The 144,179-nt window shown below is 47.8% G+C and overlaps 2 protein-coding genes across 2 annotated transcripts; one reads left to right on the top strand and one right to left on the bottom strand.

Annotated features, from left to right (window-relative positions):
* Window positions 1-41,945: 41,945 nt before the first annotated feature.
* THAP5 (THAP domain containing 5) lies at window positions 41,946-128,321 on the bottom strand. The gene is made up of 5 exons (XM_063927295.1): window positions 128,298-128,321; window positions 119,326-119,383; window positions 97,961-98,038; window positions 96,811-96,907; window positions 41,946-42,867 (listed from the first exon to the last, which is right to left on the bottom strand). Exon 5 carries the CDS (start codon window positions 42,751-42,753, stop codon window positions 42,193-42,195), a length of 561 nt encoding a protein of 186 aa, XP_063783365.1. The 5' UTR covers window positions 42,754-42,867; window positions 96,811-96,907; window positions 97,961-98,038; window positions 119,326-119,383; window positions 128,298-128,321; the 3' UTR covers window positions 41,946-42,192.
* Window positions 128,322-128,658: 337 nt separating this feature from the next.
* Window positions 128,659-140,921, top strand: DNAJB9 (DnaJ heat shock protein family (Hsp40) member B9). The gene is made up of 3 exons (XM_063927294.1): window positions 128,659-128,855; window positions 138,233-138,459; window positions 139,375-140,921. The coding sequence occupies exons 2-3, from the start codon at window positions 138,243-138,245 to the stop codon at window positions 139,821-139,823; spliced, it is 666 nt and encodes a 221-aa protein (XP_063783364.1). The 5' UTR covers window positions 128,659-128,855; window positions 138,233-138,242; the 3' UTR covers window positions 139,824-140,921.
* The last annotated feature ends 3,258 nt before the right edge of the window (window positions 140,922-144,179 follow it).

Here is a 144,179-nt window from a genome sequence, read left to right as displayed (position 1 = left end):
TGGTTTTCCCCCGAAGAATGTCCTTTGCCTGAATCAGTGCCATGTATATGGCCCGAAGTTCCAATATATTTATTGGCAGGCAACTTTCTTCCTTGGTCCATTGCCCCATAAAACATAACCTTCCTGATACTGCTCCCCAGCCCCGGAGACTGGCATCTGTCGTCAGAATTTCCCAATCTAATATCCAAAAGGGACTCCCCTTGTCCAGATGGGATGTATGTAGCAACCAGGCTAATGACCTTCTTACTTTTATCGTAAGAACCATAATCTGTGTTTTTATCATCTGATGCAACCCATTCCACTTGGCAAGAATCAGACGCTGCAGAGGCCTTGAGTGGAATTGTGCATACTCCACCATGTCGAATGTTGACACCATCAAACCCATCACACGCATTGCTGCGCAAATGGATACCTTTTGAATGTGTGGCAAGACCTGAATCCTTGACTGAACCTTGGATATCTTGTTCCGAGGTAACACTCTCTGTAGACTTGAATCCAGTACAGCCCCCAAGTGAGTCATCCGCTGTGACGGAACCAGAGACGATTTTGCCCAATTTGTGAGCCACCATTGCTTCCGCAGACACGTTATTGTCTGCTGCAGATGACATAGGAGCAATTCCTGCGATTGTGCCAGGATTAAAAGATCGTCAAGGTATGGAAAAATTCTTATCCCCTGCTGCCGGAGATAAGATGCCTTTACCACCATAATCTTGGTAAATACTCTGGCGATTGTGGCTAACCCAAAAGGTAGGGCCTGGAACTGAAAATGCTGTTGGAGGATAGCGAACCTGAGATAGCACTGATGGGACAGTGCTATAGGAACATGTAGGTGAGCATCCTGTATATCCAGGGATACCATATAACCCCCTGGCTACATGGCCAAAATGATGGAACGTAAAGTCTCCATGTGAAACTGAGGTACCCAAATGTATTTGTTCAGCACTTTGAGACTGAGAATGGGTCAAAATGACCCATTTGGCTTCTGAACTAAAACCAGGTTGGAGAAAAAACACTGTCCTCGTTGTGCAGGAGGAACTGTAATGACTACTCCTGACTTAAGCAATTTCTGAACTGCCTGTTGCAAAGCCCTGGCCTTCGTCTCTACCCGAGACGAGCTGGTACAAAAAAACATTCGAGAAGGGTACTTCTTGAAGGCAAAAGCATATTCTAGAGATACCGTTTCCTGCACCAAGGCATCTGTTGTAGATCTGTGCAAACTGACGAAGTCGGCCCCCCACCCTGGGGTCCCCCAGGTGGAGGCCCGCACCATCAGGCTGATGGCTTATTATCTGTTTTACCAACCGGTCCTCAGGTAGCCAAATGCTTTTTAGTCCTACAAGACTTGTTGTATTGGTACTGCCTGCTATCACTTTTACCTTTTCCTTGAGACCGAAAGAGCCAAAAAACCGGAACTTTAGGTTTGAAATTGTATGTGGAAGGAAACTTGACCTTCTTGGAGTCTGCTTCTGACTCAAAAATATTTGTTAATTCTTTACCAAAAAGAATATCTCCAGAAAAGGGCAAAGATTCCAAAACCTTCTTAGATTCTGAATCAGCTTTCCACGTACGTAGCCAAATTGCTCTGCGAGCAGCTATTGTTGAAGCTGATGCCCTGGAGGCAATCGTAACCATATCCAATGCTGCTTCTTTCAAGAACATTGCAGCCTGTTTTATATGTGCTATATGGGATTTTTGCTCTCTAGAAGCTATTGAAAAATCCCCCTCCAATGCATCAGCCCAGGCAGCCACTGCCTTTGCCATCGAATCTGAAGCCATGGCTGGCCTTATGACTGCCCCAGACAGGGAAAAATGGTTTTTAGAAAACTATCCACTCTCATATCCATGACATCATTTAATGATGTTGAAGGCAAAAGTAATGTAGATTTTCGCACTAATCGAATCACATGCGTATCTACTTTAGGAGCCACCTCCCTTTTTAAACAATCCCCAGCTGGAAGAGGATAATTGGAATTCCATTTATTAGGACTTCTAAACTTCTTATTGGGCATAGCCCAAGCCTCTTCCATGATTTCCGTCATCTGATCTGACCCTGGAAACTCAGTCTTAACTGTTTTGGGATGTTTAAATACAGGTGCCTCGGGTTTTAACACAGGCTCTGCTGAATCCTCTAAGGATAGAATGGCTTTCATTGCTTTAATTAACTCAGCTATATCCACTGAGCTGAGACCTTCCTCCTCCTCTTCGTATGCCGAAGTAGAATTGAGCTTTCATCCTCCGATGAATCCTCATCTGAACCATGTGTAGCCTGTGAGGATGAAGATTTACTTACCACCGGCTTATCAGCCTGTTTCTTTTGAGAGGCTGCTGCTTGAAGTGAAACACTACAGGTGGGAAGCTGCACGTAAGATTTATTTGTGTAACCTATCACCGGTAAAGGAGTTTGGAGGAATTATCCGTTCAGCTATACTGGATAAAGTCTGTGCAAACATAGCCCAAGGTGGATCAACCTGCACCTGAATCTGCCTTGCATTTTTCCAGAACCCCTGATGAAAGCTAAAACAATTGCACATGAACCAGATCCTGAGAGGATAACACTGCTTTGCAAGACAAACATGATATGAGTGTTGGTGTTGCTGTGAGTGTATCTTCCTCACCTTTGCCGCTCTTAGACATGATAATCAATACTTCCACAGTGTACTACACAATTTGTGACTGTAATCACTTTAGCTTTTTAAAGTGACATACAATCCGACCCTACCTTTAAATAGAACAAAACTGACAGAATATAGTAAAGTCACCAATCACTCTAGCAGTCAGTCATGTTATACATTAGTATAATAAGCAATATGAGTACATCATCAACTACAACTACATTTTAAGCATGTAGGAGAACATATTACTGAATCATGTTTAAACAGATATACCGTATTCAAACGCATTGCGAAAGAAACAACAGTAAATGTATACAGACTCATATGCAATAGGCACTTATCTAACTATTCATACTCAAAAGGGTAGATAGAGACTTAGTGCTGTATTACCCGTACTCAGTTTAGTGGGATACAGGGAGACTGACCTCGCTTCCAGGACCGATCAATACGTTAGCGAATGCTGAGTGGATCCAGACGCTACTAATGTACACTGCCGCTCCATGAACCTATAGTGAACAGACACTCAGTGAACACAGACGCACCAGTCACACAGCCGCCTATGCTGCGACTGGGTCCCCTTCGTGTACAGCGTCTGAGACGGAAGCGGGAAACAGTTCATGGCGGTTGACTCGGAGGAAACGGGTCATGAACCGGGGGGAGGGCCGACCAGGAGAGCGTCTGACTCCCCACTGCTGACATCAACCCTAAGGATAGCGGCCTCATACTATTCCTGGAGCCTATGATCCCTAAGGCCTAGCACTGGTGCACCCGAGGTGGCAGCCGCGTCAGCGACTGTTTGGTAGTCTCCTCCCAAAACAGTGTGGCTGTGTCCATATTCCCCTTCTAAGCGGAACCGATGCCGTACCTTCTCCCTGTGCTCCGGCCACAGCCTGGTAACGTCTTCTGGACCTGCTAGTATATCCGACAGATGCCCGCCATGGGTAAGCGTTGTCGCGACCTGGCGGAGAGTTGTTGGAGCGACTCTTTCTAAGGTATGTATAAGATGCTGTTTAGAAAGATTGCTCAGAAAAAATAGTAGGACTTTAAAAAAATAATAAGATTTTACTCACCGGTAAATCTATTTCTCGTAGTCCGTAGTGGATGCTGGGAACTCCGTAAGGACCATGGGGAATAGACGGGCTCCGCAGGAGACTGGGCACTCTAAAAGAAAGATTAGGTACTATCTGGTGTGCACTGGCTCCTCCCTCTATGCCCCTCCTCCAGACCTCAGTTAGGATACTGTGCCCGGAAGAGCTGACACAATAAGGAAGGATTTTGAATCCCGGGTAAGACTCATACCAGCCACACCAATCACACCGTATAACTCGTGATACTATACCCAGTTAACAGTATGAAATATAACTGAGCCTCTCAACAGATGGCTCAACAATAACCCTTTAGTTAGGCAATAACTATATACAAGTATTGCAGACAATACGCACTTGGGATGGGCGCCCAGCATCCACTACGGACTACGAGAAATAGATTTACCGGTGAGTAAAATCTTATTTTCTCTGACGTCCTAGTGGATGCTGGGAACTCCGTAAGGACCATGGGGATTATACCAAAGCTCCCAAACGGGCGGGAGAGTGCGGATGACTCTGCAGCACCGAATGAGAGAACTCAAGGTCCTCCTCAGCCAGGGTATCAAATTTGTAGAATTTAGCAAACGTGTTTGCCCCTGACCAAGTTGCAGCTCGGCAAAGTTGTAAAGCCGAGACCCCTCGGGCAGCCGCCCAAGATGAGCCCACTTTCCTCGTGGAATGGGCTGTTACTGATTTAGGATGCGGCAATCCAGCCGCAGAATGCTCCAGCTGAATTGTGCTACAAATTCAGCGAGCAATAGTCTGCTTAGAAGCAGGAGCACCTATTTTGTTGGGTGCCTACAGGATAAAAAACGAGTCAGTTTTCCTGACTCCAGCCGTCCTGGAAATATAAATTTTTAAGGCCCTGACTACGTCCAGTAACTTGGAATCTTCCAAGTCCCTAGTAGCCGCAGGCACTACAATAGGTTGGTTCAAGTGAAAAGCTGATACCACCTTAGGGAGAAACTGGGGACGAGTCTTCAATTCTGCCCTATCCATATGGAAAATCAGATAAGGGCTTTTACATGACAAAGCCGCCAATTCTGACACACGCCTGGCCGAAGCCAAGGCCAATAACTTGACCACTTTCCACGTGAGATATTTCAAATCCACAGTTTTAAGTGGCTCAAACCAATGTGATTTTAAGAAACTCAACACCACGTTGAGATCCCAAGGTGCCACAGAAGGCACAAAAAAGGGGCTGAATATGTAGCACTACCTTTACAAATGTCTGAACTCCAGGCAGTGAAGCCAGTTCTTTCTGGAAGAAAATCGACAGAGCCGAAATCTGGACCTTAATGGAACCCAAATTTAGGCCCATAATCACTCCTGACTGTAGGAAGTGCAGAAAACGACCCAGCTGAAATTCCTTTGTTGGGGCCTTCCTGGCCTCACACCACGCAACATATTTTCGCCAAATACGGTGATAATGGTTTGCGGTTACTTCTTTCCTGGCTTTTATCAGCGTAGGAATGACTTCCTCCGGAATGCCCTTTTGCTTTAGGATCCGGAATTCAACCGCCATGCCGTCCAACGCAGCCGCAATAAGTCTTGGAACAGACAGGGCCCCTGCTGTAGCAGATCCTGTCTGAGCGGTAGAGGCCATGGGTCCTCTAATATTATTTCTTGAAGTTCTGGGTACCAAGCTCTTCTTGGCCCATCCGGAACCACGAGTATCGTTCTTACTCCTCGTTTTCTTATTATTCTCAGTACCTTTGGTATGAGAGGCAGAGGAGGGAATACATAAACCGACTGGTACACCCACGGTGTCACTAGAGCGTCCACAGCTATTGCCTGAGGGTCCCTTGACCTGGTGCAATATCTAGTTTTTTGTTTAGGCGGGACGCCATCATGTCCACCTGTGGCCTTTCCCAACGGTTTACCAACAGTTGGAAGACTTCTGGATGAAGTCCCCACTCTCCCGGGTGTCGGTCGTGTCTGCTGAGGAAGTCTGCTTCCCAGTTGTCCACTCCCGGAATGAACACTGCTGACAGTGCTAAGACGTGATTTTCCGCCCATCGGAGAATCCTTGTGGCTTCTGCCATCGCCATCCTGCTTCTTACATGGGCGACTGCCGTGATGTTGTCTGATTGGATCAGTACCGGCTGGTTTTGAAGCAGAGGCCTTGCCAGACTTAGGGCATTGTAAATGGCCCTCAGTTCCAGAATATTTATGTGTAGGGACGACTCCTGACTTGACCAAAGTCCTTGGAAATTTCTTCCCTGTGTGACTGCCCCCCAGCCTCGAAGGCTGGCATCCGTGGTTACCAGGACCCAGTCCTGTATGCCGAATCTGCGGCCCTCTTGAAGATGAGCACTCTGCAGCCACCACAGTAGAGATACCCTGGTCCTTGGAGACAGGGTTATCAGCCGATGCATCTGAAGATGCGATTCCGACCACTTGTCCAAGAGGTCCCACTGAAAGGTTCTTGCATGGAACCTGCCGAATGGAATTTTGCTTCGTAAGAAGCTACCATTTTTCCCAGGACTCGTGTGCAGTGATGCACCGATACCTGTTTTGGTTTCAGGAGGTCTCTGACTAGAGATGACAGCTCCTTGGCTTTCTCCTGCGGGAGAAACACTTTTTTCTGTTCTGTGTCCAGAACCATCCCCAGGAACAGCAGGCGTGTGGTAGGAACCAGCTGTGACTTTGGAATGTATAGAATCCATCCATGCTGTTGTAGCACTTCCCTAGATCGTGCTACTCCGACCAACAACTGCTCCATGGACCTCGCCTTTATAAGGAGATCGTCCAAGTACGGGATAATTAAAAACTCCCTTTTTTCGAAGGAGTATCATCATTTCTGCCATTACCTTGGTAAAGACCCTCGGTGCCGTGGACAGTCCAAACGGCAGTGTTTGGAATTGGTAATGGCAATCCTGTACCACAAATCTAAGGTACTCCTGGTGAGGATGGTAAATGGGGACATGTAGGTAAGCATCCTTGATGTCCAGGGATACCATGTAATCCCCCCCCTCCAGGCTTGCAATAACCGCCCTGAGCGATTCCATCTTGAACTTGAATTTTTTTTTTTTAAACGTTTTTTTTATTGAGTAGATGAGATACCATACATAGGTAGACAAAGATTAGATACAATAGAGAACTTATATGGTCTTTTGAATACAAACAAATAAACATCCCAATCGGGGAGATCAATAGCCATAACAAGCAATTTCCGTATATCTTATAGTCACTTCTAAAGAGAACTTAGACTCATCAATTTTCAAAATATTATGAGATAGCGTATAGAGACATGGGAAAGAAAGAGAAACAAAGAAAGAGAAGAGAGGGGGCAGAGTGGAAGATTAGTATAGGGGGAACAGATTAGGGAATACTCGACCGGTCCCGTCCCGAGAATATGGGGCTTTGGATAATGTTTAAAACTAACGATGTGATCTAGTCCTGTTAAAAGAAGGGAGGAGACGCCCTAAAAAAGGCCGTCCAGGGCTCCCAGGTCCTAAGAAAGGTCTCAGAAGAGCCCTTCAAGATGCTAGTGATGTGTTCCATAGTATGAATGTGCCAAATTTTCCCTGTAATTTCCCCCGTGGTTGGAACCTCCGGGGATTTCCAATACACTGCTATGGCACATCTAGATGCAAGGACCATGTGAGTGAATAGTTTAGTTTGACATCGCGATGCCCCAGGCAGTGACACAGAGAGCAGGAAGTACTTTGGTAACAGGGGAATGGGGATCCCCAAAATTGTGGAGAATAGGGAGCCCAGTTCCCTCCAGAGGGGGAGCAGTTTAGGGCATTCCCACCAAATATGCAAGAACGTCCCATCCAGTGTTTTACATCTCCAGCACAGAGGAGATAGGTCTGGAAACATCCTGGCAAGACGGGTGGGAACATAATACCATCTATAGAAAAGTTTGTATGCGTTTTCCTTTGCACGAACACATATGGAACTAGATGCTAAGCTGGCGTATATGTCGGACCAGTCTTCGGAATCAAACGTTTCTCCCAGGTCCAATTCCCATGCCCTCTCGTGTGGTTCTTTATCTGCTTGTGAGGGGGGCCCCAATAATTTGTAAACGGTAGAGATAAGTCCCTTAGCCGATTCTGTTCGCATTGCAAGAGCCTCGAAGGAAGTCAGTGGTCTATGATTGATTTGTGTTAGTAGCGTTGAGTGGAAGTGTCGGATTTGTAGGTATTGGAAGAAGATGGACCGCGGTAACGTGAGTTTAGCTTGAAGATCTGTAAAAGATGGGAAAGTATGGTCTGTAGCTATGTCATTTAAAAGTTTGATCCCCTTCTCCCGCCATTGTGGTAGGGCATTGGGGTGTCGGCCTGGTTGGAACAGGGGGTTATCAAATAACGGTACCAAGGGGCTAGGGGGCGGTGCCAGGTGGAATTTACGGTTAGCCATGTCCCATATGTCCAAGGAGTGGGAGATTACTGGGTGTGATTTAATGGAGCTGGGGCGTGACAGACAGGGAAGCCATAGCAAAGAGGGGATATAGTTCAACTTCATAGAGTCGGATTCTATTGTGACCCAGACTCTCTCTGTTTTCGGTGTATTCCATTGAATACATTGTGCAAGTTTGGATGCTATGTAGTAAGCCTTGAAATCCGGTACCCCCAGACCGCCCTCCGATGTGTGTTTCTGTAGAGTTATACGCTTCACTCTGGTTTTTTTTTTTGACCAGATAAAATGGGACGTGGCGTGTTGAAGGTTTTTGAAAACGTAAGGTGGCACCCGCACCGGGAGGGTTTGAAACAAATAGAGGAGTCTGGGTAAAAGGTTCATTTTAACTGCATTGATACGCCCGATCCACGAGATATAATGGGTACCCCAATTTTCAAGATCCCTTTGAAGCTGGGAGAGAAGCTTGGGGAAATTCGCTTGAAAAAGCTGGGAATAGTTTTTGGTTATAGCAACTCCCAAATACGTAAGTTGCTTTGTGTTCCATCGAAAATTGAAGCTGTTGGCCAACATATTTTTCGTGGATTGCGAAATATAAAAGTCTAAGACCTCAGTCTTGTCTGGGTTAATTTTATAGCCAGAATATGCACCGAACTCCTCTATTTCCCAAAAAAGATGGGGTAATGAGTGTATGGGGTCGGAAATTGTAAGTAACACGTCATCGGCATATAGTGCAATTTTGTGTTCAATAGCACCCACTTTCACTCCCTTAATAAAAGGGTTGGCTCGGATCCTAGCAGCAAGGGGTTCTATAGAGAGGGCAAATATTAGTGGGGATAGTGGACAGCCCTGACGCGTGCCGTTAGTAATTTGAAAGGACGGGGACATAACCCCGTTGGCAAGTACAGTTGCTTTCGGATTTCCGTATAGAGCTGAGACTCCCTGAAAGAATTGTCCTGTGATCCCTGCTTGTTGAAGCGTGTGGAACATGAATGGCCATCTAATCCGGTCAAATGCCTTTTCAGCGTCCAGTCCTAGGACCAGCGCTGGCTTCTTTTGTCTGTGAATTTCATGTATTAGGTCCACCGTTCTGCGCGTGTTATCTAAGGCTTGACGACCTGGAATGAAACCGACCTGGTCTGGATGTACCAATTGAGGGAGAAGAGGCCCCAATCTGTTGGCCAATAGTTTTGCGTATATTTTGATATCAACATTTAAGAGCGATATGGGCCTATAATTAGTAACCAACTCAGGGTCTCGACCGGGTTTTGGGATCACAACTATACTTGCCAAGGAGGTCAGAGCGTTAAAAGAAGCACCATGTAGTATATCGTTGAAGAAACTTGTTAGGAAAGGCGTGAGTACCGTCGCACACTTTTTGTAATATTGGGGGGAGAAGCCATCCGGGCCTGGGGCAGCTGATGTTTTGAGATTTTTAATGGCATTAAGAATTTCTATATCTGTGAAATCGGTATTTAAGTCTAATAATTGCTGGTCCGAGATCCGGGGAAGTAGAATATCAGTGAAAAAGGTAGATAGGGAGGGAGTGTCTCCTGATTCATGTTGGGGGGAGGCAGTATGTAGATTATAAAGGGCTTCATAGTAGGTTTGGAATTCTCTAACAATTGCCTCTGGGTCGTATGTGACGTTCCCCGTGGTGGGAGAGCGTAGTTTGTTAATCAAGTTTGAGGCCTTTTTTTCCCGAAGTTTGTTAGCTAGGACCGAGTCGGCTTTGTCAGCCTTATCATAATATTTCTGCTGGAGTCGCCTTAAGATAAAGGCCGATCTACGTGACAATATAGTGTTGAGCCTGCCTCTAAGTGTGGTAATTTGCGAGAGCAAGGCAGGGGAGGGACGCAATTGGTGTTCCGTTAGTAGCAATGCTATTTCAGTTTCTAAGGCCGAGATTTCACGTTGAGTTTGTTTCCGACGGTGCGATGCCACACTAATGAGCTTACCTCTAATCGTTGCTTTATGAGCCTCCCAGATGATGTTACTAGCGATCTCATCAGAGACATTGATCTCAAAGTATTCTGAGATAGCCAACCGAACGTCCTGGATAGTGGAGGGATCCAGTAGGAGGCTATCGTCCAGTCTCCAGGATCCGGACCTACCATTGAAACCCCCAAAGTCAAACATGAGGACCGTTCCCGAGTGGTCAGTCCACGAGATTGGTTTAATACCCGCATAGGTAACTTTCGATGCCAGAGAGCGAGATACTAATATCATATCTATTCTGGCATATACTTGGTAGGGCGCAGAGTAGTGGGTGTAATCTTGAGCCGAAGAGTTCTTAAGGCGCCAGGAATCTAATAGCATCAGCCTATTCATACCCTCACCCAGGACCTGTGACGTTCGCAGTATCTCAGGGGAATGGTTGATCCGTGTGACAGCTTTTTTATCCAAGGTCGGGTCTAGAACCGCATTAAAGTCCCCACCAATCAATACATGACCCCGAGAGAACCTCTCAATTTGTCTGAATGTACTGCGAAAGAAACGTCCCTGGCCAGTATTCGGGGCATATAGGTTAACCAGTGTTATTGTCTCCGCTCCGATGGCGCCCAGCAACATAAGAAATCTACCCTCCGGATCCGCAAAAGACTTAGTCAGAGTAAAAGGGACCTTATTGGATATCAGAATAGCGACCCCTCTTTTCTTGCAGGGGGCAGATGCGAAATAGGATTGTGGAAAGCGCTTACCTCGTAATTGCGAGTGGGGACCCGTCATGTGAGTCTCCTGTAACATCACGATGTCAGCCTTCTCGCAACTGCAAGCATCTAGGACCAGCGTACGGCGTTTGGGGGAGTTAAGACCATTAACGTTCAGGGAGAAGACCTTCAAACCCATGGGATAGGCCGTCCACTAGGATCTCTCGAGTTCCGCTGAAAGAACTTAGGAAAATTGAACTGGACCGGTCGAGTCAGGGAAAGAGAAAAGGAGGGGGAGAGAGGAGGGGGGAAGGCGATGAGCGAAAAGGTGGAAAGGAGAGGAACCAGTAAGAAAGTAAAGGGCCTCAATAGGCCGGAGCCCCTTGCATATTGGACCCCAACTATGGGGCCAAGCATAATAGTGATATATAGGAGTGCACTAGAAATAAAAGGGGAAAGAAAAAACATGGTAAACAGTAGGCGCAAAAATGACCTCCACTAGAGGAGGAGAGAAAGTTTGGGGCTGGCGAAACACCACAGGCCCCCAAACCATTAAACAAACCTCCCTATAGAGGAGGAGTCAGGGTGGTGGACTCGTGGCACACAAAGTGCAACCCATAATCAACAATAACATCTGAAACGGGTAAATTGAGTTAACTACTGAGAGAGACAGAATACAAAAAGAAAAGGAAGTTACAGCCATCAGTGTAGACATTTAACAGCAGGTGGTGTGTAGGCTGTAGCCAGGTCCCCAGAGGAGGGCAGTTACAACAACATTATTCAACTATAAGTATGTACCGCTAAACAACCCTCGTTACAACTCAGCACTAAGGAGGCTGAGCACAAGGAGGGAAACCAATTAGACCGTTACATTTCCGTCTCTAAGCGGATTATTAAACTAAGCGCTTGATAGCTCCAGGTCAAGGCGGGGCAGAGTCATTTTTCGGACCACGGCGTGCCTGTTGCCATGTCGCCTGAGGTGGCCGGGTTCGCTGTGATTTAGGAGAGCTCGGAGGACCACTATCAGGATTAGCTTCAGGCAGTATATCTAAACCCTCCAGCAATTTTTGACCTTGTTCTACCGTCTTGGCTGTGCGAACAGTGTTGTCCGCCAGGACTTGGAGCTGGAAGGGAAAGTTCCATCTGTATTTAATGTTGTGCTGGCGCAGAATTCTGGTAATGGGCTGCAGGTCCCTCCTTTTCTGTATGGTAGAAGGAGCTAGATCTTGGTACAGTTGGACTTGAGTGCCCCTAAATGTGATGGTTGGTGTATCTCTGGTCGCCACAACGATCCTCTCTTTCGTCTGGTAGTAGTGCAGGCGAGTGATAATATCTCGGGGCTGTTGGTCCGGTGGGGGCCTGGCTCTGAGTGCCCGGTGCGCCCTATCGAGAAGAAGTTCGTTATCATGAAGTCCAGGAAGAATGTGCCGGAAGAGATCTTTAAGGAATGCGGGTATAGATGGCCCCGAGATAGTCTCAGAAACACCCCGAATCCGCAGGTTATTCCTGCGCGATCTGTTCTCCATATCCTCTTGTTTCTCCTTAAGGTCGGCGATTTCAGATCTGAGGAGAGTGAGCTCCTTTTCCACTGAGCTTTGATAACGACATATGTCGTCCGTTTTGGACTCCAGGGCGTCTGTTCTCGTACCAAGAGAGGTCAGTTCAGATTTAAAGTCGTCCACTGCCCGCTTGAGCTCCTGTTGAAAGGTCAGTTTTATTCCGTCAACCAGGGTAGTAAGGACAGATTGTATGGACGGGTCTATGTCCAGTTCCGGCGGGGAGTCGGGGGGAGATGATCCCGAACGATATGTATTCTGTGGCGGAGCTTTAGATTTGGGTGTAAATATAGAAGGAGTAGTCGTAGCCGACGCTTTTTTGTTCTTGTTAGACATATTAACAGTTGGCCCGCTGTCACTTAGGAACACAAAGTATGCACGAGTCCACAGGTAGAATTAAAAAGAAAAACACTGGGCCTGGGGGCCACACGTGGGTAGCATCAGACCATCATCTGTGAGGCTAGGCTGATGGTTATTTTCGAGCTCTGTGACCGCGCACCTGATACGTGAGGGCTGTGTACCCCAGGTCGGGGGAGGTGGGGTGTCTGTCCTGGCACTGACCGCAACCCGCACGGGCACCAGGGGTGTCCGCCGGCTCCGCAGCGAGCACCAGGGAGCTGCTGATGGGTATGGACAGCACTTATATAAGATGGTTGGGGTAGCTCAGGCAGGGCTATTTTAGTTATTGTAGTGGGAGCTGTAAGGCCACTCGTCCTCTCTCTCAGAGGCCTCTTATTTGGACCAGGTCCTTCTTATTTGTCCCTTTGGTTGCTAAAGGGGAACAGTATCAGTCTATTCAGAGAAATCTAATGTGGCCACCGTGGCCCACCAGAAGCAGCTCCCCTCCCTGCAGATGATATATAGGGCCGTGCTGGGGTCCCCTCTTAACGCTGTGGGGCTTGCTGTAGGCCCCGAGGGGCAGGTGAGGCAATGTGAGCGGCCCAGGGGCAGACCAGCAGCTCCGGACTGCGGGAACGAGCTTTTACGGCTCCACGGAGCTCGCGGACCGGGTAGCCGCCGCACTCGAGTCCCCGGCTTCCGGCGCGGCTAGGCCGCAGCACGTAGGGGCCGAGCAAACGGGTCCCCAGCACCGCGGGTGCCAGCGGTCGGTTCCGGGGGTCTTCAGGAGGGACAGGGGATCGAGGGATCTGTTACACAGGGCGGCGGGCAGCCAGCGAGAAGGCCCCAGCCGAAGGCCTCCTCCAATATGGCCGCCGGCCGTTTCACCGAGCGGGTGGGCCGGCTCCCCTTCCCTCACCTTGATATCGGCAGCAGGCAGCAGGCTGGGGAGGCAGAAAGCGCACCCGGGCAGCGTCCAGCAACCACGGAGATCCCCGGGAGGGAGAGCCACCTGGTCCACTGCAGGTCCCCAGCGACGAAGGCCCACGGTGGGCTGGAGTGCAAATCAAGGCCCCGGTCTGGAGGGCTCAGGTAGGCCGCAGTCCGCAGGAGCTCCGTATCCGCTCCCCGACTCCGCAGCCCTCACCCCGACACCTCAGGGGGGCTAGAGAAGACAGCAGGTGAGGCAGGGTTATTGTGAGTGCCCTGTTAGTGGCTTTTAAAGCTTGATTTTGTAGGAGCTCTTTCCAGGCACGTCTGGCTCCCTTAGCAGCTCCAGTGACCACAACCTTGAACTTGAATTTTTTTATGTATGTGTTCAAGGACTTCAAATTTAAAATGGGTCTCACCGAACCGTCCGGTTTCGGTACCACAAACAGTGTGGAATAGTAACCCCGTCCTTGTTGAAGTAGGGGCACCTTGACTATCACCTGCTGGGAATTCAGCTTGTGAATTGCCTCTAGCACAGCCTCCCTGCCTGAGGGAGTTGTCGGCAAGGCAGATTTGAGGAAACGGCGGGGGGGAGACGCCTCGAATTCCAGCCTGTACCCCTGAGATACTACTTGAAGGATCCAGGGATCCACCTGTGAGCGAGCCCACTGATCGCTGAAATTTTTGAGGTGGCCCCCCACCGTACCTGGCTACGCCTGTGGAGCCCCCGCGTCATGCGGTGGACTCAGAGGAAGCGGGGGAAGAATTTTGATTCTGGGAACTGGCAAACTGGTGCAGCTTTTTCCCTCTTCCCTGTGCAGAAAGGAAGCGCCTTTGACCCGCTTGCTTTTCTGAAGCCGAAAGGACTGTACCTGATAATACAGTGCTTTCTTAGGCTGTGAGGAAACCTGAGGTAAAAATTTTTCTTCCCTGCTGTTGCTGTGGATACGAGGTCCCAGAGACCATCCCCAAACAATTCCTCACCCTTATAAGGCTCTATGTGCCTTTTAAAGTCAGCATCACCTGTCCAGTGTCGGGTCTCTAATACCCTCCTGACAGAATGGACATTGCATTAATTTGGATTCCAGCCGGCAAAATATCCCTCTGTGCATCCCTCATATATAAGACGACGACTTATGTTCGCAAAATAGTATCCCTGTTTGACAGGGTTACAGACCACGCTGCAGCAGCACTATCTGCAGGTCTCAGTCTAGTACCTGAGTGTGTAAATACAGACTTCAGGATAGCCTCCTGCATTTTATCAGCAGGTACCTTCAAAGTGGCCGTATCCTAAGACGGCAGTGCCACCTTTTTTGACAAACGTGTGAGCGCCTTATCCACCCTAGGGGATATCTCCCAGCGTAACTTATCCTCTGGCGGGAAAAGGTACTCCATCAGTAACTTTTTAGAAATTACCAGTTTCTTATCGGGGGAACCCACGCTTTTTCACACTTCATTCACTCATTTGATGGGGGAACAAAACACTGCCTGCTTTTTCTCCCCAAACATAAAACCCTTTTTTAGTGGTACTTGGGTTAATGTCAGAAATGTGTAACACATTTTTTATTGCCGGGATCATGTAACGGATGTTCCTAGTGGATTGTGTATATGTCTCAACCTCGTCGACACTGGAGTCAGACTCTGTGTCGACATCTGTGTCTGCCATCTGAGGGAGCGGGCGTTTTTGAGCCCCTGATGGCCTTTGAGACGTCTGGGCAGGCGCGGGCTGAGAAGCCGGCTGTCCCATAGCTGTTACGTCATCCAGCCTTTTATGTAAGGAGTTGACACTGTCGGTTAATACCTTCCACCTATCCATCCACTCTGGTGTCGGCCCACAGGGGGCGACATCCCATTTATCGGCATCTGCTCCGCCTCCACATAAGCCTCATCAAACATGTCGACACAGCCGTACCGACACACCGCACACACACAGGGAATGCTCTGACTGAGGACAGGACCCCACACAGCCCTTTGGGGAGACAGAGAGAGAGTATGCCAGCACACACCAGAGCGCTATATAATACTATATATAAACACTATCACTGAGTGAATTTTCCCCAATAGCTGCTTGTATAAACAATATTGCGCCTAAATTTAGTGCCCCCCCTCTCTTTTTAACCCTTTGAGCCTGAAAACTACAGGGGAGAGCCTGGGGAGCTGTCTTCCAGCTACACTGTGAAGAGAAAATGGCGCCAGTGTGCCGAGGGAGATAGCCCCGCCCCTTTTTCGCTGACTTTTCTCCCGCTTTTTTATGGATTCTGGCAGGAGTAATTATCACATATATAGCCTCTGGGGCTATATATTGTGATTATTTTGCCAGCCAAGGTGTTTTTATTGCTGCTCAGGGCGCCCCCCCTCAGCGCCCTGCACCCTCAGTGACCGGAGTGTGAAGTGTGTATGAGGAGCAATGGCGCACAGCTGCAGTGCTGTGCGCTACCTTAAGACTGAAGTCTTCTGCCGCCGATTTTCCGGACCATCTTCATGCTTCTGGCTCTGTAAGGGGGACGGCGGCGCGGCTCCGGGAACGAACACCAAGGACGGGTCCTGCGGTCGATCGCTCTGGAGCTAATGGTGTCCAGTAGCCTAAGAAGCCCAAGCTAGCTGCAAGCAGGTAGGTTCGCTTCTTCTCCCCTTAGTCCCTCGTTGCAGTGAGCCTGTTGCCAGCAGGTCTCACTGTAAAATAAAGAACCTAACATATACTTTCTTTCTAGGAGCTCAGGAGAGCCCCTAGTGTGCATCCAGCTCGGCCGGGCACAGAAATCTAACTGAGGTCTGGAGGAGGGGCATAGAGGGAGGAGCCAGTGCACACCAGATAGTACCTAATCTTTCTTTTAGAGTGCCCAGTCTCCTGCGGAGCCCGTCTATTCCCCATGGTCCTTACGGAGTTCCCAGCATCCACTAGGACGTCAGAGAAAAGAGAAAGCTTAGGGCTGCTTAAAACCAGCATCAGAGGGACCATGGTCCGGCTCCTGCCGTACCAAACAAAAAACTGATTTGCCTGAGCAAGGAGGCGGGGATATATGGACGGGCCCAATGCATGCTGGGAGGCCAGAAAGCTTTGACCGATTGGTGCAAATCCGCTGTCGCTTCATCATATCCCATTGTTATCCTGTGGATAACCTGTGGACCTTGCCAGAGAAATGACAGTTAGTAGCTGGTTGGTTGGTACATGGCACCTGCGTCCCGATGCCTCTGCAATGTCGCACCCTGATTGACAGTAACCGTTTGTGGGTGATAACGGGGGAGGGTTTATAAAAATGTGGGCTTGCCATTTTTTAGGCATGTCGGAGCCACTTGAAGCAGTTTCACTGGCAAGGGCATCTTATTTCTGTCTGCTATTCTGAGTACCCATCGGGTACTGGGAAGGCCGATAATTGACTGATCTGTGTTAGATGCTGCGTCTTTGTATGCAAATGCTTGGATTTGCTGATGGGTGCCTCAATACAAATTCTGGCAACTGCAACATTTGCATATTTTCACACTTTGGGCCTAATTCAAGATTTATTGCAAAATCTTTCTCTAATGGTCAAAACCATGTGCACTGCAGGTGTGGCAGATATAACATGTGCAGAGAGTTAGATTTGGGTGGGGTGTGCTCAAACTGAAACCTAAATTGCAGTGTAAAAATAAAGCAGCCAGTATTTACCCTGCACAGAAACAATATATCCCACCCAAATCTAACTCTCTCTGCACATGTTATCCCCCCCACGGCAGTGCACATGGTTATGCTCATTAGAGGAAGATTTTGCTTTTGCAATCAACCTTGAATTAGGCCCATTATCTGAGTATAAAAATGCAGTCGCTATGGGATTAGCGTACAACTGTAAATCAGGCCCATAGTACAGGGGATTCTGGAAAGTGAAAGCCACTTTGATAAAACTGCTCTCTGCCCCGACTAACAGTAATTTGTTCAACATAACAGCTAGGTACAATACTTTTTCACAGCATATATTGTGTTACAGCATACTTGTTGGAAAAATATTAACAAACATCACTTGATTGAATAAAAAGACCTAACTTAAAAGCTTCAAGAAAAGCTAAACATGTTAAGCTAGGTGATGCATTAGATCTGGAGGAGCATGTGTTTACTAGATACAAGACATTTTGTTGTGCAAGGTAATGTCCCCTAGAGATGCAGCTGTATGCTAAGATCTGAGGCAACAATTGCATATGCCAATTCTAAAAGGTTACTCATAAAAATAAAATGAACACTGTTTAAGGTTTGTTCCTGTTCTGATGTAATAATTATTTAAATGCTTTGAGGGCTGAAGAGAATTAACAGAAATGCTTCCTTGTATAATATCTTCCACTGAGTACCAAATAAGAATTACTGCAAACTGGGTTGCAAACTGAAATAAAGAAAAAATAATAATAATTGCTTTCTCAACTTCAATGGAGCTTTCTCCTCTAAATATTTTTGAAGAACATACAATGCTGTATATCATTATTTCTCTGACGTCCTAGTGGATGCTGGGAACTCCGTAAGGACCATGGGGAATAGACGGGATCCGCAGGAGACTGGGCACTCTAAAGAAAAGATTAGGTACTATCTGGTGTGCACTGGCTCCTCCCTCTATGCCCCTCCTCCAGACCTCAGTTAGAATCTGTGCCCGGCCAGAGCTGGGTGCTCCTAGTGGGCTCTCCTGAGCTTACTAGTAAAGAAAGTATTTATTAGGTTTTTTATTTTCAGTGAGCTTCTGCTGGCAACAGACTCACTGCTACGTGGGACTAAGGGGAGAGAAGCAAACCTACCTGCTTGCAGCTAGCTTGTGCTTCTTAGGCTACTGGACACCATTAGCTCCAGAGGGTTCGAACACAGGCACCTGTCCTCGATCGTCCGTTCCCGGAGCCGCGCCGCCATCTCCCTCGCAGAGCCAGAAGAACAGAAGCTTGAAGACGACGAAATCGGCGGCAGAAGACACCTGTCTTCATTTAAGGTAGCGCACAGCTGCTCCCAGCACACTTACACACTCCGGTCACTGTAGGGTGCAGGGCGCTGGGGGGGGCGCCCTGGGCAGCAATTGAAGTACCTTTTGGCAATAAAAATACATATATACAGTCTGGCACTGTATATATGTAAAAACCCCCGCCATTTTTTTACACAGAAAGCGGGACAGAAGCCCGCCACTGAGGGGGCGGGGCCTTCTTCCTCAGCACACCAGCGCCATTTTCTCTTCACAGCTCCACTGGAAGCAGCTCCCCAGGCTCTCCCCTGCAGTATCCAGGTACAAGAAGGGTAAAAAAGAGAGGGGGGGCACATAAATTTAGGCGCAAATAAAACATATAAGGCAGCTATTGGGTAATCACTTATTATAAGTGAAAATCCCTGTGTTATATAGCGCTGTGGAGTGTGCTGGCATACTCTCTCTCTGTCTCCCCAAAGGACTTTGTGGGGTCCTGTCCTCAGTCTGAGCATTCCCTGTGTGTGTGCGGTGTGTCGGTACGGCTGTGTCGACATGTTTGATGAGGAGGGTTACGTGGAGGCGGAGCAAGGGCAGATAAGCGTGGTGTCGCCCCCGTCGGGGCCGACACCTGATTGGATGGATATGTGGAAGGTCTTAAACGACAATGTAAGCTCCTTACATAAAAGGTTTGATGACGCTGCAGCCTTGGGACAGCCGACGCCTGCCCAGGCGACTCAGAAACTGTCAGGGGCTCATAAACGCCCTCTATCTCAGATGGTTGACACAGATGTCGACACGGAGTCCAACTCAAGTGTCGACGATGATGAGGCACATTTACAGTCTAAAATGACCAAGGCCATCCGATACATGATTATTGCAATGAAAGATGTATTACACATTTCTGAGATTAACCCTGTTAATACCAAGAGGGTTTATATGTTTGGGGAGAAAAAGCAGCCAGTGACTTTTCCCCCATCTGATGAATTAAATGAATTATGTGAAGAAGCGTGGAGTTCCCCTGATAAGAAACTAGTGATTTCTAAGAGGTTACTGATGGCGTACCCTTTCCCGCCAACGGACAGGTTACGTTGGGAAACATCCCCTAGGGTGGACAAGGCGCTGACACGCTTATCTAAAAAGGTGGCCCTGCCGTCTCAGGATACGGCCGCCCTAACGGAGCCTGCGGATAGAAAGCAGGAAGCTATCCTGAAGTCAGTGTATACACACTCTGGTACTCTACTGAGACCTGCTATTGCTTCAGCCTGGATGTATAGTGCTGTAGCAGCATGGACAGATACTCTGTCAGACGACATAGATTCCCTCGACAGGGATACTGTTATGCTAACCCTGGGCCATATAAAAGACGTCGTCTTATATATGCGGGATGCTCAGAGGGACATTTGCCTGCTGGGCTCTAGAATTAATGCTATGTCCATTTCTGCCAGGAGGGTCTTATGGACTCGGCAATGGACAGGAGATGCTGATTCTAAAAAACACATGGAGGTTTTGCCTTATAAGGGTGAGGAATTGTTTGGGGACGGTCTATCGGACCTCGTGTCCACAGCGACAGCTGGAAAGTCGACTTTCTTGCCTCAGGTTTCCTCACAGCCTAAGAAAGCACCGTATTATCAAATGCAGTCCTTTCGTTCTCAGAAAGGCAAGAGGGTCAGGGGCACATCCTTTCTTGCCAGAGGCAGGGGTAGAGGTAAGAAGCTGCACCATGCAGCCAGTTCCCAGGAACAAAAGTCCTCCCCTGCTTCCACTAAGTCCACCGCATGACGTTGGGGCTCCACAGGCGGAGCCAGGTGCGGTGGGGGCGCGTCTCCGAAACTTCAGCAACCAGTGGGTTCGCTCACAGGTGGATCTCTGGGCTGTACAAATTGTATCTCAGGGATACAAGCTGGAATTCGAAGCGACTCCCCCCCGCCGTTACCTCAAATCAGCCTTGCCAGCTTCCCCCATGGAAAGGGAGGTAGTACTGGCGGCAATTCACAAGCTGTACCTCCAGCAAGTGATTATCAGGGTCCCCCTCCTTCAACAGGGAAGGGGTTACTATTCCACAATGTTTGTGGTACCGAAACCGGACGGTTCGGTGAGACCCATTCTGAATTTAAAATCCTTGAACACTTATATAAAGAAATTCAAGTTCAAAATGGAATCGCTCAGAGCGGTTATTGCAAGCCTGGAAGAGGGGGATTTTATGGTGTCGCTGGACATCAAGGATGCTTACTTGCATGTCCCCATTTACCCACTTCACCAGGAGTACCTCAGGTTTGTGGTACAGGACTGTCATTACCAGTTCCAGACGTTGCCGTTTGGCCTGTCCACGGCACCGAGGATATTTACCAAGGTAATGGCCGAAATGATGATACTCCTTCGGAAGAAGGGAGTTATAGTTATCCCGTACTTGGACGATCTCCTCATAAAGGCGAGGTCCAGAGAGCAGTTGTTGATCAGCGTAGCACTCTCTCAGGAAGTGTTGCAACAGCACGGCTGGATTCTGAATGTTCCAAAGTCGCAGCTGATTCCTACGACGCATCTGCTTTTCCTGGGCATGATTCTGGACACAGAACAGAAGAAGGTGTTTCTCCCGGTGGAGAAGGCCCAGGAATTAGCATCTCTGGTCAGGGACCTCCTGAAACCAAAACAGGTATCGGTGCATCACTGCACGCGAGTCCTGGGAAAGATGGTGGCTTCATACAAAGCCATTCCCTTCGGCAGGTTCCATGCAAGGATCTTTCAGTGGGATCTGTTGGACAAGTGGTCCGGATCGCATCTTCAGATGCATCGGCTAATTACCCTGTCCCCAAGGGCCAGGGTGTCTCTTCTGTGGTGGCTGCAGAGTGTTCACCTTCTCGAGGGCCGCAGGTTCGGCATACAGGACTGGGTCCTCGTGACCACGGATGCAAGCCTCCGAGGATGGGGGGCAGTCACTCAGGGAAGAAACTTCCAAGGGCTGTGGTCAAGTCTGGAGACTTCTCTACACATAAATATACTGGAACTAAGCAATAACTATATACATGTATTGCAGAGAGTCCGCACTTGGGACGGGCTCCCAGCATCCACTACGGACTACGAGAAATAGAATTACCGGTGAGTAAATTCTTATTTTCTCTGACATCCTAGTGGATGCTGGGTACTCCGTAAGGACCATGGAGATTATACCAAAGCTCCCAAACGGGCGGGAGAGTGCGGATGACTCTGCAGCACCGAATGAGCAAACTCAAGGTCCTCCTCAGCCAGGGTTTCAAACTTGTAGAATTTTGCAAAAGTGTTTGAAACCGACCAAGTAGCAGCTCGGCAAAGTTGTAAAGCCGAGACCCCTCGGGCAGCCGCCCAAGAAGAGCCCACCTTCCTCGTGGAATGGGCTTTTACTAATTTAGGATGCGGCAGTCCAGCCGCAGAATGTGCAAGCTGAATCGTGCTACAGATCCAGCGAGCAATAGTCTGCTTTGAAGCAGGAGCACCCAGCTTGTTGGGTGCATGCAGGATAAATAGCGAGTCAGTTTTTCTGACTCTAGCCGTCCTGGAAACATAAAGTTTCAGGGCCCGGACTACGTCCAGCAACTTGGAATCCTCCAAGTCCCTAGTAGCCGCAGGCACCACAATAGGTTGGTTCAAATGAAACGATGATACCACCTTAGGGAGAAATTGGGGACGAGTCCTCCATTCTGCCCTTTCCATATGGAAGATCAGATAAGGGCTTTTACATGACAAAGCCGCCAATTCTGACACACGCCTAGTCCAAGCTAAGGCCAAAAGCATGACCACTTTCCACGTGAGATATTTTAGCTCCACGGTCTTAAGTGGCTCAAACCAGTGGGATTTTAGGAATCCAACACGCGTTAAGATCCCAAGGTGCCACTGGAGGCACAAAAGGGGCTGAATATGCAGCACCCCTGTAACAACGTCCGAACTTCAGGCAGTGAAGCCAGTTCTTTTTGAGAGAAAAAGGGATAGGGCCGAAATCTTGGCCTTTATGGATCCTAATTTTAGGCCCATAGTCACTCCTGACTGTAGGAAGTGCAGGAATCGACCCCCCTGGAATTCCTCTGTAGGGCCTTCCCGGCCACACACCAAGCAACCTACTTTCTCCATATACAGTGAAAACGTCTAGCTGTCACGTCTTTCCTAGCCTTTATCAGCGTAGGAATAACTGCATCCGGAATGCCTTTTTCCGCTAGGATCCGGCGTTCAACCGACATGCCGTCCAACGCAGCCGCGGTAAGTCTTGGATCAGACAGGGTCCCTGTTGCAACATGTCCTGACTGAGAGGCAGAGGCCATGGGTCCTCTGAGAGCATTTCTTGCAGTTCCGGGTACCGAGTCCTTCTTGGCCAATCCGGAGCAAAGAATATTGTTCACACTCCTCCGTTTATTACAATTCTCAGCCCTTGGGTCTGAGAGGAAGAGGAGGGAATATATAGACCGACTGGAACACCCACGGTGTTACTAGTGCGACCACAGCTATCGCCTGAGAGTCCCTTGACCCAGCGTAAAACCTTTTTTATCTTTTTATTGAGGTGGGACGCATGTAGTCCACCTGAGGCAGTTTCCATCAATTTGCAAAACTGCATGAAGACTTCCTGATGAAGTCACCACTTTCCCGGGTGGAGGTCGTGTCCACTCCCGGAATGAACACTGCTGACAGTGCGCTTACTTGATTCTCCGCCCAGCGAAGAATTCTGGTGGCTTCTACCCTCGCCACCCTGCTCCTTGTGCCGCCCTGGCGGTTTACATGAGCCCCTGCGGTCTGACTGGATCAGAACCGGTTGGTCGCGAAGCAGGAACTCCGCTTGACTTAGGGCGTTGTATATGGCCCTTAGTTCCAGGATATTGATGTGAAGGCAAGTCTGTTGGCTTGACCACAAACCTTGGAATTTTCTTCCCTGTGTAACTGCCCCCCACCCTCGGAGGCTTGCATCCGTGGTCACCAGGACCCAGTCCTGAATGCCGAATCTGCGGCCCTCGAGAAGGTGAGCACTCCGCAGCCACCACAGGAGAGACACCCTGGCCCTGGGGGATAGGGTGATTAACCGATGCATCTGAAGATGTGATCCGGACCACTTGTCCAGTCAGTTCCATTGTCCTTGCATGGAACCAGCCAAAGGGGATGGCCTCGTATGATGCCATCATCCTTCCCAGGACTCGAGTGCAGTGATGCACTGACACCTGTTTTGGTTTTCAATGGATTCCTGACCAGTGTCATGAGCTCCTGAGCTCTCTCTATCGGGAGATAAACCCTCTTCTGGTCTGTGTCTAGGATCATGCCTAGGCGAGGCAGATGAGCTGTAGGAACCAACTGCGACTTCGGAATATATAGAATCCAGTCGTGTTGCCGTTTCACTTCCAGAGAAGGTGATACGCTGTCCAGCAACTGCTCTCTTGATCTCGCTTTTATGAGATCATCCAAGTATGTGATAATAGTGACACCTTGCTTCCGCAGGAGCACCATCATATCCGCCATTACCTTGGTGAAATTGGTAATGACAATCCCGTACCGCAATTCTGAGGTACGCCTGATGAGGTGGATAAATGGGGACACGAGGGTATGCATCCCTTATGTCCCGATTCATTTCAGGCTTGCAATGACCGCTCTTAGCGATTCCATCTTGAACCTGAACCTTTTCAGGTATATGTTCAGGGATTTTAATACAATATGGGTCTAACCGAACCGTCTGGTTTCGGGATTATAACATGGTCGAATAATAACACCCTCTTGTTGAAGGAGGGGACCCTTGACCACCACCTGTTGAAGATACAATTTACGAATTGCAGTTAACACTGGCTCCCTCTCTTGGGGGGAAGCCCGCCGGGTCCTCGGTGAGGGGGCATCTTCTCACAGTCCAGCCTGTATCCCTGCGATACAATTTCTATTGCCCAGGGATCTAACAGGGAGTGAACCCACTTGTGGCTGAACTTACGAAGGCGTGTCCCCACCGGGCCTAGCTCCGCCTGTGGAGCCCCAGCGACATGCGGTGGATTTTTGTAGAGGCCGGGGAGGACTTCTGTTCCTGGGGACTAGCTGTGTTGTACAGCTTCTTCCCTCTGCCCCCGGCTCTGACAAGAAAGGACGCACCTCAGACTTTCTTGTTTCTTTATTCGAAAAGCTGCATTTAATAATGTCGTGCTTTCCTAGGCTGTGCAGGAATATAAGGCAAAATATCAGAATTACCAGCTATAGCTGTGGAGACCAGGCCCGAGAACCTTTCTCCACACAATCCTCAGCCTTCCATATGCCTCTTAAGTCGGCATCATCTGTCCAATGTATATTCTACAGGACACGTCAAGCAGAAATCGACATAGCTTTTGTCTCTAGGACCCAGTATACTCATGTCCCTTTGGGCATGCTTTATAATTATATATCTATCACTTAAGACAGCATCTTAAAATATTTATATGCATACTAGGGTCTCAATCTCTGCTGATAAGGTACCTGTCCACGCTGCCACAGCGCTATAAACCCATGCCGACACAATCGCCGGTCTGGGTAGTATACTAGAATGTGCACACTATCTGCAGGATCCCTGAGAATAGCTAGTGCAAACAGGACACCCAAGGGGAAGATTCTCAACACATCCTGGCCCTAGTGGGGAAAGGATACAGCCTGAGAATTCTCTTGTGGGAAGCTGCCGTCTCTTGTCTGGAGATTCCCGCTCTTTTTCCTCATGAGAGGAGGGAAATTTACCTCAGCATTCTTCCCCTTAACATGTGTACTCTCGTGTCAGGGACAGATGAGTCATCAGTGATATGCAAATCATCTTTTATTCCAATAATCATATATTGAATATCTTTTAGCCCTCTTGGCTGTAACTTTGCATTATCGTAGTCGACAGTGGAGTTAAACCATACCTCCCAACTGTCTCGATTTCAGCGGGACAGTCCCGCTATTCAGACACTGTCCCGCTGTCCCTCCCGCGGGTCACAGTGTCCCGCGGGCGGGGGGGGGGCAGTTGGGGAGGCTTTGATCACCCGCTGCTCTGCAAAGCAGCGAGTGATCTCTAAATAGATGCTGTGCGCATGCGCACAGCATCTATTCAGTGCAGGGAGTGAGCCGGGGGCTGCCCAGCTGCTCAGGGAGCGCTGGGCACGCCCCCAAAATGACTAAAACGGACCCACTGTGCGTGCCCACGCCCACTCGATTGTAGCCACGCCCCTCCCATACGAGGCCACGCCCCCTTTTCTGGACGCGCGGTCCCGATTTATGAAGATTCAAAGTTGGGAGGTATGGTTAAACTCCGTGTCGATACTTTGTTATTTTGGATAGTGAACATAGAGAGACTCTGAAGGACTCTGTGACATAGGGACAGACCAGGGTAGATTTCCTTTCTGTTCCCTAACCTTTTGTGCAATAATTTTACCTCAGCACTTACACATATCCAAACAGGTGTCGGCGTTGTCGACGGAGACACCCTCCCACACACATATCCGCTCTATCTCCTCCTTAGAGGAGCCTTTTACCTCAGACATGTCGACACACGCGTACCGACACACCACACACACACAGGGGATGCTCTATTTGAAGTCAGTTCCCCCACCAGGCCCTTTGGAGAGACAGAGAGAGAGTATGCCAGCACACACCACAGCGCTATATAATACAGGGATGTACACTATACTGAGTGAATTTTCCCCTATAGCAGCTTATATACACAGTTTTCGAGCCTAAACTTATGTGTCCCCCCTCTATTTTTTACCCTTTGTGTACCAGGATACTGCAGGGGAGAGCCTGGGGAGCTTCCTTCCAGCTGAGCTGTGAAGAGAAAATGGCGCCGGTGTGCTGAGGAAGAAGGCCCGGCCCCCTCAGCGGCGGGCTTCTGTCCTTTTATGTACTTTAATGGCGGGGGTTAATGCACATATACAGTTTATCAGACTGTATTATGTGCTTTTCGCCAAGTAAGGTAATCTAATTGCTGCCCAGGGCGCCCCCCCAGCGCCCTGCACCCATCAGTGACCGGAGTGTGTGGTGTGCTAAGGGAGCAATGGCGCACAGCTGCAGTGCTGTGCGCTACCTTAATGAAGACCGGAGTCTTCAGCCGCCGATTTTCAACTTCTCTTCGTTCTTCTGGCTCTGCAAGGGGGACGGCGGCGCGGCTCCGGACGACCGAGGACTGGGCCTGTGTTCGAACCCTCTGGAGCTAATGGTGTCCAGTAGCCTTAGAAGCCCAAGCTAGCTGCAAGCAGGTAGGTTCGCTTCTCTCCCCTCAGTCCCACGTAGCAGTGAGTATGTTGCCAGCAGATCTCACTGAAAATAAAAAACTTAGCAAATACTTTCTTTTCTAGGAAGCTCAGGAGAGCCCCTAGGGTGCATCCAGCTCTGGCCGGGCACAGATACTAACTGAGGTCTGGAGGAGGGGCATAGAGGGAGGAGCCAGTGCACACCAGATATAGTACCTAATCTTTCTTTTAAGAGTGCCCAGTCTCCTGCGGAGCCCGTCTATACCCCATGGTCCTTACGGAGTACCCAGCATCCACTAGGACGTCAGAGAAATAAGGGTTATTGTTATGAGCCATCCGTTGAGTGAGGCTCAGTTGTTGTTCATACTGTTAACTGGGTAAGGTTATCACAAGTTGTACGGTGTGATTGGTGTGGCTGGTATGAGTCTTACCCTGGATTCCAAAAATCCTTTCCTTGTAATGTCAGCTCTTCCGGGCACAGTTTCCCTAACTGAGGTCTGGAGGAGGGGCATAGAGGGAGGAGCCAGTGCACACCAGATAGTACCTAATCTTTTCTTTAGAGTGCCCAGTCTCCTTCGGAGCCCGTCTATTCCCCATGGTCCTTACGGAGTTCCCAGCATCCACTACGGACTATGAGAAATAGAATTACCGGTGAGTAAATTCTTATTTTTTACGTTAGTAAAATTGACATTAAAATAAGATTTTACTTACCGATAAATCTATTTCTCGTAGTCCGTAGTGGATGCTGGGGACTCCGTCAGGACCATGGGGATTAGCGGCTCCGCAGGAGACAGGGCACAAAACTAAAGCTTTAGGATCAGGTGGTGTGTACTGGCTCCTCCCCCTATGACCCTCCTCCAAGCCTCAGTTAGGATACTGTGCCCGGACGAGCGTACACAATAAGGAAGGATATTGAATCCCGGGTAAGACTCATACCAGCCACACCAATCACACCGTATAACTTGTGATCTAAACCCAGTTAACAGTATGACAAACGTAGGAGCCTCTGAACAGACGGCTCACAACAAATAACAACCCGATTTTTTTGTAACAATAACTATGTACAAGTATTGCAGACAATCCGCACTTGGGATGGGCGCCCAGCATCCACTACGGACTACGAGAAATAGATTTATCGGTAAGTAAAATCTTATTTTCTCTAACGTCCTAAGTGGATGCTGGGGACTCCGTCAGGACCATGGGGATTATACCAAAGCTCCCAAACGGGCGGGAGAGTGCGGATGACTCTGCAGCACCGAATGAGAGAACTCCAGGTCCTCTTTAGCCAGGGTATCAAATTTGTAGAATTTTACAAACGTGTTCTCCCCCGACCACGTAGCTGCTCGGCAGAGTTGTAATGCCGAGACCCCTCGGGCAGCCGCCCAGGATGAGCCCACCTTCCTTGTGGAATGGGCCTTGACAGATTTAGGCTGTGGCAGGCCTGCCACAGGATGTGCAAGTTGAATTGTGCTACAAATCCAACGAGCAATCGTCTGCTTAGAAGCAGGAGCACCCAGCTTGTTGGGTGCATACAGTATAAACAGCGAGTCAGATTTTCTGACTCCAGCCGTCCTTGAAATGTATATTTTCAATGCCCTGACAACGTCCAGCAACTTGGAATCTTCCAAATCGCTAGTAGCCGCAGGCACCACAATAGGCCGGTTCAGGTGAAACGCTGACACCACCTTAGGCAGAAACTGAGGACGCGTCCGCAGTTCTGCCCTGTCCGAATGGAAAATCAGATATGGGCTCTTATACGATAAAGCCGCCAATTCTGATACTCTCCTGGCTGAAGCCAGGGCCAGTAGCATGGTTACTTTCCATGTAAGATATTTCAAATCCACCGATTTGAGTGGCTCAAACCAATGGGATTTGAGAAAATCCAAAACTACATTCAGGTCCCACAGAGCCACTGGGGGCACAACCGGGGGCTGTATATGTAGTATTCCTTTTACAAAAGTCTGGACTTCAGGAACTGAAGCCAATTCTTTCTGGAAGAAAATCGACAGGGCCGAAATTTGAACCTTAATGGACCCCAATTTGAGGCCCATAGACAATCCTGTTTGCAGGAAATGTAGGAATCGACCCAGTTGAAATTCCTCCGTGGGGGCCTTCCTGGCCTCACACCACGCAACATATTTTCTCCAAATGCGGTGATAATGTTGTGCAGTCACCTCCTTCCTGGCTTTAACCAGTGTAGGAATGACCTCTTCTGGAATGCCTTTTTCCTTTAGAATTCGGCGTTCAACCGCCATGCCGTCAAACGCAGCCGCGGTAAGTCTTGGAATAGACACGGTCCCTGCTGAATCAGGTCCCGTCTTAGAGGTAGAGGCCACAGATTTTCCGTGAGCATCTCCTGAAGTTCCGGGTACCAAGTTCTTCTTGGCCAATCCGAGCCACGAGTATCGTTCTTACTCCCCTTTGCCGTATAATTCTCAGTACTTTGGGTATGAGAGGCAGAGGAGGAAACACATACACTGACTGGTACACCCACGGTGTTACCAGAGCGTCCACAGCTATTGCCTGAGGGTCTCTTGACCTGGCGCAATACCTGTCCAGTTTTTTGTTGAGGCGAGACGCCATCATATCCACCTTTGGTTTTTCCCAACGGTTCACAATCATGTGGAAGACTTCTGGATGAAGTCCCCACTCTCCCGGGTGTAGATCGTGTCTGCTGAGGAAGTCTGCTTCCCAGTTGTCTACTCCCGGAATGAACACTGCTGACAGTGCTATCACATGATCTTCCGCCCAGCGAAGGATCCTTGCAGCTTCTGCCATTGCTCTCCTGCTTCTTGTGCCGCCCTGTCTGTTTACGTGGGCGACTGCCGTGATGTTGTCCGACTGGATCAACACCGGCTGACCCTGAAGCAGGGGTTTTGCCAGGCTTAGAGCATTGTAAATTGCTCTTAGCTCCAGTATATTTATATGAAGAGACATCTCCAGGCTTGACCATACTCCCTGGAAGTTTCTTCCCTGTGTGACCGCTCCCCAGCCTCTCAGACTGGCATCCGTGGTCACCAGGACCCAGTCCTGTATGCCGAATCTGCGGCCCTCTAACAGATGAGCACTCTGCAACCACCACAGAAGAGACACCCTTGTCCGTGGCGATAAGGTTATCCGCTGATGCATCTGCAGATGCGATCCGGACCATTTGTCCAGCAGATCCCACTGAAAAGTTCGTGCGTGGAATCTGCCGAATGGAATTGCTTCGTAAGAAGCCACCATCTTTCCCAGGACTCTTGTGCATTGATGCACAGACACTTTTCCTGGTTTTAGGAGGTTCCTGACAAGTTCGGATAACTCCTTGGCTTTCTCCTCCGGAAGAAACACCTTTTTCTGAACCGTGTCCAGAATCATTCCCAGGAACAGCAGACGTGTTGTCGGGGTCAACTGAGATTTTGGAAAATTCAGAATCCACCCGTGTTGTTGCAGCACTACTTGGGTTAGTGCTACTCCGTCCTCCAGCTGTTCTCTGGACCTTGCCCTTATCAGGAGATCGTCCAAGTAAGGGATAATTAATACGCCTCTTCTTCGCAGAAGAATCATCATTTCGGCCATTACCTTGGTAAAGACCCGAGGTGCCGTGGACAATCCAAACGGCAGCGTCTGAAACTGATAATGACAGTTTTGCACCACGAACCTGAGGTACCCTTGATGTGAAGGGCAAATTGGGACATGCAGGTAAGCATCCTTTATGTCCAGGGACACCATAAAGTCCCCTTCTTCCAGATTCGCTATCACTGCTCTGAGTGATTCCATCTTGAACTTGAATTTTTGTATGTACAGGTTCAAAGATTTCAGATTTAGAATAGGTCTTACCGAGCCGTCCGGCTTCGGTACCACAAATAGCGTGGAGTAATACCCCTTTCCCTGTTGTAGGAGGGGTACCTTGACTATCACCTGCTGAGAAAACAGCTTGTGAATGGCTTCCAATACCGTCGCCCTGTCTGAGGGAGACGTTGGCAAAGCAGACTTTAGGAACCGGCGAGGGGGAGACTTCTCGAATTCCAACCTGTAACCCTGAGATACTTATCAATATTTTCAGTCAGGGAATCCGACCAGACCACCCCAGCACTGCACATCCAGGCTGAGGCGATGGCTGGTCGCAGTATAACACCAGTATGTGTGTATATACTCTTTAGGGTAGTTTCCAGCCTCCTATCAGCTGGATCCTTGAGGGCGGCCGTATCAGGAGACGGTAACGCCACTTGTTTTGATAAGCGTGTGAGCGCCTTATCCACCCTAGGGGGTGTTTCCCAGCGCGCCCTAACCTCTGGCGGGAAAGGGTATAATGCCAATAACTTTTTTGAAATTAGCACTTTTCTATCTGGGTTAACCCACGCTTCATCACATACATCATTCAATTCCTCTGATTCAGGAAAAACTACAGGTAGTTTTTTCACCCCCCACATAATACCCCTTTTTGTGGTACTTGCAGTATCAGAGATATGCAAAGCCTCCTTCATTGCCGTGATCATATAACGTGTGGCTCTACTTGAAAATACGTTTGTTTCTTCACCGTCGACACTAGATTCAGTGTCCGTGTCTGGGTCTGTGTCGACCGACTGAGGTAAAGGGCGTTTTACAGCCCCTGACGGTGTCTGAGACGCCTGGGCAGGTACCAACTGGTTTTCCGGCCGTCTCATGTCGTCAACTGATTTTTGTAATGTGCTGACATTATCACGTAATTCCATAAACAAAGCCATCCATTCCGGTGTCGACTCCCTGGGGGGTGACATCACCATTACCGGCAATTGCTCTGCCTCCACACCAACATCGTCCTCATACATGTCGACACACACGTACCGACACACAGCAGACACACAGGGAATGCTCTTATCGAAGACAGGACCCCACTAGCCCTTTGGGGAGACAGAGGGAGAGTTTGCCAGCACACACCCAAGCGCTATAATATATATGGGAACAACCTTATATAAGTGTTGTATCCTTATAGCAGCTTAAATATATAAAATATCGCCATAAAAAGTGCCCCCCCTCTCTGTTTTACCCTGTTTCTGTAGTGCAGTGCAGGGGAGAGTCCTGGGAGCCTTCCTCACAGCGGAGCTGAGCAGGAAAATGGCGCTGTGTGCTGAGGAGAATAAGCCCCGCCCCCTATTCCGGCGGGCTTTTCTCCCGTAGTTTGTAATATCTGGCAGGGGTTAAATACATCCATATAGCCTCAAGGGCTATATGTGATGTATTTTTTAGCCATAAAAGGTATTTACATTGCTGCCCAGGGCGCCCCCAGCAGCGACCCTGCACCCTCCGTGACCGTTGGTGAGAAGTGTGTGACAAACAATGGCGCACAGCTGCAGTGCTGTGCGCTACCTTCAAGAAGACTGAAGAGCCTTCTGCCGCCGGTTTCTGGACCTTCAATCTTCAGCATCTGCAAGGGGGGTCGGCGGCGCGGCTCCGGGACGAACTCCAGGGTTAGACCTGTGTTCCGACTCCCTCTGGAGCTAATGGTGTCCAGTAGCCTAAGAAGCCAATCCATCCTGCACGCAGGTGAGTTGAACTTCTCTCCCCTAAGTCCCTCGATGCAGTGAGCCTGTTGCCAGCAGGACTCACTGAAAATAATAAACCTAAAAACTTTTTCTAAGCAGCTCCTTAAGAGAGCCACCTAGATTGCACCCTGCTCGGACGGGCACAAAAACCTAACTGGGGCTTGGAGGAGGGTCATAGGGGGAGGAGCCAGTACACACCACCTGATCCTAAAGCTTTAGTTTTGTGCCCTGTCTCCTGCGGAGCCGCTAATCCCCATGGTCCTGACGGAGTCCCCAGCATCCACTTAGGACGTTAGAGAAAAATCTTTAAGTGTTTGCATCAGAGGCGGATTTAGACCTCATGGGGCCCTAAGCGAAATACCGATTTGGGGCCCCCCTACCTCAAACAATCCATAGCACTATATTTTTGTTCTGATTTATGCCCCCTTAACATTACAGATGGAGTTCCGTCTGTGCCTGGGCCTATCACAGCGTCTGGGGTGTGCACGTGTCCGTGACACGCATGCGCCCCATTCACTAGAATGAGAGCGTCTGTGTGCACTCCCGGCGGGGCTAAGCGACGACCAATCAGACAGAGAGTGCCCCATAGAGGTACTGTGTACTGTGTGTACTCGGCGCGCGCCAAAAAAATGGGTGTGGCCAATTAAAATGGGACGTGATACACAGACATATGCCCCCAATAGTGCAGTGCCAGATCCACAATTGCCCCCACAGTGCCAGATCCACAATTGCCCCCACAGTGCCAGGTATACAAATGCCCCCACAGTGCCAGGTATACAAATGCCCCCACAGTGCCAGGTAAACAATTTCCCCCACAGTGCCAGGTATACAAATGCCCCACAGTGCCAGCCAACTGCCCCCACAGTGCCAGGTATACAAATGCCCCAACGTGCCAGCCAATTGCCCCCACAGTGCCAGGTATACAAATGCCCCACAGTGCCAGCCAATTGCCCCCACAGTGCCAGGTAAACGAACTCTGATTGGCTCACGAACCGGTGGCTGGTTTGAAGTCCCTACACGCCGCCAGACATAGCCGCGCGCCCGCGTTCTCCTCTCCTGATAGCTGAGACACGCTGCCGCCGGACTGAGCGGCAGCGTGTCTCAGTGACACAAGCGGGGGGCCCGCTTCGGGCCCCTTGCGACCCGCCGGGCCCTAGGCAACCGCTTAGGTTGCCTAGCGGCAAATCCGCCACTGGTTTGCATCTCTACATGTTACCCAAGCTACTATAATTAGTAGTATACTAGTTACTTTTCTTATTAGCCCCTAGAGTTGTAGGAATTATATATTATATTTTACACAAACCAAGCAATAGGCTACATACTGTACATACTATACTGCCAGAACTGAATAACTGGAGGTTGCAATAGATACTCAGTAATGAAAATACATCTAAAATGCTGACAAGAGAATTAATGCTAGCACGCAATATTAACTACTCTATCTGATGTAGTTCTGGCAGAAGAAATTAACCTGCGATCCTTTGTCAACCTTTCCATAATGATGGACGGGTGCAGGAACATTAAGTGCGTTAAGCTCCATTATCTAATTGGTATTGCCCTTTTGCAGTAGGACCAGCATTTCGTAAAGACTAGCAACATCTCCAAACTGTGACAAAAACTGTGGCTACACATCTGTAGTGACCAGACCTTAGCCTATAGCCACAGATCTTCTCATTCTGTGCTGTTGTGCACTTACAGTGCTGGTCAGTCTGCATCATGGAGACCAGAATAAACACAATCATCTAAAACTGCTATGGCTTATATTAAACAGAACATTAAAAATAATGTGATTGATAAAATCTCAGATTTAATAAAGAAATGCATTGAAATATTAATGTAACATACTGTTTTACAGTCAAATGATGGCCACTGTCTTGATTCTTCTGGATGTCTAGCCAATACAGAGATGTGTTGAAAATTCTAGCCCATCTCTTGCCCTGATACTGTACATGATGTGGGAAAACTAATACTTGGGGAAAATGTAATAGTCTGTGAGGTGAAGGAATCAGGTTGGTTTGTCTTTTAAATAATTGCCATTTTATACAATAGGTAGACCCACTGGAATTGAGCAGATGCCTGCATCTTGCAGACTATTACATTTCCCCATTTGCATCCTCATATTCCCGATATTACCAGTTCTCAGACATGATGGTTGGTTACTAAGACAAGCAAAATGGAGGTCTATCTTAACTAATGGAGATCACTGCCCCTTATTCAGGCTCTCTCCAAATTTCAGATTTACTGTTAAAATGTTTGTTGTTAGGATAAAAGGAGATTTATGGTAAGAACTTACCTTTGTTAAATCTCTTTCTGCGAGGTACACTGGGTTCCACAGGGATAACATCGGGGTGTAGAGTTGGATCTTGATCCGAGGCACCAACAGGCTAAAAGCTTTGACTGTTCCCAGGATGCTTAGCGCCGCCTCCTCTATATCCCTGCCTCCAGGCACAGGAGCTCAGTTTTGTTAACCAGACCAATGCAGTAGCAGGTAAGAGAGACGACAACAGTTAGTAGCCACATACACTACATTCTCACAACAGGAGGAGGTACCAGCAGCTAATGCCATACAAACCCAAAGAAGCTAAGTGCGTCAGGGTGGGCGCCCTGTGGAACCCAGTGTACCTCGCAGAAAGAGATTTAACAAAAGTATGTTCTTACCATAAATCTCCTTTTTTGCAGCGGGGTACACTGGGGTTCCACAGGGATAACATCGGGGATGTCCTAAAGCAGTTCCTCATGGGAGGGGACGCACTGTAGTGGGCACAAGAACCCGGCGTCCAAAGGAGGCATCCTGGGAGGCGGAAGTATCGAAGGCATAGAACCTTATGAACGTGTTCACTGAGGACCATGTAGCCACCTTGCACAATTGTTCAAGGGTCGCACCACGGCGGGCTGCCCAATAAGGTCCAACAGACCGAGTAGAATGGGCTTTGATGATAGCAGGAGCTGGAAGGCCAGCCAGTACATAAGCATGTGCAATCACCATTCTAATCCTTCTGGCCAAGGTCTCCAAAAAGGACAAAGAGGAAATCAGATCTCCTAAGAGAAGCTGTTCTCTTCACAGAAATACGGAGAGCCCGTACCACGACCAAAGACCGCTCTTTGGAGGACAAACCTGGAGAGGTAAATGCCGGAACCACAATCTCATCTGGTTAAGGTGGAAAGACGACACCACCTTAGGCAAATAACCAGGGTGAGTTCTAAGAACCGCCCGGTCACGGTGAAAAATCAGAAAGGGTGATGACAGGATAAGGCACCCAAGTCTGAAACCCGTCTAGCCAATAGCCAGCAAGAACAAGGCCTTAAGAGTAAGCCACTCAAGGTCCACATACTCAAGAGGTTCAAACGGAGACTCTTGTAAGGCGTCCAGAACAACAAACAAATCCCAAGAAGCCACAGGGAGGTTAAATCCGTAAAACACCCTCAGTGAATGTATGAACATCAGGCAGAGTCGCAATTTTTCTCTGAAACCATATCGACAAGGCAGAAATCTGAACCTTGAGGGAGGCCAGACGAAGACCTAAGTCCAGGCCCTGTTGCAGGAAAGCCAAATGCTTGGCAGTACTGAACTGGTATGCGTCATAATGGTTACTCGTACACTAGGTGAAGTAAGAATTCCAGACCCTATGATAAATCCGAGCAGGCGCCAGTCTACGGGCCTTTAACATAGTTTGAATGACCGCCTCAGAAAATCCTTTGGTCCTCAGAATGGAAGCTACAAGAGCCACGCCGTCAAAGCCAGCCGGGCCAAATCCTGGTAGACACAAGGGCCCTGAACGAGGAGGTCTGGGCGTTGTGGAAGTAGAAGAGGACGTTCTATTGAGAGATCCTGCAGGTCTGAGAACCAATGCCGCCTGGGCCACGCTGGAGCGATTAGAAGTAGCATTCCTCCTTCTTGCTTGAACTTCCTTATTACCCTGGGCAGGAGTGACACTGGAGGGAACACATACGGCAGCTGAAAGTTCCATGGAATTGCCAGCGCGTCCATGAACGCTGCTTGAGGATCCCTTGTCCTTGCTCCGAAGATCGGAACCTAGTGATTGTGTCAAGATGCCATCAGGTCTACATCTGGTAGGCCCCACTTGTCCACTAGGAGTTGAAAGACTTCCGGATGAAGGCTCCACTCTCCGGCGTGTACGTCCTGACGACTGAAAAAGTCCCCTTCGCAGTTGAGGACTCCCGGAATGAACACTGCCGACATGGCTGGCAGATGGCGTTCCGCCCAACGAAGGATTTTTGATACTTCCATTGCCATGCGGCTTAGAGTGCCGCCTTGATGATTTATGTATGCCACCATGGTGGCGTTGTCTGAGTGTACTTGAACAGGCCTGTTCTTTACCAGAGGCAAGGCTAGAGTCAACGGATTGAACACCGACCGCAATTCTAGAATGTTTATCGGGAGGAGAGATTCCTCCCTGGTCCACCGACCCTGAAGAGAGTGATGCTCGAACACCACGCCCCAGCCCAGTATACTGGCATCCGTCGTCAGAAGGACCCAGTTGGAGATCCAGAAGGGACGACCCCTGCTCAAGTGCTGGTCCTGTAGCCACCAGCTCAGTGACAGGCGGACCTCCGGAGTCAAGGACAGCATGAGAGTACTGATCCGGTGAGGCAGGTCGTCCCACTCGGAGAGTATCAATTTCTGCAGAGGGCGGGAATGAAATTGAGCATACTCCACCTGTTGAAAGCCGACACCATGAGGCCTAGTACTTACATCGCCGAGTGTATCGACACACGTGGGCCGGAGAGGAAGCATCTTATCTTGTCCTGAAGTTTCAAGACCTTCTCCAGAGACAAAAACAACTGCTGGTTGTGGGTGTCCAACAGAGCTCCCAGGTGCACCATGATCTGAGCAGGGACCAGGGAAGATTACTTCCAGTTGATAAGCCACCTGTGGGCTTGCAGGAATTGGATCGTCAGTTCCAGATGACAGAGGAGAACCTCTGGAGAGTTCACCAGGATCAACAAGTTGTCCAGGTACAGCAGGATCCCGATACCCTGACGGCGGAGTAGAGCCGTCATGACCGCCATGACCTTGGTGAAAATTCTTGGAGCCGTGGTCAGACCAAAAGGTAAGGCCTGGAATTGAAAATGTAGGTTGCCAATAGCAAACCGCAGGTATTGCTGATGCAACACTGCAATAGGTATATACAGGTAAGCATCCTGTATCTCCAGGGATACCATATAGTCCTTGGGCTCCAAAACCAGAACAATAGAGCGAAGAGTTTCCATACGGAATTTGGAAACCTTCACAAATTTGTTCAAAGACTTGAGATTCAGAATGGGCCGGGAAGAACCATTTGGCTTCGGAACTAGGAACAGCGTTGAATAGTACCCCATGCCTCTCTGAGACAGAGGCACCGGCACTATCACTCCCATGTCCAGGAGGGAATGTACCACCAGATAGAGAGTCTTTGCTTTTACCGGATCCATAGGGACGTTTGTCAAGCAAAACTGGCGAGGGGGACGTCTCTTGAAAGAGATGGCGTATCCGTGAGCGACGACTTCCCTTACCCAGGCGTCCGAAGTGGTCTGTAATCATAACTGAGCAAATTGTAGAAGTCAGCCTCCCACCCTGGGATCCCCCAAGGGGAGGCCCGCCCCGTCATGCAGCAAACTTGTCTGTTTTGGAAGCAGGCTGCCGGGCAGCCCAGGCATGTTTAGGTTTGGGCTTAGTGGATTTGGTAGTGTGAGCCTATTTTGGGTACGTCTGACCCTTCGATTTACCTGGAGGTCAAAAGGAACGAAAGGAAGCCTTTGGAGTTAAAGGTGTAGTACTAAGTAGACATGCAGTCTTAGCAGATGCTAAATCAGCAACAATCTTAATGAGGTCTTCCCCCAAAAAGTATGTTTCCCTTAAAAGGGATCACCTCCAAGGTCTTTTTAGAGTCCAGATCTACAGACCAGGACCGCAACCAGAGGATCCGGCGAGCCAGAATAGACAAGGTAGACGCTTTGGCCGCCAGGACACCTGCATCAGATGCCGCCTCCTGAATATAATGAGAGGCTGTAATAATATATGAAAGACAGTGTCTAGCATTACCAGGAAAATTAGACAGTAGTTCCGCTTCAACTTCCTGAACCCAGGCCTCTATAGCTTTAGCGGCCCAAGAGGCAGTAATAGTAAGCCTGTGTACAGCTCCAGCAAGAGTGTAAATAGACTTCAAGCAACCCTCCACACGCTTATCCGTCAGTTCATTCAGAGAGGTGATGGTAGTGACAGACAGAGCAGATGATACCACCAGACGTGAGACTTCTGAGTCCACCGGTGGCGGGGTTTCCCAATTTTTACTTAACTCTGCAGCGAGGGGATAACGAGCTAGCATCTTCTTAGATAGGGAGAATTTCTTTCCTGGATATTCCCAGGATTCCTGACGTATGTCCACTAAGTGGTCAGAATGTGGCAAAACTAATTTAGTAACCTTCTGACGCTTGAACTTATCTGGTTTCTTAGCGGTAGCTGGGGGTTCTTCATCATCATCAATCTGAAAAAACAGCCTGATAGCCTCCAAGAGGTCAGGAACGTCCACTTGAGTTATAGATTCCCCATCAGAAGCATTTGCATCAGTGTCTGAGGGGTCAGTATATGCGCCATCTTCATCAGATGAAGTATCTGAAACATGAGTGGATTGTGAGAAAGTAATGGTCCGTTTTGACGACCCCTTGGTCTTAGGCGGGCGATGGTTAGGATTTTGCTTGGCCAAAGACTGATTTATTTGCTGTAACTGAGAGGACAGAGTATCTGCTCATGGCGGATTAACTGTAGGGACAATATGTGGCTGTAATGGCACAGGAGGTCCCATAGGGGGCGCAAGTCTAGTTACCAGCGTAGTCAGTAAATTAGAAAAAGTAGCCCATGGCAGGTCACGAGTTTGCCCCGCTGCAGTAGTCTGACTGAGGGGTATAAAAACCCCAGCACCTGAACCCTCAGCTGCAAAATTTTCCTCTGAGACATCCACGGCATTAGCACTGCATGAAGCAGGATCAGCCATAGAATTATCACCCTGTTGAGCTGACATTATAATAGGATTTTAATTGCCTACCGGTAAATCCTTTTCTCGTAGTCCGTAGAGGATGCTGGGGTCCACATTAGTACATGAAAGCGTAACTGTAGAGCAAATTAGTACAATATATGCACACAAAGTACCTGACAAAAATCCCCCTGTATAGTGTGACTACAAGCAGAGGTATATTTAAGGATAGGATTTAAGAGGTATATGGTGACTGTAATATACAGAGAAAAATACCAAAGTAGTATATCCTGTGAAACACTTTATTATATGATAACCCTGACGCACTTAGCCCACCTCAGGGTATAGAATATAGGGAGAGCAGTATATGTGAGATACACGGAATGGAAATCACACAGCAGCTGTTGGCACAATCACAGTCACATGTACAGTGCAGAAATCACAAACAACAAGAAAACTGCACCGGACTAACAATACTAAGTAACTGTACAACTAAGTAATGCTATGTAGATATAACAATGCACAGTAAAGACTGGATGTATATCCCAGGGTATTTGTACAAAATATCCCTGAATGTATGCACTTGTTTTTAACTAACACTGTCTAAAGACATGTAGAATACTTAAGTGTCCTGTAAATGCACAGCGCTGATGATGCAGGCGGCTTTACAGAGGAGACATTGCCCAGCAGTCCCAAAGTCAGCTCAGCATGTGTGTAATGGCGCCCAAACGCTGACAGGGAGTGAGGGAGACAGAGATATGCAGCTCCAGGGCGGGTACTTTAGCAGTAAATGGCGGCTGGGGCTACAGGTCAGAGCCTTATCCTCTTGCTGGACTTCACCATCGGGTACTGTGGGCCTTAGCAAAACGGATTTTTAGAGAATCCGACCTGTGCCCTTGCCCTGGCGGTCTAGTGGGGTCCCTGTACGGCCACAGTGTCAATGCCAGCGTGCGCGGTATGTCTCCTAAAGACCGCGCCTTATCGCAATTTTAAGCGGTCCCGCCTGGGTAACCCTCTTACCTCCTCCCTTGATGCGGCCACGCGATCCCGGAGAGCAGCGGCAAGTGTGTGTGCCCTATAGAGAACCGGAGCCCTCCGCTGTAAGTACCTGGCAACCAGAGCGCGGAAGTATACAGTGCCGCCGGGTAGGGGGTAAGGGAGCCGCAGCATGATATGTCAAAATGACATATAGCACTTGTAAGTGCCTATGCTGCGGCCCTTGAAGTCTTCTGTCCTCTTAAAAGCTCTTTTCAGGGCTGCTCAGCGCAGCCCTCCCTGTTAGCTGCCTGCACTGCAGGCACCAACTTACAAACTGAGCTCCAGTGCCAGGAGGTGGGGATATAGAGGAGGCGGCGCTAAGCATCCTGGGAATAGTCAAAGCACTTAGCCTGCTGGTGCCTCGGATCAAGATCCAACTCTACACCCCAAAGTTATCCCTGTGGAACCCCAGTGTACCCCGCTGCAGAAAGTTAGATTTTAAGTGTACTTTTATAGTTTACAATGAATGAATCTCTGACGTGCAAAGTACAGTCTGTGTGCAGTATGGCATCCACATATGCCTGAATACTCCATTTATCTTCCTCAGTTCTTTCCCCCACAGTGTAAAAATTATGGCATATCTTGCTTGCTACTTCTTCTATCTTGCAAAACCACAACCTAGAGACCATTATACAAATGGTTCTTTGCAGGGTTAATACTGAAACTGTAAGCCCTTTGTGCAATCATGTTCCAGTTGATACTTCAGAAAAGAACACTGCCATTTGAATGTTTTTGCATTGTTTTCCATTATTTAGAGCACAGGTTCTCAAACTCGGTCCTCAGGACCCCACATGGTTCATGTTTTGCAGGTCTCCTGTAGTTTTTTAAAATGTGACAGTTGGTGATACACAGTGCACCTGCTGGGTGACATGTAAAACGTGAACCGTGTGGGGTCCTGAGGACCGAGTTTGAGAACCACTGATTTAGAGGAATTAACCAACAGCAATTAAATGCTTAACTATACTTGTGCCTTTGAAGTTTAACTTGGGATCAAAACGACTATGAAAAGGGATCAATCGTTAATATATTCCAAATAATACCAGGGTCTTAAACAGTGAGTTAGTCCTAAATGTTTCCTATAGCTATACTTCTTGAAGTACTTGTCCGTTAGTAGTTCTTTCTTTGGCAGGATTATTCCCCCATATGCTGTCACTTTTAAACATCACTGTAGGACTAGATATTTGTAATATACCCCATTGGGGACTGTATCAAACACTATGTTAATTATTGTCTGCTGGCTTATTGTGGAAGAAGTCCAGCCATCAGGGGGGGTGCTGTGGGCACAGCTGTCCTGGGTCCGGCCTCTCTAACAGAGAGAAGAGGGCCCAGGCCACTCATACCGCCATCCGCCCGCCGCCGTTGGTCCCCATCGGCCGCAGCTCCCTAATGAAAATGTCCCTCTCAAAATGTCCGCCACCTCAGAGGACACAGTTATTAAAGATACGTAAATGCATCCCTAGCATATCTCTTTGTATATGTATTTCCCCTTGCTATATAGACTACTTGTAGTTTAGGTTTGTGGTCCTTTAGCTGAGGAACACATTATTGTTTGTACAATGAAAATTCAAATGCCAGTGACACAAACATGTTAACATGTGGTGGTCACAGAATTCTTGTATCTGCATTCAGGGATGCTGAACGTAAAATAGGCAGGTAAGTGTCCTGCATACTGTGTCATACCACACCCAATAACAAGTCTGTATGGTGACATTGGATATAATTGTGTGTCAAGGTCATCCTCATTAACATGCATTGTATTAGTGTTACAAAAACAAGTTACATATACTGTATATTAGAGAAGACAGTTTTGACACATAAATAATTTGCCAGTGCTTTATAAATCAATTACTTTTCCTCAGCCTGCCACCCAATGCAAAATAAAAAACCATTGCCAGGCAATTGTAATCTGTCCCTCCCAAAATGATAGCCCCATAGCAAGATGATTGTGTTAGTAAATAGAAGACTGGATGAGTAGTGCTATTATTAGGCACCAATTATCAAGAAGACTACATAACCAGTCTGTGCACCTTATTAGTAAGAAGGTGTGCAATAAAATAATTACATATTTATTGTGCCATAGCAAAATCAAAATTATTCTGACAACTATCATAACTATCAATAATTTGTAACTTTTCATCTGATAGCAAATTTTCCTGTTTTAACTTTTTAATAAGGGCCTCCAGTGATCTCAGGCGTATAAGCATTAAGTTTTCTTGCACTTCAAGAAGTGCTATTTTGGAATGGAGTTTAGCAATGGTTTTCAATAACTGATTCCTGTCAAAATCAGGTTTACAGTATGAATGCTCATTTTCTAAGAGCTCATCTGCCTTTTCTGATTCATTGGAAAATAGCTTTTCTACATCAGGATTTTCTTCAACAGTGAACTGATCATGCAAGATGACCTGACTTGTCAAGACAGGCTGTTTTTCTGAAATTCCATCTGGCACAATAATAGTTATAACAGGTTCTGCAGGCAAATCCATTTGTTCCATAGTTTGCTTAATTACAGTAAAAGCTACTGATTTGTCAGAGGCTTGTGGATTGTTGCTGAAATGATCTACACAAAAACTATGCAGATTCTCTCGGACAATGTCACCCTGCCCTGCTAATGGAACGTTAAAAGCCATCTTGCAGTCTGATGAGGTGTTAATAAATATAGTTTCCGGGGAGGAATGATGCAGTTTGGCAGGTTGGCATTTCAAGGTTTCGCATTGTTTGTCCAAAAAATAGCTCTTTGCAATCTGGAAACAAAAATATAAGAAAATTATTATTTATATAAACACAAAACCACAAACTTCATACTCCAATACTTTGCAAATTATAATTTGTTTGGGTATTCAGCTGAATATTTATTTATAGCAAAACTTGAAAAGTAATAAGTCATTCCATACACAGTTTATAATAATATATTTTTTTATTTAACAACAAAGCCAGAGGTGTATAGGCCGTAGGCCTCAATGGGAAGATTCCTAGTGGGCTCGCGCTCTTATTGGGCCGCCTGTCAACTGTGTGACTTTTTGTTTAAACACATGTCCGTAATACAATGCTCCCTGACGGCCCATGTGAGCACTGCAGGCCAAACTCTGCAGTGTTCTCTCCCCAGCAGAGTGGCACACCCCTGGGGATGAGAGAGATGGGATGAGATAGATAGCAGCAGAGAGACAGTCAATCGGGTTGGCTATGTTATGCTGGCGGTCAGCATACCGACACTGGATCCCGGCAGCAGAATGCCGGCGGGGGCGAGCGAGCTTGGTGTCTCGCTGTGCTCGCCACAGGTTCTATTCCCACTCTATGGGTGTCGTGGACACCCACAAGTGGAAATAGACCCCGTAGGTTGGCATTCTGATTGCTGGCATTTTTAGCGTTTGGGATCCTGGCGTCGACATGCTGACTGACGGGATCCCAAACACAGGTAACATAACTGCATCCCAGTCAATCACAGCCATCCTCTTCCTCCCTCCCTGCCTTCTGCGCCTCTCGCAAAGCACTTCTGGGAAGAGTGCAGACAAATGGGTGCTGTGGGGAGAGGCTGGCCAGGAAGAGACTGCAACTTTTCTTTCCTTCCCCACTGTCTCTCTGCACTCCAGGAACATGGAGATGGAGAAGATGTTGAATGCTAGCCTGAAGCTTGAGAGAGGATGTCACCAGCCTGGCCTTCAACATGAACCAGCTGACAGGCCTGGGAAGGTGAGCTTGACTCCTACATGTCTGCTAGGTGCAGGGGGACATGGAGGTGCAGTAAAGAAGGGTGACATGAGGGTGCAGTAAGGCAGGTTGACATGGGAATGGAGTAAGGCAGGGTAACATGGGGGTGCAATAGGCTGGGTGCAAGCCTGGTTTCATGAGGGTGCAGCATAGCTGGGTGCATAGTGACACTGTTTGTCATATGGCTGAGTGAAGGGTAACATGGGTGCAGGGTGACATGGGGTGCAGTAAGGCTGGGTTCATGGTGATGTGGGTAAAGTAAAATGGGACTGTCATGTGGGTACGTGGTAATATGGGGGTGTAGTAAAAAGTGGCTGGTGATGGAGGTACAGTAGGGCTGGGTGCATGTAACATGATGTAATAAAGGTGGATCTGGTGATGTAGGGTATATGAGGGGTCACCAATGGGACTTTTCACCATGGGATCTACTTGGTCTAGAATTGGCCCTGCAAGTAGTGACACACTTGCATGGTAGGCAGCACGCCGGCACCTGTCATAGCGAGAGGGCTTTGGAGGATATCTTAATATCACAAGATGAGGTATTTCATATGATATTTAACACAGGAGTATGTTTCCATACAAATTAAACATTTTAAAAATGTAAAAAACTAAATTTTGATTTTCTTAAAAAGCCAATATTTAAAATTTTTGAAAAAAAGATATAACAAAATGCTCATACTGTTGTTAATAAATCCCCAAAGTTTTATTTGGGGATCATGATTCGACCACATGCTATAAGAGCTTTCATCTTTGAGTGATTCATGAAAATGGTATTTAAAGATCAACAAACAATATTTTTTCCACTAAAGATTGGTGAGCTCGGGCGCAGTGATGTAAGAACCCAATCCAACTTGATATCTGCCCAACCAGATAAAAGAAATGTACTCAAATATAGAAATAGTGGTAGATCAAAGGTGAAAGACTAATCAAGACACTTCAATAAAAACACTAATGAAAGTATATGACAAACCAATACTTAACAAAGTTTCCAAGCATAGAATTTTCTCACAGATGTTGAATGATCCAAACATGTACATGCAAGGAAAAACAAAAATAAAAAATATAATGTGTAATACTGTGTTTGGAAGGAGAAAGGTGGCTATCAAGCTTTTCTTGATGAATAATCTGATAGCGTCTCGCCACCACTTAAATAGAAGAATAAGCGTACCGAAAACACACTTAAGAATGGATAGTATAAATATACATAAAAGTTTCTTTTTAACCAGAATCTCAGAACCAGATCAGGCCCAAATCACAAGAATCGATTAGGAAGATAATGCGTACCCAACTCACTTACTTGTAAATGCGTACCCAACTCACTTACTTGTATAAGGGTTGGGATCCACAGCGATCTCTTTGAATGCTGATTCCACACACAAATTGGCGTAATACAACTTGATTTATTCCAAACACAATAAAAATACACTAAAATTACTGAATAGGTACAATCCTGTGGCACTTACCACTTGTGGTCTGGGAAAATGTAAAAGGCCGGCTTATTCAACACAATTGAAGTATCTTCCCACATGGAGTATCTTTCCACTTAAGTTTGTGCACCTGCACAGAAGTGGGAGCAGGCGCTGTCTGTATAATCTCATCCCCAAACACACGTGCATTACTCTAATATAGTGAACTGGAAAAAATATTATTTGTGGATTTTTAAACACAATTTTCATGAATCACTCAAAAATGAAAGCTCTTATAGCATGTGATCCCAACTCTTTATCTCAATTGGGTGTGCTGCAAGTACAATGTAAAAATATACGTTATGGTAAGAACTTACCGTTGATAACGGTATTTCTCCCAAGTCCACAGGATAACAATGGGATATGATGAAGCGACAGCGGATTTGCACCAATCGGTCAAAGCTTTTCTGGCCTCCCAGCATGCAACGGGCCCGTCCATATATCCCTGCCTTCTGGCTTAGGCAAATCAGTTGTATTCCAAAGCTCAAGGCAGGAGCATCATAGATAGCCCTAATCAGGCGATAAAAACACACATGCACACCCTTCCGTACAAGAAGGAAGAGGTTAGTGAGTAAAAGGATCCTCAAATCAGGTGCATCAGGGTGGGATCCCTGTGGATTTAGGAGAAATACTGTTATAACGGTAAGTTCTTACCATAACGTATATTTCTCTGGCAGGGTCCACAGGTTATCCACAGGATAACAATGGGATTTCCCAAAGCAATTTAGTGGTGGCGACGCTCCTGATTGGACAGGAGAATCCCTCGCCCGAATTCAGCGTCATGAGAGGCAAAGGTATCCAAGGCATAATGTCTAATGAATGTGTTAATGGAAGACCATGTGGCCACCTTACATATCTGTTGTGCTGCCCATGATGGACCTACCTTATGAGTAGCGTGAGCAGAGACATTAGCCGGAACAGGGAGATCAGCCTGAGAAAACTGTATGCTTCTGAAATCATCATCCAAAGCCATCCTGCCAGCGTCTGCTTATCAGCAGACCATCCTCTCTTGTGAAATCTGTAGAGAATGAAGAGAGAATCTGTCTTTCTGATGGCACTGGTACGATCCACGTAGATCCTTAATGCACGGACCACGTCCAGCAATGCATCTCCCACAGAAAGGCCTTGTACCTGGAAAGCCAGGCCTACAATTTCTTCATTAAGATGGAATTTAGATACCACCTTCGGAAGATACCCAGATCTAGTTCTGAGAGCTGCTTTATCTGGATAAAAAAATCAGAAATGAGGAATAACATGATAATGCCCCTAAATCTGATACTCTTCTAGCTGACACCATAGCCAGTAGAAAGAGAAATTTAGCTGTCAACCATTTAAGATCCACTTTATTAAGTGGTTCAAACGGGGCAACTTGAAGAGCTTTCAGGACTAGACTTTAGTCCCAAGGCACTGTAGGTGGAACAAAAGGAGGTTGAATGCGCAGAATGCCCTGGAAAAAAGTATACACATCCTGTAAATTGACAATTTTCTTTTGGAACCATAAAGTCAATGCCGACACTTGCACTCTCAAGGAAGCCACCTTCAAACCTTTATCCATTCCTGCCTGAAGGAATGCTAAGACCCTGGAAACTCTGAAAGACTTAGGGTCCATTTTCCGTTCACTGCACCAATGAATATAGGTTTGCCATATTCGGTGATAAATATGAGCTGAGGAAGGTTTCCTTGCTCTGAGCATAGTTTGAATTACCTGTTGTGAGACTCCTCTTGACTTCAAGATAGAGGTTTCAAGAGCCACGCCGTCAAAGACAGTCGATCCAGATGTCTGTGATAACAAGGACCCTGCATCAGTAGATCTGGACATTGAGGGAGTAGAAGTGGAGCATCCATCGACATTCTCTGCAGATCTGTGTACCAATGCCTTCTGGGCCAAGCCGGAGCTATTAGTATCACGGCACCTTTCCCTTGCTTTATCTTTCTCACCACCCTGGGTAATAGGGTGATCGGAGGAAACACATAAGCCAGATGAAAGTCCCATCTCACCGACAGGGCATACACAAAGATCGCTCTGGGATCCTTTGTTCTTGACCCGTATACCGGAACTTTGTTGTTCAGACGGGACGCCATGAGGTCTATCTCTGGCAACCACCACTTGTCTACTAAAGTCTGGAAGACATCCGGGTGTAGATCCCATTCGCTTGCCTGAATAGCGTGTCGACTGAGAAAGTCCGCTTCCCAGTTTAGGACTCCTGGAACGAACACTGCAGACAAGGCTGGATGATGAAGTTCTGCCCACTTTAGTATGTGACTTACCTCCTTCATCGCTTTTCGGCTGCGAGTTCCTCCCTGATGGTTGAGGTACGCTACTGCCGTTGCATTGTCCGAGCGGATCTGGACTGGTTTTCCCCGAAGAATGTCCTTTGCCTGAATCAGTGCCATGTATATGGCCCGAAGTTCCATTATATTTATTGACAGGCAACTTTCTTCCTTGCTCCACTGCCCCTGAAAACACAACCTTCCTGACACTGCTCCCCAGCCCTGGAGACTGGCATCTGTCGTCAGAATTTCCCAATCTGATATGCAAAAGGGTCTCCCCTTGTCCAGATGGGATGTCTGTAGCCACCAGGCTAATGACCTTCTTACTTTCAACGTAAGAAGCATAGTCTGTGTTTTTACCATCTGATGCCACCCATTCCATTTGGCAAGAATCAGAAGCTGCAGAGGCCTCGAGTGGAATTGTGCATACTCCACCATGTCGAATGTTGACACCATGAATCCCATCACGCGCATTGGTGCGTGAATGGATACCTTTTGACTGTGTAACAAGTCCTGAATCCTTCACTGAACCGTGGATATCTTGTTTAGAGGTAAAATTACTCTCTGAAGGCTTGAAACCAGTACAGCCCCCAAGTGAGTCATCCGCTGTGACGGATGCAGAGACGATTTTGCCCAATTTATGAGCCACCCATGGTTCTGCAGACACGTTATTGTCTGCTGCAGTTGACATAGGAGCAATTCTGCGTCAGTATTAAAAGATTGTCGAGGTATGGAAATATTCTTATCCCCTGCTGGCGGAAATAAGCTGCCATTACCACCATAATCTTGGTAAATACTCTGGGAGCTGTGGCTAACCCAAAAGGTAGGGCCTGGAACTGAAAATGCTGTTGGAGGATAGCGAACCTGAGATAGCACTGATGGGACAGTGCTATCGGATCATGTCGGTAAGCATCCTGTAAATAAAGGGATACCATATAATCCCCTGGCTCCGTGGCCAAAATGATGGAACATAACGTCTCCACGTGAAACCGAGGTACCCAAATGTATTTGTTCAGCACTTTGAGAATGGCCTGAAATGACCTATTTGGCCTCTGAACAAAAAACAGGTTGGAGTGAAAACCCTATCCTCCTTGTGCAGGAGGAACTGGAATGACTACTCCTGACTGAAGCAATTTCTGGACTGCCTCTAACAAAGCCCTGGCCTTCATCTCTACCCGAGACGGGCTGGTACAAAAAAACCTTCGAGGAGGGTGCTTCTTGAAGGCAAAATCATAACCTAGAGATACAGCTTCCTGCATCCAGGAATCTGTTGTAGACTACTGCCAGATCTGTGCAAACTGAAATAGTCGGCCCCCCACCCTGGGGTCCCCCAGGTGGAGGCCCGGACCATCAGGCTGATGGTTTATTATCTGTCTAACCGGTCCTCTGGTAGCCCAATGCTTTTTAGTCTTACCAGACTTGTTGTATTGGGCTTGCTTGCCATCACTTTTTCCTTTAGCATTTCCTTGAGACTGAAAGGGTCGAAAAGCCGGAACTTTAGGTTTAAAATTGTATCTGGAAGAAAACTTGACCTTCTTGGAGTCTGCGTCTGACTCCAGAATACAGTATCTGTCAATTCTTTACCAAAAAGAATATCTCCAGAAAAGGACAAAGATTCCAAAACCTTCTTAGATTCTCAATCAGCTTTCCATGTACGTAGCCAAACTGCTCTGCGAGCAGCTATTGTTGAAGCTGATGCCCTGGAGGCAATAGTACCCATATCCAATGCTGCTTCTTCCAAGAACATTGCAGCCTGTTTTATATGTGCTATATGGGATTTTTGCTCTCTAGAAGCTATTGAAAAATCCCCCTCCAATGCATCAGACCAGGCAGCCACTGCCTTTGCCATCGAAGCTGAAGCCATGGCTGGCCTTATGACTGCCCCAGAGAGGGAAAAATGGTTTTTAGAAAACCATCCACTCTCCTATCCGTGACATCATTTAATGATGTTGAAGGCAAAGGTAATGTAGATTTTTGCACTAATCGAATTACATGCATGTCTACTTTAGGGGGCACCTCTCTTTTTAAACAATCCCCAGCTGGAAGAGGATAATTAGAATTCCATTACTTAGGAATTCTAAACTTCTTATTGGGCATAGCCCAAGCCTCTTCCATGATTTCCGTCAGCTGATCTGACCCTGGAAACTCAGTCTTAACTGTTTTGGGACGTTTAAACACAGGTGCCTTGGTTTTTAACACAGGCTCTGCTGAATCGGACAGAATGACTTTCATAGCTTTAATTAACTCAGCTATATCCACTGAGCTGAGACCTTCCTCCTCCTCTTCGTATGCCGAAGTAGAATTAATTGAGCTTTCATCTTCCGATGAATCATCTGAATCATGTGTAGCCTGTGAGGGTGAAGAGCTACTTACCACTGGCTTTTCAGCTTGTTTCTTTTGAAAGGCTGCTGCTGGAAGTGATACACCATAGGTGGGGAGCTGCATGTAAAGGTTAATAGTGTAACCTATACCTGGTACAGGAGTTGGAGGAATTATCCGTTTAGCTATACTGGATAAAGTCTGTGCAAACATAGCTCAAGGTGGATCCATCTGCACCTGAATCTGCCTTGTATTTTTCATTAATCCCTGGTGAAAGCTAAAACAATTTGCACACAAACCATCCTGAACCAGATCCTGAGAGGATAACACAGCTTTGCAAGACAAGCATGATATGAGTGTTTGTGTTGCTGTGAGTGTACCTTCCTCACCTTTGCCACTCTTAGACATGATAAATAATCAATACTTCCACAGTGTACTACACAATTTGTGACTGTAATCACTTTAAGCTTCTTAAAGTGACATACAATCGGACCCTACCCATGCACCAGCATTGAGGATCGGAATAAACAAAACTGAAAGAAATATAGGGGGTAATTCTGAGTTGATCGCAGCAGGAACTTTGCTAGCAAAACCATGTGCACTGCAGGGGAGGCAGATATAACATGTGCAGAGAGAGATAGATTTGGGTGTGGTGTGTTCAAAAAAATAAAGCAGACAGTATTTACCCTGCACAGAAACAAAATAACCCACCCAAATCTAACTCTCTCTGCTAATGTTATATCTGCCCCCCCCACCCCCCCTGCAGTGCACATGGTTTTGTCCAACTGCTAAAAAATGTCCTGCTGTGATCAACTTGGAATTACCCCCATAGTAAGTCAGCAATCACACTAGCAGTCAGTCATATATTATACATTGGTATAATAAGAAATATGAGCACATCATAAACTACAACTACATTTTAAGTATGTAGGAGAACATATTACTGCATCATGTTTAAACAGATCTAACGTATTCGGACGCATTGCGAAAGAAACAACAGTAAATGTATAGACTCATATGCAATAGGCCATAGGTTCTCAAACTCGGTCCTCAGGACCCCACACAGTGCATGTTTTGCAGGTAGCCCAGCAGGTACACAGGTGTATTAATTACTCACTGACACATTTTAAAAGGTCCACAGGTGGAGCTAATTATTTCACTTGCGATTCTGTGAGGAGACCTGCAAAACATGCACTGTGTGGGGTCCTGAGGACCGAGTTTGAGAACCTGTGCAATAGGCACTTATCTAACTATTCATACTCAAAAGGGTAGATAGAGACTTAGTGCTGTATTACCCGTACTCAGTAGAGTGGGATACTCACCTAGCTTCCAGGACCGATTAATACGTTAGCAAACACTGAGTGGATCCAGACACTACTAGTGTACACTGCCGCTCTATGAACCTATAGTGAACACAGACGCTCGCCTATGCTGCGACTGGGTCCTCTTCGTGTACAGCGTCTGAGACGGAAGCGGGAAACAGTTCATGGCGGGAGACTCAGAGGAAACTGGTCATGAACCGGGGGGAGGGGCAACCAGGAGAGCGCCTGACTTCACCGCTGCTGACATCAACCCTAGGGATCGCGGCCTCATACTATTCCTGAAGCCTCTGATCCCTAAGGCCTAGCGCTGGTGCACCCGGGGTGGCAGCCGCATCAGCGACTGTTTGGTAGTCTCCTCCCAAAACAGTGCGGCTGTGTCCGTATTCTCCTACTAAGCGGAACCGATGCCTTACCTTCTCCCCATGCTCCGGCCACAGCCTGGTAACGTCTGCTGGACCTGCTAGTATATCCGACACAGACGCCCGCCGAAACAGCACTGTATTCGTGGGTAAGCGTTGTCGCTACCCAGTGGAGAGATGTTGGAGCGACTCTTTCTAAGGTACGTATAAGACGCTGTTTAGAAAGATCACTCAAGAAAAAAACAGGATTTTGATACCTACCGGTAAATCCTTTTCTCCTAGTCCGTAGAGGATGCTGGGGTCCATTTTAGTACCATGGGGTATAGATGGTTCCGCAGGAGCCTTCGGCACTTTAAGACTTTTCAACTAGTGTGAACTGGCTCCTCCCTCTATGCCCCTCCTCCAGACCTCAGTATAGGAACTGTGACCGAGGAGACGGACAACTTCGAGAGAAGGATTTACATTAACTAGGGCGAGATTCACACCAGCCCACACTCTACAGACATGCCTCCTAACATGGCCATAACATAACCCATGCTAACGTGCATGTACAACAAAACAGACAACCTCTGTAAAAAACAAACACAACACTTGTGTAAGAACGGTTATCAAAATTCTGCAGGAAAATTGAGCACTGGGCGGGCGCCCAGCATCCTCTACGGACTAGGAGAAAAGGATTTACCGGTAGTTATCAAAATCCTGTTTTCTCATACGTCCTAGAGGATGCTGGGGTCCATTTTAGTACCATGGGGATGTACCAAAGCTTCCAGTACGGACGGGAAAGTGCTAATGTTCCTGCAACACTGACTGACCAAACTGAAGGTCGTCAGCCACCAAGGTGTCAAACTTGTAGAACTTAGCAAACGTGTTTGCACCTGACCAAGTAGCTGCTCGGCAAATTTGTAATGCCGAGACACCCCGGGCAGCCGCCCGGGATGAACCCACTTTCCTCGTGGAGTGGGCCTTTACAGAAGTCGGTATCGGCAATCCTGCCTTAGAATGAGCATGCTGAATTGTACCCCGGATCCAGCGAGCAATAGTCTGCTTAGAAGCCGGACACCCAATTTTCATAAAGGACAAACAAGGCCTCTGTTTTCCATAATCTAGCCGTTCTTGACACATAAATCTCCAGAGCCCTGACGACATCCAAAGATTTGGGAACGGCTGAGGTGTCAGAAGCCACTGGCACCACCACAGGTTGGTTAATATGGAATGAAGACACAACCTTAGGAAGAAAATGCTGACACGTCCGCAGTTCAGCTCTATCTTCGTGAAAAATCAAATAAGGACTCTTATGAGAAAGCTCCTAATTCAGACACACGTCTGCCTGATGCCAAGACCAACAGCATGATCACTTTTCAAGAGAGAAACTTTAACTCTACCTCCTGTAGGGGTTCAAACCAGTCCGATTTTAGAAACTGCAACACCACATTTAGATCCCATGGTGCCGCAGGCGGCACAAAAGGAGGTTGGATGCGCAAAACACCTTTAACGAATGTCTGAACTTCAGGAAGAGAAGCCAATTGTTTCTGGAAGAAAATGGACAAAGCTGAAATTTGTACCTTGATGGACCCTAGTCGCAAACCAGCATCCACCCCTGCCTGCAGAAAAAGGAGAAGCCGTCCCAATTTAAAATCCACCGCAGGAGATTTCCTGGATTCACACCAGGAGATATATTTTCTCCATATTCGATGGTAATGTTTGGACGTTACCCCCTTTCTAGCCAGAATAACGGTGCGGATGACTGCCTTAGGAATACCCTTACGAGCTAGGATCTGGCGTTCAACAGTCATGCCGTCAAACATAGCCGTGGTAAGTCTTGATAAACTAATGGGCCTTGCTGAAGTAGGTCCTCGTGAAGAGGAAGGGCCCAAGGGTCCTCCAAGAGCAACTCCTGAAGAACTGGATACTAAGCTCTCCTTGGCCAGTCTGGTGCGATGGGAATCACCCGAGCCTTCATTATTCTGATCAGCTTGAGAACCCTTGGTATTAGAGGAAGTGAAGGGAACAGATACACTGACCGGAACACCCACTGGGTTACCAGAGCATCCATCGCCACTGCCTGTGGGTCTCTCGACGTGGAACAGTATGTCGGAAGTTTCTTGTTGAGACGAGAACATTGTCCGACTGGATCTGTATGGGTAGATCGTGGAGAAGATGCGTTGCTTGTTGAAGGCAGTTTTACACTGCTCTTAACTCCAGAATGTTTATATGAAGAAACGTCTCCTGACTTGACCACCTTCCTTGGAAGCTTTTTCCTCTCGTGACTGCTTCCCAACCGCAGAGGCTTGCATCCGTGGTCCCTAAGACCCAATCTTAAATCCCGAACCTGCAGCCCTCCAATAGGTGAGACGATTGCCGCCACCACAGGAGTGAAATCCTGGTTCTTGTTAACAGAATTATCTTCTGATGCATCTGAAGGTGTGATCCGGACCACTGGTCTTAGAGATCCCACTGGAAAATCCTGGCATGGAATCGGCCAAATTGTAGGGCCTCGTAGGCCACTATCATCTTTCCCAGTAGGCGAATGCATTGGTGAACAGACACTCGTTAAGGTTTCAGAATTTGTTTTACCATTTCCTGGATTTGTAGAGCTTTCTCCATTGGAAGGAAAACTCTCTGCACCTCGGTGTCCAGTATCATTCCCAGAAATGATAGTTTCGTTGTCGGTTCCAACTGAGATTTTGGAAAATTCAGGATCCATCCGTGTTGTTGAAGCACCCACAGAGATAGAGTCATGTCTTGTACTAGCTTCTCCCTGGACCTCGCTTTTATGAGGAGATCGTCCAGGTAAGGAATTATGTTGACTCCTTTCTTGCAAAGAAGAACCATCATCTCCGCCATCACCTTGGTGAATACCCTTGAGGCCATGGAGAGACCGAAAGGTAACGTTTAGAATTGGTAATGACAGTCCTGTACCGCAAACCTCAGATATGCATGATGTGGAGGGTAGATGGGAACATGTAGATAAGCATCCTTGATGTCGACTGATACCATAAATTCCTTCTCCTCCAAGCTGGAGATCACCGCTCTCAGGGACTCCATCTTGAACTTGAATCGTTTTAGAAATAGATTTAGAGACTTCAGGTTCAGAATTGGTCTGACCGAGCCATCCGGCTTCGGGACCACAAAGAGGCTTGAATAAAAACCTTTTTTCTATTGTAATTCGGGAACCAAGGAAATTACCTTGTCTTGACACAATTTTTGTATTGCGTCCAATACCTTTGTTCTGTCTTGTACCGAAACTGGCAAGGTTGATTTGAAAAATCGGCATGGGGGAAGTTCTTGGAATTCCAACCTGTAACCCTGGGAAACAATTTGTAACACCCAAGGATCCAGATCGGAACAACTCCAAAGTTGACTGAAAAACAGTAAGCGAGCCCCCACCCGACCGTCCCCCCGCAAGGGAGCCTCAGCGTCATGCTGAGGACTTTGCAGCAGCAACAGCTGCTGGTTTCTGTTCTTGTGAAGTAGCAGGCGTGGTAGGTTTTCTTTCTCTACCGCGATCTCTGCCTGTAAACAAGGGGTTTCCTTTCACCTTTTTGTACCTGTTGGGCCGAAAAGGACTGCATGCTGTTAGAATGATACCATTTCTTAGGGGGAACATACACAGAAGGTAAAAATTCAGATTTTCCTGAAGTAGTTGTGGATATCAGGGCATCCAACTTGTCACCAAAAAGGGCCTCCCGATTATAAGGGAGCGTCTCGATATTCCTTTTTGATTCAGCATCAGCATTCCAGTGACGAACCCATAAAGTTCTACGCCCTGATACCGCCATGGTGGTGGCTCTGGAACTGAGCAAACCCACATTGTTCATAGCTTCGACAAAATATCCCGCCGCATCCTTGATGTGGCCAAGGGTGAGGAGAACTTCATCTCTATCCACAGTATCAATATTAACCATTAAGTTGTCTGCTCACTTCTCTACCGCATTACCCACCCATGCACTAGCAATGGCGGGCCTGAGAATGGTACCATTCACAGCAAATAAGGATATAAAAATAGTTTCCAACTTATGGTCAGCCGGGTCCTTAAGAGACGCTGACCCAGGGTCAGGCAAGGTTATTTTCTTAGAAGGTCTAGAGACTGAGGTGTCTACCACTGCAGGCGTCTCCCACCTTTTCCTATCCTCAGGGAAAGGATATGCAACCCGTAAGCGTTTGGGAATAGTAAATTTCTTCCCAGGGTTAGACCAGGCTCCCTCACAGAAATCATTCAGAGGATTTTAGACGGAGGAAAAGTTATTTCTTGTTTTTTATTTAGTCTAAAATAATCATTTTCCTCAGGTGTAGGTGTACTATAAGGAAACTCTAACATCTCTTTAATAGCAACAATCATACGTTGAATGCTTTTAGCCAACTTGGGGTCTACCCCCCTTAAATCCCCTGTGTCATCCGTGTCGGATTCCGTGTCAGTGTCCCCCTTCATAATCTGTGCAAGGGACCGTTTCTGGGCACCTGAGGGGATTTATGTAGATGACCCTGAAGGATCATTAACCCGGGCATCCTCTACAGACTGTCTCCAATAAATAGTCTGCTGTTCAGAGTCAGAAACTTTTGTGCTAACATAGAAATCTTTTCACCCACTCTGGCTCCTTCTGGGATGGAAGAGCCATTACAGTACCCACTTGTGCATCCATAATAGGTTCCTCCGGAGAGGACTCCCCCCCCCCCCCCTCTGTCAGACATGACACACGCGTGTACAGTCACACACATACAGCCCCCTTACACACAGGAGATAACGGGGACAGACCCACAGTAAGGCCCAGTAGAGGAACACAAGGGGATCTGCCAGCTCACACTCAGCGGTAAATTAGAAATGTGTGAAACACACTCACAACGCTGATTTATATTATTAATAATTATAATTATAAGCTCCTTCCCTGAACAGTGTACTTGTATCTCCAGAGAAGCGCAGCGTGGATTCCCTCAGCAGCGTCTGCAGGGAGAAAATGGCACTGAGTGAGTGAGCTGAACAGCCTGAGATGCTCCGGCCCCTAAAATGGTGCGTTTCCCCTAAGGCAGGGGAATTATTTCACTGTACACGTGTACAGTATGTAAGCCAGCAGAGAGGTAACATGTCACTCAGAGCGCGCACCCCCCCGCCCCGCGTGCTCTGCACCCGAGACATGGCTGCGCTGGTACCTTAATTAGCCGTCACGATGACCGGAGGACCGCTCTGCCGGACTCCGGTGAATACTCACCCGTCTTCTGTCTCTGTTAGGGGGTGGCGGCAGTGCTGTGGGAGTGAACCGCGAGCCATGGGTGAGCTGTGTTCAGTTCCCTCAGGAGCTAATGGTGTCCTGTCAGCGGAGACTAGAACCATTAAACTAATTGAGAAATTGGTTCTAATCTCCCCCCCTAATTCCCACGAAGCAGGGAAGGTGTTGCCAGCATCTTCACTGTAAAATAAAAACCTAACAAAGTATTTTCCAGCAAAGCTCTGTAAAGCTTCACCAGAGTGTGTCCAGTTTCCTGGGCACATTTTCTAAACTGAGGTCTGGAGGAGGGGCATAGAGGGAGGAGCCAGTTCACACTAGTTGAAAAGTCTGAAAGTGCCGAAGGCTCCTGCGGAACCGTCTATACCCCATGGCAATAAAATGGACCCCAGCATCCTCTAGGACGTATGAGAAATAGTAAGACTATAAAAATAAAATAAGAAAGGTTAGGGCTGCCAAAAACCAGCAGCCCTCTGACCATGGTCCGGCTCCTGCCGCACCAAACAAAAAACTGATTTGCCTGAGCCTGGAGGCAGGGATATATGGACCGGCCCGTTGCATCCTGGGAGGCCGGAAAAGCTTTGACCGATTGGTCCAAATCCGCTGTTGCTTCAGCATATCCCATTGTTATCCTGTGGACCCTGTCGGTGAAAACCTTAATAGCACATTTTGCCTGGAAAAAAAATGCAGCTTTAAGGCATATAACATCAAAACCGTTGAACATAGCCTAAGAATTGGGGGTTTTCTTTACACCCATGGTAGCATTTATTCTACCAAATTTCATTACAATCTGAAACTGTCAGTCTGAAACCTGTTTTGATTTGGTGTTTAATATCCCTAAAGTAAAGTAAAAAAACAACTTTAGTGTAAGAGCTCACTCCTTTATTTCTCTCCTCAGTAAGTATAAAATGCAGCCACACTCACCAAGCATGCATTAAAACACTTGGAAAATGTATTTACTGGGAAACATAAAGGGTTTGACAGGCAAAGTGCCCTGACATGCACACACCAACACAGATGTTTAAATATACAGTTCCAGAACCATGGAAAACATCATGATATTGTCATTCAAATGGCTGTTTACAGAGTTGATACTGTTATCATTCAGACTATGTATAACTTCAGTGCCCAACATATGGGATCAATAATTTAAAAATAAGATTTTACTTACCGATAAATCTATTTCTCGGAGTCCGTAGTGGATGCTGGGGTTCCTGAAAGGACCATGGGGAATAGCGGCTCCGCAGGAGACAGGGCACAAAAAGTAAAGCTTTTCCGATCAGGTGGTGTGCACTGGCTCCTCCCCCTATGACCCTCCTCCAGACTCCAGTTAGGTACTGTGCCCGGACGAGCGTACACAATAAGGGAGGATTTTGAATCCCGGGTAAGACTCATACCAGCCACACCAATCACACCGTACAACTTGTGATCTAAACCCAGTTAACAGTATGATAACAGCGGAGCCTCTGAAAGATGGCTTCCTTTAACAATAACCCGAATTAGTTAACAATAACTATGTACAACTTATGCAGATAATCCGCACTTGGGATGGGCGCCCAGCATCCACTACGGACTCCGAGAAATAGATTTATCGGTAAGTAAAATCTTATTTTCTCTATCGTCCTAGTGGATGCTGGGGTTCCTGAAAGGACCATGGGGATTATACCAAAGCTCCCAAACGGGCGGGAGAGTGCGGATGACTCTGCAGCACCGAATGAGAGAACTCCAGGTCCTCCTTAGCCAGAGTATCAAATTTGTAAAATTTTACAAACGTGTTCTCCCCTGACCACGTAGCTGCTCGGCAAAGTTGTAATGCCGAGACCCCTCGGGCAGCCGCCCAAGATGAGCCCACCTTCCTTGTGGAGTGGGCCTTTACAGATTTAGGCTGTGGCAAGCCTGCCACAGAATGTGCAAGTTGGATTGTGCTACAGATCCAACGAGCAATCGTCTGCTTAGACGCAGGAGCACCCATCTTGTTGGGTGCATACAATATAAACAACGAGTCAGATTTTCTGACTCCAGCTGTCCTTGCAATATATATTTTTAATGCTCTGACAACGTCCAGTAACTTGGAGTCCTCCAAGTCACTTGTAGCCGCAGGCACTACAATAGGCTGGTTCAGATGAAATGCTGACACCACCTTAGGGAGAAAATGCGGACGAGTTCGCAGTTCTGCCCTGTCCGAATGGAAAATCAGATATGGGCTTTTGTAAGATAAAGCTGCCAATTCTGACACTCTCCTGGCAGAAGCCAGGGCTAGAAGCATGGTCACTTTCCATGTGAGATATTTCAAATCCACCTTTTTTAGTGGTTCAAACCAATGAGATTTTAGGAAGTCCAAAACCACATTTAGATCCCACGGTGCCACTGGAGGCACCACAGGAGGCTGTATATGCAGCACTCCCTTAACAAAGGTCTGGACTTCAGGGACTGAAGCCAATTCTTTTTGAAAGAAAATCGACAGGGCCGAAATTTGAACCTTAATAGATCCCAATTTGAGACCCATTGACAATCCTGATTGCAGGAAATGTAGGAATCGACCCAGTTGAAATTCCTCCGTCGGAGCACTCCGATCTTCGCACCACGCAACATATTTTCGCCAAATTCGGTGATAATGTTGCACGGTTACTTCCTTCCTTGCTTTAATCAAAGTAGGAATGACTTCTTCCGGCATGCCTCTTTCCTTTAGGATCCGGCGTTCAACCGCCATGCCGTCAAACGCAGCCGCGGTAAGTCTTGAAACAGACAGGGACCCTGCTGAAGCAAGTCCCTCCTTAGAGGTAGAGGCCACGGATCTTCCGTGATCATCTCTTGAAGTTCCGGGTACCAAGTCCTCCTTGGCCAATCCGGAACCACTAGTATCGTTCTTACGCCTCTTTGCCGTATAATTCTCAATACTTTTGGTATGAGAGGCAGAGGAGGAAACACATACACCGACTGGTACACCCAAGGCGTTACCAGCGCGTCCACAGCTATTGCCTGCGGATCTCTTGACCTGGCGCAATACCTGTCCAGTTTTTTGTTGAGGCGAGACGCCATCATGTCCACCATTGGTCTTTCCCAACGGGTTACCAGCATGTGGAAGACTTCTGGATGAAGTCCCCACTCTCCCGGGTGAAGATCGTGTCTGCTGAGGAAGTCTGCTTCCCAGTTGTCCACTCCCGGGATGAACACTGCTGACAGTGCTATCACATGATTCTCTGCCCAGCGAAGAATCCTTGCAGCTTCTGCCATTGCCCTCCTGCTTCTTGTGCCGCCCTGTCTGTTCACATGGGCGACTGCCGTGATGTTGTCCGACTGGATCAATACCGGTTTTCCCTGAAGCAGAGGTTCTGCCTGGTTTAGAGCATTGTATATTGCTCTTAGTTCCAGAATGTTTATGTGAAGAGACGTTTCCAGGCTCGTCCATACTCCCTGGAAGTTTCTTCCTTGTGTGACTGCTCCCCAGCCTCTCAGGCTGGCGTCCGTGGTCACCAGGATCCAATCCTGTATGCCGAATCTGCGGCCCTCCAATAGATGAGCACTCTGCAACCACCACAGAAGAGACACCCTTGTCCTTGGAGACAGGGTTATCCGTAGGTGCATCTGAAGATGCGACCCTGACCATTTGTCCAACAGATCCCTTTGGAAAATTCTTGCGTGGAATCTGCCGAATGGAATCGCTTCGTAAGAAGCCACCATTTTTCCCAGGACTCTTGTGCATTGATGTACAGACACCTTTCCTGGTTTTAGGAGGTTCCTGACAAGCTCGGATAACTCCTTGGCTTTTTCCTCCGGGAGAAAAACCTTTTTCTGAACCGTGTCCAGAATCATCCCTAGGAACAGCAGACGAGTTGTCGGCATTAACTGGGATTTTGGAATATTCAGAATCCACCCGTGCTGTTTTAGCACTTCTTGAGACAGTGCTAATCCCATCTCTAGCTGTTCTCTGGACCTCGCCCTTATTAGGAGATCGTCCAAGTATGGGATAATTAATACGCCTTTTCTTCGAAGAAGAATCATCATCTCGGCCATTACCTTTGTAAAGATCCGAGGTGCCGTGGACAATCCGAACGGCAGCGTCTGAAACTGATAGTGACAGTTTTGTACAACGAACCTGAGGTACCCCTGGTGTGAGGGGTAAATTGGAACGTGGAGATACGCATCCTTGATGTCCAAGGATACCATAAAGTTCCCCTCTTCCAGGTTCGCTATCACTGCTCTGAGTGACTCCATTTTGAACTTGAACTTCTTTATGTACAGGTTCAAGGACTTCAGATTTAGAATAGGCCTTACCGAGCCATCCGGCTTCGGTACCACAAAAAGAGTGGAATAATACCCCTTCCCTTGTTGCAGAAGAGGTACCTTGACTATCACCTGCTGAGAGTACAGCTTGTGAATGGCTTCCAACACCGTCTCCCTTTCGGAGGGGGACGTTGGTAAAGCAGACCTCAGGAAACGGCGAGGTGGATCTGTCTCTAATTCCAACCTGTATCCCTGAGATATTATCTGCAGGATCCAGGGATCTACTTGCGAGTGAGCCCACTGCGCGCTGTAATTTTTGAGACGACCGCCCACCGTCCCCGAGTCCGCTTGAGAAGCCCCAGCGTCATGCTGAGGCTTTTGTAGAAGCCGGGGAGGGCTTCTGATCCTGGGAAGGAGCTGCGTGTTGCTGTCTCTTCCCTCGACCTTTGCCTCGTGGCAAATATGAATAGCCCTTTGCTCTCTTATTTTTAAAGGAACGAAAGGGCTGCGGTTGAAAAGTCGGTGCCTTTTTCTGTTGGGGAGTGACTTGAGGTAGAAAGGTGGATTTCCCGGCTGTAGCCGTGGCCACCAAATCTGATAGACCGACTCCAAATAACTCCTCCCCCTTATACGGCAAAACTTCCATATGCCGTTTTGAATCCGCATCGCCTGTCCACTGTCGCGTCCATAAAGCTCTTCTGGCCGAAATGGACATAGCACTTACCCGTGATGCCAGTGTGCATATATCCCTCTGTGCATCACGCATATAAAGAAATGCATCCTTTATTTGTTCTAACGACAGTAGAATATTGTCCCTGTCCAGGGTATCAATATTTTCAATCAGGGATTCTGACCAAACTACCCCCGCACTGCCCATCCAGGCAGTTGCTACAGCTGGTCGTAGTATAACACCTGCATGTGTGTATATACTTTTTTGGATATTTTCCATCCTCCTATCTGATGGATCTTTAAGTGCGGCCGTCTCAGGAGAGGGTAACGCCACTTGTTTAGATAAGCGTGTTAGCGCCTTGTCCACCCTAGGAGGTGTTTCCCAGCGCTCCCTAACCTCTGGCGGGAAAGGGTATAATGCCAATAATTTCTTTGAAATTATCAGCTTTTTATCAGGGGCAACCCACGCTTCATTACACACGTCATTTAGTTCTTCTGATTCAGGAAAAACTATAGGTAGTTTTTTCATACCCCACATAATACCCTGTTTAGTGGTACCTGTAGTATCAGCTAAATGTAACGCCTCCTTCATTGCCAAAATCATATAACGTGTGGCCCTACTGGAAAATACGGTTGATTCGTCACCGTCACCACTGGAGTCATCGCCTGTGTCTGGGTCTGTGTCGACCGACTGAGGCAAAGGGCGTTTCACAGCCCCTGACGGTGTTTGAGTCGCCTGGACAGGCACTAATTGATTGTCCGGCCGTCTCATGTCGTCAAACGACTGCTTTAGCGTGTTGACACTATCCCGTAGTTCCATAAATAAAGGCATCGATTCTGGTGTCGACCCCCTAGGAGGTGACATCCCCATATTTGGCAATTGCTCCGCCTCCACACCAATATCGTCCTCATACATGTCGACACACACGTACCGACACACAGCAGACACACAGGGAATGCTCCTAATGAAGACAGGACCCACTAGCCCTTTGGGGAGACAGAGGGAGAGTTTGCCAGCACACACCAAAAGCGCTATATATATATCAGGGATAGCCTTATAATAAGTGCTCCCCTATAGCTGCTTTGTTATATAAAAATATCGCCATAAATTTGCCCCCCCTCTCTGTTTTACCCTGTTTCTGTAGTGCAGTGCAGGGGAGAGACCTGGGAGCCGTCCTGACCAGCGGAGCTGTGAGAGGAAATGGCGCCGTGTGCTGAGGAGATAGGCCCCGCCCCTTTTCCGGCGGGCTCGTCTCCCGCTATTTTGAGAAATCAGGCAGGGGTTAAATATCTCCATATAGCCTCTAGGGCTATATGTGAGGTATTTTTAGCCTTTATAGGTACTCATTTTGCCTCCCAGGGCGCCCCCCTCCCAGCGCCCTGCACCCTCAGTGACTGCCGTGTGAAGTGTGCTGAGAGGAAAATGGCGCACAGCTGCAGTGCTGTGCGCTACCTTTAGAAGACTGCAGGAGTCTTCAGCCGCCGATTCTGGACCTCTTCTGTCTTCAGCATCTGCAAGGGGGCCGGCGGCGCGGCTCCGGTGACCATCCAGGCTGTACCTGTGATCGTCCCTCTGGAGCTTGATGTCCAGTAGCCAAGAAGCCAATCCATCCTGCACGCAGGTGAGTTGACTCCTTCTCCCCTCAGTCCCTCGCTGCAGTGATCCTGTTGCCAGCAGGAATCACTGTAACATAAAAAACCTAGCTAAACTTTCTCTAAGCAGCTCTTTAGGAGAGCCACCTAGATTGCACCCTTCTCGGCCGGGCACAAAAATCTAACTTGAGTCTGGAGGAGGGTCATAGGGGGAGGAGCCAGTGCACACCACCTGATCGGAAAAGCTTTACTTTTTGTGCCCTGTCTCCTGCGGAGCCGCTATTCCCCATGGTCCTTTCAGGAACCCCAGCATCCACTAGGACGATAGAGAAATATAGATAATAGGATTAAAGGCTTAAGCGTAATATGGCGACCTCTGCACAATGCAGGGAGGCCCCAAATCATGTTAGGAGGGAATGAAGTATATTCTGTACCATGTGTTATGTTGGAAGGTCTCAGTGGTATGTGAGGTAAGTGAGAAAGATGTGGTGTATATACAGTATGTTGGCATTTTATAGCAAGTGGAATATTTGAGTGGCATATGGGGCTAGTGGTTGGATTCTGAAGCAAACAGACGGTTAAGTAATGTGGGGTTATTAAAGTTGTTGTGGGACTATTGTTTATTATTGACATTGTGGGTGATCTGTGGCCCCTTAAAGAGTAGAAAACAATACAGTGAAAACATGGCAGTAGACTCTCCTATGTTGGGGCACTCTATCTACCCCTGAATTATTGTCTGGATACAGTGGACATAAAAAGTGTTATAAAACTTAGCTTTTATTAGTCATCAGACGAAAGCAGAAACAAAATAGCAATCCACAAATACCCGGGTATCTTCTACCTTTTCCATTGGCTCTTACCAGTAGGGGCATCTCACCCCGTATTCAATGCTTTGGCAAATGCGGGACATTAGAACTCTGAAAATACCATGAAACCCACGCCTCTTTCTTTGACAGGGACTACAAACAATTGATAAATATTGTTTCATTACTGATAAAATTGGCTGTGGCCTAATCATAAGAATCAGAGCCTGTGTATCTTGTAATAATGTTGTATTTTTTTGTATGTGTTGTGTGTCCATATTTCACCTTTTGATATGCTTTGGAGTTTACTATACTCCAATTTTATTATGTGATGACTAATAAAAGCTAAGTTTTATAACACTCTTTATGTCCACAATATCCAGACAATACTTCAGGGGTAGATAGAGTGCCCCAATATAGGAGAGTCTAGAATACTTGTTACTCTCAGGGAGCACCACCAATCAATACATATCAATCTCAAAATCAGTATTATTTGGTTAGATCTACCCTCTAAGCAGTATATAACAATTGATCTGCCTAATACTTGAGCGGTCGGTACCCTCTCTTCGCCCCTTAAAGAGACTCAGATTGCCAAACTTTTCAGTGACATACTGTATACAGCATAGCATGAAGAATAGCTTCACTTCCTTTATAAACATTAAACAAAAAGATTTTGAACTTGACTTTATACCAGTTTCCATCTTCCACATCTACAGTTAACACATTTTTTTAAGATTGGACAGCAGTGTTGCTTTTCTTGCTAAGGTTTCCATAATTTTAATAACGAGTTTTATGGTAAGAACTTACCTTTGTTAAAACTCTTTCTGCGAGGTACACTGGGCTCCACAAGTCTGGACAATGGGGTGTAGAGTAGGATCTTGATCCGAGGCACCAACAGACTCAAAGCTTTGACTGTTCCCAGAATGCACAGCGCCGCCTCCTATATCACCCCGCCTCCTAGCACAGGAGCTCAGTTTTAGTTAACCAGCCCAATGCAGTAGCAGGAAAAGAGACGACAACGGTAAGTAGCCACATACACCACACTCTCATGACAAGAGAAGTGTCAGCGGCTAATGCCATACCAACCCAAAGAAGCTAAGTGTGTCAGGGTGGGCGCCTTGTGGAGCCCAGTGTACCTCGCAGAAAGAGTTTTAACAAAGGTAAGTTCTTACCATAAAACTCGTTTCCTGCTGCGGGGTACACTGGGCTCCACAAGTCTGGACAATGGGGATGTCCTAAAGCAGTTCCTTACTGTAGCGGGCACAAGAACCCGGTGTCCAAAGGAAGCATCCTGGGAAGCGGCAGTATCGAAGGCATAGAACCTTATGAACGTGTTCCCGGAGGACCACGTAGCCGCCTTACACAATTGATCAAGGGTCGCACCACGGTGGGCCGCCCAAGAAGGTCCAACAGACCGAGTAGAATGGGCCGTAATGTGAGCAGCAGCTGTCTTCACATAAGCATGTGCAATCACCATTCTAATCCATCTGGCCAGGGTCTGCTTGTGAGCAGGCCAGCCACGTTTGTGAAATCCAAACAAAACAAAAAGAGAATCAGATTTTCGAATAGAAGCAGTTCTCTTCACATAGATACGGAGAGCCGGTACCACATCCAAAGACCGCTCTTTGGGAGACAAATCAGGAGAGACAAAGGCTGGAACCACAATCTCCTGAGTAAGGTGGAACGAAGAAACCACCTTAGGCAAATATCCGGGACGAGTCCTAAGAACCGCCCGGTCACAGTGAAAAATCAGACATGGGGAACTACAAGACAAGGCACCCAGATCCGACACTCTTCTAGCAGAGGCAATAGCCAGCAAGAACACCACCTTAAGAGAAAGCCACTTAAGGTCAGCTGAACCAAGAGGTTCGAATGGAGGCTCCTGCAACGCCTCCAAAACCACGACAAGTCCCAAGGAGCCACAGGCAGGACATAGGGAGGTTGGATACGCAACAGTATAGGTATGCACATCAGGTAAGGTCGCAATTTTTCTCTGAAACCACACCGACAAGGCAGAAATATGAACCTTGAGGGAGGCCAGACGCAGGCCTAAATCTAGGCCCTGCTGCAGAAAAGCCAAAAGTTTGGCTGTACTAAACTTGGAAGCGTCATAATTGTTAGATGCGCACCAAACAAAGTATGAATGCCAGACCCTATGGTAAATCTGAGCAGAAGCCGGTTTCCGGGCCCGCAACATAGTTTTAATGACCTCTTCAGAAAAACCCTTAGCCCACAAGACGGAAGCTTCAAGAGCCACGCCGTCAAAGATAGCCGGGCTAGGTCCTGGTAGATACAAGGGCCCTGAACGAGGAGGTCTGGGCGTTAAGGAAGTAGAAGTGGACGCTCTGACGACAGGTCTTGCAGGTCTGAGAACCAGTGCCGTCTGGGCCACGCCGGAGCTATGAGAAGCAGATTTCCTTTTTCTTGCTTGAACTTCCGAACTACCCTGGGCAGGAGTGACACCGGAGGGAACACGTACGGTAGCCAAAACCTCCACGGCACCGCCAGCGTGTCCACGAATGCTGCTTGAGAATCCCTTGTCCTTGCTCCGAAGACCGGAACCTTGTGATTGTGTCGAGACGCCATCAGATCCACATCTGGAAGACCACACCTTTCCACGAGGAGTTGAAACACATCTGGATGGAGGCCCCGCTCGCCAGCATGCACGTCCTGACGACTGAGAAAGTCCGCTTCCCAATTCAGGACTCCCGGAATGAATATTGCCGATATTGCTGGTAGATGGCGTTCTGCCCACTGTAGAATCCGTGAGGCTTCCTTCATTGCCAAACGGCCTCGAGTGCCGCCTTGATGATTTACGTAAGCCACTGTGGTGGCGTTGTCCGACTGTACTTGAACAGGACGGTTCTGAATTAAATGCTGGGCCAGGTTCAACGCCTTGAAGACCGCCCGCAACTCCAGAATGTTGATCGAGAGGAGAGATTCCTCCTTGGTCCACCGACCCTGTAAGGAGTGCTGCTCCATCACCGCGCCCCAAACTCTTTAACTGGCATCTGTCGTCAACAGGACCCAGTTGGATATCCAGAAGGGACGGCCCCCGCACTATTGTTGGTCCTGGAGCCACCAGAGCAGCGACAGACAGACCTCCGGAGTCAATGAGATCATTTGAGACCTGATCCGGTGAGGCAGGCCGTCCCACGTGGCTAGAATCAACTTCTGGAGGGGGCAAGAATGGAGTTGAGCATACTCCACCATGTCGAATGCTGACACCATGAGGCCCAGCACCTGCATTGCCGAATGTATCGACACTTGCGGACGAGAAAGGAAGCAACGAATCCTGTCCTGAAGCTTCAGGACTTTCTCCTGATACAAGAACAACCTCTGGTTGTGAGTGTCCAACAGCGCTCCCAGGTGCACCATGCTCTGAGCAGGGACCAGGGAGGATTTCTTCCAGTTGATGAGCCACCCTTGGGCTTGTAGAAACTGGACCGTCATATCCAGATGACACAGGAGAAGATCTGGGGAATTTACCAGGATTTACATGTCGTCCATATACGGCAGTATCCTGACCCCTTGACGGTGGAGTACCACCGTCATCACCGCCATAACTTTGGTAAAAACTCGCGGAGCCGTTGTTAAACCAAAAGGTAATGCCCGAAACTGGTAATGGATGTTGCCAATAGCAAACCTCAGGTATTGTTGATGTGACACTGCTATAGGAATATGCAGGTAAGCATCCTGTATGTCCAGGGAGACCATGTAGTCCCCAGGTTCCAAGGCCAGAACTATAGAGCGAAGGGTTTCCATACGGAACTTGGAAATCTTCACAAACCTGTTCAATGCCTTGAGGTTGAGAATGGACCGGGAGGACCCATTCGGTTTTGGGACTAGAAACAGCGGAGAATAGTACCCCCGGCCCCTCTGAGCAAGAGGCACCTGTACTACGACTCCTGTATCCAGGAGGGTCTGTACCACCGAGTGCAGAGTTTTTTGCCTTTGTCCGGTCCAAAAGGGACGTCTGTCTGGCAAAATCGATGAGGGGGTCGGTTTTTGAAGGCAATGGCGTAACCTCGAGTGACGACTTCCCGTACCCAAGCATCTGAAGTGGTCTTCAACCATTCCTGGGTATACCCTAGAAGCCGGCCCCCCACCCTGGGATCCCCCAGGGGGAGGCCCGCCCCGTCATGCGGCAGGCTTATCGGTCTTGGCAGCTGGCTGACGGGCAGCCCAGGCTCTTTTGGGCTTCGGCTTACCAGATTTGGAAGTGCGGGCCTGCTTAAGGTACGCCTGACCTTTTGCTTTACCTGAAGGACGAAAGGAGCGAAAGGACGTACCTTTAGCCTTCGACACAGAAGGAGCGGTATTAGGTAGACAGGCAGTTTTGGCAGCAGCCAAGTCAGCCACTATCTTATTTAAGTCCTCCCCAAACAGAATATCTCCCTTGAAAGGGAGTACCTCCAGGGTTTTTCTAGAGTCCAGATCCACAAACCAGGATCTCAGCCACAATATCCGGCGAGCCAGGACTGACATAGTAGAGGCCTTGGCTGCCAGGATACCGGCATCAGAAGCCGGCTCTTTAATATATCGAGAAGCTGTGACAATATATGACAAGCATTGTCTAGCATGGTCAGAGGAGATTTCAGCTTCTAACTCCAAGACCCATGCTTCAATAGCCTCAGCAGCCCATGAAGCTGCAATAGTAGGCCTTTGTGCAGCACCCGTGAGGGTGTAAATCGCTTTTAGACAACCCTCCACACATTTATCCGTAGGCTATTTCAGAGACGTGACGGTAGTGACAGGTAGAGCTGAGGAAACCACCATCCTAGCCACATGCGAGTCCACTGGAGGAGGTGTTTCCCAATTCTTAGACAGCTCTGGCGTGAGGGCGAGCGAGCCAGCATCTTCTTTTGAGGCACAAACTTCGTACCCGGATTTTCCCAGGGTTCCTGACGTATATCCACTAGGTGATCAGAGTGAGGTAAGACCTGTTTAACCACCTTCTGATGCTTGAACCTATCTGGTTTCTTAAGAGGCACGGATGGCTCGGGATCATCCGTAATCTGCAGAATTAACTTAATAGCCTCCACAAGGTCAGGAACATCCACATGTGAACTACCCTCCCCATCAGCCGTATCTGAGTCAGAACCTGTGGGGTCAGTGTAAGTGCCGTCCTCATCAGACGAGGTGTCAGTGACAGCAGTGGATTGTGAGGAGACGAGCGCTCGCTTAGAGGACCTCTTGGACTTAGGCAAGCGTTGGTCAGACTTTTTAGTAGTCAAGGACTGGTTCAACTTCTTCAATTGAGCAGATAAATCATTCTCCCACTGCGGGTTAGCTGCAGGGACCACATACGGTTGTACCGGCATTGGGGGTCCCATAGGGGGTGTTAGTTTATGAACTAGCATATGCAGAAGTGTGGAAAAAGCGGCCCACGGTGGGTCAGTATGTGCACTCGATGCCACAGTCCCACTGGGGGGCAAGGTGCCCCCAGAACCAGAGTCCACAGCTGCTATAATCTCCTTATATGTGCCTGTGGCTTCAGCAACACCAGCAGTGTGTTCCGCCCCAGAGCCGTTACCCTCAGAAGCAGACATGATATAACTTGCAGTATGAGGTAACACAGTACAATTAACAGCAGCACAATATCCCAAACCCAAACCCCTGCGTAGTGTAGTCAGCACTAGCAGAGATAAAGGAGAGATATGGTGACCAAATCACAGAGAAAAAATAAGATTTTAAACCTACCGGTAAATCTTTTTCTCCTAGTCCGTAGAGGATGCTGGGGACTCCGGAAGGACCATGGGGAATAGACGGGCTCCACAGGAGACATGGGCACTAAAAATAAGAATTTACTTACCGATAATTCTATTTCTCGTAGTCCGTAGTGGATGCTGGGAACTCCGTAAGGACCATGGGGAATAGCGGCTCCGCAGGAGACTGGGCACAATTAAAGAAAGCTTTAGGACTACCTGGTGTGCACTGGCTCCTCCCCCTATGACCCTCCTCCAAGCCTCAGTTAGGATACTGTGCCCGGACGAGCGTACACAATAAGGAAGGATTTTGAATCCCGGGTAAGACTCATACCAGCCACACCAATCACACCGTACAACTTGTGATATGAAACCCAGTTAACAGCATGATAATAGAGGAGCCTCTGAAGAGATGGCTCACAACAATAACCCGTTTTAGTTAACAATAACTATGTACAAGTATTGCAGACAATCCGCACTTGGGATGGGCGCCCAGCATCCACTACGGACTACGAGAAATAGAATTATCGGTAAGTAAATTCTTATTTTCTCTGACGTCCTAGTGGATGCTGGGAACTCCGTAAGGACCATGGGGATTATACCAAAGCTCCCAAACGGGCGGGAGAGTGCGGATGACTCTGCAGCACCGAATGAGAGAACTCCAGGTCCTCCTCAGCCAGGGTATCAAATTTGTAGAATTTTGCAAACGTGTTTGCCCCTGACCAAGTAACAGCTCAGCAAAGTTGTAAAGCCTAGACCCCTCGGGCAGCCGCCCAAGATGAGCCCACCTTCCTTGTGGGATGGGCTTTAACAGATTTAAGCTGCGGTAATCCCACCGCAGAATGCGCCAGCTGAATAGTGCTACACATCCAGCGCGCAATAGACTGCTTAGAAGCAGGAGCACCCAGCTTGTTGGGTGCATACAGGATAAACAGCGAGTCAGACTTTCTGACTCCAGCCGTCCTGGAAACGTAAATTTTCAGGGCCCTGACTACGTCCAGCAACTTGGAATCCTCCAAGTCCCTAGTAGCCGCAGGCACCACAATAGGTTGGTTCAAGTGAAAAACTGAGACCACCTTCGGAAGAAACTGAGGACGAGTCCTCAATTCTGCCCTATCCATATGGAAAATCAGATAAGGGCTTTTACAAGACAAAGCCGCCAATTCTGAAACTCACCTGGCCGAAGCCAGGGCCAACAGCATGACCACTTTCCACGTGAGATATTTTAAATCCACAGTCTTAAGTGGTTCGAACCAATGTGATTTCAGGAATTCCAAAACCACATTGAGATCCCAAGGTGCCACTGGGCACAAAAGGAGGCTGAATATGCAGAACTCCTTTGACAAAAAGTCTGAACTACAGGCAGTGAAGCCAGTTCTTTCTGGAAGAAAATCGACAGAGCCGAAATCTGGACCTTGATGGACCCCAATTTGAGGCCCAACGTCACTCCTGCTTGCAGGAATTGTAGGAATCGACCCAGCTGACATTCCTTCGTCGGGCCTTCTTGGCCTCACACCACGCAACATATTTTCGCCCAATGCGGTGATAACGTTTTGCGGTGACATCCTTCCTGGCTTTGAGCAGGGTAGGGATGACTTCCTCCGGAATGCCCATTAGGATCCGGTGTTCAACCGCCATGCCGTCCAACGTAGCCGCGGTAAGTCTTGGAACAGACAGGATCCCTGCTGCAGCAGGTCTTGTCCGAGCGGCAGAGGCCAAGGGTCCTCTGCAAGCATCTCTTAAAGTTCCGGGTACCCAGGTCTTCGTGGCCAATCCGGAACCACGAGTATAGTTTCCACTCCTCGCTTTCATATGATTCTCAGTACCTTGGGAATGAGAGGCAGAGGAGGAAACACATAAACCGACTGGTACACCCACGGTGTCACTAGAGCGTCCCCAGCGATCGCCTGAGGGTCCCTTGACCTGGCGCAATATCTTTTCAACTTTTTGTTGAGGCAGGACGCCATCATGTCCACCCGTGGTCATACCCAACGGTTTTTCCGCATTTGGAAAACTTCTGGATGAAGTCCCCATTCTCCCGGGTGTAGGTCGCCCATCGGAGAATCCTTGTGGCTTCTGCCATCGCCATCCTGCTTCTTGTGCCGCCCTGTTTGTTTACATGGGCGACCGCCGTGATGTTGTCTGATTGGATAAGTACCGGCTGGTTCTGAAGCAGGGGCCTTGCTTGACTTAGCTCCCGGATATTAATGTGAGGCGAATTTTCCTTGGAAATTTCTTCCCTGTGTGACTGCACCCCAGCCCCGAAGGCTGGCATCCGTGGTCACCAGGACCCCGTCCTGTATTCCGAATCTGCGGCCCTCTAGTAGATGAGCCCTCTGCAGCCACCACAGCAGCGACACCCTGTTTCTTGCTGACAGGGTTATCCGCTGTTGTATCTGTAGATGGGACCCGGACCATTTGTCCCACAGGCCCCACTGGAACGTCCTTGTGTGGAACCTTCCGAATGGAATTATGCTTCGTACGAAGCTACCATTTTTCCCAGGACTCGTGTGCATTGATGTGCCGACACTTGTCCTGGTTTCAGGATGTCTCTGACTAGAGATGACAACTCCTCGGCTTTTTCCACTGGAAGAAACACTCTTTTCTGGTCTATGTCCAGAATCATTCCCAGGAACAGAAGACGTGTCGTCGGGACCAGCTGTGACTTTGGAAAATTGAGAATCCAGCCGTGCTGTTGTAGCACTTCCCGAGAGAGTGCTACCCCTATTACCAACTGTTCTTTGGACCTCGCCTTTATCAGGAGATCGTCCAAATACGGGATAATAAAAACTTCCTTCTTGCGAAGGAGTATCATTTCGATCATTACCTTGGTAAAGACCTTCGGAGCCGTGGGCAACTCCAACGGCAGCATCTGGAACTGATAGTGACAGTCCTGAACCACACATCTGAGGTACTCCTGGTGAGGAGGGTAAATGGGGACATGCAGGTACGCATCCTTGATGTCCAGGGAGACCCTGTAATCCCCCTCGTCCAGGCTCGTAATAACCGCCCTGAGCGATTCCATCTTGAACATGAATCTTCTGATATAAAAAAATTCAAGCATTTTAATTTTAAGATGGGTCTCACCGATTCTGTTTCGGTACCACGACCATTGTGGTATAGTAATCCCTTCCTTGCTGAAGGAGGGGCACCTTGACAATCACTTGTTGTGATTATAGTGTTGAATAGTCACCAACACCGCCTCCCTGGCAGAGGGAGGTGCCGGTAAGGCAGATTTTATGAAACGGCGGGGGGGCGAACATCTCGAACTCCAGCCTGTACCCCTGAGAAATTACCTGAAGGACCCAGGGATCCATGTGAGAGAGCCCACCGGGCGCTGAAATTTCTGAGACGGGCCCCCACCGTACCCGGGTCCGCCTAAGCAGCCCCAGCGTTATGCTGTGGGCTTACCGGAACGCAGGGGAGGACTTCTGCTCTTGGGAACTAGCTGTTGCTTTTTCCTCTACCTTTGCCTCTCGGCAGAAAGGATGAGCCTCTAGCCCTCTTGCTTTTCTGGGGCCGAAAGGACTGTACTTGATGATACGGTGCTTTCTATTGTTGTGGGGTAACCTGTGGCAAGAAAGTCGATTTCCCAGCAGTAGCTGTGGAAACGAAGTCTGACAGACCATCCCCAAACAATTTTACCCCCTAATAGGGCAAACTTCCATGTGTCGAATCGAGTCGGCATCGCCTGACCATTGCCGAGTCCATAACCCCCGTCTGGCGGCAATGGACCTAGCGCTTATTTTTGATGCCAGTCGGCAATTATCCCTCTGTGCATCACGCATGTATAAGACCACGTCCTTTATATGCTCTATTGTCAGCAAAATATTGTCCCTATCCATAGTTATGTTCCGACAGGGAATCTGACCATGCAGCGGGAGCACTGCACATCCATGCCGAAGCAACGGCTGGTCGCAATATAATGCCCTAGTGTGTGACTATATCTTATAGGGTAACCTCCTGCTTCCTATCAGCAGGTTCCTTCAGGACGGCCGTATCCGGAGACGGTAGTGCCACCTTTTCTGATAAGCGTGTAAACGCTGTATCTACCCTATGGGGTGTTTCACCGCGTGACCTATCCTCTGGCGGGAAAGGGTACGCTGCCAATAACCGTTTTGAAATTATCAATTTCTTATCGGGAGAAGACCACGCTTCCTCACACACCTCATTTAATTTCTCAGATGCAGGAAAAACTACTAATAGTTTTCTCTCACCAAACACAATACCCTTTTTATGTGGTATCTGGGGTATAATCATAAATGTGTAATACATTTTTCATTGCCTCAATCATGTAACGGGTGGACCTATTTGGAGGGTACACTAGTCTCATCGTCGTCGACACTGGAGTCGGCATCCATGTCGACATCTGTGTCTGCTATCTGAGGTAGCGGGCGTTTTTAGAGCCCCGATGACATTTGAGACGCTGGAACAGGCACAAGCCGAGTAGCCGGCTGTTCTGTGTCGTCGACCTTTTATGTAAGGAGTTGACACTTTCACGTAATCCTTCCATAAATTCAACCACACCGGTGTCGACCCCGCAGGGGCTGACAACATATTTACAGGCATTCGCTCCGCCTCCACCTCATTATCCTCCACATACATGTCGACACAGCCGTACCGACACACAGCCCACACACAGGGAATGCTCTGATAGAGGACAGGACCCCACAAAGCCCTTTGGGGAGACAGAGGGAGAGTATGCCAGCACACACCAGGGCGCTATATATCACAGGGATAGCACCTATAAAAAAGTGTTTTCCCTTATAGCTGCATATATTGTATACTGCGCCTAATTTGTGCCCCCCCCCCCCCTCTCTTTTTTAACCCTTTCTGTAGTGTAGTTACTGCAGGGGAGAGCCAGGGAGCTTCCCTCCAACGGAGCTGTGAGGGAAAAATGGCGCCAGTGTGCTGAGGGAGATAGCTCCGCCCCTTTTTCGCGGACTTTTCTCCCGCATTTTTATGGATTCTGGCAGGGGTTAATGTACATCCATATAGCCCTGGGGATTATATGTGATGTATTTTTGCCAGCCAAGGTGTTAATATTGCTGCTCAGGGCGCCCCCCCCCAGCGCCCTGCACCCGTCAGTGACCGCAGTGTGAGGTGTGCATGAGGAGCAATGGCGCACAGCTGCAGTGCTGTGCGCTACCTTGGTGAAGACTGATGTCTTCTGCCGCCGATTTTCCGGACCTCTTCTTGCTTCTGGCTCTGTAAGGGGGCCGGCGGCGCGGCTCTGGGACCGGACTCCGAGGCTGGGCCTGTGTTCGGTCCCTCTGGAGCTAATGGTGTCCAGTAGCCTAAGAAGCCCAAGCTGGCTGCAAGCAGGCAGGTTCGCTTCTTCTCCCCTTAGTCCCTCGTTGCAGTGAGCCTGTTGCCAGCAGGTCTCACTGAAAATAAAAAACCTAAAACTAACTTTTTTCTAAGAAGCTCAGGAGAGCCCCCTAGATTGCACCCATCTCGGCCGGGCACAAAAATCTAACTGGGGCTTGGAGGAGGGTCATAGGGGGAGGAGCCAGTGCACACCAGGTAGTCCTAAAGCTTTCTTTAATTGTGCCCAGTCTCCTGCGGAGCCGCTATTCCCCATGGTCCTTACGGAGTTCCCAGCATCCACTAGGACGTCAGAGAAAAAGAACTTTAGGTATGGGTGTGCACTGGCTCCTCCCTCTATGCCCCTCCTCCAGACCTCAGTTAGAGAAACTGTGCCCAGAGGAGACGTACAATACGAGGAAAGGATTTTGGAAATCCAAGGGCAAGATTCATACCAGCCACACCGTATAACATGGGATATACGAACCAGTCAACAGTATGAAACAAACCAGTATCAGTCCAAGACTGATCCAAACTGAAACATAACCCTTATGTAAGCAACAACTATATACAAGTCTTGCAGGATGTTGTCCGCACTGGGACGGGCGCCCAGCATCCTCTACGGACTAGGAGAAAAAGATTTACCGGTAGGTTTAAAATCTTATTTTCTCTTACGTCCTAGACGATGCTGGGGACTCCGTAAGGACCATGGGGATTATACGAAAGCTCCAAAACGGGCGGGAGAGTGCGGATGACTCTGCAGCACCGAATGAGCAAACATGAGGTCCTCCTCAGCCAAGGTATCAAACTTGTAGAATTTTGCAAAAGTGTTTGAACCTGACCAAGTCGCCGCTTGGCAAAGTTGTAATGCCGAGATGCCTCGGGCAGCCGCCCAAGAAGAGCCCACCTTCCTAGTGGAATGGGCCTTTACCGAATTCGGGAACGGCAATCCAGCCGTAGAATGGGCCTGCTGAATCGTGTTACAGATCCAGCGAGCAATAGTCTGCTTAGAAGCAGGAGCGCCAACTTTGTTGGCTGCATACAGGATAAACAGAGCCTCTGTTTTCCTAACCCGAGCTGTTCTGGCCACATAAATTTTCAATGCCCTGACCACATCCAGGGACTCGGAATCCTCCACGTCCCTTGTAGCAACAGGCACCACAATAGGTTGGTTCATATGAAAAGAAGAAACCACCTTAGGCGAAAATTGAGGACGAGTCCGCAACTCAGCTCTATCCACATGGAAAATCAGATAAGGGCTTTTGTGAGACAAAGCCGCCAACTACGACACTCGCCGCGCCGAAGCCAATAACATGACCACCTTCCAAGTGAGATACTTCAATTCAACTGTTTGAAGAGGTTCAAACCAGTGAGACTTAAGAAACCGTAACACCACGTTAAGGTCCCATGGTGCCACTGGAGGCACAAAAGGAGGCTGGATATGCAGCACCCCTTTCACGAAAGTCTGGACTTCTGGAAGAGAAGCCAATTCCTTTTGAAAGAAAATGGATAGGGCCGAAATCTGAACCTTAATGGAGCCTAACTTTAGGCCCAAATTCACTCCAGTTCGCAGGAAGTGGAGAAAACGGCCCAGATGGAATTCTTCCGGAGGAGCAGTCTTGGCTTCGCACCAAGACACATACTTCCTCCAGATACGGTGATAATGTTTCGATGTCACCTCCTTCCTAGCCTTTATAAGAGTAGGAATGACCTCATCTGGAATGCCCTTCTCCGCTAGGATCCTGCGTTCAACCACCATGCCGTCAAACGCAGTCACGGTAAGTCCGGGAACAGACAGGGCCCTTGTTGTAACAGGTCTTCCCTGAGAGGAAGAGGCCACGGATCTTCTGTGAGCATTTCTTGCAGATCCGGATACCAGGCCCTTCGAGGCCAATCTGGAACAATGAGAATTGTCTGAATCCCTCTTCGTCTTATGATTCTCAGTATCTTTGAGATGAGAGGAAGAGGAGGGAACACATAGACCGACTGAACACCCACGGTGTCACCAGTGCGTCCACTGCAACCGCCTGAGGGTCCCTTGACCTGGCGCAATATCTCAGAAGTTTTTTGTTGAGGCGTGAAGCCATCATGTCTATTTGAGGTAGTCTCCACTGACTTGCAATCTCTGCGAAGACTTCCTGATGAAGTTCCCACTCTCCTGGATGCAGATCGTGTCTGCTTAGGAAGTTTGCTTCCCAGTTGTCCACTCCCGGAATGAAGACTGCTGTCAGAGCGCTTACATGACTCTCCGCCCATTGAAGAATCTTTGAGGCTTCTGCCATTGCCACTCTGCTGCTTGTGCCGCCGTGGCAGTTTACATGTGCCACTGCTGTGATGTTGTCTGACTGAATCAAAGCCGGTAGACCTCGAAGTAAAGTCTCCGCTTGCCCTTAATTCCAGTACGTTGATGTGTAGACAAGCCTCCTGGCTTGACCACAGACCTTGGAAGTTTCTTCCCTGTGTGGCTGCTCCCCATCCTCGGAGGCTCGCGTCCGTGGTTACCAGAACCCAGTCCTGAATGCCGAACCTGCGACCCTCTAGAAGGTGAGCAACCAAGCTCTGAAGTTCCTGGGCCTTTTCCATCGGGAGAAAGACCTTCTTTTGTTCCGTGTCCAGAATCATGCCTAAGAAAGGCAATCGGGTCGTTGGAACTAATTGTGACTTCGGTAGATTGAGAATCCAACCGTGTTGTTGCAATACCCTCAGGGAGAGTGATACGCTGTTCAGCAAGTATGAGATAATTGTGACCCCCTGCTTGCGCAGGAGCACCATCATTTCCGCCATTAATTTGGTAAAAATCCTCGGGCCCGTGGAAAGCCCAAATGGCAACATCTGAAATTGGTAATGACAATCCTGCACAACAAATCACAGGAACGCCTGATGAGGTTGATAGATGGGGACATGAAGGTATGCATCCTTTATGTCCAGGGACACCATATAATTTCCCCCTTCCAGGCTTGCGATGACCGCTCTGAGCGATTCCATCTTGAACTTGAACCTCTTTAAGCATAGGTTTAAGGATTTTAAATTCAGAATGGGTCTGACCGAACCGTCCGGTTATGGGACCACAAACAGGGTTTAGTAATAGCCCATCCCCCGCTGCAGCAGGGGAACTTCGACCACCACTTGTTGAAGGCACAACTTTTGAATTGCTGCCAAAACTACTTCCCTCTCTGGGGAAGAAGACGGTAGTGCCGATTTGAAAAACCGGCGAGGAGGCACCTCTTCGAATTCCAGCTTGTACCCCTGGGAAACAATGTCTATTGCCCAGGGATCCACCTGAGAGTGAACCCAGACTTGGCTGAAAAGACGAAGACGTGCCCCCACTGGAGCGGGCTCCCCCAGCGGAGCCCCAGCGTCATGCGGTGGATTTAGTAGAAGCCGGGGAGGACTTCTGTTCCTGGGAACTGGCTGCAGCTGGCAGCTTTTTCCCCTTGCCCTTACCTCTGGCAAGAAAGGAAGATCCCCGAGCTCTCTTGGATTTATGCGACCGAAAGGACTGCATCTGATAATGTGGTGCTTTCTTAGGCTGTGAGGAAACATAAGGTAAAAAAGCTGATTTACCTGCCGTAGCCATGGAAACTAGGTCCGTGAGGCCTTCCCCAAACAGTTCCTCACCCTTGTAAGGCAAAACCTCCATATGCCGTTTCGAGTCGGCATCACCTGTCCACTGTCGGGTCCACAGTGCTCGCCTGGCAGAAATCGCCATAGCGTTCGCTCTGGATCCCAGTATGCCCACATCCCACTGAGCCTCTCTCATATAAAGGACCGCATCCGTAATATGGCCCAGGGTCAACAAAATAGTTTCCTTATCCATCGTATCAAAATCAGCAAATAAGGTATTACAGCGCTACAAACCCAAGCCGACGCTATTGCCGGCCTGAGTAATGTACCAGTATGTGTGTAAATTTACTTCAAGGTAGTCTCCTGCTTGCGATCAGCAGGATCCCTGAGGGTTGCGGTATCCTGAGACGGCAGCGCCACCTTTTTGGAAACGCTTTGTCCACCCTTGGGGAGGATTCCCACCGTATCCTGTCCTTGATCGGGAAAGGATACGCCATAAGAATCCTTTTGGGAATCTGCAGTTTCTTGTCTGGAGTTTCCCAAGCATTTTCAAATAACTCATTTAATTCAAAAGAAGGTGGAAAGGTAACCTCAGGTTTCTTTCCTTTAAACATGTGGACCCTTGGATTAGGTACAGCGGGGTCATCTATAATATGCAGCACATCCTTTATAGCAATAATCATATAATGAATACTCTTTGCCAATTTTGGCTGCAACCTCGCATCATCATAATCGACACTGGATTCAGAATACGTGTCGGTATCTGTGTCTACTACTGGAGAAAGTGGGCTTTTTTGAGACCCAGAAGGCCCCTGTGACATAGGGAAAGGCATGGCATGACCCCCTGTACAATCCCTGGACTCTGCTTTGTCCAAACGTTTGTGCAATAAATTTACATTTACATTTGCATTTAAGACATTCCACATATCCAACCAGTCCTGTGTCGGCGTTGCCGACGGAGACACCACACTCATGCGCTCCACCTCATGCCTAGGAGAGCCTTCCGCTTCAGACATGCCGACACGCACGTACCGACACTGCACACACTCAGGGAAATCTCTAATCTGGAGATAGATCACCCACAAGGCCCTTTGGAGAGACAGAGAGAGAGTATGCCAGCACACACCCAGCGCCAATAACCCTGGAAAAAATTAACCAGATATAGCGCTCTTTTATATATATATATATATACTGCACCAATTATGTGCCCCCTTCTTTAAAACCCTCTGTCACCGGTGATCAGCAGGGGAGAGTCCGGGGAGCCAGCTTCTCAGCGTGTGCTGTGGAGAAAATGGCGCTGGTGAGTGCTGAGGAACAAGCTCCGCCCCCTCAGTGGCGGGCTTCGGTCCCGCTCTTTTAAACAAACTGGCGGGGAATTCTCATAAATAACACCAAATAAAGTGTATATATCTATATAGCCAGTCCTAGAGGTATAACATTGCTGCCCAGGGCGCCCCCCCCCCCCCCCCCTGCGCCCAACAGTGTGCGCTGTGTGTGTTGTGTGGGAACAATGGCGCGCAGCGTTACCTTGGTGAAGCTCTGAAGTCTTCTGCCGCCTCTGAAGTCTTCTGCCTTCCTATACTCACCCGGCTTCTATCTTCCGGCTCTGCGAGGAGGACGGCGGCGCGGCTCCGGGACGAACCGCAAGTGGAGACCTGCGTTCTGACTCCCTCTGGAGCTAATGGTGTCCAGTAGCCTAAGAAGCAGAGCCTAACATTTAAGTAGGTCTGCTTCTCTCTCCTCTGTCCCACGATGCAGGGAGCCTGTTGCCAGCAGGTCTCCCTGAACATAAAAAACCTAACAAAATACTTTTCTTCAGGAAACTCAGGAGAGCTCCCTGTAATGCACCCAGTCTCCTCTGGGCACAGTATCAAACTGAGGTCTGGAGGAGGGGCATAGAGGGAGGAGCCAGTGCACACCCATACCTAAAGTTCTTTTTTAGTGCCCATGTCTCCTGTGGAGCCCGTCTATTCCCCATGGTCCTTACGGAGTCCCCAGCATCCTCTAGGACGTAAGAGAAATACGTAATACAGTATATCTTTGTGAAAATCCTATATTAGATAACACCTGACGCATCAAGCCCCCTCAGGTTATAGAATATAGGGATAGCAAGTTGAGTGAAAGACACGAGATGGACAACACTCTGCTATCAAATGCACACACAGAAGGTCACAGCTTGTACAATGCAGAGGTTATTTTACTGACAATAATACTGCACTGGACTAAGTTACACAGCTATATAACAGTAGATATAACAGTACACAGTAAGAACTGGATGTATATCACAGGGTAATTGTACTATAAAACCCTGACTAAATGCATTCTTCCTTAACTATCACTGACTAAAAAGGCAGGTAGAATACTTAAGTGTCATGTAAAGGCACAGCGCTGACAACCAGGCGGCTTTACATAGGAGGATTTGCCCAAGCAGTCCCAGAAACAGTGAACTGAGGAATAATGGCACCGCAGACACTGACTGGGAGTGAGGAAAAGACAGATATGCAGCTCCAGAGCGGGAACATTTGCGGGAAATGGCGCCCTGGGGCTGGGGGAGGGGCTTCAGGTCTAAGCCTTATCCCCCTTGCTGGCAAAACCACCGGGTACTGTGGGCGATATTCGAAGTGGTTTTAGAGAGAAAACCCGACCTGCGCCCATGCCCTGGTGATCTAGTGGGATCGCCTGTATCCACAGTGTCCACCGCCAGAGCGCACGGCCCGCCTCCCACTGACCGCGCTGGATCGCAATAAAGACCAGGACCCACTTACCACCTCCCGAAGCGCGGCCACGCGATCCTGGAGAGCCCCAGCCGTGTGTGCCTAACATGAAGAAAACCGGAGCCTCCGCTGTAGGTACCCGGCAACCAGGGCTCGGGAGTGTACAGTGCCGCTGGGGAGAGCTGGAGCTGCAGCAGAGAATGTCACAAGACATTTACCACCGCTGCTGCCCATGAAGTCTTCACTTTTTACCTCATAAAAAGCTTTTCTCAGGGCTGCTTGGAGCAGCCCCTCTGTTAAGTGCCTGCTTACTGCAGCACCAACTTACAAACTGAGCTCCTGTGCTGGGAGGCGGGGTGATATAGGAGGCGGCGCTGTGCATTCTGGGAACAGTCAAAGCTTTGAGTCTGTTGGTGCCTCGGATCAAGATCCTACTCTACACCCCATTGTCCAGACTTGTGGAACCCAGTGTACCCCGCAGCAGAAAAAATAATAAAAGCAGATATTTGTCAAACTACCACTACAAGACTACAAAAATAGGATTTTAATTACCTACCTGTAAATCCTTTTCTCGTCCTAGAGGATGCTGGGGTCCATTTTAGTACCATGGGGATGTACCAAAGCTCCCAGTACGGGCGGGAAAGTGCTAACGTTCCTGTAGAACTGACTGACCAAACTGAAGGTCGTCAGCAGCCAAGGTGTCAAACCTGTAAAACTTAGCAAACGTGTTTGCCCCTGACCAAGTAGCTGCTCGGCAAATCTGCAACGCGAGACACCCCGGGCAGCCGCCCAGGAAGAACCCACTTTCCTTGTAGAGTGGGCCTTTACCGAACTCGGTAACGGCAATCCTGCCGTGGAATAAGCGTGCTGAATGGTACCTCTGATCCAGTGCGCAATAGTCTGCTTAGAAGCAGGACCCCCAATCTTGTAGGGGTCATAGAGGACAAACAAAGATTCTGTTTTCCTTATCCGAGCCGTTCTTGCCACATAAGTCCTCAACGCTCTGACGACATCCAAGGACTTTTGAAACGGCTGAGGTTTCAGAAGCCACTGGCAACACCACAGGTTGGTTGATATGGAAATAAGACACAACCTTTGGAAGAAAATGCTGACGCGTCCGCAGTTCAGCTCTATCTTCATGAAAAATCAAATAAGGACTCTTGTGTGACAGAGCCCCTAATTCAGACACTCGTCTGCCTGAGGCCAAGGCCAACAGCATGACCACTTTCCAAGTGAGAAACTTCAACTCTACCTCCTGTAGAGGCTCAAACCAGTCCGATTTAAGGAACTGCAACACCACATTAAGATCCCATGGCGCCGCAGGAGGCACAAAGGGAGGTTGGATGCGCAGAACCCCCTTCATGAACGTCTGCACATCAGGAAGGGAAGCCAACTGTTTCTGAAAGAAAAAGGACAATGCCGAAATTTGGACCTTGATAGACCCTAATCTCAAGCCAGCATCCACACCCACCTGTAGAAATAGGAGAAGACGTCCTAATTTAAACTCCACAGCAGGAGACTTCTTGGATTCACACCAAGATACATATTTTCTCCAAATACGATGGTAATGTTTGGACGTTACCCCTTTCCTGGCCAGAATAAGTGTAGGAATGACTTCATTGGGAATACTCTTACGGGCTAGGATCTGGCACTCAACAGCCATGCCGTCAAACGCAGCCGCGGTAAGTCTTAATAAACAAACGGCCCCTACTGAAGCAGGTCCTCGCGAAGAGGAAGAGGCTGAGGATCTTCCAGTAATAACGCCTGAAGATCTGGATACCAAGCCCTCCTTGGCCAGTCTGTAGCAATGAGAATTGCTCGAACCCTTGTTCTTCTGATGATCTTGAGAACTTTTGGTATTCGTGGAAGTGGTAGGAACAGATACACCGACTGAAACACCCACTGGGTCACCAGTGCATCCACTGCTATTGCTAGTGGGTCTCTCGACCTGGAACAATATTTCTGAAGCTTCTTGTTGAGACGTGATGCCATCATATCTACTTGAGGAACGCCCCAACGATCTGCTACCTCAGCAAAGACTTCTGGGTGGAGGCCCCATTCTCCTGGATGGAGATCGTGTCTGCTGAGGAAGTCTGCTTCCCAGTTGTCCACTCCCGGAATAAAAATTGCCAACAGAGCTTTTGCATGTCTTTCTGCCCAGAGGAGTATCTTGGTCTCCTCTACCATTGCTGCTCTGCTTTTTGTTCCGCCCTGGCGGTGTATGTAAGCTACTGCCGTTACACTGTCTGACTGGATCTGTATGGGACGACCTTGAAGAAGGTGTGCCGCTTGATGAAGGCTGTTGTACACAGCTCTCAATTCCAGAATGTTTATGTGAAAGAGTACTTCTTGACTTGACCATCGTCCTTGGAAGCTTTCCCCTTGCGTGACTGCTCCCCAAACTCGGAGGCTTGCATCTGTGGTCAGCAGGATCCAAGTCTGAATCCCGAACCTGCGTCCCTCCAGGAGGTGAGAACTTTGAAGTCACCACAAGAGTGAAATACTGGCTTTTGTTGACAGGATTATCCTCCGGTGCGATCCGGACCACTTATCCAGTAGGTCCCATTGGAACACCCTGGCGTGGAATCGGCCAAATTGTAGAGCCTCGTAGGCCGCTACCATCTTCCCCAGCAGGCGGATGCACTGATGAATCGATATGTGTGCTGGTTTTAAAACTTGTTTGACCATCCTCTGGATCTCCAGAGCCTTTTCCACTGGTAGGAATACTTTCTGTGCTTCCATGTCCAATATCATTCCCAGCAATGATAACCTCATTGTGGGTTCCAATTGTGATTTTGGAAGGTTTATGATCCAACCGTGCTGTTGAAGCACCGTCAGGGAAAGTGCAATGTTCTGCACTAGTTTCTCCCTGGATCTCGCTTTTATGAGGAGATCGTCCAAGTATGGGATGACTTTGACTCCTTTCTTGCGAAGAAGAACCATCATCTCCGCCATCACCTTGGTGAATATTCTCGGAGCTGTGGAGAGCCCGAAAAGCAATGTTTGGAACTGGTAGTGGCAGTCCTGCACCGCAAACCTCAGGTATGCCTGATGCGGCGGGTAGATGGGAACATGTAAATAAGCATCTTTGCTGTCCATCGATACCAGAAATTCCTTTTCCTCCAAGCTGGAGATCACCGCTCTCAGGGATTCCATCTTGAATTTGAACCTTTTCAAATAAAGGTTCAGAGTCTTTAGGTTTAAAATTGGTCTGACCGAGCCATCCGGTTTCGGCACTACAAACAGGCTTGAATAAAACCCTTTTTCCTGTTGTGACACAAGAACTAAGGAAATTACGTTGTCTTGACATAATTTCTGTATTGCGTTCAGCACTTTTGCTCTGTCCTGAACAGAAGCTGGTATGGCTGATTTGAAAAATCGACATGGGGAAGGTCCTGAAATTCCAGTTTGTACCCTTGGGATACTATCTGCAATACCCAAGGATCCAGATCTGAGTGAACCCAGACCTGGCTGAAAGACAGTAGATGTGCCCCCACCCCGTCGTACTCCCGCAGGGGAGCCCCAGCGTCATGCTGAGGTTTTAGCAGAAGTAGCTGTTGACTTCTGCTCCTGCGAGCCTGATGGTGTTGTAGATTTTTTTACCTCTTCCTCGAACTCTTCCTGCGAAGAAGGGGGTACCCTTTGGCTTTTTGGACTTGTTGGGCCGAAATGATTGAATTGTATGAGAATGAAATCCTTTCCTAGGTGGAGCAGCTGCGGAAGGCAGAAATGCTGACTTGCCTGATGTAGTTCTTGAAATCATGGCATCCAGCTCGTCTCCAAAGAGGGCTTCTCCATTGTAAGGAAGCGCCTCTATATTCTTTTTTGATTCGGCATCAGCATTCCATTGGCGGATCCACAGCGCCCTGCGGGCTGAAATCGCCATAGCGGAGGATCTTGAACTCAGCAACCCAATATCTTTCATAGCTTCAACTAAGTAACCTGCAGCATCTTTGATATGGCCCGAGAGTTAGGACTATTTCATCCCTGTCAGCTGTGTCTATGTTAACACAAAATATATTTAAACAAGGGAGCGCTAAGAACAGGGTCAGTTTAAATCACACATTTATTACAATCCACATATAAACAGCAAATAAAATCAAGGATAATATCCGGATATTAAAAACAATATAGTGCACTCTTTATTTAGTCCCATGCCCTGAGCTCGAATTAGTAATTGTCTATTCACACAGATAGATCCGTACAATCTCCACTGGTACGCATTAATTGTGTCCAATTGTAACCATGCTGTCTTGATAAGTAATTGGCTTTAAACAAGGCAACCTTCTTATTATTTGTATCCAGCAAAAATGTATCAGTCACTGGAAGGCTCTTTAATAGATAGCAGTAGGGGGAGAGCGCTGTGTAGTAAATGGATGCACAGCGGTATGCTACGACCCCTACGTCCCAGCCGCAGCACGTCTTTTGAAAGGTTACTCACAGCCGCCTCTGCTTCCCTCGGGGTGCAGACCGTTTTGCACTCGGTCCTGCTGTTGCTTTATCCCCGGTCAGGTTTCCATTGCGCTGCGTGCGGTAGTGGGATCCGTTCGTGAAAGAGCTCCAGGCACCGGAATCCAAGTAGTGAACGCCCCTCTAGAGGGGCTGTGAGTAACCTTTCAAAAGACGTGCTGCGGCTGGGACGTAGGGGTCGTAGCATACCGCTGTGCATCCATTTACTACACAGCGCTCTCCCCCTACTGCTATCTATTAAGGAGCCTTCCAGTGACTGATACATTTTTGCTGGATACAAATAATGAGAAGGTTGCCTTGTTTAAAGCCAATTAATTATCAAGACAGCATGGTTACAATTGGACACAATTAATGCGTACCAGTGGAGATTGTACGGATCTATCTGTGTGAATAGACAATTACTAATTCGAGCTCAGGGCATGGGACTAAATAAAGAGTGCACTATATTGTTTTTAATATCCGGATATTATCCTTGATTTTATTTGCTGTTTATATGTGGATTGTAATAAATGTGTGATTTAAACTGACCCTGTTCTTAGCGCTCCCTTGTTTAAATATATTTTGTGGTTTTTGGTAATTGGTGGAACAGTACCACCGGTGGGAGCAGTAGAGATTAGGTGTGTTTTTTAATCAATTATGGGTAGTAATTAACAGATTTCTTGGTGGTATTATCATAAAGCGCTGTGTATTTTAGAAATATTTAGTCTATGTTAACAAGCAAGTTGTCAGACCATTTTTCCACAGCGTTACCTACCCACGCACAAGCAATGGTGGGCCTGAGCACCGTTCCGTTAGCTGTATATATGGATTTTAGCAGGGGCGTCAGAACGTTTTTCGGTTGGGGGGGGCAAGATATAATCTCATTTTGGCGCCCCTAAATTGCTGAATCGCTAAATTTCACCCTCTCATAGTTAATGCCTCATAGTTAATGAAATGTGATCGCCGACTGCACTTAGGGGTCTATTTACTAAGCCTCGGAAGGAGATAAAGTGGACGGAGATAAAGTACCAGTCAATCAGCTCCTAACTTACATTTTTCAAACACAGCCTATGGCATGACAGTTAGGATCTGGCTGACTGGTACTTTATCTCCATTCAAGGCTTAGTAAATAGACCGACATGGTAATGATATCCCGGCGGACAGGATGCCGGCTGTCAATATACTGACAGCGGCATCCCAGCTGCCAGAATACCAGCAGCGGGGTGAGCGCAAAGAGTCCCCTTGTGGGCTTGCTGCACTAGTCATGCTGCGGGCTCGGTGGCTCGCTGCGCTTGCCAAGGTTTTATTCACACTCTATGGGTGTCGTGGACACCCACGAGTGGGAATAGCCTTGGTGAGCGCTGTCAGCATTCCCGGATCCTGAACGCCTGGATCCCGACAGCCGGGAGAGTAACTACATCCCATCTCATTACCAACATTAGCCCTCACTAATCAATTAATTGAATTAATATATTAACTCCCTCATTACCTCCCTCACTACAATCAGAATAAGTATTTAATCTTAAATCTAATAAAAGCAATAGCTCTTCATCTTAACCCTTTCACCCCCATAATGACCACCCAACCATAATAATAATATTAATAGCCCCCTTATATTTAGTAACCTTATATTTATTATTATTTATATTATCTATCATTTTACCCTCCCCCCCCCCTACTTTAAACATACCTGTAGTGTTGCCACTGGCGTTTCTATAATGGGTGCAGTGTGTGCGGTGCACACGGGCCCCTGAGTCCAGAGGGGGCCGCTACCGCACACATAGCACCGATTTTTAAAATACTCACCCCTCCGAAGTCCAGCATCGGCATCCGCAGCGCTGTTAGAACACAGTGAAAATGGCCCAGCTGCCATTTTCACGAAGTTCTGCGCATGCGCAGTAGAGAAATCTCAGAGAAAATGGCCAGATACTGTATCCTATGCTGCAGAACAGTGGTGCCTGCCTTCAGTGCCTTGTGTGGACTGAGTAGTCCTCAGACCTGGGGGCGGGGCCATGGAGGAAGGGTAGGCGGTACCAGGATAGGAGAAGAAGGAGGCACAATAAAAAAGAGCCCGGGTGGTCCAGGGATGGAGGTGCTGTGGTTGGCGGAGGAGCAGTGGTGTAAGTAGAAAAAAATTCTTAGTGGTAATGTGTGCGCGCGCCAAAAAATGGGTGTGGCCACATGCAGCGTGGCCAATGAAAATGGGGTCGTGATACACATATGACCCCAATACTGCAGTGCCAGATACACATATGCCAACAATAGTGCCAGATACACATATGTCCCCACAGTGCCAGATATGACTGCACAATTGCCAGATACCTATGCCCTCACAGTGCCAGATACACATATGCCCCCTCGGTGCCAGATATGCCATCATGGTGCCAGATATGACCCCACGTTGCCAAATACACATGCCCCCACAGTGCCAGATATGCCCCCACGTTGCCAAATACATATTTCCCCACTGTGACAGATATGCCCCCAGCAGTGCAACTCACCATTGTTGCTGTTGCTGGCTGTCTGGGGCTGACTGTGCACTGTGTATGTCGGGATAGAGGAGAGCGCAGCACACGACTCTCCTGCCCACTTAGTTTGGTCTCCTCTCCTCCTGCAGCAGCGTCCTGTATCTTAGATCTGGAGCCGGTCCATGAGCCAATCAGAGCTCGCGGTCCGGCGGCAGCGGCTCCTGATTGTCTGTCGGTCCTCGAGCACTGATTGGCTCGCGAACCGGCGCCAAATCTAAGATACAGGATGCCAACGCCGCCGCAGGAGGAGGAGAGACCGCAGGTCACCGGAGTCCGGGCTGACTGGGCAGGCAGGAGAGGGGCAGGAGAGGAGAGGCATATGCTGCGCTCTCATCTCTCCGACACGGTGACTGCAAGATGACGGCCCGGCGGTACTGTGTACCGGCTGGGAATTTCTTATCAGTACACAGTACCGCCCCATACCACCAAACTTGCAGCACTGTGGAGGAGCAGCTTGGGACCGGCGCATAGCATTATATACAGAAATAATATATATCTATATATATATCTTTCAAAAAGGCTGCGGCACTCGGGGTCTTAAGCAAAGTCAAGTGTATTTAAATAGTCAAATACATTCCACACTGAAGGCACCAGGGCAACGTTTTGGATCTTAAACAGAGTGCCGGGCTGACATTGTTGTGTATCTATATATATATATAATAAGATTTTACTTACCGATAAATCTATTTCTCGTAGTCCGTAGTGGATGCTGGGGACTCCGTCAGGACCATGGGGATATAGCGGCTCCGCAGGAGACAGGGCACAATAATAAAAGCTTTAGGATCAGGTGGTGTGCACTGGCTCCTCCCCCTATGACCCTCCTCCAAGCCTCAGTTAGGATACTGTGCCCGGACGAGCGTGCATAATAAGGAAGGATATTGAATCCCGGGTAAGACTCATACCAGCCACACCAATCACACCGTACAACCTGTGATCTGAACCCAGTTAACAGTATGATAACAACGAAGGAGCCTCTGAAAAGATGGCTCACAACAAGAATAACCCGATTTTTGTAACAATAACTATGTACAAGTATTGCAGACAATCCGCACTTGGGATGGGCGCCCAGCATCCACTACGGACTACGAGAAATAGATTTATCGGTAAGTAAAATCTTATTTTCTCTGACGTCCTAGTGGATGCTGGGGACTCCGTCAGGACCATGGGGATTATACCAAAGCTCCCAAACGGGCGGGAGAGTGCGGATGACCCTGCAGCACCGAATGAGAGAACTCCATGTCCTCCTCAGCCAGGGTATCAAATTTGTAGAATTTAGCAAACGTGTTTTCCCCTGACCAAGTAACTGCTCGGCAAAGTTGTAAAGCCGAGACCCCTCGGGCAGTCGCCCAAGATGAGCCCCCTTCCTTTTGGAATGGGCTTTTACCGATTTTGGCTGTGGCAGGCCTGCCACAGAATGTGTAAACTGAATTGTATTACAAATCCAGCGAGCAATCGTCTGCTTAGAAGCAGGAGCACCCATCTTGTTGGGTGCATACAGGCTAAATAGCGAGTCAGATTTTCTGACTCCAGCCTTCCTGGAAACATATTTTTCAGGGCCCTGACAACGTCAAGTAACTTGGAGTCCTCCAAGTCCCTAGTACCCGCAGGTACCACAATAGGTTGGTTCATGTGAAAAACAGAAAACACCTTAAGGAGAAATTGAGGACGAGTCCTCAATTCTGCCCTGTCAGAATGAAAAATTAAGTAAGGGCTTTATATATGATAAAGCCGCCAATTCTGACACACGCCTGGCTGAAGCCAGGGCTAATAGCATCGACACCTTCCATGTGAGATATTTTAAGTCCACAGTGGTGAGTGGTTCAAACCAATATGACTTTAGGAAACTCAAAACAACATTGAGATCCCAAGGTGCCACTGGGGCACAAAAGGAGGCTGTATATGCAGTACCCCTTTTACAAACATCTGAACGTCAGGCACTAAAGCCAGTTCTTTCTGGAAGAAATTCGACAGGGCCGAAATTTGAACCTTAATGGACCCTAATTTTAGGCCCATAGACAGTCCTGTTTTTAGGAAATGTAGGAAACGACCCAGTTGGAATTCCTCTGTAGGGGCCTTCTTGGCCTCACACCACGCAACATATCTTCGCCAAATGCGGTGAAAATGTTTTGCGGTTACATCCTTCCTGTCTTCGACCAGGGTAGGGATGACTTCATCTGGAATGCCCTTTCAGGATCCGGCGTTCAACCGCCATGCCGTCAAACGCGGCCGCGGTAAGTCTTGGAACAGACAAGGCCCCTGCTGGAGCAGGTCCTTTCTTAAAGGTAGAGGCCACGGGTCTTCCGTGAACATCTCTTGAAGTTTCGGGTACCAAGTCTTTCTTGGCCAATCCGGAACCACGAGTATCATTCTTACTCATCTCCCTCTTATGATTCTCAGTACTTTTTGTATGAGAGGCATAGGAGGGAACACATACTCTGACTGGTACATCCACAGTGTTACCAGAGCGTCCACCGCTATTGCCTGAGGGTCCCTTGACCTGGCGCAATATCTAGTTTTTTGTTCAGGCGGGACGCCATCATGTCCACCTTTGGTTTTTCACAACTGTTTACAATCATGTGGAAGACTTCCCGATGAAGTCCCCACTCTCCCGGGTGGAGGTCATGCCTGCTGAGGAAGTCTGCTTCCCAGTTTTCCACTCCCGGAATGAACACTGCTGAGAGTGTTATCACATGATTTTTCGCCCAGCGAAGAATCCTTGCAGTTTCTGCCATTTCCCTCCTGCTTCTTGTGCCGCCCTGTCTGTTTACGTGGGCGACTGCCGTGATGTTGTCCCACTGGATCAATACCGGCTGACCTTGAAGCAGAGGTCTTGCTAAGCTTAGAGCATTGTAAATTGCCCTTAGCTCCAGTATATTTATGTGGAGAGAAGTCTCCAGACTCGATCACACTCTCTGGAAATTTTTTCCTTGTGTGACTGCTCCCCAGCCACTCAGGCTGGCATCCGTGGTCACCAGGACCCAGTCCTGAATGCCGAATCTGCGGCCCTTTCATAGATGAGCACTCTGCAGCCACCGCAGAAGAAACACCCTTGTCCTTGGAGACAGGGTTATCCGCTGATGCATCTGAAGATGCGATCCGGACCATTTTTCCAGCAGATCCCACGTAAAGGTTCTTGCGTGAAATCTACCGAATGGGATCGCTTTGTAAGAAACCACCATTTTTCACAGGATCCTTGTGCAATGATGCACCGATACTTTTCCTGGTTTTAGGAGGTTCCTGACTAGCTCGGATAACTCCCTGGCTTTCTTCTCCGGGAGAAAACATCCTTTTCTGGACTGTGTCCAGAATCATCCCTAGGAACAGTAGACGTGTCGTCGGAAAAAACTGCGATTTTGGAATATTTAGAATCCACTCGTGCTGTCGTAGAACTACTTAAGATAGTGCTACTCCGACCTCCAACTGTTCTCTGGACCTTGCCCTTATCAGGAAAGCGTCCATATTTCTTTTAAGAAGAATCATCATTTCGGCCATTACCTTGGTAAAGACCCGGGGTGCCGTGGACAATCCAAACGGCAGCGTCTGAACTGATAGTGACAGTTCTGTACCACGAACCTGAGGTACCCTTGGTGAGAAGGGCAAATTTGGACATGTAGGTAAGCGTCCCTGATATCCAGTGACACCATATCGTCCCCTTCTTCCTGGTTCGCTATCACTGCTCTGAGTGACTCCATCTTGATTTGAACGCTTGTATGTAAGTGTTCAAATATTTCAGATCTCACCTAGCCGTCTGGCTTCAGTACCACAATATAGTGTGGAATAATACCCCTTCCCTTGTTGTAGAAGGGGTACTTTGATTATCACCTGCTGGGAATACAGCCTGTGAATTGTTCCCAATACTGCCTCCCTGTCGGAGGGAGACGTTGGTAAAGCAGACTTCAGGAACTTGTGAGGGGGAGACGTCTCGAATTTCCAATGTACACCTGGGATACTACGTGTAGGATCCAGGAGTCCACTTGTGAGTGAGCCCACTGCGTGCTGAAACTCTTGAGATGACCCCCTACCGCACCTGAGTCCGCTTGTACGGCCCCAGCGTCATGCTGCGGACTTGGCAGAAGCTGTGGAGGGCTTCTGTTCCTGGGAATGGGCTGCCTGCTGCAGTCTTCTTCCCTTTCCTCTCCCCCTGGGCAGATATGACTGGCCCTTTTGCCCGCCTGCCCTTATGGGGACGAAAGGACTGAGACTGAAAAGACTGTGTCCTTTTCTGCTGAGATGTGACTTGGGGTAACAAAAGGTGGATTTTTCAGCTGTTGCCATGGCCACCAGGTCCGATGGACCGCCCCTTTATACGGCAATACTTCCATGTGCCGTCTGGAATCTGCATCACCTGACCACTGTCGTCTGGCAGATATGGACATCACATTTACTCTTGATGCCAGAATGCAAATATCCCTCTGCGCATCTCGCATATATAGAAATGCATCCTTAAAATGCTCTATAGTCAATAAAATCTTGTCCCTGTCAAGGGTATCAATATTTTCAGTCAGGAAATCCGACCAAGCCCCCTCAGCGCTGCACATCCAGGCTGAGGCGATTGCTGGTCGTAGTATAACACCAGTATATGTGTATATACTTTTAGGATATTTTTCAGCTTCCTATCAGCTGGCTCCTTGAGGGCTGCCGTATCTGGAGACGGTAACGCCACTTGTTTTTATAAGCGTGTGAGCGCCTTATTCACCCTAAGGTGTGTTTCCCAACTCGCCCTAACTTCTGGCGGGAAAGGGTATACCGCCAATAATTTTCTATCGGAGGAAACCCACGTATCATCACACACGTCATTTAATTTATCTGATTCAGGAAAAACTACAAGTAGTTTATTCACACCCTACATAATACCCTTATTTGTGGTACTTGTAGTATCAGAAATATGTAACACCTCCTTCATTGCCCTTAACATGAAACGTGTGGCCCTAAAGGAAAATACATTTGTTTCTTCACCGTCGACACTGGAGTCAGTGTCCGTGTCTGTGTCTGTGTCGACCGACTGAGGTAAATGGGCGTTTTTACAAGCCCCTGACGGTGTCTGAGACGCCTGGACAGGTACTAATTTGTTTGCCGGCCGTCTCATGTCGTCAACCGACCTTACAGCGTGTTGACATTATCACGTAATTCCTAAATAAGCCATCCATTCCAGTGTCGACTCCCTAGAGAGTGACATCACCAATACAGGCAATTTGCTCCGCCTCCTCACCAACATCGTCCTCCTACATATCGACACACACGTACCAACACACAGCACACACACAGGGAATGCTCTGACAGAGGACAGGACCCCACTAGCCCTTTGGGGAGACAGAGGGAGAGTTTGCCAGCACACACCAAAAACGCTATAATTATACAGGGACAACCCCTTATACAAGTGTTTTCCCTTATAGCATTTTTATATATGTAATCATATCGCCAAATAAGTGCCCCCCCTCTCTGTTTTAACCCTGTTTCTGTAGTGCAGTGCAGGGGAGAGCCTGGGAGCCTTCCTCACAGCAGAGCTGAGCAGGAAAATGGCGCCGTGTGCTGAGGAGAATAGGCCCCGCCCCCTTTTCGGCGGGCTCTTCTCCCGGAGTTTGTGAGATCTGGCAGGGGTTAAATACATCCATATAGCCTCAAGGGCTATATGTGATGTATTTTAGCCATAAAAAGGTATTATACATTGCTGCCCAGGGCGCCCCCCCCAGCGCCCTGCACCCTCAGTGACAGTTGGTGACTGTTGGTGAAGTGTGCTGACAACAATGGCGCACAGCTGCAGTGCTGTGCGCTACCTTATGAAGACTGAAAGTCTTCTGCCGCCTTCTGGACCTCTTCAACTTCGGCATCTGCAAGGGGGGTCGGCGGCACGGCTCCGGGACGAACCCCAGGGTGAGACCTGTGTTCCGACTCCCTCTGGAGCTAATGGTGTCCAGTAGCCTAAGAAGCAAATCCATCCTGCACGCAGGTGAGTTTTCTTCTCTCCCCTAAGTCCCTCGTAGCAGTGAGCCTGTTGCCAGCAGGACTCACTGAAAATAAAAAACCTAACTTAAACTTTTATTCTAAGCAGCTCAGGAGAGCCACCTAGATTGCACCCTTCTCGTCGGGCACAAAAATCTAACTGAGGCTTGGAGGAGGGTCATAGGGGGAGGAGCCAGTGCACACCACCTGATCCTAAAGCTTTTATTATTGTGCCCTGTCTCCTGCGGAGCCGCTATATCCCCATGGTCCTGACGGAGTCCCCAGCATCCACTAGGACGTCAGAGAAATATATATATATATATACACACACACACACACACACACACACACACACACACACACACACACACACACACACACACACACAGTTCATACACATCATACACTGTTGCATGGAAATAAGAGCACGTCCAGTATACTGTAGCAGCACTTTCCATTTGCCCTTACGGTACAGTATCTTAGGTGAGCTAAGCACAGCAGGCACCCTCACCTTGTGTCCAGAGCCTTTACTGAGGAGTGCACTCAGCAGCTGCAGCGCTATAAGGAGCTACTGTATGCGCTGCAGCAGCTTCCCTAAAACTGGACCCCCGTCTCTACCCCCTGTCGCGACCCCTGACTGAAGCCCGAGGGCAGCGTGGTAGCAGCATGGATCGGCCCAGCAGGTGGGAGTTCTGAGACATGCGCCAGTGACATTGCGCGCAGGGGGGGTTTCTAGGTACTCGGAAACCCCCCCTGTGTACGCGTATGGGCTGGCTGGGAGTCTGATCAGGGAGTTGGAGGGGCTAAGCGTTAGCACAGTGCTCCTGCGCGTGGCTCAGCTGGATTAAGGCTTCGGGGTGGGGGTGTTGGGGGGGCACGTATAACAGGGGGCCCTATAACTTAACCAGTTTGCTTGCAAAATAAATATATATATATATAAGGTTTGCAAGCGAATATATATATAATATAGATACTCCATTTTCCTTTAATTGATTAAAAAAAAATCACTGCTATCTTCTTTTTTTCGATAACGATGATGCTGCCGGGCTGTGTGCAGTGCACACTCTGAAGTGCCTGAATGCTGCACGCTCCTCTCCCGAGATTGAAGTTATGCTCCCACCGCCAACCAGCTCACACGGCGGCTGCGCTGGGCCCGCGGACACTCAGTGTGACCACACTGGATCCTGCACAGACGCAGGCTTTCACTTTATAATAACCTTCCGTCCTGCCACCGGCGCTTGTACTGTGATGCCGGCAGTTAGTGGCTACAGCGCTGCGGATCGGTAATTAAGATCCGATCTGCAGCGGGGGCCCTTGCAGAGCGGGGGGTCCAGGGTTACTTACCCCCTGTGCCTGCCCCCCCCCCCCCCCCTTTCCCTTAATCCAGCTCCGGGGTGGCTACATTCACTGCACGGAGAGGAGGATGTAATGTGCGGTCATTCACCTGACCGCACATCACTCCTCCGCTCAGTGCAGTGACATTCAGCCGCCCGCAGGAGCAGTGTGCAGATAGAATAGATGATCGGCGCCTCTGTAAGTTTGGGGGGGGGGGGCTGCCCCCTTGCCCCCCCAGTTCCGACGCCCCTGGATTTTAGGGTTGTTTCTAATTTACGGTCAGCTGGATCTTTTAATGAGGCTGAACCAGGGGCAGGCAAAACTATTTTCTTAGACAGCCGAGAAACTGAGGTGTCTATCATTGGGGGTGTCTCCCATTTGTGCCTGTCTTCCTCAGGGAAAGGGTATGCTACACGTATCCTTCTGGCAAGGGTAAATTTCTTCTCAGGGTTAGCCCAGGATTCTTCAAAGAACGCATTCAAATCCTTTGAAGGAGGAAAATTCACAATCTGCTTTTTATTTAATTTAAAATAATCCTTTTCCTCTGGTACCAGTGTTGTTTCAGGAAACTCCAACACTTCCTTTATAGCAACTATCATACATTGTATGCTTTTGGCTAATTTGGGGTCTATCCCTCTCAAATCCCCAGCGTCGACGTTAGAGTCGGAATCTGTGTCTGTGTCCCCTTGCATTATATGGGCCAGAGACCTTTTCTGGGAACTGGATGGGACCCGAGTGGATGATATGGAGGGGTCAGTAAACAGTGCATCCTCCACAGACTGCCTCCAATATTAAGTCTGTTGTTCAGACTCAGAGAATTTCTTTGCAAGCATTGACATATTCTCTTTTGGAACATTCTCACCCACTCCGTCTCCTTCTGAGAGGGGAGGGCCACCACATTACCCTCTTGTGCATCTAAAATGGGTTCTTCCTTGGAAGAACCCGCCCCAATGTATGAGATGTTTCACACTTGTACACACACACACACACACACACACACACACACACACACACACACACACACACACACACACCTATCACACAGGGGAGCTATTGGGGACAGACCCACACTAAAGTCTGTCAGAGAGACACAGATGGATCTGCCAGTCCACACACTGCGCCTTATTGTGAATTGTGGAAATATTACCCACTTACAGCGCATATACCAATAATAGGCCCACAGACCTACTTGTAATGAACACTCTCTGCCCCTTCTATAACACCCTGTACTTGTATCAGCGTTGTCATGAGGAGAAACAGCGTTCAGGAGCTTCACACTGGAGTTTCTGCAGGAGAAAATGACACCCAGTGAGTGTTCTGGCAAGTCTGAGGAGAAGCCCCGCCTTTCAGCCTCAACAATGTAATATTGATACTGGCTGGGGATCGCACATCAGCGGCTGTACATGTATGTACCCTTTTTGCCAGTAAGAGTAAGGTTTTAAAACATGCCCTCAGAGCGCCCCCCCCCCCCGCGCTCTGCACCCCTGTGCTTAGAGACATGGCGCGCAGCGTCCCGCTTGCGCGTGTACCCGTATGCCGCCAACGATGACCGGAGGATCCCCTCTCTGCAGGACTCCGGTAATATACTCACCAGCCTTCTGACTTCTGGCTCTGTTAGGGGGTGGCGGCAGTGCTGTGGGAGTGAACGCTGGCCAGGCTTGGGCTGTGTTCAGTACCCTTCAGGAGCTAATGGTGTCATGTCAGCGGAAGCAGAACCATTAACTAATTGAGAAGTTGGTTCCTACATCCGCCCCTAAGTCCCACGAAGCAGGGAAGCTGTTGCCAGCAGCTTCACTGTAAAATAAAAAACCTAAGAAAGTCTTTTTCCAGTAAAGCTCTGTAGAGCTCCACTAGTGTGCATCCAGTCTCCTGGGCACATTTTCTAAACTGAGGTCTGGAGGAGGGGCATAGAGGGAGGAGCCAGTTCACACTAGTTGAAAAGTCTAAAGTGCCGAAGGCTCCTGCGGAACCGTCTATACCCCATGGTACTAAAATGGACCACAGCATCCTCTAGGACGTAAGAGAAATATACATTAAAAGCTATTTTTTATGTTGTTTTTGCTGTGGAACACAACATGTGATTTCATGTGCTTGGGATCTGAGCAGAGTTCAGCTCCAGGTTTTTCAGTAGGCATAATTACTGTGTTTCCACCAGGCAAAATGAGGACTGCTTTCAGGTCCCCAGCAACTTGCCTACTCACGTGGTCATCAAGCTGAAACAATGTACTCAATAATAAAACAAAACACAAAATAACATAAACAAATTAACCTCTATAATGCAGAAGAAGAGTCCCACTCATGGAAAAGGAGGGTAAAAAACATACCCTAAATAAAAGTACCTTCCTCTCCGGTTTGGATGGCTGGTGAGGACATACAGGCAGCCACCAGGAGCTCCAGGAAGTGCTGTCAGCGCTGATCTGTAAAGAAAAAAAAAAGATGTATGCACTACAGAAAAATGTTGCAGTCCAGGTATAAGGGAAGCTCTCCCCCTAACCTTGCCCCTCTTTTAAATGATGTGGCCCCCTACTAGTTATTGTATTGTTATCACGAGACAATGTTACCCTGCGCTATGGATAATATGTCTTTTCTGTATATATTAGGGGTCGGCCCACTCACCCTCATAATGACACCGGCAACTGTGTGGACACTCATATTTGAAAGAAGGGAGTCTGCTCTCTCAACTAATGTGGCTCACTAGCAGCTATGTCTGGTGATCACAGATGGGGGGAATCTAAAGCCCATATCTCCCCATCTTTGTCAAACAAAAAATTGGTCCCTCACTTAGGGGTATATTCAATTGAAGTCGGATCCATTCCAACATTCATTTGTCTTAATGGATCCGACCTGGGCTATTCAATGGACATCTCAATTCGACTTTTCAAAAAGTTGAATTGTGATGCGGGAGGGGAGACGGGGGAGAGCCGCGCTGTCACAGCCGCCGCTCCCCGTCCCCCCTGTCACAGCCGCCGCTCACGGCAGCGTCCATCCGGCTCCAGCAAGCGAGGTCTTGCTTGCTGGAGCCGGGTGGACGCTGCTGACATCCTCCAGCGCTGCTCACCCCGTCCCCGCCTCGGCTCTCACCGTCCCCGCCTCGGCTCTCCCCGTCCCTGCCTCGGCTCTCCCCGTCTCACACGACTTTTTTTAAAGTCGAACTGAGATGGTCGAAAAGGGGTCAAAACCGACACAAGCACGTGGATCGGCAGCTATGTCGCCGATCCACGTGCTTTTCGACAAGTTGAATTCATCGACTTGTCGAAAAATTTGGGGTTACATTGAATAGATCGAATCACGATTCGACCTTAAAAAGTCAAAAACTGCCGTCTTTTCGACAGACGGCAGCTTTCGACTTCAATTGAATATACCCCTTAATGTAGTAAGTTATCTAGTTTTTAATATTGCCTGGTTGGGCTACCATATTTTCTCTACACATACAGATGTGTACTAATACATTGCGGTGTCAGGTCCTGTGAGACTCTGCTAGCTCCAGGCGTCTTTTCTGAAAAAAATGTGATGTGACTAGGATGCACCAGGAGACTGTGCTGATCAATTTGAGATGCGACACTTGTCTATCTGTGTCCGACTGAGTCTCTGAATCTGTATACAAAAGGTTCTACAATGCAGTGGCTTTTTTCTGTTGTGCTTCGTATATAGACTAGTAACACACAATACACAAGTGTTGCATATAGAATTAATCAGCACAGTCACTAGCAGAGTTGCACCAGACCTGGTGGCTCACTTACGCCAGGCATCTCGCGCTGTGCTGCATATTTAGATGTGTGAGGACACATCTGTATAAAGCTATTAAAAAATGCATTTTCATTGCAAGTGCAGTGTTTTTTTTTTCCAAAAACCTACACATAGAATCCTGCATTTTACTATTTTAGAAAGGTGGATTATTGCTGGATCAAAAACCAAAGTATTTATTTGTATTGTTTAAAAGACTGGTGGAAAAAAAAAAATCACATTTACTTTTGGATCACTTTCTTCAAATTTCAATTAAACACTTTTGTTGGCCTTTAGGGTAACATTTTTTTCTACTAATGGTACTTTCTGAAAATACAAAGTCTTCTGATCATTGATATTGATATGAGAAAATATGAAAAACTGATCTCAGCACAAGGGTGAGAAAACCCTCACCAGTGAGAGGGTTAAATAACATATTATCGGGGTTAGTCAGGTTTGTTAGCAAACCAAAAAAGCAAGCAACTGGGCAAAACCATGTTGCACTGCAGGTGGGGCAGGTATACTGTAACATGTTCAGAGAGTTAGATTTGGGTGGGTTATATTGTTTCTGTGCATGGTAAATACTGGTTGCTTTATTTTTACACAGCACTTTAGATTTTGGTTTTAATACACCCCACCCAAATCTAACTCTCTCTGCACGTTATATTTAGCCCACCTGCAGTGCAACATGGTTTTGCCCATTAGGGTGCTTTTTTGGTTTGCTAACAAAGCTGAATAAGACCATGTAAAATTAATGTAATAAGCTATTTGTTTAACCATTGAAATGGTGGATTATTTCACTTCTATAGAATCTTTATTAATTGAGGGGCTCAGTGCAAAAGAGGCACATGCTATATCTACATTATTCACATTTTTTGCTGCCATCAAGTAGCTTCTGCCATCTACTCTAATCTGATCACTCAAGTGCCAGACTGCAGGGAGAGACACACTAAAATCAACAAGTAGCTTCTCATGACCGTGCTCTCACACACCCACACATTGAGAAAGATCAATTAGGGATTGAAACGCGTTGGTGGGGGCAGTCTGGTGCTGAAGAGGAGGTGAAATTACCTGTGCAAAGGAGGTGTTTGCTGAAGAAGAACGGGGCCCTGTTTATTCCATCATTTCTGCACTGCTTTTTGCTTATGTAATCTGGTAGGAGACCATATTTTACACAGCACTTGAAACACTGCATGTTTGTCTTGTTTTAATGTCGAGTATGTCATTTTACACTATGGATACCTTCTCTGGAATCTGCTTCTTTTGCATGGAGTGAGAGCCCAGTCATGTGAAGCTGGACGTGTGAGAGGAGAAAACCATATTGAAGTCTGCCTAAAGATACACTTGATGTGCTCGGTTAAAGTTTCCAGTCTGTGAGTGTAAATCAGTAGGGGGCATCCCCACAAAAGTATTCATTTGGTGGTGGAGACTTTATTATTCCTCTTTTTAACGAAAAAGATAGAGAGAGTGTGGGAGTTATACTGTATATATATAAATATTACCCTGCTATAAATTGTAACTATTGATATCCTTCTTGTTACTGAGAAAAAATATCTACATTGTAACTCTCCCAATGGGAAGTACTATTCACTGCATAAGTTGTAGAGCGCCAGTGGTTACAACAGGAAAATGTCTCTATTTTCTATCCAATTGTGGAGCATACGTGTGACTCCTATTCCAACTGTTGTGCACAGGGTGCTTTTTGTGCGCAATAGGACTTACCAATTTTCTACTGTTTGATATGAAATGCTGCTGTACTGATGAAAACAGTCCCAATTACTCCATAAATGTGGACATTTAGGGATAATTCAATTGAGAGTGGGAAATGTAAAAAAAACCCTGCAGCACTGCATCTTATTTCTTGCACTTCCAGAGCAAATACAGAAAAAACTAAAAGGTTTAGGTCTGTGTTGATTGACACCTGTAGATCAGCAGCCTCCTGGTGAGGGGTCAGCCAACCTCCTCAAAACAATCGACCACTAGTATCTTGATTTATACTAGGTAGGCGCTCAGAGTAATGGCCCGTACACACTGGTCGATATATCGTCCGTTCTCTTGAACGGCCGATATATCGTGGGAGCGTTGGCAAGTGTGTACGGCCGATACATCTGTGAACTCCGTCGTTCACAGATGTATCGCGTCGGCCGCGCAGCACAGCCGACGGCCAATATATCTACAGATATATTGGCGCGTCGCTGTGTGTGTACGGGGCGGTCGGCCGATCGCCCGTACACATGCTGCGGCGACCGGCGGTGATTGACAGCTGAACTGGGCGGGCGTGTGTACACACCCGCCCAGTTCATGGCGTCAGTTCCCGACGGATCGGGCAGTGTGTATGCTGAACACACTGCCCGATTCGTCCATAGATATATCTGCATATCAATTGATCTGCAGATATATCTACTAGTGTGTACCCAGCTTAAGTCTAATATTTCCTAAAATCATTATTTTTAGGAAAAATCAGTGAGACTTGCACTTTTACGCCACCCCTATAGGACTAATTAAGTAATTGGAAGTTTCCAATTAGCTTAAGTCAGTAATGACTCAGCTTCCGAAGCGGTGTCTTCTTCATCCACTGTAGGCCTCCAGACTCCTGCAGCAGTGGTGTGCGTAGGTATGTGTGAGTGAGTGTGTGATTCCCTTCGGAGGCAGGAGCTGGGAGAACGACATCTCCCAGCAGCCACCTCCTCAGTGAAAGATCGAGGGGAGACCACCGGACCGATAAGAATTTATTTTTTCTTGCGCAGTGTGGTTTTAAAAACTGAAAATCCAGCATGCATTTTTTAAATTGGATACCATGCTAATTCTCGTACTCCTAGAGGAGTGCGGAAGTTGTTATTAGCGATGTCATCTGCTGCTCGTAAGACTATACTGCAATTGTGGACTCAAAATACTAGTCCTTCCCTTACACTCTTCAACGAGAAACTCTTCTTTATATTTCACATGGACTGGCTGGAAGCCTCCTTGCAAAAGTAGTCTCACGTCAGAAAATTTTTCGAATCATGGAAAACTTATATGGAGACCTTACCGACATATACAAAGGATTCACTAGTAAATGGCTTCCGAGGAACGTTATGGTATGAAACATGGGTTGCATTCAGGGGCGTCGGAACAGGGGGGGCAAGGGGGCAGCTTGCCCCCCCCCCCAAATATGACAGAGGCGCAGGGGAGCCGGCACTGCTCGATCAGCAAGGGTATACAAAGCAGGGAGGCGCTCTCCCTGCTTTGCTACCCTGCTGCTGCGCCTGTCAAATTGGATGACAGCTAGTGGCAGCGCTGGCCCCGTGTAGCGCCGCTCCCTTCCCCAGTGTGCGGCCTCTGCCCACACACTGCTACCGCCGAGACGTTTTGGGGGCGTGGCCTAATCGCGGGAGGCGTGGTCACGCCCCTTTATGGAAAAAGTGGTGGTGGTGGGGGAATCTGTGCAGTCCCTGACTGAGTCCCCAGCCCTGGCTCAGCCCCTCAGCCAGGGTCAATTCGAGGGGGGGGAATGTGATCAGTGTGATCACCCCCCCCCCCCCCCCCCACCTGTACAGGAAAAGGCAGGGGCTTGGCAAGAACAGCAGCCTCTCTGCCCTCACTGCAGCACAGCACACTGCAGCATGTGCTGTGCTGCCAACATGAGATCTTATGCTGCTGCCTAGTAAGGAGGGGGAGGGGTGGGAGTGCAGTGCACCAGAGCCCCCGGCAGACCTCTCTATCAGTCCCAGGTCTGGGTAATTAGTACCTGCTTTCCCCCCTCCTCTCGGCGTCACTGACGACATGGGACGGAGCCGCTGCTGCTGCTGGAGTAACGGAGCCTGCGAGACACCAGAGGCGGAGAAGAGAGAGAGGAGAGTGAGCGCCTGAGCCGGGACCTCCTGCAGGTACTGGGGCCGCACTGTGGAGGGAACGAGGGCTGTACTTGGCATAGGGTGTTATTCCGAGATGAAAGCAGATTGCTGCATACGCAGCTAGATCTGCAGTCATCCCTGCACATGCTGAGGGCCGCCCAGCACAGGGCAAGGCCGCCTCCCGATGCATCCGCAATTAGATTGCGGACACATCTGATCTAAGGTTGTGTTGGCTGGCTGCGCTGTCAGGCGGTCAGCAGACTTTTTAATTGGGGGAGCGTCTGTGTGTGACGTCATGCAGCCGCCCCAAAAATGGTCCCGGCCTGCCCCCGTTTTTCCGTCACCACCCTGCCTTAATCCCGTTACGCTGTCACCTGTCAATCACATTGTGGTTGCATCCATCGGAGAAGCGACCACAATGTGTATGGCCTCACACCCACTGCGCATGCGCAGTTTACTGCCACCAACAAACTGCGCTGCGGGCCGCTTTTGCGGCGGGGTCTGAATGACCCCTATAATGTGTATAATGGGCTGTACCTGGCAAATGTGTATAATGGGCTCTATCTGGATAACGTATATAAGGGACTCTATCTGGCATAAGTGTATAAGCAGCTCTACCTGGCATAACATGTATAAGGTGCTCTACTGTGGCGTAACGTGTATAAGAGGCTTTTACTCTGTCATAACTTGTATAAGTGGCTCTCCTGTGTGGTGTAACGTGTATAAGGGTACTACTGTGCAGTGTAATGTGAATAACGGAAACTTCTGTGCGGTGTAATGTGACTAACGGACACTACTGTACAGGGTAATGTGAATTGGTACTATTCTTTGGCCCTATATTTTTTTCACGCACACTGTCTCCCTGTTTTCAGCATGGCAGGTACCAAAGGAAACTTTCACCCTGAGCACCTCAAGGTCTAGAACTGGCCCTGTCATCGATATTTTATTTTTTTAAACTATCTTTTTCTTTTCAAATACAAGATGCCCCCAATTCAATACAGAGGAGGTGGTGCTGAAATATACCTTTGCTCAGGGCACCATGGCACCTAGCTATACCTCTGATAAGGAGCACTACTGTATGTGGGCATTGTGTATAAGGGATAGTACTGTGTATAAGTGGCGTAACATGTATAAGGGGCATTACTGTGTGACGTAACGTGAATAAGGGGCACTATTTTGTGGCATAATATAAATCAGGTGCACTACGTTTGGGGTAATGCGAATAAGATTGTAATACTGTGTGGCATAATTTGAATTGCCTGTAGATCCATGCGAGGGGCATCTCCTTTAAAAACAGCCTGCTACCGCAGGGTGCTGTGTCCTCCTATCTTCGTTCGTTGTGTCCTAGCCACCGCCGGCTGTCTCTCCTTCACAGTTGCATTACTGGGAGGAGGCGTGGCTATGGTCCCGGGATGTCCCAGCCTGGCCACGCCTCCTCCCAGTAATGCTTCTGTGAAGGAGACAGCCGGCGGCGGCTAGGACACAACGAAGATAGGAGGACATAGCACCCTGCGGTAGCAGGCTGTTTTTAAAGGAGATGCCGCCCGCGTGGATCTGCAGGTAAGCGCTCATCCGCACAGCGGTGGGGGGCTAAAAAGGTAGAGGAGGCCAGCACCAGGGGGCGCCAAAATAATTTTTTTCTACGCCCCCCCCAACCTAAAAACATTCCAACGCCCCTGGTTGCATTGGAGGACCCTCCAATTCTTTTGGGTAACCCTGCGTAATAATTTTTGGCCTTGATAATTGATGCATATGGAATGTATTGTATAATGCTGAATATATTATGTAAATTGTCCTGCCTATGACACTGACACAGACTGTACTGTTCAAAAAATTGTACACAATGCAATGTATGTTTATTGAAGTTTCAATAAAAGAAATTATATATATTTTAAAAAAAATTGGATACCATGGGAATCACGAGTATGCACGACCGTGGTAATCCAAAACTGGGTGCAAGGTAATTTTTGCAGTAAAAACCTTTTGCCCAATTGAATTCCACCCTTAGTGATCTCTGGACTTTCAGGAACCCTCCCTATTGATTCTATTGATATCATCTCCATGGTCAATTTCTCAATAACTTGAAAAATCTGTTTCCTAGCTTTTTCACTGACCTACCAGCTCTTATTCTAGGAGATTTCAATATCCCCATCAACAGCCTTGTTGTTACTATAACCTCTAAACTCCTCACACTTAATTTATCCTGTGCTATCTCCCAACTGATATTGTTTCCTACCCACTGGGATGGACACTCGTCTCTGCACCAAGAGGCTCATTCAGTTGTGGTTGTTCTTGCTGCTGCCGTTGCTATGCAGAAGCTAACCTGAGCAAAGGGACACCCATTGCTATCGCATAATTTCTGTCCGATGGTGTATAATTGCTAATACATCGGTGCAATCATCACAAATTGGGTCATGTCAGAGAGTCTTGAGTGCCTCTGAAGATGCGCAGACTGAGCTGCTCTCCCAGAACGCTAGAGGGCCCTACACACTGCGTGATAGTACTGACAGATATGAACGATCTTGTTCATAATACCGTTCATATCTTTCAGTGTGGAGGCACCAGCGATGAACGATGCGCGGCCCCGTCGCCTGTGCATGCAGGCCAATATGGACGATCTCGTCCATATTTGCCTGCACTTCTATGGAGCCGGGTGACGGGGGGAGTGAAGAAACTTCACTCCCCCCGCCACTGCCCCCCCCCCCCCCCCCGCCGCTGGGTTGCCCGTCGACCGTATCCGCCGTCGGGCAGCTCGCGGCGGATCGCTCAATGTGTAGGGCCCATAAGGGTTCTCCAGTAACAAGTACGATCGCAACTGTTAATTTATGCATGCCCAGAAAACGGCATCTGGACTGTCATGACACGCCTGTGTTTATCCGACCACTCCCTATTCTCACCCCCAAATGCTGTCTTCCTGTCACACACTGTGGCTCAGACACATGCACAGTAAGAAAACATTGATCAATCTGCGTACAATAGCCACTCTAGACAGCACCTGAATGAGCCTCCATATCCAGTATCTGAAACACTGCCTTCCTGCTTTTATTACAAACTCCTTTCCTCCTACATTACCATGCCTCCTCCATAACCAAACAAATCTGTGCACACACATAAAAAATAAAATAGCCTTGACCCAATCGTCTTCTAAATCTCATTTAAAACACCCAACTTTTTTATTTCTACATTGTTTAGATCCAAAGCTGTAGTCTAATTAACACAACACTCACCATGGCCTAAGACGAGGCAACTCCAGCCACCATACATCGCTTGGAAAACCCAAACCCCAATTTTGGCACTTCACACGTGCTCCTGCACCACCAAGTGCAAAGTAAAAACACTTTCTGCATTACAAATTCATCCTGTCTTATTATAGGACTATCTATCTTGCCAAGTCATCCTACTATAGATCCCTAATTCCAACCTCTTTGCCCACCCCTCTTCCGTCAGAATTACATTCGACCTCACCAACTTCTCCACTCATAGATGTCTGACCTTGTGGGAATACACACTCCCACTCTGCATTCTGCCTCTGACTTACACCTCTTCCCCTCTCTGGTAACAACCTCTTTCTTTATCCTACAAGACTTGTCCCATGCTATTCCCTACGTGTGGAACTTACTATCCCACCTGACCAGACTATCCTCCATCCTTCAATCTTTCATGCACTCTGACAAAATCCATCTTTAATTTTGGTCTACCCTACCATCTCTGAATGTACTATCCCCCACAGTGCCATGTGGACTCGGAGTCTCCCTGCTCCTATTCTCTCAACATTGCCCTCTCCTCATTGACTCCTGAGTAGGGCCATCTCTATCCTTTGTCTCACATCTACACTGTGATTGTATTATGTCTGATTTGTTACTCTGACTATTCATCACTGCAGTTTTGTGACAACTTACAAATAAACAATGATGACATCACGTCATCAGCCATCTATTCAGCTATCTAAACACAAAATCCACAAAGTGTCATATTTCTTGAATTTCCAATGTTCTTTTAGGTCAGTAAAGGTGACCAGTAATCTAGCAGGGAGTGATTATTTCAGATGGCAACACTCAACTACAACTTTCTCCTTGTTGAGTGGAAAGGGGGTGTAGAATTATAAATTAATTTCAGAGCGGAATTCTACTTTATACAAGGATTATTCCTTAAGAATGCCAATAGGTCAGCCAGGCCAAGAAAGGTCCTAGATATGTGTCCATAAGGTGGTATTTATGCATTTCAACTGAATCATTAAATATTATCAACATTACTGTTCAGTTTGATTTAGTAAGAAAAGAATACTCACTGGTGATATATGGTAAATCCGTTATTTAAAACATAGCTTTTAATGATATTCATCTAAAATTAAAAATTGTCCTTAATTGCTATTGCCTTCATAATATAAAAATCATAAAACTGTACTTGTGTAAACAGTCAAGATATGCTTAAGCAAATAGGCACAAAGCGGTATCAAATTAGCCGCAGTAACGAACCACGGTTAATTGGTTCAGCAGGTGCTATCCCATTAGCCCCAATACACCGGAGCTCATCCCCGATGCCAGCATTTATCGGGGATTAGTTTTAGTGTGCCTCAGGCAAGCAAAGCATAATTCGCGTTAAGTGCCACGAAAATACGTAGGTCTGTGGCTTTTCTCAGGACCTATGTATTTTCGCATGAAAAAATAGCATTTTAATTACCTACCGGTAAATCCTTTTCTCGCAGTCCATAAGGGATACTGAGGACAATTAGTATGATGGGGTATAGATGGGGTCCAAAGGAGCCGATGCACTTTAAAACTTCAAACAGGGTGTGCTGGCTCCTCCCCTCTATGCCCTCCCCCACAGCTCAGTCTAGGAAAACTGTGCCCGAAGGAGATGGACATACTTTAGAGGAGGAAACATGACCAGACAACAGGTGGTGAGATTAACAAACCAGCACACAGTAGAACAATGAAACCAGCAACAGCCAGTGAACAAAACAGCAACAGCTGAGTCAAACAACTTTCAAACAAGAACAAACTTGCACGAAGTGGAAGCACAGAGGCGGGCGCCCAGTATCCCTTATGGACTACGAGAAAAGGATTTACTGGTAGGTAATTAAAATCCTATTTTCTCTAACATCCACAAGGGATACTGGGGACACTTAGGGACGTCCCAAAGCTCCCAGAATGGGTGGGAACATGCTGAGACGCCTGCAACACCTTATGTCCGAAATAGACATACTTTTTTGCCAGGGTATCAAACCTGTAGAACTTGACAAACGTGTTTGTCCCTGACCAGGTAGCGACCCGGCATAGTTGCAAATCCGAGACACCAAGGGCAGCCGCCAGGAAGAACCCACCGACCTAGTAGAGTGGGCCTTGATAGACTTAGGAATAGGTAAGGCCGCCAAAGCATAGGCCTGTTGAATAGTAAGCCTAATCCAACGGGCAATAGACTGTTTCAAAGCAGGACAACCCTTCTTGTGAGCATTATACAGCACAAAGAGGGAATCCGACTTTCAGACAGCAGCTGTCCTCTTGACATAGATCCTCAGGGCTCTCACCACATCCAAGGACTCCGGAATGGAAGAAGTGGCCGAAGCCGCCGGAACCACGATAGGCTGATTCAGGTGGAAAGCAGAAACCACCTCCGGCAGGAACTGCTGGCGAGTCCTGAGCTTTGGTCTAGCCTCATGAAAGACCAAGGAGGGACTCCTGCAAGACAAAGCTCCGAGTTCCGAAACACGCCTGGCCGAAGCTAAGGCCAACAGCATGACCATCTTCCATGTAAGGTACTTGTCCTCTACCCACATTAACGGTTCAAACCAAGAGGACTGCAGAAAGGTCAAAACCACGTTTAGATCCCAAGGTGCCACAGGAGGCACAAAAGGAGGATGGGTGTGAAGGACACCCTGTAGAAACGTCTGGACTTCAGGTGAAGCAGCCAATTTCTTCTGGAAGAAGATGGACAAGGCCAAGATCTGTAACTTAAGGGAACCTAACCGTAGGCACATGTCCACACCTTCTTGTAAGAAATACAGAAAACGTCCCAGGTTGAAATACGCAGAAGGATACCTTCGGCCCTCACACCAAGAGACATACAGTTTCCAGATGTGGTTGTAATGAGTCGATGTGACAGCCTTCCTGGCTTGAATCACAGTTGTTATAACCTTACCCAGAATACCCTTTTCAGCTAGAATGTTCTGCTCAACCGCCATGCCGTTAAACGAAGCTGCCATAAGTCCAGGTAGATGAACGGCCTTTGCTGAAGATCTTCCCGCAGAGGTAGAGGCCAGGGGTCGTCTATGGCCATGGCCAGAAGATCAGCGTACCAAACTCTCCGAGGCCAGTCTGGGCAATCAGAATTGCCTGAACCCCTTCCCTTCTGATTCTTTTTAGAACCCTGGGAAGCAACAGAATCGGAGGAAACAGGTACACCAGCTGTTAGGCCCAAGGCGTCGTCAGTGCGCCCACTGCCACCGCTTGAGGGTCCCTTGTCCTGGAGCAATAGCGCCGGAGCTTTTTGTTGAGCTGAGAAGTCATCAAATCGATCTGTGGATAGCCCCACTGATCCGTTATCATCCGGAAAACCTGCGGATGGAGTCTCCACTCTCCTGGGTGTAGGTCGTGACGACTTAGGAAGTCCGCCTCCCAGTTGTCCACTCCCGGAATTAATATGGCCGATAGTGCCCTTGCATTTTCTACCCAGAGGAGTATCTTGGATACCTCTCGCATGCAGGCCCTGCTCTTTGCTCCTCCCTGTCGATTGACGTATGCCACAGCCTTAAAGCAGGTGAGACGCCTGTAGCAGAGCACTGTAGATCGCCCTGAGTTCCAGTATGTTTATTGAAAGAACAGCTTTGTGGCTTGACCACCTGCCCTGGAACTGTGCCCCTTGGGTGACAGCTCTCTAACCTCGAAGGCTTGTGTCCGTGGTCAAGGGAATCCAATCCTAGATCCCGAAGCTCCAACCCTCCAAGAGATTGGAGGGTTGCAACCACCACAGGAGATCCTAGCCTGCGATGAGAGACGTAAGACCTGGTGCATCTGCAGATGCGAACCCAACCATTTCTTCACGAGATCCTCGCATGGAATCTGCCGAATGGAATGGCCTTGTACGAGGCCACCATCTTTCTCAACAGGTGCAAAGATGTACTGAGACCCAGTTCAGCTGCAGAACCGTTCATACCAACTCCTGAAGTTTCCTGGCCTTGTCCACAGGAAGGAAGCTTTTCTGAGCCACTGTGTCCAATATCATCCCTAGGAACTAGAGACGCTGGTTTGGCTCGAGGTGGGATTTCTGCAAGTTCAGAATCCAACCGTGGCGTGGCAGTAATGTTGTCGTGCGACAGATGCTGTCCAATAGTTGTTCCTTCGATCTTGCCTCAGTATTTGATTCCAAACTCCTCCCCCTCTTCCACCTCAGGTGCCTCCTCCTCAGATTCTGAGAAGATGTCAGGTAACCCCCTTTTCTGGGGTAGTGGAAGTGAGAGAGGGGTACACAGCTGCCCACTGATTTATCTTTAATCAGAGTAGCCATGGACTGTTGCAACTGCTGCCTTTCTTGCCTAGCAGTAGTCAATTTATTGGACATGTCAACCATCATAGATTTAATGGAACTCAACCAAGCTGGTTCCTGCAAATCAGCCCCAGAAGTCCCACTATCCTGTGAAGGCTGACTGCATTGCTCACACAGGAGAGAATATACAGGGGAGGGAGAAAATCTAGTGTGACAAGAGAACACACAGCTTTCTTCACCACGCTGACAGGGAACATTTACATCCACACATATACACACAATGACACAGGTACAAGCAAGCCTGCCCAGCCCAGTATGTGTGGAGAGACTCAGAGAAGGAGGGACCAGCACCAACCTGTATCTAATAATGGAGATATTAGAAGTTAGGCAATATGGTATAATTATGTGTGAGGAGCCTAATATAAGGTTCCCACAGCGGGCTCTCCCCCTTTTCTACACCCCTGTACCAGTGTCTGGCCATGGAGCTCTGGAGGAGCTGACTTACCTGCTGCAGCGCTGAGAGTGCAGAAAATGGAGCCAGGAAGCCGCTGGTCCTGCTCTGAGGCAGCTCCGACCCCTCCAATGGCTCTGGGGCTACTTGCATATTTATACTGGCAAAGTCCCAAACAAAGTGTAAAATGAGGTACAAGCACCAATTTTTTCTACCACTGCGCGAGGGGGCTATGGGATCACCCCAGGGAGAGTCCGTATGCCCGCCCCCGTGACCATGCCGCACCTGTACCGGGGGCAACACTCACCACCTTGATCTTCAGGCTCTGTGCTGGGGGGTGTGCTGCTTGCTGCGGGTGAGTGCGCAAGAGCGCAATGTCTGCGGTACACTAACCCTCAGGACCGTTGTCCTGTCAGCGGGTTCCGACTCAGCACCTCCAGGAGGCCGGTGCTGGCCCCTTCCCCCAGCGTCCCTCGGTGCAGGCAGGCTGTTGCCCAACAGCCTACCTGAAAATAACAAATGTTTAAAATAAACTGAAGCAAAATTCTCTGGAGCTCCAGAGTGTGCATCCTCTCCTAAGGGCACATTTTTCTAAACTGAGCTATGGGGAAGGGCATAGAGGGGAGGAGCTCACACACCTTGTTTGAAGTTTTAAACTGCACCGTCTCCTTTGGACCCCATCTATACTTCATCGTACTAAGTGTCCCCAGTATCCCTTATGGATGTTAGAGAAAATAAGAATTTACTTACCGATAATTCTATTTCTCATAGTCCGTAGTGGATGCTGGGGACTCCGTCAGGACCATGGGGAATAGCGGCTCCGCAGGAGACAGGGCACAAAAAGTAAGCTTTTAGGATCACATGGTGTGTACTGGCTCCTCCCCCTATGACCCTCCTCCAAGCCTCAGTTAGGTACTGTGCCCGGACGAGCGTACACAATAAGGAAGGATCTTGAATCCCGGGTAAGACTCATACCAGCCACACCAATCACACCGTACAACTTGTGATTTGAACCCAGTTAACAGTATGATAACAACGAAGAAGCCTCTGAAAAGATGGCTCACAACAATAATAACCCGATTTTTGTAACAATAACTATGTACAAGTATTGCAGACAATCCGCACTTGGGATGGGCGCCCAGCATCCACTACGGACTATGAGAAATAGAATTATCGGTAAGTAAATTCTTATTTTCTCTAACGTCCTAGTGGATGCTGGGGACTCCGTCAAGACCATGGGGATTATACCAAAGCTCCCAAACGGGCGGGAGAGTGCGGATGACTCTGCAGCACCGAATGAGAGAACTCCAGGTCCTCCTTAGCCAGAGTATCAAATTTGTAAAATTTTACAAACGTGTTCTCCCCTGACCACGTAGCTGCTCGGCAAAGTTGTAATGCCGAGACCCCTCGGGCAGCCGCCCAAGATGAGCCCACCTTCCTTGTGGAGTGGGCATTTACAGATTTAGGCTGTGGCAGGCCTGCCACAGAATGTGCAAGTTGGATTGTGCTACAGATCCAACGAGCAATCGTCTGCTTAGACGCAGGAGCACCCATCTTGTTGGGTGCATACAGGATAAACAGCGAGTCAGATTTTCTGACTCCAGCCGTCCTTGAAATATATATTTTCAATGCTCTGACAACGTCCAGCAACTTGGAGTCCTCCACGTCGCTAGTAGCCGCAGGCACCACAATAGGCTGGTTCAAGTGAAAAGCCGAAACCACCTTAGGCAGAAACTGAGGACGCGTCCGCAGTTCTGCCCTGTCCGAATGGAAAAAAAAGTAGCATGGTTACTTTCCATGTAAGATACTTCAAATCTACCGATTTGAGCGGCTCAAACCAATGGGATTTGAGAAAATCCAAAACTACGAAGAGATCCCACGGTGCCACTGGAGGCACAATCGGGGGCTGTATATGTAGTACACCTTTGACAAAGGTTTGTACTTCAGGCACTGAAGCCAATTCTTTCTGGAAGAAAATCGATAAGGCCGAAATTTGAACCTTAATAGACCCCAATTTGAGGCCCATAGACAATCCTGCCTGCAGGAAATGTAGGAATCGACCCAATTGAAATTCCTCCGTTGGGGCCTTCTTGGCCTCACACCACGCAACATATTTTCTCCAAATGCGGTGATAATGTTGTGCGGTCACTTCCTTCCTGGCTTTAATCAAGGTAGGAATAACTTCCTCTGGAATGCCCTTTTCTTTTAGAATCCGGCGTTCAACCGCCATGCCGTCAAACGCAGTCGCGGTAAGTCTTGGAACATACAAGGTCCCTGCTGAAGCAGATCCCTTCTTAACGGTAGAGGCCACGGCTCTTCCGTGAGCATCTCTTGAAGTTCCGGGTACCAAGTCCTTCTCGGCCAATCCGGAGCCACGAGTATTGTTCTTACTCCCCGTAGCCGTATAATTCTCAGTACCTTTGGTATGAGAGGCAGAGGAGGAAACACATACACGGACTGGTACACCCACGGTGTTACCAGAGCGTCCACAGCTATTGCCTGAGGGTCTCTTGACCTGGCGCAATATCTGTCCAGTTTCTTGTTGAGGCGGGACGCCATCATGTCCACCTTTGGTTTTTCCCAACGGTTCACAATCATGTGGAAGACTTCTGGATGAAGTCCCCACTCTCCCGGGTGGAGGTCGTGTCTGCTGAGGAAGTCTGCTTCCCAGTTGTCCACTCCCGGAATGAACACTGCTGACAGTGCTATGACATGATTTTCCGCCCAGCGAAGAATCCTTGCAGCTTCTGTCATTGCTCTTCTGCTTCTCGTGCCGCCCTGTCTGTTTACGTGGGCGACTGCCGTGATGTTGTCCGACTGGATCAACACCGGCTGACCCTGAAGCAGCGGTTTTGCTAGGCTTAGAGCATTGTAAATCGCTCTTAGCTCCAGTATATTTATGTGAAGAGACGTCTCCAGGTTCGACCACACGCCCTGGAAGTTTCTTCCCTGTGTGACTGCTCCCCAGCCTCGTAGGCTGGCATCCGTAGTCACCAGGACCCAGTCCTGTATGCCGAATCTGCGGCCCTCTAACAGATGGGCACTCTGCAACCACCACAGAAGAGACACCCTTGTTCTTGGTGACAGTGTTATCCGCTGATGCATGTGCAGATGCGATCCGGACCATTTGTCCAGCAGATCCCACTGAAATATTCGTGCGTGGAATCTGCCGAATGGAATTGCTTCGTAAGAAGCCACCATCTTTCCCAGGACTCTTGTGCATTGATGTACTGACACATTTCCTGGTTTTAGGAGGTTCCTGACAAGTTCGGATAACTCCCTTGCTTTCTCCTCCGGGAGAAACACCTTTTTCTGAACAGTGTCCAGAATCATTCCCAGGAACAGCAGACGTGTCGTCGGGGTCAATTGAGATTTTGGAAGATTCAGAATCCACCCGTGTTGTTGAAGCACTACTTGGGTTAGTGCTACTCCGACTTCCAGCTGTTCTCTGGACCTTGCCCTTATCAGGAGATCGTCCAAGTAAGGGATAATTAATACGCCTTTTCTTCGTAGAAGAACCATCATTTCGGCCATTACCTTGGTAAAGACCCGAGGTGCCGTGGACAAACCAAACGGCAGCGTTTGAAACTGATAATGACAGTTTTGTATCACGAACCTGAGATACCCTTGGTGTGAAGGGTAAATTGGGACATGCAGATAAGCATCTTTTATGTCCAGGGACATCATGAAGTCCCCTTCTTCCAGATTCGCTATCACTGCTCTGAGTGACTCCATCTTGAACTTGAATTTCTGTATGTACAGGTTCAAGGATTTCAGATTTAGAATAGGTCTTACCGAACCGTCCGGCTTCGGTACCACAAATAGTGTGGAATAATACCCCTTTCCCTGTTGTAGGAGGGGTACCTTGACTATCACCTGCTGAGAATACAGCTTGTGAATGGCTTCCAATACCGTCGCCCTTTCTGAGGGAGACGTTGGTAAAGCAGACTTTAGGAACCGGCGAGGGGGAGACTTTTCGAATTCCAACTTGTAACCCTGAGATACTACCTGCAGGATCCAAGGGTCCACCTGTGAGCGCGCCCACTGTGTGCTGAAAATCTTTAGTCGACCCCCCACCGCCCCTGAGTCCGCTTGCACAGCCCCAGCGTCATGCTGAGGGCTTTGTAGAAGCCGGGGAGGGCTTCTGTTCGTGGGAAGTAGTTGCTTGCTGCACGCCTCTTACCCCTTCCTTTGCCTCTGGGCAAATATGACTGTCCTTTTGCCCGCTTGTTCTTATAGGAACGAAAGGACTGCGGCTGAAAAGACGGTGTCTTTTTCTGTTGGGAGGTGACCTGAGGTAAAAAAGTGGATTTTCCGGCTGTTGCCGTGGCCACCAGATCCGATAGACCGACCCCAAATAATTCCTCTCCTTTATACGGCAATACTTCCATATGCCGTTTGGAATCCGCATCACCTGACCACTGTTGCGTCCATAAACTTCTTCTGGCAGATATGGACATCGCACTTACTCTCGATGCCAGAGTGCAAATATCCCTCTGAGCATCTCGCATATAAAGAAAAGCATCCTTTAATTGCTCTATAGTCAATAAAATACTGTCCCTATCCAGGGTATCAATATTTTCAGTCAGGGAATCCGACCACACCACCCCAGCACTGCACATCCAGGCTGAGGCTATTGCTGGTCGCAGTATAACACCAGTATGTGTGTATATACTCTTCAGGGTAGTTTCCAGCCTCCTATCAGCTGGATCCTTGAGGGCGGCCGTATCAGGAGACGGTAACGCCACTTGTTTTGATAAGCGTGTGAGCGCCTTATCCACCCTAGGGGGTGTTTCCCAGCACGCCCTAACCTCTGGTGGGAAAGGGTATAATGCCAATAACTTCTTTGAAATTAGCAGTTTTCTATCGGGGTTAACCCACGCTTCATCACACACGTCATTTAATTCCTCTGATTCTGGAAAAGCTACAGGTAGTTTTTTCACACCCCACATAATACCCCCCTTTGAGGTACCTGCAGTATCAGAGATATGCAAAGCCTCCTTCATTGCCGTGATCATATAACGTGTGGCCCTATTGGAAAATACGTTTCTTTCTTCACCGTCGACACTAGATTCATCTGTGTCGGTACCTGTGTCGACTGACTGAGGTAAGGGACGTTTTACAGCCCCTGACGGTGCCTGAGACGCCTGGACAGGTACTAACTGGTTTTCCGGCCGTCTCATGTCGTCAACTGACTTTTGCAGCGTGCTAACATTATCACGTAATTCCATAATTAAAGCCATCCATTCCGGTGTCGACTCCCTAGGGGGTGACATCACCATTACCGGCAATTGCTCCGCCTCCACACCAACATCGTCCTCATACATGTCGACACACACGTACCGACACACAGCAGACACACAGGGAATGCTCTTATCGAAGACAGGACCCCACTAGCCCTTTGGGGAGACAGAGGGAGAGTTTGCCAGCACACACCAAAGCGCTATAAAAATGTATATAAACAACCCTAAAAGGTGTTGTTTCTGTTATATGCGCTTAATATATAAAAATATCGCCAAAATATGTCCCCCTTCTCTGTTTTACCCTGTTTCTGTAGTGCAGTGCAGGGGAGAGTCCTGGGAGCCTTCCTCACAGCGGAGCTGAGCAGGAAAATGGCGCTGTGTGCTGAGGAGAATAGGCCCCGCCCCCTAAAACGGCGGGCTCTTCTCCCGGAGTTTGCGATATATGGCAGGGGTTAAATACATCCATATAGCCTCAAGGGCTATATGTGATGTATTTTAGCCATAGAAAAAGGTATTATACATTGCTGCCCAGGGCGCCCCCCCCAGCGCCCTGCACCCTCAGTGACCGCTGGTGTGAAGTGTGCCGACAACAATGGCGCACAGCTGCAGTGCTGTGCGCTACCTTATGAAGACTGAAAAGTCTTCTGCCGCCTGTTTCCGGACCTCTGGACCTCTTCAACTTCGGCATCTGCAAGGGGGGTCGGCGGCACGGCTCCGGGACCGGACTCCATGGCTGGGCCTGTGTTCGATCCCTCTGGAGCTAATGGTGTCCAGTAGCCTAAGAAGCAAATCCATCCTGCACGCAGGTGAGTTCACTTCTCTCCCCTAAGTCCCTCGTAGCAGTGAGCCTGTTGCCAGCAGGACTCACTGAAAATAAGAAACCTAAAAAACTTTTTCTAAGCAGCTCTTTATGAGAGCCACCTAGATTGCACCCTGCTCGGACAGGCACAAAAACCTAACTGAGGCTTGGAGGAGGGTCATAGGGGGAGGAGCCAGTACACACCATGTGATCCTAAAAGCTTACTTTTTGTGCCCTGTCTCCTGCGGAGCCGCTATTCCCCATGGTCCTGACGGAGTCCCCAGCATCCACTAGGACGTTAGAGAAACAGGTATTTTTCGCGGGACCTAATTGAATAGGGAGTTTTAAAAAAAAACGCAAAGAAAAAACACCCGTTGAGTGTGAGAACTAAATATGGGCCAGATGTACTAATCCTGGAGAAGTGATAAAGTGGAAGGTGATAACGCACCAGCTAATCAGCACCTGTCAAGTTACAGGCTGGGTTTGACAGTTAGGAGCTGACTGGCTGGTGCGTTATTATCTTCCACTACTCCAGGTTTAATACATCTGCCCCCATATATGATAGGCTGATTACCCCCAAATTAGTCATTCATCTATTTCAGCAAGAAGGAGTACAATGGGCCATACAAAAAAAATGTGCAGAGCAGAAGATGGATACAATCCCTTTGGAAATGAGTGAAACAAGCTAAACACAAAAGCAATTTTTTGTGATAGGCAATAGACAATTAAGAAATAAATAGTGAAAAAATGTATACAGCAACACAGGTCTTAATAATAAATGACAATAATTGGTGTTGTATCCAGGAATGAGATATCCACAACTCAGTAAAATACTTATATAAACTGTGCCATACTGAGGTATTCCAGTATAGGACAAGTAGCAAAAGTCCCAATACCAGGGTGTTCAAAGTATCTGATGTTAGCTATTTGCTAAGCAGTCAGTGACTGATGACAGTTCCCCAACATACACCTGACCCTACTTCATCTTGCAGTATATTATTTGTGGAATGGAACCCCTAGTTGTAGAAAACTGTCCACACATGGCTAATAAGAGTATACTTTAAGGCAGTAGGGATATATGCCCTGAGTAACAATTAATGTGTTAGATGTAGTAATCAGAAATCTAATCAGAGTTGAGGTATAAAAAAAAAATAGTGAACTAAAGTAGGGAAAAGCCCCGGAAACTATCAAGTGCACACTAACTAATGTAAAAGGTAGCTATCCGTTTATAGCCTGCTTGGAGAAAAGATGCCCAAATTAGTGATAATCCACAATGAACAGGTCAAGTGATAGAGGAAATAAGAGAAAAGTATAAACAGATACCTTTAGAATATACTTCCTGTATGTACTTGGTTGCAGTAGAGCACTGCTGAGCGCACAACAGTTGCCCCATGATGGCTGACACGCATTTCACCACAAATGGCTTGCTAGTAGAGGGCCAGATTAAGAGGTGGATGCAAAATTCCATCGCGACTGCACCTTTGTACACAGCAGTGCTGTGAAAATGATCCTGCGGCTTCTGGAATTTGTACAGAAACACCCACCTGCAGCATCTCTAATGCACCATTGGCTTTGTGAGCAAGCCTATGGTTGCTCAGATTGCTTGTTGGAAATAAGCCGCGGGGCCATTGCAACTGCATACACAGACACAGTTGATGGCTGTAGAACACCTCCGAAAAGGTTTGCAACATGCCTGCGTTTGAGTAGCCATCCCCATTACCTCCCATAAATGCATACTGGCTGTCAATCACTCTGCATCCAAATTGTCACTGCGTGGTGCAAAACAAACCCCTAAAATGTCCAAACATTGGAATAGCATCCACCTCTGAAGCAGGCCCAGAGTCAGTGAACCCATACTAGGGCACTTTTCCATTGAATAATTTAGGCTCATCAACATTGCTGTTCACCAATCATTGAGCCACAATATATGTGATTGAGCTTTCTGATTCATCATCATCCCCCAGATTTCCTCCGTGTGTAGCATCACAAAGCCACGTGTGGCATTTAAAAATTAGTTGACATCTGATAAATGCATGTTAAATTTAAAAAAATTGACAGATATTTTATTGCCTACAAAGTTACAACTGCCTGAATTATCAACTACTATAAATATTTAAGGTGATGAATTTTAAACATACTAAAAAAAAGTCCTATTTCATTTTAAAATACATACCTTTTGGATAATTCAGCTGACTTTAGACTGCAACCACTAAGACAACAAATCCAGCACACTATTGCAAAAATAAACAAATGAGAAAATGGTATTATTATTATTGTCCTTTATTTGTAAAGTCCCACAATTCTTTGCAGGGCCAAAAAGTGGGGGGAAATCAGAGCATACATAAAACGGGAGGCATTTGATATGCTGCCTGTCGGAAACCCGGTGCTCACCATACCGATGCCGGAATCCCGACAGCCAGCATACCGACAACTATTCCCCTCTTGGGGTGTCCACGACACCCCTGGAGGGAGAAAAAATGGCCTGCCGCCGTGCCCGCAGCGAGCCTGCAAGGGCTCTTATGCGCTCACCCCGCTGCCTGCATGCCGGCGGTCGGGATCCCGGCCCTGGATACTGGCCGCTGGGCTCCCAAGTGCCGGCATAACATACTAAACCCCATAAAACAAAGGCCAACAAGGCAGACCTAGTTAATGCAAATGTGAAAAGGGTCCTGCTTATAAGAACATACAGTCTAGTGTAAAAATAAGAATTTACTTACCGATAATTCTATTTCTCGGAGTCCGTAGTGGATGCTGGGGTTCCTGAAAGGACCATGGGGAATAGCGGCTCCGCAGGAGACAGGGCACAAAAAAGTAAAGCTTTACTAGGTCAGGTGGTGTGCACTGGCTCCTCCCCCTATGACCCTCCTCCAGACTCCAGTTAGGTACTGTGCCCGGACGAGCATACACAATAAGGGAGGCATTTTGAATCCCGGGTAAGACTCATACCAGCCACACCAATCACACCGTACAACTTGTGATCTAAACCCAGTTAACAGTATGACAACAGAAAGGGCCTCTTAAAGATGGCTCCTTAACAATAACCCGAATTAGTTAACAATAACTATGTACAAGTATTGCAGATAATCCGCACTTGGGATGGGCGCCCAGCATCCACTACGGACTCCGAGAAATAGAATTATCGGTAAGTAAATTCTTATTTTCTCTATCGTCCTAAGTGGATGCTGGGGTTCCTGAAAGGACCATGGGGATTATACCAAAGCTCCCAAACGGGCGGGAGAGTGCGGATGACTCTGCAGCACCGAATGAGAGAACTCCAGGTCCTCCTTTGCCAGGGTATCAAATTTGTAAAATTTTACAAACGTGTTCTCCCCCGACCACGTAGCTGCTCGGCAGAGTTGTAATGCCGAGACCCCTCGGGCAGCCGCCCAAGATGAGCCCACCTTCCTTGTGGAGTGGGCTTTTACAGTTTTAGGCTGTGGCAGGCCTGCCACAGAATGTGCAAGTTGAATTGTGTTACAAATCCAACGAGCAATCGACTGCTTAGAAGCAGGTGCGCCCAACTTGTTGGGTGCATACAATATAAACAGCGAGTCAGATTTTCTGACTCCAGCCGTCCTTGCAATGTATATTTTTAAGGCTCTGACAACGTCCAACAACTTGGAGTCCTCCAAGTCGCTAGTGGCCGCAGGCACCACAATAGGTTGGTTCAGATGAAATGCTGATACCACTTTAGGGAGAAAATGCGGACGAGTCCGCAGTTCTGCCCTATCCGAATGGAAGATTAGATAAGGACTTTTATAAGATAAAGCCGCCAATTCAGATACTCTCCTGGCAGAGGCCAGGGCTAGTAACATAGTCACTTTCAATGTGAGATATTTCAAATCCACCTTTTTCAATGGTTCAAACCAATGGGATTTGAGGAAATCTAAAACTACATTTAGATCCCACGGTGCCACCGGAGGCACCACAGGAGGCTGTATATGCAGTACTCCCTTGACAAAAGTCTGGACCTCAGGGACAGAGGCCAATTCTTTTTGGAAGAATATTGACAGGGCCGAAATTTGAACCTTAATGGATCCCAATTTGAGACCCATAGATAATCCTGATTGCAGGAAATGTAGGAAACGACCCAGTTGGAATTCCTCCGTCGGAACCCTCCGATCCTCGCACCACGCTACATATTTTCGCCAAATGCGGTGATAATGTTTCACGGTGACTTCCTTCCGTGCCTTAATCAAGGTAGGAATGACTTCTTCTGGAATGCCTTTCCCTTTTAGGATCTGGCGTTCAACCGCCATGCCGTCAAACGCAGCCGCGGTAAGTCTTGAAAAAGACAGGGACCCTGCTGTAGCAGGTCCCTTCTCAGAGGTAGAGGCCACGGTTCGTCCGTGAGCATCTCTTGAAGTTCCGGATACCAAGTCCTTCTCGGCCAATCCGGAACCACTAGTATTGTTCTTACTCTTCTTTGCCGTATGATCTTCAATACCTTTGGTATGAGCGGCAGAGGAGGAAACACATACACTGACTGGTACACCCAAGGAGTTACCAGTGCGTCCACAGCTATTGCCTGTGGATCTCTTGACCTGGCGCAATATTTGTCCAGTTTCTTGTTGAGGCGAGACGCCATCATGTCTACAATTGGTCTTTCCCAACGGTCTATTAACATGTTGAAGACTTCTGGATGTAGACCCCACTCTCCCGGATGAAGATCGTGTCTGCTGAGGAAGTCTGCTTCCCAGTTGTCCACGCCCGGGATGAACACTGCTGACAGTGCTATCACGTGATTCTCCGCCCAGCGAAGAATCTTGGCAGCTTCTGCCATTGCACTCCTGCTTCTTGTGCCGCCCTGCCTGTTTACATGGGCGACCGCCGTGATGTTGTCCGACTGAATCAACACCGGCTTTCCTTGCAGGAGAAGTTCCGCCTGGCTTAGAGCATTGTAGATTGCTCTTAGTTCCAGAATGTTTATGTGAAGAGACTTTTCCAGACTCGTCCATACTCCCTGGAAGTTTCTTCCTTGTGTGACTGCTCCCCAGCCTCTCAGGCTGGCGTCCGTGGTCACCAGGATCCAATCCTGAATGCCGAATCTGCGGCCTTCTAATAGGTGAGCCTTCTGCAACCACCACAGAAGTGACACCCTTGTCTTTGGTGACAGGGTTATTCGCAGGTGCATCTGCAGATGCGACCCTGACCATTTGTCCAACAGATCCCTTTGGAATATTCTTGCATGGAATCTGCCGAATGGAATTGCTTCGTAAGAAGCCACCATTTTTCCCAGGACTCTTGTGCATTGATGTACTGACACTTTTCCTGGTTTTAGGAGGTTCCTGACCAGATCGGATAACTCCTTGGCTTTTTCCTCTGGAAGGAAAACCTTTTTCTGAACCGTGTCCAGAATCATTCCTAGGAACAGCAGACGAGTTGTCGGGATTAAATGGGATTTTGGAATATTCAGAATCCACCCGTGTTGTCTTAGCACCTCTTGAGATAGTGCTAAAGCTGTCTCCAGCTGTTCTCTGGACCTTGCCCTTATTAGGAGATCGTCCAAGTATGGGATAACTAATACGCCTTTTCTTCGAAGAAGAATCATCATCTCGGCCATTACCTTGGTAAAGACCCGAGGCGCCGTGGACAATCCGAACGGCAGCGTCTGAAACTGATAGTGACAGTTTTGAACAATGAACCTGAGGTACCCCTGGTGTGCGGGGTAAATCGGAACGTGTAGATACGCATCCTTGATGTCCAAGGATACCATAAAGTCCCCTTCTTCCAGGTTCGCTATCACTGCTCTGAGTGACTCCATCTTGAACTTGAACTTTTTTATGTAGAGGTTCAAGGACTTCAGATTTAGAATAGGCCTTACCGAGCCATCCGGCTTCGGTACCACAAATAGAGTGGAATAATACCCCTTTCCTTGTTGTAATAGGGGTACTTTGACTATCACCTGCTGAGCGTACAGCTTGTGAATGGCTTCCAACACCCTCTCCCTTTCGGAAGAGACGGTTGGTAAGGCAGACTTCAGGAAACGATGAGGAGGATCCGTCTCTAATTCCAACCTGTACCCCTGAGATATTATCTGCAGGATCCAGGGGTCTACCTGCGAGTGAGCCCACTGCGCGCTGTAATTTTTGAGACGGCCCCCCACTGTCCCCGAGTCCGCTTGAGAGGCCCCAGCGTCATGCTGAGGTTTTTGCAGGAGCCGGGGAGGGCTTCTGTTCCTGGGAAGGAGCTGCCTGTTGGTGTCTCTTCCCTCTTCCTCTGCCTCGTGGCAGGTACGACAAGCCCTTTGCTCTCTTATTTTTGTAGGAGCGAAAAGGCTGCGGTTGAAAGGTCGGTGCCTTTCTCTGTTGGGGAGTGACTTGAGGTAAAAAAGTGGATTTCCCGGCAGTAGCCGTGGCCACCAAGTCTGATAGACCAACTCCAAATAACTCCTCCCCTTTATACGGCAAAACCTCCATGTGACGTTTTGAATCCGCATCGCCTGTCCACTGTCGTGTCCATAAGGCTCTTCTGGCTGAAATGGACATAGCACTCACCCGAGATGCCAGTGTGCAAATATCCCTCTGTGCATCACGCATATAGATAAATGCATCCTTTATTTGTTCTAACGACAGTAAAACATTGTCCCTATCTAGGGTATCAATATTTTCAATCAGGGATTCTGACCAAACTACTCCAGCACTGCACATCCAGGCAGTTGCTATAGCTGGTCGTAGTATAACACCTGCATGTGTGTATATATTCTTTTGAATAACTTCCATCTTTCTATCTGATGGATCCTTAAGTGCGGCCGTCTCAGGAGAGGGTAACGCCACTTGTTTGGATAAGCGTGTGAGCGCCTTGTCCACCTTAGGGGGTGTTTCCCAGCGCGCCCTAACCTCTGGCGGGAAAGGGTATAATGCCAATAACTTTTTTGAAATTATCAACTTTTTATCAGGAGCAACCCACGCTTCATCACACACGTCATTTAATTCTTCTGATTCAGGAAAAACTGTTTGTAGTTTTTTCACACCATACATAATACCCTGTTTTACGGTATCTGTAGTATCAGCTAAATGTAACGTCTCCTTCATTGCCAAAATCATATAACGTGTGGCCCTACTGGAAAATACGTTTGAATTTCTACCGTCGTCACTGGAATCAGTGCCCGTGTCTGGGTCTGTGTCGACCGACTGAGGCAAAGGGCGTTTTACAGCCCCTGACGGTGTTTGAGGCGCCTGGACAGGCATTAATTGATTGTCCGGCCGCCTCATGTCCTCAACTGACTGTTTAAGGGAAGATAAACCATCACGTAATTCCACAAATAAAGGCATCCATTCTGGTGTCGACCCCCTGGGGGGTGACATCTGCATATTTGGCAATTGCTCCGCCTCCACACCAATATCGTCCTCATACATGTCGACACCACGTACCGACACACACCGCAAACTCACAGGGAATGCTCTAATGAAGACAGGACCCACTAGCCCTTTTGGGGAGACAGAGGGAGAGTCTGCCAGCACACACCACAAAGCGCTATATATACAAGGGATATCCTTATATTAAGTGCTCCCTTATAGCTGCTTTAATATATATATATATAGCCATTAATGTGCCCCCCCTCTCTGTTTTACCCTGTTTCTGTAGTGCAGTGCAGGGGAGAGACCTGGGAGCCGTTCTGACCAGCGGAGCTGTGACAGAAAATGGCGCCGTGTGCTGAGGAGATAGGCCCCGCCCCTTTTTCGGCGGGTTCTTCTCCCGCTATTTTTCCAGTCAGGCAGGGGTTAAATATCTCCATATAGCCCCTATGGGCTATATGTGAGGTATTTTTAGCCTTGTATAAGGTTTATATTTGCCTCTCAGAGCGCCCCCCCCCAGCGCTCTGCACCCTCAGTGACTGCCCAGTGAAGTGTGCTGAGAGGAAAATGGCGCACAGCTGCAGTGCTGTGCGCTACCTTATGAAGACTGAGGAGTCTTCAGCCGCCGGTTTCCGGACCTCTTCACGCTTCAGCATCTGCAAGGGGGTCGGCGGCGCGGCTCCGGGACCGGACTCCACGGCTGGGCCTGTGTTCGATCCCTCTGGAGCTAATGGTGTCCAGTAGCCAAGCAGCAAATCCACTCTGCATGCAGGTGAGTTTACTACTTTCCCCCTAAGTCCCACGTTGCAGTGATCCTGTTGCCAGCAGGACTCACTGTAAAGAAAAAAACCTAAACTAAACTTTCTCTAAGCAGCTCTTTAGGAGAGCCACCTAGATTGCACCCTTCTCGTTCGGGCACAAAATCTAACTGGAGTCTGGAGGAGGGTCATAGGGGGAGGAGCCAGTGCACACCACCTGACCTAGTAAAGCTTTACTTTTTTGTGCCCTGTCTCCTGCGGAGCCGCTATTCCCCATGGTCCTTTCAGGAACCCCAGCATCCACTTAGGACGATAGAGAAAAGTGCACAGCTAAGATGAGCAAGTGTGGAGATTGGAACCTTGGTAAAAAGTATAAAATCTTAGCTGTGTAAGTTGCACAAAGTATGTACTGTATACAGTAAATACCAATGTCTATGATAAATCAGTCATACTGCAAGGGTTTGGATGGACATCCCAGCGGACGGGATGCCGGCAGTCAGAATACCGACTGCAGCATCCCGATGATTAAAATCCCAATGGCCCCCTAACCCTCCCCGGGGATGCCTAACCACCCCTTCCTGCAGCCTAACCGTCACCCCCTACTCTTACCTCTCCGGTGGCCCAGCAGTGTAGCGATTGGGAACCCGGTGCCGGGACTGTGATCTCTGTCGGGATATCAGCGTCGGCATTCCGGCGTCGGTATTTTGACAGCCACAATCCCAACTGCCGGGATTCTAACCAGATCCCTAATGCAAAGCATACTGTAGCAGGGGTACATCTGCTTCTATCCATATACCTTTTTTTTTATTTTTTATAAATCTTTGGTGAAACGAATTCCTGGTAGTGGTTTATACTTCTATGGCCCAATACATAGTTTAGCACTGCATCAGTTTCTCAGGGACTTCTTAGTCTAAGCAAGTTCTAAACTATTTATTCAAGACAAAGATTTTTTTTGCTAATATGATGAATTAGATTAGTTTAGGGGGTGACAATTATGAAAAAATATGTCAACACTTTCCCCAGGGTTGCTTTTACATACTTTAGAACTGCCCCAGAGAACTATTTATTATTTTAAGTAAACTGACAAAAGTGGGTACTTTAATCAAGGTCTTAAGGAGTTATATTGGCAGAATGAGTGAACGTTTTCTGGTTTAATTATTTTAACAAGTTTTAGGATTTATTAGAGCCTAACCTAAATCTCAACTATTTCTATTATGAACAGATCAAAGGTCATAGATAAGTAAATGATCTCATGCAAGACATCTCTGGTGGGTGACATTATATGATTTATATGATTATGATCTGGGATTGCACCAACTATGTGGGAAGTGTAACAGTAACCTTTTTAAGGGTGGTACACACGGAGAGATCCAGCACAGACCGCTCAGCACACAGCGCGATGTGTGCTGAGGGTGGGTGGGGACGCTCACTTCACCCAGCGGTGAAGTGAGCGATCTGACTAGATTGTGCCTGTATGCATGCCAATCTATAGTCAGCGATAGAGATGCGCTATGGGGCATACACATGGGGCGATGTGTGCTTCTTCTCTAAGCAATCTAATCAGAATTGTAGCATACAACGCTACGTGTGTACCCCCCTTTAATCTTGATCTTCAATATAAAACAAAGATAACTCTTTTTGCCAAGTGCTCTGATTGTAGGCATTACTATTGGGTAGACTGAGGCCTCTTTATGAGGGTGGGGGTGGGGGGTATATATATCAAAGTTTAGAGAGAGATAAAATTGTGAGAGATAAAGTACCAACCAATCAGCTCCTATCATTTTTCATACAAAGGAGGGTATCCAATTAGATGCAATGTTTTCGGCGAATGAAAATGTCCAGATATTTTTGATTGATGGTCATTATCGTGGTATCCAATTACAGGCGGTTTTGATTGTCCAAAAATGACCAGCGGTCGTGCGATAACACATGGGATAAACTCTTGATCCCCATGTGTTATCGCAGATTACGCTTCGGGTACCTTAGGCACCCGTAGCATAATCCTCAATAAGTGCCGGCATTGGGGGGAGCATACCGCATCGGGGATAATTGGATACCCCCCCCCCCCCCTTCCCCCCCCCAGCCTATAAAACAGGCATGTCCAAACTGCGGCCCTCCAGCTGTTGTGAAACTACATATCCCATCATGCCCTGACAGTTTTGCTGTCAGAGAATGCTAAAGCTGTGTCAGGGCATGCTGGGATGTGTAGTTTCTCAACAGCTGAAGGGCCACAGTTTGGGCATGCCTGCTATAAAATATAAGGCAGAAGATAGTTAGGTAGTACTTGATATCTCACATTTTTAATAAATACCCTTTGAGTTTTAATACATAAATTCTGCGAGAACGGCTAAATTCTCAAGATTATAGCAAAATAAAGTGTTGAGATCCATGTATGACTGCTGGGTGCAGGAGATGCACAGCTCACAGGTACGGGGATAGGGGGATATACGTTCAAGATCCCAGCTGTAGAAATACCAACGCCGGAATACAAGACACTCCATCAGAACGCTGACGGAATACTGACGGCTGAGATACCGAAGGTAAGTGCAGCTGGGAGGCAAGGAGAGAGAGAGAGAGAGAGAGAGTGTGTGTGAGGAGAGAGGGAGGCGCTATGGTTATGTTTAGGCAAAAAGAAGGGAGGTTGGGGTTAAGCTGTGCCAAGGGAGGATTAGGGGTACAGTACTAACCTCACCCCTGTCGGGATAGTGACTATCAGGATGCCAGCGTCGGTACTGTGACCGCCGGGTTTGCATACCGATCCCGGATGAGGGATTGGGGACATTTAACAAGCTCTAAACTTAGTTCCCCACCTACCCTGTACACTACAGTACGGTACACAGCAGCCGGGGAGGGAGTTCTCCCGAGCGGTCACTGTCAGTAATGGCACTGCTGGGAGACACATCGGTGCGGTATATGAGGGGCTACGGGTCTGACCTCTGCTGTAGGGAGCTGGCACCCGAGGAGAGGCTGCAGCGGCGGCTTAATTCTTCCGCATCCGGCCACCGCACCTGTGACCTGGCGTACAGATAACAGCCTTTCCCCATGCGGAAAGTACCGCACACGGCAGGCCGGAGAGAAACCCCGCTCACCCTGTCTCTGCGCTGCAGCCGGCTCATCACTGCCGCATCATTTATTGTATTCACTTTGAAGTTTATGAACGCGTTGGGCCTGTTATGTTTTACGTTGCCCGAGCACACATGGCAGTGTAAGCCGCTCCCTTGACGTGTACCTGGCCTGCTGTAGACATTGCGTGTACTAGAGACTAGCAGCAGCTCCAACTCCAAACCAGCAGCAACTACCCACACACAGACCGAGCGTCCGCCCAGCGCGCCAGTGCGCCCACTGCCTGGCACCTCACACTCGCAGACCCCGCCTACTACAACGCTCCGCCGGTGATGCGGCGCACGGGCTATGGCTATAACTGCCCGTCTCTGACACCCGCTCCACCCAGCGGAAGTGACGTCGGTGCCTTATGCAAGTAGCTAGTTAACAACAGCCTTCCACGTGCGCCTAAAATCACGTGCCTGGTGGAGGCCAATAGCATACCGTGACGTGTAGCTGAGCGGCTTGCGGAGTGGGCGAGGCTGTGGTATTAGCTCTGAAAAGTCCTAGCTGCGGGCGGGTGGTTGCTGCTCAGCGGGAAGCGGGTGAGTGATGTGCTGCTACTGTGTCCCTGGGTGAGAGGGTCTTTGGTGTGAATGTGGTTTCATATGATGTTTCCTCGTGTGCATATATGTGATGGAGGCTTCTCCTGCTTAGTGTACGCGTGCAGGCTTGGTATGTCACTGAGGGGAGACAAGGCTGGCAGCCCCTGCCGCCCAGTGCCCCCACCCCGTGTAGTGTGCCTGCTGGGTGCTGTCACTTCATTATCGCTACCTGTTACAGACTGCGCTGTGATGTATATAGTGCCTGTTTGTGCGATATCATACTTATGACAGGGCATTGGGAAGAGGCAGCTATATGGTTTTTATGTGCAAATGGCTATCTTTTATGTACAGTTTGCTATGTGCACTCTGGCTCCCTGTCGTGGTCTAAGTAGGTCTGTAATGTCTTGTGCAGCTCCTCAAGCAAGGTAAGAAAGCTATTTGTGCTGCTGGTGGGGTCCAGTTGTACAGAGCACTGCACATTCGCTGGGATCCCGACAGCTGGCATACTGAAGACCACCCAAGGTGTACAACATGTGGATTTCCAGCTGCTGTGGAACTATAAACATGCCTTAATAGCAAAACTGACAAGGTATGCTGGGATGTGTAGTTCCACAGCATCTCAAGACCCATGGTGTACAACATGCAATCTGCAAATGCACTCAAGCAAAGATTATCTAGTAAATAAGCTTATATAGAGAAGTTTTGTATTTGCAACAAGTTTTTGAACGTACAAATCTGTCTTTAAATGCAAGGTGTGTATGTATGTGTATCTATCTATCTATCTATCTATCTATCTATCTATCTATCTATCTATCTATCTATCTAATCTATCTATATCTCCTTTGTATGGGTGGCACTCAGACTTCCACCAGGCAAGTTAAGTGCAAAAAAAGCCCCCCACCAGGCCAATTTAATGGTAACGTTTTGGGGTATTCTCCCCTTCCTCAGTCTGAGGAAGGGGATAATACCTTATTTTATAATACCTTAACCTTATTTTTGACTAGTATTCACTTACTTGCTTCTATATCTGGATTACTACTCCCACTGTAGCTTCAGTACTCCCCACTTGTTTCCTGCCTGGCCAGCTTTCTTACGGCAAGTTAATATTAAACTTGTTAGAGTTGCAGTGATTGTTGGCGTCTTAAGGCCCATATAGATGGGCCGATGCAGGAGATGTGTGCTGAGCGAACCGCTCAGCACACATCTCTCCCGCCGCTCAGCACAGCGCCGCTCAGCACAGCGCCGCTCAGCACAGCGCGATCTGTGCTGAGTGCGGGGGGAGACGTGGGGGGGAAGAGGGGCGTTCACTTCACCCAGCGGGTGAAGTGAGCGACCCGCTGGATTGTGCTGCACGGCAGGCCATTCTAGTACCAGCGATAGTGATGTGCGGGGCTGCGCATCGTTATCGCTGTTAGGACTACACACAGAGCAATCTTTCTGAAAATCTAAGCAATCTAGTCAGATTGCTTAGATTATCGCTCCGTGTGTAACCCCATTTAGAATAAATTGGCTAATCTAGAAATCTGTCTTCTAACTTGAAAGTGCATAACATGTAAATTGAGAGCCAATAAAGTTATACCAGTAAGTTCTTCTAAAGGTGCATATACACTGGATGTTTTTGCCCAGTGTGTATGCACAGCGATGATGTGAACACTGCTGGGTGGAAAATTGCTTAGTGTATGCAACACACTGAGTGATTGTCGCCCTGGCCCAGCGATGTTCACAGGGGTGAACCACTTTCCATAGTAGGAGACTGTGGAAAGTGGTTAACGTGACATGTAAAACAAGCCGATGGACTGTTGCGGCCAGCGATGATGCAGGAGTCTGCACCAGTGTTCACTGCCCGCACATACACATTGGCAGAGTTTGAGCTCAAAGTAGCTCAAAATGCCAAAAGTGAGCTACTGTGAGCTCAAAATCACCCAGTGTGTATGGGCCTTAATGCATAATGGAAAAAAGTGCTTTCAGTAAGTTCATTGATAAAACATTCCAAAAGTTAGATGGTTATGGATCAATGGGTAACTGTGTCTAGGTTGACATTGGAATTATCGACCTGGGAAAAGGTTGACATTCATTTTTGTGTTTTATTTTGGTGTCGTTTTCTCAGTAAAATGACTGGGAACCCCAGTTAGTGCACAGTGTCCCCTTGCATGGCTCACGTTACTCGCCAGGCAAGGTTCTATTTCCAGTCGTAGTCCACGTGGATTGGAAAGTATGGAAAAGTTAAAAATGAAGAAAACAAAAAGTAAACGGCTCATGTTGGCCTTTTCCTGTGTTGACATTTTGTCCATGTCTTCCTGTTGACTCAGCCTTGGTATTGTTGACTTATCTGGATACCAAGTTAGATGGCAGCTGTAACTTTTATTTAGCATTTTCTCTGTTCCTTTTATGTTGGCATGCCTGGCCTTACTGGACATTTCACCTTAATCCTGACCATTTGTAAGTGTCAAAGTTAATTTATTTTTCTCCTGAAAACCAGTTGTGATAAATGGTCATTACAGAGCTCTTTGGAGGGCAGGGCAGACCTTCAGCTATTTGTCTTTTGTAGTGGTTGCTATGAAAGGAATGGGTCTCATATGGATATTAAGCTTAATACAGTATTCATTATAACAGTTGCAAACTGGAGAGGCAGTGTGTAAAACTCGCATGTGAGCTATAAGGTTCAGATGTTGCACTTCCAGATTTTATAGTCTCTAGCAATACTTTCAGTGTTTCTTTAAAACAGAAATGTGGCATGTGCTGCTCCCTATCTCTGGAATTTTCTACCTCACCCCATCCGAGACTCCACCTCCACAAAACTTCAAACGGGCTCTCAAGACCCACTTCTTCACCTAACCCAGCCACCTCTCCTCCTAACCTCTTGTCTATGCTCACTCTCTACCCCTTCTGTGTCATCCTGGTCTGTTAACCCTTCACCTTTTTAGATTGTAAGCTCACAAGAGCTGGGACTTCTTTCCTGATGTACAGTACCTTTCCTTTCCTTACTTACACTATCTTGTAATCCATAACTCCCTTTGATGGCACCTAACCCCTGGTTTTCTATACCTGTCCTATACTGTCTTGAACTGTAAGTGCTGTTTTCTTGTTTTCTCATTTGATTATGTACTGTGTAATGGGTGCTGCAGATCCCTGGTGGCGCCATATAAATAAAGGAGAATAATAATAATCTTGAGTAGACTTCTGGTTGATCCGTAATACTATAGGTCGTACTCTTGAGAGCAGTTGACCTCTTTACAGACCAATGTGTCTAGGTATGCAGTTGAGCAATCTCGATGAATTGATCTATTGGCTGATAATACAAGATCATTCATTATGTAAATTCTGTACGGTCAGTGTTAAAAGAATCACCCCCCCCCCCCCCCCATAGTTCTTAAATGTGGTATAATTATTCATGCATTAAAAGTGTGTTCATATGAATGAGTTCTAAAGCATGTTTAAGCTACACAAACATATTTAAAAAAAAAAATAGGATGAAGTAAGTGTGAGCTGGTACCTTTACCAATTTCTGTCTGTTATTACTCTTTCTCTATCGTCCTAAGTGGATGCTGGGGTTCCTGAAAGGACCATGGGGAATAGCGGCTCCGCAGGAGACAGGGCACAAAAGTAAAGCTTTTACAGGTCAGGTGGTGTGTACTGGCTCCTCCCCCTATGACCCTCCTCCAGACTCCAGTTAGATTTTTGTGCCCGGCCGAGAAGGGTGCAATTCTAGGTGGCTCTCATAAAGAGCTGCTTAGAGAGTTTAGCTTAGGTTTTTTATTTTACAGTGATTCCTGCTGGCAACAGGATCACTGCAACGAGGGACAGAGGGGAGAAGAAGTGAACTCACCTGCGTGCAGGATGGATTGGCTTCTTGGCTACTGGACATGAAGCTCCAGAGGGACGATCACAGGTACAGCCTGGATGGTCACCGGAGCCACGCCGCCGGCCCCCTCACAGATGCTGAAGCAAGAAGAGGTCCAGAATCGGCGGCTGAAGACTCCTGCAGTCTTCTTAAGGTAGCGCACAGCACTGCAGCTGTGCGCCATTTTCCTCTCAGCACACTTCACACGGCAGTCACTGAGGGTGCAGGGCGCTGGGGGGGGGCGCCCTGGGAGGCAAATGAAAACCTTTAAAAAGGCTAAAAATACCTCACATATAGCCCCAGAGGCTATATGGAGATATTTACCCCTGCCTAAATGTACTAAATAGCGGGAGACGAGCCCGCCGAAAAAGGGGCGGGGCCTATCTCCTCAGCACACGGCGCCATTTTCTGTCACAGCTCCGCTGGTCAGGAAGGCTCCCAGGTCTCTCCCCTGCACTGCACTACAGAAACAGGGTATAACAGAGAGGGGGGGCAGAATAAATGGCAATATATTAATATAAAAGCAGCTATAAGGGAGCACTTAATCATAAGGCTATCCCTGTCATATATAGCGCTTTTTGGTGTGTGCTGGCAGACTCTCCCTCTGTCTCCCCAAAGGGCTAGTGGGTCCTGTCTTCGTATAGAGCATTCCCTGTGTGTCTGCTGTGTGTCGGTACGTGTGTGTCGACATGTATGAGGACGTTATTGGTGTGGAGGCGGAGCAATTGCCAAATATGAGGATGTCACCTCCTAGGGGGTCGACACCAGAATGGATGCCTTTATTTGTGGAATTACGGGATAGCGTCAACTCGCTTAAGCAGTCGTTTGCCGACATGAGGCGGCCGGACACTCAATTAGTGTCTGTCCAGGCGCCTCAAACACCGTCAGGGGCTGTAAAACGTCCCTTGCCTCAGTCGGTCGACACAGACCCAGACACAGGCACTGATTCCGGTGGTGAAGGTGACGAATCAACCGTATTTTCCAGTAGGGCCACACGTTATATGATTTTGGCAATAAAGGAGATGTTACATTTAGCTGATACTACAGGTACCACTAAACAGGGTATTATGTGGGGTGTGAAAAAACTACCAGTAGTTTTTACCGAATCAGAAGAATTAAATGACGTGTGTGATGAAGCGTGGGGTGCCCCGATAAAAAACTGCTAATTTCAAAGAAGTTATTGGCTTTATACCCTTTCCCGCCAGAGGTTAGGGAGCGCTGGGAAACACCTCCTAGGGTGGACAAAGCGCTAACACGCTTATCAAAACAAGTGGCGTTACCCTCTCCTGAGACGGACGCACTTAAAGATCCATCAGATAGGAGGATGGAAAATATCCAAAAAGGTATATACACACATGCAGGTGTTATACTACGACCAGCTATTGCGACTGCCTGGATGTGCAGTGCTGGGGTAGTTTGGTCAGAGTCCCTGATCGAAAATATTGATACCCTGGACAGGGACAATATTTTACTGTCGTTAGAACAAATAAAGGATGCATTTCTTTATATGCGTGATGCACAGAGAGATATCTGCACACTGGCATCACGGGTAAGTGCTATGTCCATTTCGGCCAGAAGAGCTTTATGGACACGACAGTGGACAGGCGATGCGTAGAGGAGTTATTTGAGGTCGGTCTATCGGATTTGGTGGCCACGGCTACGGCCGGGAAATCCACCTTTCTACCTCAAGTCACTCCCCAACAGAAAAAGGCACCGACCTTTCAACCGCAGCCCTTTCGTTCCTTTAAAAATAAGAGAGCAAAGGGCTATTCATATCTGCCACGAGGCAGAGGACGAGGGAAGAGACAGCAACAGGCAGCTCCTTCCCAGGAACAGAAGCCCTCCCCGGTTTCTACAAAAGCCTCAGCATGACGCTGGGGCTTCGCAAGCGGACTCGGGGGCGGTAGGCGGTCGTCTCAAAAATTACAGCGCGCAGTGGGCTCACTCGCAGGTAAATCCCTGGATCCTGCAGATAATATCTCAGGGGTACAGGTTGAAATTAGAGACAGAGCCACCTCGCCGTTTCCTGAAGTCTGCTTTACCAACGTCCCCCTCAGAAAGGGAGACGGTTTTGGAAGCCATTCACAAGCTGTATTCTCAGCAGGTGATAGTCAAGGTACCTCTTCTACAACAAGGGAAGGGGTATTATTCCACTCTATTTGTGGTACCGAAGCCGGATGGCTCGGTAAGGCCTATTCTAAATCTGAAGTCCTTGAACCTATACATAAAGAAGTTCAAGTTCAAGATGGAGTCACTCAGAGCAGTGATAGCGAACCTGGAAGAAGGGGACTTTATGGTATCCTTGGACATCAAGGATGCGTATCTCCACGTTCCAATTACCCCTCACACCAGGGGTACCTCAGGTTCGTTGTACAAAACTGTCACTATCAGTTTCAGACGCTGCCGTTTGGTTTGTCCACGGCACCTCGGGTCTTTACAAAGGTAATGGCCGAGATAATATTTCTTCTTCGAAGAAAAGGCGTATTAATTATCCCATACTTGGACGATCTCCTAATAAGGGCAAGGTCCAGAGAACAGCTAGAGATGGGTTTAGCACTATCTCAAGAGGTGCTAAAGCAGCACGGATGGATTCTGAATATTCCAAAATCCCAATTAATGCCGACAACTCGTCTGCTGTTCCTGGGGATGATTCTGGACACAGTTCAGAAAAAGGTTTTTCTTCCCGAAGAAAAAGCCAAGGAGTTATCTGACCTGGTCAGGAACCTCCTAAAACCAGGAAAGGTGTCTGTACATCAATGCACAAGAGTCCTGGGAAAAAATGGTAGCTTCTTACGAAGCAATCCCTTTCGGCAGATTCCATGCAAAGGGATCTGTTGGACAAATGGTCAGGGTCGCATCTTCAGATGCACCTGCGGATAACCCTGTCGCCGAGGACAAGGGTATCCCTTCTGTGGTGGTTGCAGGAGGCTCATCTATTGGAGGGCCGCAGATTCGGCATACAGGATTGGATCCTGGTGACCACGGATGCCAGCCTGAGAGGCTGGGGAGCAGTCACACAGGGAAGAAATTTCCAGGGAGTGTGGTCGAGCCTGAAAAAGTCTCTTCACATAAGCATTCTGGAACTAAGAGCAATCTACAATGCTCTAAGCCAGGCGGAACCTCTGCTTCAAGGAAGACCGGTGTTGATCCAGTCGGACAACATCACGGCAGTCGCCCATGTAAACAGACAGGGCGGCACAAGAAGCAGGAGGGCAATGGCAGAAGCTGCCAGGATCCTTCGCTGGGCGGAGAATCACGTGATAGCACTGTCAGCAGTATTCATCCCGGGCGTGGACAACTGGGAAGCAGACTTCCTCAGCAGACACGACCTTCACCCGGGAGAGTGGGGACTTCATCCAGAAGTTTTCCACATGCTATTAAACCGTTGGGTAAAACCAATGGTGGACATGATGACGTCTCGCCTCAACAAAACACTGGACAGGTATTGCGCCAGGTCAAGAGATCCGCAGGCAATAGCTGTGGACGCGCTGGTAACACCTGGGGTGTACCAGTCGGTATATGTGTTTCCTCCTCTGCCTCTCATACCAAAGGTATTGAGGATTATACGGCAAAGAGGAGTAAGACTAGTGGCTCCGGATTGGCCAAGAAGGACTTGGTACCCGGAACTTCAAGAGATGGTCACGGACGATCCGTGGCCTCTACTTCTGAGAAGGGACCTGCTTCAGCAGGGTCCTTGTCTTTTTCAAGACTTACCGCGGCTGCGTTTGACGGCATGGCGTTGAATGCCAGATCCTAAAAGGAAAAGGCATTCCAGAAGAAGTCATTCCTACCTTGATAAAGGCAAGGAAGGAAGTCACCGCGAAGCATTATCGCCGTATTTGGCGAAAATATGTTGCGTGGTGCGAGCAGCGGAGTGCTCCGATGGAGGAATTTCAACTGGGTCGTTTTCCTACATTTCCTGCAATCAGGATTGTCTATGGGTCTCAAATTGGGATCTATTAAGGTTCAAATTTCGGCCCTATCAATATTCTTCCAAAAAGAATTGGCCTCAGTCCCTGAGGTCCAGATTTTATCAAAGGAGTACTGCATATACAGCCTCCTGTGGTGCCTAAGGTGGCACCGTGGGATCTAAATGTAGTTTTAGATTTCCTCAAATCCAATTGGTTTGAACCACTAAAGAATGTGGATTTGAAATATCTCGCATGGAAAGTGACTATGTTACTGGCCCTGGCTTCGGCCGGGAGAGTATCTGAACTGGCGGCTTTGTCTTATAAAAGCCCTTATTTAATTTTCCATTCGACATAGGGCAGAGCTGCGGACGCGTCCGCATTTTCTCCCTAAGGTGGTATCAGCGTTTCACCTGAACCAGCCTATTGTAGTGCCTGCGGCTACAGACGACTTGAAGGACTCCAAGTTGTTGGACGTTGTCAGAGCCTTAAAAATATACATTTAAAGGACGGCTGGAGTCAGAAAATCTGACTCGCTGTTTATACTGTATGCACCCAACAAGTTGGGTGCACCTGCTTCTAAGCAGTCGATTGCTCGTTGGTTTTGTAACAAAATTCAACTTGTACATTCTGTGGCAGGCCTGCCACAGCCTAAATCTGTTAAGGCCCATTCCGCAAGGAAGGTGGGCTCATCTTGGGCGGCTGCCCGAGGGGTCTCGGCATTACAACTCTGCCGAGCAGCTACGTGGTCAGGGGAGAACACGTTTGTAAATTTTTACAAATTTGATACCCTGGCAAAGGAGGACCTGGAGTTCTCTCATTCGGTGCTGCAGAGTCATCCGCACTCTCCCGCCCGTTTGGGAGCTTTGGTATAATCCCCATGGTCCTTTCAGGAACCCCAGCATCCACTTAGGACGATAGAGAAAATAAGAATTTACTTACCGATAATTCTATTTCTCGGAGTCCGTAGTGGATGCTGGGCGCCCATCCCAAGTGCGGATTATCTGCAATACTTGTACATAGTTATTGTTAACTAATTCGGGTTATTGTTTAGGAAGCCATCTTTCAGAGGCTCCTCTGTTATCATACTGTTAACTGGGTTTAGATCACAAGTTGTACGGTGTGATTGGTGTGGCTGGTATGAGTCTTACCCGGGATTCAAAATCCTCCCTTATTGTGTACGCTCGTCCGGGCACAGTACCTAACTGGAGTCTGGAGGAGGGTCATAGGGGGAGGAGCCAGTACACACCACCTGACCTGTAAAAGCTTTACTTTTGTGCCCTGTCTCCTGCGGAGCCGCTATTCCCCATGGTCCTTTCAGGAACCCCAGCATCCACTACGGACTCCGAGAAATAGAATTATCGGTAAGTAAATTCTTATTTTTTTTATTAAGTGCTGACACAATAGGAATGTTCTCTACCTTTTTTTGATGTGTTGCTTTAAGATGTAGTAATAAACAGGTCTAAAAGTTGTTCCTAAATGTAAAACAAATAGCTACAACAGTTGTGCACATCTCTCTCTCTGCACATGATTATACTGTACCTGTCTTTGTTATCTAGAGGCTAAAAGCTGTTTTCTGATGCAACATTGCTTGCACTCTGTAATGATTCATTGCTTTTGTTTTGCAGAACCCTAGAGATGGCTTCAGCTCAGTCAGTGCTCACATTTGCAGTTTGTATATTATTGATAACTGAGATTATATTGGCGAAAAAGAGTTATTATGACATTTTGGGGGTTCCAAAAGATGCCTCTGAACGACAGATCAAAAAAGCATTTCACAAACTTGCAATGAAATATCACCCTGATAAAAATAAAAGTCCTGATGCTGAAGCAACATTTCGAGAAATAGCTGAAGGTAAGGAAATCTAATCATGTGATTATTCTCCCCCCATAAACCTAAAAAGTGTTTTCCTACTTTTAGTTTAGTATAATCTATATCATAAAATATATTATTGGGTTTAATGTTGCTAATTTGTTTTATGTGTACACGATTAACTTGTTTAGTTAGCATCGCTGGGGCAATATGTGTTCCCTGAACTACAGTTGCCTATATATGCAAAGCTGTAACAATTGCAAGATAAGTGCAGGTTGGCATGACTAGTATATATTCCCTGTGTATGCCAGGCACATGACTGATAGAATTGTGCCCATGTTTATAGCCATTTGTCTTATTTGCAAAATATGCATTCACTATTGGGAATCCATAACATTTCAGATGCTTGAGATATAACTCCATCATGCATGTGTGGAAAAACAAAATTATTCTTAAAGAAGTACACAAGTGTAGAATCAGCCTGTGGAACAATGAAAACGACCGTTTCCTTCAGTACTCCACTTTCAAACTACTAATAGCAAGAATTAAGCCAGTTCTGTTAATTATCATCCATTTGCTAATTTAGTATTCTCAAATGTATTTATATGTCCTGCTAGTGTCTACAATTGAACAAGCACACCTTTACAGTCTTGAGCTTATGGTACCTTTCTGCTTTCATCCCGCCACTTGAGGTGCATGCTGTCATTTTGTGGAAATCTGTGGCCACGTTTTTGGGCATTCACCAAGGCATGTCACGCAAGATGGTTAAACTAACTGATGTAGTACTTTTCTTTGAGATTATGTCCACTGCGTTTGCAGATTGCGTCGTCTTTGCAGCTTATACTGAAATGTGACAGAATAATAAAATTGATGCAGTGTTAGTAGGTGTGCTGACAAAAGCTTATCTTGTGGCTTTTATTCTGTGATATGCTAACTGTCCTTATTTATCCATTTCAGCATACGAGACCCTTTCAGATGAAAATAAACGCAGAGAGTATGATCAGTTTGGCCATGATGCTTTCACAAATAGTGGAAGAGGAAGCAATGAGAATTTCCACCAGTCTTTCAATTTCAACTTTGATGATCTCTTTAAAGATTTTGACTTTTTTGGAGAGAACCAAAACACTCGTTCAAAGAGACACTTTGAAAACCACCATTTTAGGGGCCACCAGGATCCTTCAAGTAGGCACAGACGTCACTTTGATGACTTTGCATTTGGCGGAAGTTTATTTAATGACATGTTTGAAGACATGGAGAAAATGTTTACATTTGGTAGTTTTGATAATAAGCAGAGGCACAATATAAGACCGGAAAGCAGGTTCCATGCGTCCAGCAAGCACTGTAGGACTGTCACTCAGCGAAGAGGCAATATGGTTACTACCTATACAGACTGTTCAGGCCAGTGAGCAGGGCTCTTGGCACATAAAGTTCAATTTTGGCAAAGCGGAGAACCTGTGAACTGTATCTGTAAAAGCTTTGTTTTAGACTATAGAAGTATAATAAAGCAGATCAAATGGCAGGAAAATAATTCATGCACTAGTGGATGGTGTCATGTAACAGAATAGTAGGGGTGCTATATTACATTGCCATTCTAGGGATTTGAAAACCTTGTGTAATAAACCCTTACCAGATGTTCATCATTTTCCTGAAAGTTTAAGAATAACAATACAATTATCGTTTATACATAAGTTCCAGTAGATTTCCTTAGGCATGGTATACACTTAAGCTTTTGCTATGAATGGTTTTATTTTGTCTAAAGCCAGATTATGCAAAATCTCCTAGGGTAAATTCTGTGTTCCCATTCTTTGTTGCACTTTTCCTTTTTAAGTTTAAGAAATTGAATATATTTCTCTCTAGGAGGAAATTAAATATGATGATTTGCTGGCTCTTTTTAACACTTTGACTTAACAGTATTTGAGCATGTTCAAAACGCCTGTGTGGGTTATAGCTTATATTCTCCAGTTCAAGAGGTTTGAGAGGCCTAACCAAGCAGCCATATGAAGCTTCTGTGTGGCTTGTATTTTCTTCCTATTTTGTATTTTCTTAATTTGGCTAAATGCTTTTTCTCACACTGCTATGTTTTGCTAAGGTGTAGAAAATGGCAGTAACTCCTAAAGTCCTCTGTGAAGGCTTTTATGGGTGCCATGTCATTGTACCAGTCTTCCAGCTTATGCCTTGCTTCCACAATAACCCCTCTTGACTTCTCAGAAAATAAGCTTCCCCACGAAGTCAATTCCCTACAATGTTAAAGAGTTACATTGACTTCCATGGTAATTCAAGCAATACATTATTGGTCTAGCCAGCTACAGCTGTGGAACACTTGCAATGTGCAATATTTTTATAGTGCCTGATGGTGCTTTTGTGATCAGACGTTTTTATTTTTGTGTAACAGAACTGCACTTTTCCTGGCATATGCCATATGACTAGTTATCTTATGGATAGTAACAAATGCCACCTGTTTTACCTCATGTGTGGAGTGAAAATAAATGATACCGTAACTTCAAGTGTGCTTGTTTATTTAAATTAGCCTGCCATTCTACAGAATTAATCACTTCTATAAAGAATAGAGGATGCTGTTGCTAATGGCTGACAGTACAACATAATTTGAATGGGATCCGGTCTCTAAGTCGACAGTAACTAGGTCGAAAAATGTCTAGGTCGACCACTATTGGTCGACAGTAACTAGGTCGACAGGGTCTTTATGAGTTTTTTCACAATTTTTTTCCTTTATTTGAACCTTTTCATACTTGATGATCCACGTGGACTACGATTGGAACGGTAATCTGTGCCGAGCGAAGCGAAGGCACCATGCCCGAAGCATGGCGAGCGAAGCGAGCCATGCCAGGGGACGCGGTGCACTAATTGGGGTTCCCGGTCACTCTACGAAGAAAACGACACCAAAATAACATTAAAAACTCATGTCGACCTTTTGACATGTCGACCTAGAACATGTCGACCTAAAGACCCTGTCGACAAATAGTGGTCAACCTAGTTACTGTCTACTTTCAATACCACACCCATCTGAATTGGCCATGTTTTATTGCAAGTGCGTGTTCTTCGTCAGAGGCTGTTCTTTTGGAGTTGTCTGTACACAAAGCTAAGGAAAATAATATTGTATTTATATCCATTTAATAGCATGGGGTTATGTGTATCTATAAATAGGAGTTATGTACTGTATCTCATAATTTAGCAATACTTTGGTCATTTAACACTACAGTGATCTTGGTGGATGAAGGCAACCACAATGCCTGTGCCGTACAGATATAGCCATGCTCATCTTTGCTGCAACACTGCTTGCTGCATGGCGTGTAAGGCTGGCATGCCATGCAGCATACTGTGATGCAGCATGCCGCATTGCAGTAAGATGAGCATGGTGACATCTGTATTACATGCGACAAGCCTGTAGATGCAGTTTTAAAAAGTAAGTTTGACTGCAAATGAATAGTGGCTTGCTAATAATAGTGATTGGCTCTTGAGCTCCATGACGTATGCTGCATAGATCGCCATTCTGACTGCTTACTTGGAAAATGTGAAGAACTCCTGGGGGTATAGCTACTAAATATCGATTTTGGAGTTTAAATGGTTTTTGGCATTTTGATTTCCATTCGATTTTTGGATTGAAGAGATTTACTAAAGACCAAATCGATTCTAAAGCTAAATTCAACTTTCATCACAATAGAAATCGAAATGTAGAATTCCCTCATTTACTAAAACTCGATTTGCAAATCTATTTGAAATTAAACACCATATTGAACCTCAAATACCCCCCCAAATGTTTAGAATGATAGACATTAGATTTTGGCTTCTAAACACCATTCTAATGGTATGAAATTGATAGTGATGACTAATTACCCAAAAGCAAGTAGGGTATTGTGGAAGTAGTAGTAATGGATGTCCAAGGTTATGGAAAGTTGTGCACCTACCTGCACAATGCAAATCACCACCTGACTGGGATAACCCTGGAAGATCAATCTGTGCTCCAACAGCAGCTTCATCAGTTGAAAAGTGCACATATTTATACTTGGACATCATACTTATTCCATGAATGTGCAATAGATAGCACCAGAGCACAATATTGGGCAGTTTGGCTGGATGATATGAGTATTAAAATGAGTGTTGTAACTGGCTATCCTGGTACATACCATGATGCCTACATCCTCAGCAATTCATTCCTGACTGCAAAAATTATTTTTAGACAAATGACAGAGGAATGGTTGTTTAAGAAACCAGCATGTGCTAATAAAGCAGCTAATAGTAATTGTTACTACATTGTTCTAATTTTGTTCCCCTTCCGTTAAAAAGGGTATTTGGGCTATGGCTGTTGCTCCTGGCTTCTGACTCAATTGTCAAATCCACAAACTCCTGCTGAGCATAAGTATAAAGAGCTACATATATAACCACCTAACCCAAAACAGTATGCACCTTTAAAAAAAAAAAAAAAAAAAAAAAAAGTAGATTCGTAAGACTTCAATCAAGGGGTCCCCCCCCTCAGCCACCCAAGGGCCAGGGGTGAAGCCCGAGGCTGTCCCCCCCCCCCCCCCCCCCCCTCCTCCCATCCAATGGGCTGCGGATGGGGGGGCTGATAGCCTTTTGTGATCATGAAAAGAATATTGTTTTTTCCCAGCAGTACTACAAGTCCCAGCAAGCCTCCCCCGCAAGCTGGTACTTGGAGAACCACAAGTACCAGCATGCGGGAGAAAAGCGGGCCCGCTGGTACCTGTAGTACTACTGGAAAAAAAATACCCAAATAAAAACAGGACACACACACCGTCGACAGTAAAACTTTATTTCATACGTCGACACACACATACTTACCTATGTTCACACGCCGACATCGGTCCTCTTCTCCATGTAGAATCCACGGATACCTGAAAATAAAAGATCAATATACTCACCTCAACCAGGGTCCAGAGATAAATCCACGTACTTGTAGAAAATAACAAACCGGACACCCGACCAAACGGACTGAAAGGGGTCCCATGCTGACACATGGGACCCCTATCCCCGAATGCAGAGAGACCTCTCAGTGACAGCTGTCACTGAAAGGTCTCTAAAGCCAATCAGGAAGCGCAACTTCGGTGCGCTCACCTGATTGGCTGTGCGCTGTCTGAACTCAGACAGCGCATCGCACAGCCCCGTCCATTATATTCAATGGTGGGAACTTAGCGGCTAGCGGTGAGGTCACCCGCCGGTCAGCGGCTGACCGCGGGTTAACCCCACCGCTACCCGCAAAGTTCCCACCATTGAAAGTAATGGAGCGGCTTTGCGATGCGCTGTCTGACAGCACAGACAGCGCACAGCCAATCAGGTGAGCGCCACGGAAGTAGTGCTTCCTGATTGGCTGAAGGGACTTCAGTGACGGGAGTCACGTGATGTCCCGGCATTCGGGAGAAAGGGGTCTGATGTGTCAGCATGGGACCCCTTTCAGTCCGGTATGGAGCGGGTATTTGCGTTTTTTTTTTTTTTTTTACAAGTACGTGGATTTATCTCTCTGGACGTGGATTTATCTCTGGACGCTGGAAGGTGAGTATAATTTTTTCACAGGTACCTCGGATCGTCGGAGACCGTGGCAGTCGGCGTGTCAACATAGGTAAATATGTTTGTGTCGGTAGTGTGTAATAAAGTTTTACTTTCACGGTGTGTGTGTACTGTTTTTATTTGGGTATTTTTTTTCCAGTAGTACCACAGGTACCAGCGGGCCCGTTTTTCTCCCGCATGCTGGTACTTGTGGTTCTCCAAGTACCAGCTTGCGGGGGAGGCTT

Source organism: Pseudophryne corroboree, chromosome 6 (genome assembly GCF_028390025.1).
Source record: "Pseudophryne corroboree isolate aPseCor3 chromosome 6, aPseCor3.hap2, whole genome shotgun sequence".
Classification (NCBI taxonomy): domain Eukaryota; kingdom Metazoa; phylum Chordata; class Amphibia; order Anura; family Myobatrachidae; genus Pseudophryne; species Pseudophryne corroboree.
This window is presented reverse-complemented; position numbering and strand designations above follow the sequence as displayed.

What these genes read in the sequence shown, in the direction of transcription:
- DNAJB9 (XM_063927294.1), top strand. Translation starts at nt 138,243, where the DNA reads ATGGCTTCAGCTCAGTCAGTGCTCACATTTGCAGTTTGTATATTATTG. An exon ending in ATTTCGAGAAATAGCTGAAG is followed by an intron (nt 138,460 to 139,374) that starts GTAAGGAAATCT and finishes TATCCATTTCAG; the next exon opens with CATACGAGACCCTTTCAGAT.
- THAP5 (XM_063927295.1), bottom strand. Translation starts at nt 42,753, where the DNA reads ATGGCTTTTAACGTTCCATTAGCAGGGCAGGGTGACATTGTCCGAGAG.